The 144,179-nt window shown below is 36.5% G+C and overlaps 2 protein-coding genes across 9 annotated transcripts; one reads left to right on the top strand and one right to left on the bottom strand.

Annotated features, from left to right (window-relative positions):
* Nucleotides 1–63,805: 63,805 nt before the first annotated feature.
* Nucleotides 63,806–108,925, bottom strand: FBXO8 (F-box protein 8). The gene is made up of 6 exons (XM_042935059.1): nt 108,664–108,925; nt 89,509–89,845; nt 86,322–86,448; nt 66,894–67,012; nt 65,520–65,716; nt 63,806–64,379 (listed from the first exon to the last, which is right to left on the bottom strand). The coding sequence occupies exons 2-6, from the start codon at nt 89,835–89,837 to the stop codon at nt 64,192–64,194; spliced, it is 960 nt and encodes a 319-aa protein (XP_042790993.1). The 5' UTR covers nt 89,838–89,845; nt 108,664–108,925; the 3' UTR covers nt 63,806–64,191.
* A 48-nt stretch (nt 108,926–108,973) lies between these two features.
* On the top strand, nt 108,974–134,873 carry CEP44 (centrosomal protein 44). 8 transcript variants are annotated; one of them, XM_042935052.1, is made up of 14 exons: nt 108,975–109,488; nt 109,667–109,723; nt 110,724–110,832; nt 111,748–111,779; nt 116,703–116,841; nt 119,917–120,064; nt 121,225–121,371; nt 122,212–122,334; nt 124,782–124,952; nt 126,005–126,211; nt 126,952–127,027; nt 132,263–132,387; nt 132,641–132,678; nt 133,438–134,873. In XM_042935052.1, exons 5-14 carry the CDS (start codon nt 116,753–116,755, stop codon nt 133,478–133,480), a joined length of 1,167 nt encoding a protein of 388 aa, XP_042790986.1. In that variant the 5' UTR covers nt 108,975–109,488; nt 109,667–109,723; nt 110,724–110,832; nt 111,748–111,779; nt 116,703–116,752; the 3' UTR covers nt 133,481–134,873. The 8 variants fall into 8 exon arrangements, with proteins under 8 accessions (XP_042790987.1, XP_042790988.1, XP_042790989.1 ...); XM_042935050.1 differs by having other exon boundaries at nt 110,724–111,044; XM_042935053.1 differs by lacking the exon at nt 110,724–110,832 and having other exon boundaries at nt 108,974–109,488; nt 109,667–109,717.
* Nucleotides 134,874–144,179: the final 9,306 nt, after the last annotated feature.

Below are 144,179 nucleotides of genomic sequence, written 5' to 3'. Positions count from 1 at the left end.
GCCTTATCTTCCATCAATGAGGAAAACATAACTTTGCAGGGAACACATATCCACAATATGTTGCTATGTCTAATGGTTATTAAGACTGTGCTTATATAAGTATGTGTGTGTGTGTATATATAATCTCCAGTGTTTATAGGAATCAAAATTCAGCAAGTCAAACCATATACAAAGAATTAAAGATAAAATAGTAGCTAGATAAAGCAACAAACATTTTCAAATCTGGTGTAATGTCTTCTCTACACACTATAGCACGAGATAAATACCAAAAGATCTCAACATTTTTAAGTTACACTGTGTCTTTAAACCCAAATACTATACTCCCTTCATTTCCTAAAAATATAGTTGCACTTTATCATCTTTATAAGTTCTTCTACAAAGAAATAAACAATCTGGGGGTGCATGAGTGGTTCAGTCAGTTAAGTGTCTGACTCTTGCTTTTGGCTCAGGTCATGATCTCACGGTTTGTGGGTTCGAGCCCTCCATTGGGCTCCACGCTGACGGTGTGGAGCCTGCTTGGGATTCTCTCTGTCCTTCCCTGCTGGAGCTTTCTCTTTCTCTCAAAATAACTAAATAAAGTTAAAAAGAACATAATCAGTCTTAACGTTATTAAAATTCTGGAGTTATGATATCTGGTACATTATCAAAAGCTAAGATATTACCTTCTCACTACATTTTCAACAACTACTGTGCTAACAAAAATTAGTATTCACTGGATACTATTATCACCTTAAATAAATTTATTCATTATAAATGTATTCATATATTGTTAAGCTAAAGGATATTGATGTCTACTGAGGTAGGGGAAAATCCTCTTACAAAATGCTACTAGTTGTGTTTTCTGAATGTGTGTAAAAATAACACCAGGTCATGTAAAACGTGTTTGTGTACGTCCTATTAAGAAATCTGCTTTCTTCAATCTTGAACAATCAAAAAGTGATGTGTTCACTTTAAAACACAACCTATGGATAACTTTTTAGAAACTCTAAAATTTCTATTAATCACATCAACATAATAGAAATTTTCAGTGAGTATGAGTATCAAAATACGAACAATAAATAATTTATTGTTTGTCCAATGGTAGCTTTGATTTTTTTTTAATTCTGCTCAGCTTTTTTTTTACCAGGATTTTACTGGATAGTAAAATAATCATTATATCAATTACATTTTCAAGGCACAAGATTTAGCAGAAAAAATTCTTACCCAATACAAGATGTGTCAATACAAAAAGTTAGACAGTTACTTAGCAATTCAGGCAAAAACACCAGATAAGAACTTCTTTATATGTTGCTGGAAATCTAGAATTGGGATGGTTTATTTTTTGCTTGTTTGTTTGTTTGGAGGAAGGGGCCAGGGTAGGATGAGGAAAATAATCTTCAAAGTCCCCAATTTACATTTGGTGGCAAAATAATTTGTGCTTTAATAAAAATTTTAAAAGAAAGCAATTATTTGAACTCAAAGTATTATTTTCCTTCTTAAATTGTTTTCACTTAAAATGTTAAGATTCTCCTCTTCTAAGAAGTCAAATAAAGAGCAAGTACAGCTGTTTTTTCTTTGAACATGGGAACAGCTTTTACAGTAGTTATAAGTTTGATCGTATCCAGAGACAGGCTCTCCCAAGGGAAGATTTATCAACCCAGTCAGCATCAAGCACAAATATTCACAAACAGTTGTTGAAACCGTTGTTTATCAATAATATCGAATGACATCTGCTCTGTCCCTTGTGATGGGGGGAGGGGCAGCAGGAGATCTGAAGTCTCATCTTTCTTTACATACTTTGCATATTTGGCTCCCATTTATTATGCTAATCAAGAGAAAACAGGGAAGATATAGAGAACATATTGATAACATTCGAAATGGCTGATAGTTACTAGAGAAAAAAATAGGATAACGGGATTAGCCAGGGAAGTGAAAAAACAGAGACAAAAATAGTATGGATCTTGTTGGGATGGAGGCTGGGAAAATTTGCACTTGAAGAGGAGAGAGAATATGGCGGGAAACGACCTTGCCTGTGGGAGGTTGAGAGCAGCAAAGAGCACTTGAAGAACATGTTGCTAGGTTGGGGGCATGTAACCCATTCTGGCAAGTTCTTGAAGTGCTTAGCTCTTCACTTACTTTTCCTGCTGAGACAATCTATAGAGACTGTTTTCAGGTTAGGTTTGTTGGACCAGCCCTTCACTGGAGGCTTTTTTTGTGCCTCTCCCAAGGTGGCCCTGATCCATTCCCTTCTCCCCTTTTTTGCTCCCTGTTCTACACTGAATCATATCCTCACAAAATACATATGTTCCTCAGAATGTGACTGACTTTGGAGATGTCTGATTCCATCTTTAAAGATGACTGACTTCATCTTTAATGAAGGTTAGGGCGGGCCCTAATCCAATATAACTGGTGTCCTTATAAGAAGAGGAAACTCTTACACAAACTGGAGGGAAGATCATGTGAAGACACAGGGAAAAGACAGCTATCTACAAGTCCAGAAGACAGGCCTCAAACTCTGCCAAACCTTCATCTTAGACTTCCAGCTCCAGTACTGTGAGGAAATTAATTTCTGTTACTCAAGTCACTCATTCTGTGGTGCTTTGTCATGGCAGCCTGAACAAACTAATACACACTCACTCCATTGAAGTCTGTTCTCCTCTGCTCCAGTCTTTCCAGTGTTGCCCTCTTCTTTCTCTCCTACACTGCCCGGAATCTCCAAGGTTCTCTGTAACGCTGCTTTTCAGTGGGTTCACACCAACTACCCAGATATCTGAACTCACATGAGCACCAGTTATCAAGATAAGGCAGAAAGTGATGTAGGACGGTGAATTTGTCAGGAAGAAGCAGGCGGCTATAAGGGAAGTAGGAAGTGCTAGCCAGTTGAGTTCACCCCGGAGAATCACCTCTGGGCCAGGGTATGAGGATGGGATATAAGGTACTCAAGAGAAGGAAGACAGTTTCAGCTCTAAGGAGAGAAAAGGAGTAGGAATTTGTGTCATTAACTGAGCAATCCTTTGTGCCAGACTGCTAAATTAAACGTTCTGTATATTTTATGGTAGTTAATAACCCTTAGTGATGCTAGGGGATGGATATTAGCATTGTCTTCAATTTAGGAGAAACTGAGGTTCATAGAGGTTAGGCATCTTGCCCAAGATCTTACAGAAAAGGAGTAGCTAAACCATGCATCAACCCTGATCTGCCTTCCTTCAGATTCTGAGCCTGTTATCATTACATTCTAGCCCAACATTCCAAGGCAGATGAATTAAGGACAGTGAAATTCCTGAGGCTAATAAAGATAGGGAACTGAGACCCTGTACTGGTGTGGCTACTCATCCAGGACAGAGAATGGAAACATATGGAAGATGCAAAGGGAAAAAGAAGCACACAAAATGACCCAGAAGCCCTAACCTACCATATAGAAATCGGTAGAGCTGACATCCATTGAGCCATTCTTTTTTTCCTATCTTTCTCCTATTCTCATTGACTTAAAGGACTTCCTTCTGATTCCACATATATGCAAACATACTTATTTGATTTCCTAGCCACTAAATGACTCCCTTTCTTGACAACCCAGGATGCCCCGTCCCACCCAACTTTGTTTTTAACGTATCCTAAGAATCTTCCCTCTAAACAGCCACCAGCTGACCACATGGGTGTCCTTATTCATAGGACAACTTCCAACTTGCACAAATGTGCGTTCTCACTTGCTGACTCGTAACACCTGCAGACGCCTCAACATGTCTGAGGCATCTGATGGCAATGGCACTTCTCACCAGGCATAAATGTGTTTTCACAAAACACAAAAATCGTGGCGAGTTAAGCTCCGGAATTTGTTCGATAGTTAGTAGGGCCATGAGATTTCATACCCCAAAAAACAATTCTGTTAAATCAAATGTTTGGCTCTCTGGCTAAAACTTAAGGCAAATTCAAACCAAAGGAAGTTCAGATGAGCAAATGCTCACGACAGGTCACAACTTCACACCATTGTCCAATTCTGAGTATTTGAGCCCTACATTATTCAATAACTGCTTTTGCTCTGCTCCACTTCCTGCAAACCAGTGTTGATTAAATACGGTTTCTGTGCATGTGAATAGAGTTTTGCAAAATGTTTATGAATTCAAAGACTTTACTGCGGACTAAAAGCCCCTGTCCTAGACACTCCACTTGGAGGGTTCATAAATCAAATGGCTGAAGCTTTCCTACATCTTCCAGACGCAGCTGCAAATATTTTTAGCTGGCACAGCAGCAAAAGTGCGATATTCACATTCAGGTTTTAAATGCCATCCCTGAAGCCGTGGTGCACAGGAGCTTGTAATATGTTTTAAGAGCCAGAAGTTTGTTAAAACTTCTTCATTCTGATTTCCCTCTTCTATAACATCACTTGAAGCCGTGCTGGTTTTAGGTTAGACACACGCGGGAAGAGTAGCCTCATTACAACTTTGTGCACTTTTTAGGACTAAGTTTCAATATTAATTTTCCATTATCACGTAACTGTTTCTAGCTGAGATACATTAGGTGATTTTCAATCATATTACTTTATTATTTCTATTTTCTTAATGCTTATTTATTTTTGAGACACACAGAGAGAGTACAGGATGGGAGAGGCAGAGAGACAGGGCGACACAGAATCTGAAGCAGGCTCCGGGCTCCTCCGAGCTGTCAGTTCAGAGCCCAACGCAGGGCTCAAACTCATGAACTATGAGATGATGACCTGAGCCAAAGCCACGTAGGCGCCCCCGATTCTTTCCATTTTTAAAAGAATATTATCTTGGACACTCATCAGCAAGGCTTTTAGTGCACTCTTTTCTGCAAGGTACCACTGAAATTATGTTTTTCTACTCTGATGACTAAAACTTTGATGCCTAAAGAAATTTATACCTGTTGTACTGATTACAGTTATAAGTTAATTTCATGACCTAACATCCAGTTTCAACATTATTGAAAATCTATCTCCCACATAAATAACTACCATTATCAATATAATGGTAGTTATTTACCATCATAAGTACTTGTAAGCATTAGCATATGCTTACATATAAGTACATATATATATATATATATATATATATATATACACACACACATATATACACCCTAATGTATAACGTTAGCCTAAAAAATATGTGCAATATGACTCCTTTAGCTCTTGAATAGCTTATTTCTGTTTTTGTCATTCTTTTTTAAAAAATGTTTTAATGTTTATTTATTTTTGAGAGAAAACGTGCAAGTGGGAAGGGGGCAGAGAGAGAGGGAGACAGAGGATCCAAAGCAGGCTCTCTGCTGTCAGCACAGAGCCCAGTGCGGGGGCTCAAACCCAGGCACCGTGAGATCATGTCCTGAGTCAAAGTAGGTTGCTTAACTCACTGAGCTACCTAACTGCTCCTCTGTTTTTGTCATTCTTAGTAACAAGTTTTACAGTCAAATAAATTTTATACCTTGATGGAATGATGTCTAGCCATTAGTCATGATGACAAGAGCAGTTCATAGATTAACCACAGTAATTAGAAACATGCATCATTATGGAGAAAACTAAAAATAATTAATTTTATCGCAACTTTTTACTCATGATATTACCTATTTAAACTATTTTGCATAACATCATTCTAGTACCTCTATTGGAAAAAGGTATCATTTCATCCTTATTCTATATTTTAAAAAAAAGCTTTTTAATGTTTAGAGAAATTTCCAAATTGATGATAAAAATAAATTCAAAGAAAATGGCATATTTCTAGCTTGACAACTTCTATGGAACAAAATTGACATTGTACATTAAGTTAAAATGAAACATTTTTTTAAAGATTTAAAAACTTAAATTTAAGTTTAATTTAAAGTTAATTTAAATTGAAATTAAAGTTATTTGAAATTGAAATTAATTTAAAGTTCATTAGTGTCCATGGTTTTCTATTGTTCTTTTATGAGCTCGCACCATATTTCTCCTTCATCCACCTTTTAAAAAAATAAAAGATGATCTGATGTATAAATTTTTAAAGTATAGATATGGGGCAGTATAAGGTTCATCCACAAAATGGAAAGTGCAAAAATGTAACTATCGTAGTACTTAAGGCCCCCATCTGTCCCTCACAGACGCTGATCCCCCTTGATACTGGCCCCTGCTGAGATGGAACCCTGACTCACCCAGTTCCCAGTAAGGTAATAATCACTCCTAATCCACTTGTCCTCCATCTACAGAAGAATCCCCAGAAGCCACTTGGCTACCTCCGTCTGTCCCTCCTTCATTCTTCTCTCCCTCCTTCTATGTCTTCATCTAGGGTAGGCAGATGATTTCCTAGGTCACTCCAGAGCTTTGGGAAGCTGAGCAGATGACTCTGCCTTCCCAAGTGTAAGTCACTAAATCACAGAAATGGTGCACGGCCTTTTCAGGGAGGCTCTCGGTCCCCCTCTTTACCTGAGGAGGGAGAGACCAGGCCTTTATGCTGTCCGAGTCCTGAAACCTCAAAGGCAGTTTTATCATGTTCAGACCTCGACCCACTGCCCAGGGCCATGGGTGAGGAGAAGGTGCAGGGGCTGTCCTGCATCTAACTTGTTGAGTTCCTCTCTGAGCCTCCCTCCCTGTCCTTCCCTCCCCCAACACTGTCTAAGAGGCACAGAAACTTGCTCAGATTGAACTTTCTCAAAGCTTCTGTTTTTAGTGCCCGAACCTCAATTTCCAAATGTTCAAAAAGAGACGTATATTGGATTTCAAGAATCTCTTCCAAAACTCACAAAGAGGGGGGCCCTGGGTGGTGCAGTTGGTTGACCAACCGGCTCTTGATCTGGGCTCAGGTCATGATCCTCACAGTTCCTGGGTTCGAGCCCTGCATCAAGCTGTGAGCTGATGGTATGGAGCTTCCTTGGGATTCTGCCTCTCCTTCTCTCTGACCCTCCCCTGCTTGTGGTTTCTCTTTCTCTCTCTCTCAAAATAAATACACTTAAAAATTAAGAAAAAAAAAAAAAAGAGGCAGTGAAGGAGGGATTCTTACTTGGGAGAATGGGAGAGGGGGGAGCCAGGACATGTAAATTTAGTAATGTAAGGTGAAAAAAATCTCTCTAATATCTCAGAATTATTATCCTGCTGCAACTGTTTTCTGAGATTAATAAATATAAAAAAAGAAAATTGAATACAAGTTGAACTTAAATATATTTAAAGCATTAGAAGATATGACATTTTTCTCCTGTAAGTATTTTTTTTAACTTTGCTTGCTTTCCTAACTGTGACTTAGGAACATTAATGCAGCTAATCTTTTGTATGTTTGTACAATACAATATATGTCATGGTGGGAATTTACTTAGAAAGAAATAAAAGTATTTCAGAATTTCCAAAGTAATTAAAAATTATCAGGGCAAATTTTATCCCTACAGAAAAGCCAAAAGCTCCGAAAGAAACTAAATTTACATCATATAATATATAGTCATCTCAGAATAGAACATGTAGATGTATCTTAATTACATAGAATGTCTTTTGATTTCCCCCATTGTATTATAATTACCAGTGTTAGGTCTACAAATATCTCATTGATCCATTACATTGCTTTAAAAGTTAATTATTTAAAAAAATCCAGTCAAACCAAATGTATGTCAAAATCATCTCTCATCTCCATTAACATTAGTTCACTGAAACCTCAAATATATAAAGAGTTCTAAGTGTTTTCTGCTTTGATGCAAAATCCCATGTCTTTTTTAATGAGACATGTTGCCTTGATAACAGTGAGTAGAATGAGATTTTAGAAATGTGTTATATATATGCCAGGTGCTAAGTCTTACCTGATAAGCTCATCTTTAAATCTTTTTTTAAAATTTTCTTTAATGTTTATTTATTTTTTAGAGAGACAAAGACAAAGCATGAGTGGGGGAGGGGCAGACAGAGAGGGATCCGAAGCAGGGATCGGGAGCAGAATCCGAAGCAGGCTCCAGGCTCTGAGCTGTCAGCACAGAGCCTGACTCAGGGCTCGAACTCATGAACTGTGAGATCATGACCTGAGCCAAGTGGAACACCTAACCAACTGAGCCACCTGGGCACCCCCGTAATCTCATCTTTAAATGTTATTTCTCAGGTCTTTCATTAGTCACACTGTTTCACATTTTCAGAATGGGATGGGTATGCAAAGATAGCAGAAGAAGAAAAGAAAGGAAAATAATTAGAAAGAAAAAGAAAAAAAAATTTATACGGTTCCTGACAATTTGGATCACAAAAAATTAACCAGTTCTATATCTTTCAGTTTATCCCTCTTTTCTATACTTACCCATCTGTTTGCTTCTTTGAAACAAGGGGTGACAGAGAAGATCTAGGATTCCAGAAAAAGGATTCCAAACTGCTGACAAACCACAAGCCAAAGAAAAAAGCTGGCATCATGATAAAAAATCAAAACATTTACCAAAAATGTAATTGTTTACTTGTAAGATATGTTAAATGTCTCAGTGCTAAGAAATATTCCAGAGCAGATATAACTTACTATCCAGTAAAGAAACATCCATAGAAAGTCTGGCCTCATTCTCATTTAAACTTGTTAAGTATAGAAAAAGATTGATCCTGTAACTAAATGCTTCCCAGAATGCTTTTAAATTCCCCAAATAATTGAGTTATTATTTGTTATGGATTGTGGATACTGTTATAACTTTTCGACAGTAATAGCAGAAACATGGTTGGTCTTTCTGTTAGTTCTTAAAAATACATTAGCAGCGATCTCTCCACTATATCTAGGCAACAAATACAAATACATGTTGGCACCTACTAAATATACTGCTATATAGGTAGAGCTATATACTATACCTACTAAATACCTACTAAAGTGACAAATCCTGGAGGATCACATAAAAATACACAGTCACCAGAAAAGATATAAAGAAAATAACATATGGATGATCATTATAAAGGAGAAACTGAATAAAGGTCAGTAAAGACAAAATTTTACATGAGCCTAAAAGGACACATAAATTTTGCCAAAAAGGGCATCAAGATGATTTTATAATGCAGGTTCCAGTTCGCGGGGCTTTCATGACGGTCAGCATGTGGTTAAGTGGGGTAAAGCAGGCCATTTCCAGCACAGAGAACTGAGGAGGAGGGAGACTGAACGTGAAGTTATTCATCTAGAAATTACAAAATGCCCTCAATCACAAAATCCTCAAATGCTGACAAATCCTGCAAACACTGTAGCAAAGGAGGTCCTTTTTAAAGTGTAGATTAAAGACGTAAGCACCCAGCAACAATCATTTAAAAGAAAGGCCAATGAAACACAAACCTTTTCTAACTCTCTGGTCTAACTACCAAGCATAAGAAATAATTAATGTTCATTTTCATGTGAACACAATGAAATGGACTAAGGTCGGTAGACTCAGTTCTAATTTGAATGTGGTCATCCATCTGCTGAGTGACTCTCTGGCTGTCACCTAGAGAAGGAAGATCATGAACCCTGCTCCCACAACCTGGTCTTCCAACAAAATGAAGGTTTATTCTCCCTCCACCGAACATGTGAAGGCCCATGGTGAACATCTTCCAGGGTTCTGGATTGGCCTTTTAGTTAAAGTTTTGTTGCCCTTTAAAACAGGGACCACCAGACCTCCAAATCACAGGATGAGAACTATGTATGTTTCCTACATCTTTGCAGCCTTGAGAAAACAAAGGATTCATTTCATTTCATTTCATTTCAGCCATCAATGACTTATGAATTAGTGTGCAGGATTGCTGTGTGTTACGTGACGTGAAGGGCACATCTGGAACACTTCCTTACTCTGTATCACATTTCAAAAGGTATTTTTAAAATCATCATGTAATATAGTAGGCATGAAATTACTTGAATAATGTAAAGCACTATCTAGCTCTATGTTATTATTGACGTGTCGAATCCTTCAAAGAATGACAACCTCTCTCTTTAAAGAATAAAAAATACAAGTATAAAAATGTTGTGTGATAGGCTCAATAATAAATATAAAATAATCTGATAATGAGAAGTAAATGTGCAAGGATGGCCACATACTACCGTTTCTTAAACTCACGACACAGTTGTCTCTTACTGAATAATTACTTCGCGTGTCATTTACGGATACTAACCAAGAAACTTCTCTAAACACTCAGTCTTTTCTACTTTGCTTTCTTTGGTGTCCATGCTTTAATTAGGTGAAGTTTTGAAGGAAAAAAAAATAGCCCCACATCGTTTGGGCACATGTATCCTAGGTTTCACTACTAGATCCTGTGATAACAGGGATGTTAATTTTCTTCCACCAAACAACCGTCTTTCCTAACCTCTCCAAAGACACCATCGTGGGCAAGCTCTTCATCAGCTGTACTGCTGTGACACAAGACAATGTGCAGCATAATCCGTTCTGCCACATCTGCTTGGTCTCTCACATATTTAACGAAGCTTTCATCTCTGAAGTGCAAAGATAATTATTTCCAGAAGTCATGGAAAAGAGGAAGCCCACTGGAGGACACGGGTGCTAGGGATTTGCTTGCCTTTCAGACAGTAAGAAAAAGTGAAAATCTCTAAAAAGAAGGATTTGTGAGATTCTGCAGGGAGGATGTGTTTTACAGTCCAATTTTTGTGTGAGAGGAGGAGAAATCTACGAGAGGTCAGAAAATCCACGAGGGCGGGAAGCATACTGTGCTGCAGTCAATGTGATGTTGCAGGAAGTTGTGTGGCTACCCAGACCGGGAGAGCAAGGCGTGGCCTCAATGCTGAGAATAGTGGAGCACGGCAGGTTCTGGCTTGGGCATAGAGCTGCCCACAAGTCCCACAGGAATAGGGAAAGGCGACTTTAACAGAGAGACACTAACTTAAACATTCTTAGAAACAATGTTAAGATCTCATTATTCTGGGGCACCTGGGTGGCTCAGTCCATTAAATGTCTGACTCTTGATTTCAGCTCAGGTTCATGAGATCAACCTCTCCATTGGGCTGACAGTGTGGGGCCTGCTTGGGATTCTCTCTTTCCCCCCTCTCTCTCCCTCTCTCCTGCATGCACCTATGTGCACTTTCTCACTCTCTCAAAATAGATTTAAAAAAAAAATCTCCTTATTCTGCTAAAACATATCATGTGATTATTGAATTTATTTTTTAGTACTTAGGCAAATAAAACTAGTTATTGATTGGCTTTGAATTTTGCAGGTGTTAATTTTGTTTCTATCACATCATAAAATTCAAAACTCGCCCCTTTTCCTCTTTTCACCCATTCTAGCAGACCTAGTTAGGACCAGATGAAAAAAATAATGATGACTAAGTTCTTTTATTTGTTTGTGACAAATCATGAGTTATATCTGATTCGGTCAAAACAGAGGGAAAAATTCATAAATAGCAGGAACATACTCGATGTTATACTGTTAAAAACCATAACTTTTAAAAGTTAGAACATTGATTTTGAAGACGTACTTATATGAATATTTATTTCACCGTTTCAATAATGCTGGTCATTACTTTGTGAAGATTGCCATTACAATAATTTATTTATTTCATGCATACTCTATGCTAAACATTGTGCTAAGAGCTTAACTTGCATCGTCTCTTATCTTTTTAAACTTTTTCTTAGGGAAGTTTTCAACATATACAAAAATAAAACAGTACAATGAACCCCCAGGCACCTCACTACACATCCTCTACAATTACAGACTCATGGCCAATCAACTTATTTCCAGAATAACTCAGAATCATTGGAGTCCTCATAGCTGTACTGTTTTGAAGCAAATCCTAAACTGCATATTATTTCATCCATAAATATTTCACTATAGAATGTCTAAAAGATAAGTCGTTTTTGGAAGCAGCATCATTTTATATAATACTGAAAACAACCTTATGAAGTTGGTCCTATTAATACCCCCATTTCCTAAATGAGAACACCGAAGTTTTTTGTCTTTTTTTTTAAGTTTAATTATTTAGAGAGAGTGAGAGTGCGAGTGGTGTAAGGGCAAAGAAAGAGAGGGAGAGAGAGAATCCTAAGCAGGCTTCAAGCTGTCAGCACAGAGCCCAATGTGAGACTCGATCCCACAAACTGTGAGATCATGACCTGAGCTAAAATCAAGAGTCAGACCCTTAACTGACTCAGCCACCCAGGCGCCCCAAGAGCACCAAAATTTCGAAAAGTAGAGCATCTTGTCCAAAGTGCCCTGATAGTGTGTGACCTCCTAGGGATTCAAATACAGCTCTGTCTAAACCCAAAATCAAAGCTCCCAAACCTTACATTGGCTCTCTAATGTAAGATAATACCATGCTCTAGAATTTTTTGTTAATTTTTTAATATCCCAGTACGGTCTGGTACTTCATGGTGACAACGAGGAAGTAAAAGTGCTCTTAAACACTTCAAGGATTGAGAATTTTACTCAGGGCACTAGATGACATGAATTTCTAAAGACAAAGGTGGTCACAGAAATCCTTTTATGCCTCTTTCTTTATTATCTTAAGTTCATTAGACATTGCGACTTAGATGTACAGACTCCTGAGAGCCCGGCTATACCATAAGGAAGACCTCTGGCCATTGGTACTCAGAGGTACTAAAGGCAGAGAGAGCTACCAGCCCGGGAAGGCCAGGGAGAAGGTAGACGGGAACATGGGTAGGTCCCAGGAGTTAGCACTTATTACAACTTAACATTTTCCCATAACATTGTGCACACTCTGGTGAAGGGCAGGGGACACGTAGGTGCTGCTGGCTGGTGACAGTGTCAGCGGATGCTGTTTTTGGTGTCGCCATCCACGCGGTTCCTTATTCAAATAAAACAATAATTGTCATGCCTAGATATTTTTCTCCAAGACGAATTGCTCCCCTAGTTGTACTATTTGTGAAGCCGGCTCGGAATAACTTTCAGGTTCGGCTACTATGAATAATAACAACTATTACGTAACATGGAATTTCTCAGTTGAAATAGAGCTATGTAATCAAAGCGATTTCCATGCAAATGATCCTAGACATTATTCTAGTCTGGAGATACGTAACCGGCAATTTACAATTGCCAGATCCCGAAGAGGTAGTTGTCATAGAGGCAGGACCTTGGAATAGTCAAAGAGTCAGCAAAAAAGAGTGGTTTGCTGGGGGATGTGATGATGTCTGAGGAGGCTGAACCGAAAGAAGAAAAAAACGAAAACTCTTTGCTCGGGATGTGTAACGTTAAATTTACATCCTTTCTACATTACACAGAATTCCTTCCCTTTCAGCACATTTGGACCTTTGCACAAACAAGTCAAAAATACATGGTAATTTTCCATTTTCCACTTGGTTCGTTAACCTACTTCTTTGTAGGATTTGATCCCATAAACAAGCACTGTATACACATACAGTAGATACAAATATGGGTAAGTCAGACTTACCATTACAACCTGGTGGTATTCTGATGCTTATGACACATTGGAGTACACGATGTCTCTCCTAGGAGAGGGAAGAAAATGTGAGTAAAGTGCTATTGGGTTGGAGATGAGGGTCCAAAGGCAGGATTGGTATTATTCAGCTGGGATGGAATAAAAAAAATCATGGCATCTGGGCATATTAGGCCTTATGACTCCTCCTTTCTGCTTGTTTCCTTCCTACTATTGCTAAGTCTCAAATGAGGTGTCACCTTCTCCAGGAATTTTTCCATGACTCCTTCCCCTAGTATTCCCACCTTTCTATTAATGCCCTTCCCGGTGATTCTAAAACGATGCTGCTAAATCACAATATGTCCTGCTATAGGAGTTCTTTGAATTCTGGGGCACTGATTTATTCATCTCTGCATCACTTTTACAATACTGGAACACAGTAGGTCCGCAAAACTTGGTTAAATCAATGAGTAATGCTAAGATTTAAACAGGATGACACCTCAAAGAAGAGGTAATATTAGAGATATAGATTAGGAAATCACCAGCATACAGGTACCGGTTGTAGAATGTGAAGTAAATGAGCTCCCCAAGGGATGTGATACAGAGGAAAAAGAGGTGAGCCCTTGGCAGACTCTCTTCCCAATGGGGCCTGTTATTGATACAACCTGCTTCCTGCTTTCGATCTTCTGCACCCACACTCACCTCCAGGATGCCCCATATCTTGCTTGAATGTTCTTTCTTTCTATTGACTTTTAAGATATTACATAATTTTAACTTATTTATTATATTTATTGTTGCCAAACTCCCCTTGTTAGAATGTAAGTTCACGGGGCACCTGGGTGGCTCATCCCATTAAGCATCCGATTCAGCTCAGGTTATGATCTCACAGCCTGCTTCGGATTCTGTGTCTCCCTCTCTGTCTTCCCCTCCCCTGCTCATTTCTCTATCTCTCAAAAATAAAATAAGCATTTAAGAATTAAAAAAAAAGAGAGAATGTAATTCATGAAGGTTGAGATCTCTGAACATTCTGTTCACTAATGCAGTCTAAGTACTTAGAACATAGCAAACACTCAATAAATATTTGTTGAATTAATGAACACCTATGTATATTTAGGACAGTAAACAATAAAGAAGAAAAATGCCCAAAAGAACAATCATAATATGGGAAGATAAACACAAGATCACTCTATGTGGTAGAAACAAAAGAGAAAAGAAAAGAAATATAATAAGTAGTGAGTAGATAGGAATTGACACAGCCATTAAGTGTTTTAGGAAGGAGTCTGAGAAGAGATTTTTGGATTGAGTAAATCCAGACCATCAATAATGACAGAACAATTTCAATGGTGGTGAGTGAAGAAATCAGACAGCAAAAGGTTGAAAATGAAGCCAACGTCGAGAAAGGGAATAGCACCTAGCATAGACCATCCTTGTAAGAAATTTAGTGGCAAATAAAAGTGCAGTAAAAAGAAGTTTGAAGTAGTCACATAGTTTTAAAACAAGGGATAAATGGCCCCTTGGTAGAATGCAGGAAAAAAAAAGGCTAAAAATGAGGAGATAGGAGATGGAAAATAATTTGGGAGAAAAAACCTAGAGGAAGCAGGCAGTGATGATAACAAGAGCATAGGTAAGTTTAACCTCTCTAAGCAGTCAGCAAACATTTTCCCCCCAAACATAATCAAAAGGATAAGGCAATTCTCTACAGACAGATTATTTAAGGGGAATAAAGAGAATACAAAGGAGTTTACGTTGTATGGTGCACTTTTCTGTGCATAAATGGAACTATCAGCTCATGTGCATACATACTAACTCTGTCCACACATGAGCCCTATCAACAAAATCGATCATGAGTCTGGATCACAGCATAATCCATTTAGCTACTTTCTATCTGTATGGGTGCCAAAGATGCAATATATCTTTGTGAGCTATCTACTATGGACCCATTTGTCTTCGAGGCATTGGGGCTACAGCAGTGAACAAAACAGACAAAGCTCCTACTAGTGGAGAAAAATAATAAACAGGATAGGTAAATTATACGTGTGATATCTTAGATCATGATGTATGCTTAAAAGAAAAACACCAAAAAAAAAAAAAAAAAGCAAAAGAAGAGAAAGAAGACGGAGACGGAGGCGAAGATGAAGAAAAACAAACCTGGAAAGTGATAAGAAGGGTAGTGTCAAGAACTGCAAAGGGTCTGAGAATTCACCCTATTGGCAAGCTGACAATTAACCTGCAATAGATTGCTGGGTGCGAGCGGAAGACACAAGACTCCTGGGCCAGAGACAAAGGACTTTATTACCTAGAGTAAGCAGTAGCCAGAGTATCAAATTGTACATTTCCTCACAGCTGCATTCCTACAGGGTGATGAGAAGAAGGCCAGATAATGCCTGCACATGTAGTGGTTACATTATAGGAAAGGAACAATGAACTTAGGGAACCTGAATCTTTTAAAACAGATAGTGAACCTGCCTGATCTTTTCCCCAGAGGGAATATTACCTTCTTTATATCAGAAGTAATTATGCCTTTCTTTGTTTTACAAGGCAAAACTCTTTCTTCTTCCAAAGATATTAGCCATACAAGCATTCTTAAAAAGATAGTCAAGAATAAACAGCTATCAGAATTTCACTCACAGGATGTAAAGAAACATGACAGACATGTGAAGAATTATCTCCCAGTAATATCAGTTCCTCATTTCTACCAAATCTATTCAATTTGTTCCATACAGCATTTTTATTAAGGCTACGACCAACAGAATGCCGAGGTACAGGATGAGGCCAATCTTGATCTCAACCATGCTGCCCAGGGTCCAAGATCCAACCATATGAACAAATTCCAGAAACCATCAAGGTCTACCAAGAAAGTCAGGTGATTTTCTCCTAAAGTTTTTTTGGCCTCTCGACTTTGCTCAATGCAGGAATCCAGGTACAAAGAGAAGTCTAGGGCACATCGACCTTGTATAACCACTCTGATCGGTGAGTTGAGGCTGACCTTGAGTGACTTCCAGAAAAAGTGGCATCATTAGTCACTTTTGCTAAAGTTAGGCATCCATTTTCATACCAGCTTTTCTAAGTGGTATGATCCCCAAGGTAGGAATAGCTTCAGTTATAATAAGAAGTCAGTTTATCCCCCTAGGATACTTCCAAGAAAAAGTAGTCTCATTAGAAGAGATGGATCCTTCACTGTAATCTGAGGGCTACATACATAATCTACTGATGGTGTTTCTTTAAACCCTTGAAGGTCATTTATGATCACCCTGATGATGCAACTTAGCATTTGGGAGAGAAAGAAGCAAGTTAATGGCTTCTACACAATGAGTATAGCTCTCAGAGCATGTGGTCCCCCTGGAAAGGAAGTGTTGCTTGCAGTTATCAAAGTTCTCCAAGTGGGACCTATGTAAGTGACAAAGCATAGGATGACAGTCCCTCCAAACCCACTTTTCAACATGGAGGACATATACTAAAATGACAGGGAAAGACTGAGAAGTTGAATAAAGACCTGAAAAATGTGAGACTGGAAGAAGCTTTGTGGACGTCTGGAGTTGAATCATCCTTTTTTATTCATACAAAGACATAGTGAATAAAACATTGTAAAGAATACTTGACCGAGAACTAGGAAACCTGAATTAGAGGGCTGGGCTTCCTCCTAACTATTGTGTAAAGTAGGGTAAAATCAACTGGAATTTCCTGTTCTCAATCTTGTCTACAACCTGAAGGGGCTTGACAAAGACCTTTCTACCTCTGTGATTCCAAGTTGATCTATACCTACAGACGTCCATGGCACAGAAGAGTAAATCTTTAGATCCTTATCATCACCAACATTCTGTATTTGAGAATCGAGACTCTTTAAAATGACTCCCTTGGATAAAATGGCTGATTTCCACCATGACCCCCTCAACAAGGGCTATTATCCCACACTGATTTATTACTTCGCATAGTACTTCTCTCATTCTGAAAAAATACTTTATGTTTTTGTATTGTTTATTTCCCTCAGTAGAAAGTAGGCTTCACAAGGGCAGGAATTTTGTGTCTTTTTTCACTTCCAAGCTTCTAGCACCTAAAACAGTGCCAAACAGAGAGTAGGATCAAACTTGTTGAATGTTAGTTTAATTATGAAAATACTTGGTATGTCAGCTTTCCTGCTGAGATGTATGCCTATCTACTTAGAATCCATTTCAAGTCAAATAGATTCTAAGAACATTTACTAATGATTTTATACCATCTATATCCTGATTTAGCAAGATTTTGGTAAGATAATGTCATTTTAATCATGTTTCTCACCTAAAGAAAAAGAATAATAAATTAGTCATGTGACTGTACTGTTCTCGTTGCTTCAAAATATTTTTTTTAATTTGCTAATATGTAAAAAAATTTATCTGTTTAAGTCAGTTGACTTGAAGTGGAAAACCAGATTGAATGTTCTTGATAATATAATGCAATAGTATAGTATTTCTTGGGATGATTAAGATAGTGTATAAGAATTGCCTTTAACCACCTACTTGTATTCACATTTTTCTTCCTTCAGCAAAACGTGTTTTGTGACTTTGATAATTAACCTGAATTAACAAATGTCTTATTCATTAGTTGTAGTAACAACATTCATCATTTTTTTATATTTCCTCAGCTGTTTAATATGTGAAACGGAATAGATTTTTTAAACTTTCCGATGACCATGACCTGCATACCTAAATAAAATAGAAATATACAAAGAAAAATAAAAATTCGGGCAGACAACACAATTTGTGGTCAAGAATTTCTGGAATTGTCTAATTTGAATCCAGCTCTAACACTAACTCGTGATCTTAATGAAGTTGTTTAACCACTAGGAACTTGACTTTCTTCCTATGTAAAAATTGGGTTAATAGTAGGACCAACTAGTTGGACTGTTAAAAGCTAACAGAGATAACAGTTGGAAAGCATTTATCACAGGATCTGGCAGGCAGTAGATTTTCACTAAATCTTTGCTATTATTGCCATTTTAAACTTCAATTGGCTAAACATCTTTATCAAAGTATCTTCTGGTAAGTGTTAGTCTTTAATCAAGATCCCACATGGGTTTACCAAGAATCTACTACTTTGCTAGCAATATCACAGTCATAAATATTCATTATGTTGCTGATACAGCCTATCTTAGGATCATTTCTGAGAAACAGAGCCCAGGCAAAAACAGATGTGCTAACACTTTATGGAGGAATGCTATCCAGAAACATAGGCATGAGGGGTAAAGGGAGGGAGATCAAAACCAAGTAATGCTGGACACAGCCTCACGACGAGCTAATCACTCATTTTCACAAGATATCTTCAGTGTGCATTTATGAAGCCACTCAGTCTCTAAACAGTCATTTTACAATGGAGGAAGAGAGTAGAATTTATCTACCAGCCCTTTCATTGTTCAAAATTTGTCCCAAGGGCATTATTAACACTTATCGGTTGCACACGCATGGGCTCCCAGTGGAAACCTTAGTATCTTGCTTCTGGGATAAGGAAGCCACAGGGCTAGAGAAAGAGATGCTCAGTGAGGATGGTGAGTTGCTGTTTTAGAGTCATGCCCATGAACAACATGAGGAAATAGTGAGCGGCTACCACAGTGAGCCTGTTTGTCTGTAGAAACAGGGACCTCTCCTGTCAGACAGCAAGGCAAGTATATGGAGTTGGAGTGCACAAATTGACTCTGATATACATACGCTAGCTAAAGGAGCTCAGAGTTAAGGGAAATAGGATTGAGAATTCCTAGACAAATCAAATCATATCTCTTCCTCTTCTAAATTAGCCGGGCCTGGGCTATATCAAGTTTCTCCGAATATCTAAAGCACTCACAAACAAACTCTATATGAACATCTCCATTAGACTCCAAGAACTCTGCTACTGTAACTGATCCTTAGGGTTTTTTTTGTTTTGTTTTGTTTTTTTGTTTTCTGTTTTTTCAAATGCCATTTCCTTCGCTGGCAAGTAAATTAGCAAAAAAGTCAAACACAAACCCCAAAATGTGGCTGAAACAGTAACAGGGCATTTAGAAAACATGCTACATGTGAAGAAAAGAAACACATCAATTGTCTTCAAATGCAATGCTAAAAATTGCTCATATTAAACAATTTGTAAACAGAAGTACCTTTGAGGCTTCTGTACAAGTTAATATTTAACATATATTTTACCGAGATACTACAATCTCAAGATATAACCAGACCTATTTGGGGGTACACCATATACCTGGAAAATATTTACTTTATCTCAAAGAAAAAATAACATAATGGGAAAGCATTTGAGGTATATTCTGGTTAACTTTGAATGGAAAAAAGAAATTGGGGTGAAAAATATTAACGTATTTAAAATATGATGCTTAGCCCAGAGGGATTCTGCCTTAATCTGTTAGATCAGCTTCAACCAAAGATAGATAAGTTGCTGCTATAGCGAGGTAAGTTTGATCATAAAATGGACGAAAGTAACATCAGTTTTAGAAATTAGAAAGACTTAAAAGGACAATGGTAGGCTAGATAATTTGGAGTAGTTCTCTGATATGTATCAGAAAAGCTGGACAAGACATATTTTCTTTAAGGCATGGGGGAGCTAACATGTTAGTGAAAAGTTACTAGTTCGGGACCCTGAGGTACAAAAGAGAACCAGAAAAGTGTGCCCAGCTTTGTAACCACTTTTCATCTCCCCCCCCCATCCCACCTCGCCCAATTTGGAAGAGGAAGAGTGAGAGAGTGAGTAGTACCTTTGAATGAGAGAAGAGAAACAGTCCAGAGACTCCCAAAGGGAGTTTCCGGTTCAATGCCTTACTTTGGTTTGGAACTCTAGAGGAATGGGCGTTCAGATAATAGGGGTGAAGGACAAGGATAAGAATGAAGGGTATAGGACTTGCAGGACTATTGTTCAGCTTAAAATCATCTCAATACATGAAGTTGGATTAAGATGATCCCCATCTTGCTAATGCTTCCAGATGCCTGGTTGAGAGAAAAGTAAATCCTCTCTAGAAATTAAAACATTATCTTCTTTTCTAGAATATTTTTAAGGGAGCTCTGTAAACACATTATCTGGGGCAGGGGTTTGGGGAAAAGCAGGCACAGAAAAGCAATGCTACTGAAAAACAGCAAAAACAAACAATAGAAACAGACCCACAAGAACTTCAAATTTGGAGTTAATACTTACCTGCTCAAGGACATAAGATTATAAATTTTAGTAAAGAACTGAAATCTACTTTTTAAAATAGAAATTCCAGAACATTTGAAAAACTAATTACCAAAATTAAGATCTCAGTGAACAGACCTGACAATAAATTTAAGATAATTGAAGAGAAAATTAGCAAACTGAGGTATAGGTCAGAAGAAAATTTTCAGAATGAAGCATAGAGAGACTAAAGAATGAAAAATACAGAAAAGAAAAAATATAAATTATAAAAGGATACAGTATAAAAGCCTAAGATGAATATAATGAGAATTCCAGAAGAACAGAAAGAGAACGGATATATAACAGCAGTCATAGTTAAGGAGAAAATGGCTGAGAAGGTAACCAAATTGATCAAAAAAATCAAGCTACGTTTTCAAGAAACCATACAAAGCACAAGTAAGAAAAACTAAGAAGAAATCAACACCTGCTCACATTGTGGTTTAACTGACATTGAAAACAATGCTGAAAAAAAAAATCCAAAGAGAAAAATCTTAACAACAATTTTCAGAAAAAGGAACAGATTACCCTCAAACAGACCACAGACTGACATCTGAGCCCTCAACACAACAACATAAGCAAAAATAAAAACAAAAACAAAAAATGATCCAGAAAGCTATATTTAAAGCTATACTTAAAATATTTAAATAAAATAATGATTTAAGTTAGAATTACATGCATAGCCAAAATGTCCTCCAAAGATAAAGATGAAAGGAAATTAAGATATTTTTCAGACCAACAAAAACAGAAAATTCATCTCCAGCAGACTTCCATTTAAAATATTTTTCAGGCTGAATAAAATTTATCCAAAAAGAAATTCAAAAACTCAAGAAATAATAAACAAATATGGTAAGTATGTGGGTGAATCTAAATGAATAAAGTATCTGATAAAAAAACTTCTGCAATGGGGCGCTTGAGTGGCTCAGTGGGTTAAGCCTCCAACTCTTGGTTTCAGCTCATGATTTCATGATTTTGTGGGTTCGAGCCCTGCATTGGGCTCCGTACTGCCAGCACGAAGCCTGCTTGGGATTCTCTGTCTCCCTCTCTCTCTCTACTCCTCCCCCACTTGCCCTCTTTCTCTCTCAAAATAAATAAATAAGTAAACTTAAAAAAATTTTTTTTTGAAAAAACAAAAAACTTCTACGGTGAATGTCTTTGTGATGTTGCTATCCAAGGACCAAAACATAAAGGTATACATCAGTTTCAAACGTGCCTCCAAGCTAGCATCCCATAATGAGTTCAGCTCTCTCACCTTAGAGCTCTGCTGTATAATATGGTAGCCACTAGCCACATGTGGCTATTCTAAATTGAGATTTGTTATGAATCTCATGGACACATTGGATTTAAGAAACTTAATTTTTTTAAATATATAAAAATCTTGTTAATACTTTTATTGATTCAATATTATGGATATATTGGGTTAAATAAAATCTTATTAAAATTAATTTCATCTGCTTTTTTTTAAATTTGTTCTAATGTAGCCATTATACTACCACAAATTTCAAAATTACATATAAGTTTCTTGTTCTATTTTTATTGGGGACTGCTGCCTTAGAGCATGAATTCCATTACCTCAAAATGGAAAGTTCCATGCTTGATACCCACTCTCTGAAATCACTGAATCACTAAAATCATATAGAGTTTATTAATAGTAGAGACATAGTAATTCATGAACACTATGTCTTCTTCTCTCTAAGGTAGTTTCTCAAATTTATTTACCACTTTGAGAGTTATGTCGACCCATCTTGTTTGATGGGCAAACAAGATGGGTCGACATAAAACTAGATCTTTAGGAACTAGATCTACTTTCGGGGCTCAGTCAGTTGAGCTTCAGACTTCGGCTTGAGTCATGATCTCATGGCCTGTGAGTCTGACCCCCGCGTCGGGCTCTGCGCTGACAGCTCAGAGCGTGGAGCCTGCTTCGGATTCTGTGCTTCCCTCTCTCTCTCTGCACCTCCCCCACTCGCACTCTGTCTCTCTCTCTCACTCCGTCAAAAATAAAATAAACATTAAAAAAAAAATACACAAAGGGGCGCCTGGGTGGCTCAGTCAGTTGGGCGTCCGACTTCCGCTCAGGTCACGATCTCACGGACCGTGAGTTCGAGCCCGGGTTGGGCTCTGGGCTGATGGTTCAGAGCCTGGAGCCTGCTTCCGATTCTGTCTCCCTCTCTCTCTGCCCCTCCCCCGTTCATGCTCTGTCTCTCTCTGTCTCAAAAATAAATAAAACGTTAAAAAAAATTTTTTTTAAAATTAAAAAAAAACACAAAACACTAGATCTACTTTTAAGGATATAGTTGGATGGAAAAATGCAGATTTTCAATTGTAGGAGCAGCTTCGTACTTTACACATTCTCCCCAGGGACTCACCTTCTTGGTAGGAGCTCATCCTATCAGCACAAGTGGAAGGTCAAGTCACCTTTGGAATTATAAAATATTCAATTACTAAAAAAGGAAGGCAGGTATGTCTTAGAGATGGTTCATGTTTGTTATTTATTACAGCATCTTGGCAAATACTTCAAGGTTTTGACATGTGAACAGCACTGCGAACAGTACATGGGACATGAAATGATCCATGAAGACCAGCCCATAAACTACAAATGTGGATGTCCACACACACACATCCATGATGGCACCACAGAGGACACAAAGACACGAGGCAAAAAGCATTATGCGTCTGTATGTGGGTATATGTAATATGCATATGATAATTCTCCCCTCTCAAACCCAAAGGGACATTTACTGTGCTCTTCCTCCAGAACGTTCAGTAACCACGTATCCAGGAGACGATATTTGTTCTGCCACATGATCTTTTATCTTCGGGTCTCGTTCTTGTTCTCTTGTGGCTGAGGTGCCTGAGATAAAGAAGTGGTGCTATAGAAAATGTACCAACTATTCGTGAGAACAATGTAGTTCTACCCTTCTTTCTACTCCTACCAAACATGAAGCCAAGAATATGATCCAATTGGCACATTGCCATCTCCACCTGGTACAGGATGAAGTCGAGAGGGGACAGATACTTGAGAAAATAATTTCAAATGTGCCCATGAATTAACCCCCGGCCGTATCCCAGCGCCATTTTTTCAAATTATCGGCCCTAATATTTATGCTTCTATTTTGTATATAAGGTCATTCACAACCTCACTCGTGCCAACCATTCCAATTTCATCTCCCATTACCTTCACGCGTGGCCTTTGCACTCCAGAAAGACCAACTTTCTTATACTGTCCTGCACACGCCGTTTTCTTTCACACGTAACACTTCTTCCCACATGCTTTGACTTCTATCTGGAGTGTTCTTCCTCACTCCCTCTGGTTGCCTAAATCTATTCGTTCTTTATGGCTAAGCTTGTATTTCACACCTCAGTGAAGCTTCACCTCATAAAAAATGATTTTTGAAATCCATTTTGAAACATTTTTAGACTAGTCTGTGAAAAACATGGGAAACAACATAACTTAATCTAGAGCAATTTTAAGGATTTCATGAACAATTATCCACATGTAATGATTATGTAGAAACTTAGAGTATATGCTCCCATACATGTATGTGAATAGATACATACTTTTGCAATTGCCATCGGAAGATGATACGAGGCATTCTGTATACACAAATATGTGCACGTACGATATTTATGTTAATGAAAAAGCAAATTTTGCCACTATATTTGTAATGTTTTGGAAACAAAATCATTTTTAGCAGTAACTGGAGATATATTTACCATTATTTTGTCGTTAGACGATTTCCTCACTGAAATGACTGAAATACGTGAGTTTATAAAGAAAAAAATAAACTACACGATATGCAAAGGGATACCAAATTAAAATTTCAACTTCAGTCAAGACAACAAAAACATGTTTCTCTTCAAATTTAATTTCCATGAGAAACTATTCTAAATTAAAACCTTCCAGTGCAGTGTCCTTCCATTTTTTGCATTTTTACTACCTAGAGATCAAACAGTTTGACACAGCAAAAATTCTGGTAGGTTAGGAAGAAATGCTGATTGGTTTGTTGGCTGGTGGCCGGGGGAATGTTATGACCGAGTAATTATGTGTTCTGGACAGATGCATTAACCAGGCTTGGGGCTGGAGCCACTGGATATTATTTTAGTCATAAGGCTAGAGGAACTGAATCATTTTCAAAGCATTGGCTGGCTGACATTGCCTTACTGATGCCTGTTCCAATGACTCTCTGGCAGTAACTTCCAACGCTGCACTTATGACATGGTAAACAAAAACTACATTAAAGGTTTGCTTTTTAATCATGAAGGAGTTCAACATTTCCACTAAGCTCTCTCGCTATTCATCAAGTCACATTGAAGGCTATTGCAGATTTTCACAGTCCTGTCTTCTGACGGAAGAATTGTAGCAATGTAACAGGCAGAAAGGCTTGATTTTTGTCCAGCAATAAAAAGGCACATGATCAGAATTCAAAATGATAATGCACTTTTACAATCGCTCTTAACTATTAAATCGACCGAAAGTTGACAACGCCTTCTACTTTTTACCAGTGACTTACTTCAATTCATAAGATGCCATTCTTTATAAAGTATGTATGTTTAATGATCAGAAAAATATACATAGTAATGAAACAATACGGTCAACACGATGGCTTTTGGCTTCTAGGAAAAGACAGTAAGTCCCATAATAACTGGTTAGCTTCAGGTAACTTTTCGTTTTGTGCCATTTAGACTTGAAGCTTTACTTTGACATCCGGTACTAATCATAAATTTAATAATAATTTAATGGGAACCATGCTTAGTTATTGCAAATATTTTTATACTGGTTATTAAAAAACTTAACTAATAATTTTAATATGACTTAAAATAAAAGAATTTTTACCCTGAATGCTTTTGAATTATAAGGGTATAGTGACATTTTTCTCAAATATAGCACTACTACAGTAAAATGCAAATAATAAAGTCAGATTTCAGGACATTGGAAGACTTGAATAGTTTTTTCATAACAGCAAATGATTGACTTTGATAGCTAGCAAGGTAGGTGAAAGAAAGATATGAAATTTCTAAGAAAAACACTTTAAAAGATGATTATAAATTAGTAATGAAATACATTAATATGATCATTAAAATCATTACAACCCCCTTATTATTTTTTATTAACCAACTCACTATTTAAAAAAAAAATTAATGAGCTCTGAATGCTATTCCCTTGTAGTAAAGGGTTATCAAAAGTCTGAAGGGGTCAGTTAATTGGAAGGCAGTTAATGAACTTGTTAGGAAGAATTTAGAAAAAGTCCCTCCTAAACCATCAAGCAGCTCCTAAAACAATATAAACTGACACTTTCTGTAATGTCAAAGAAGAATTTACTGAGAGAAAAAAACCTTAAAATGTATCTGAAAAGCAAAAGCCTAATAAATGAGACCACAATGATAAACGTGATGGAAAATGTCTTTCCCAGAAAATGAGAAACAAGAGAAAATTGGGGGAAAGGAGGCAGAGTAAAGACATCAGTTCAATCATGTGCAGTCAAAATTATACCATGTTTTAAGAAATGGTGGTTTATGATTCCAAAATACAGGATACATTGAAATGTACTACGTTAAGAATTGATAACAAGTCTAAATAGATCAAAATATTAAATATATACTAAAATATTATGATACTATAACTATACTATAATGAAACATTTTTGCCCATTAGAATTTAACACATGAACTATAATTCACAGAAATATTTTACAGGGAAAGAATGTGCTGTATTTCAACATTGAGGACACACTGTAAAAACAGCTCATTTTAAATTTGTCTTTTTTTCCTTTGCACTTGGGACTCAAATATTTTCAGAAAATAATTTTTTTACTGTAATAATTTTAATAAACTTATTTTTCTCTAAATTGTTTTTAATTCCACTAATAGTGTTCTCTAGTGGAACTAATTTATTGCCATTTAAACAAAAGGATAAATGAGTGGAATATGGATTAGTGCTATTTTATCATATATGGTATATTCAAGTCCTTTCTGAAAAATGAGAAATTAAAATAGTTGATAGTGTCAGTTAGGTTGTAAAATTAAAATATTTAATGCAATATCTGCCAATAACATGTTTACAAAATATCTTGAATAAATTTTTTTCCCAATAAATGGATTTATTTTTGTTTACAATTCTAGTATTCAGTATTCGTTTCACTACTTAACCTATCCTCATGCATTGTTTTCATTCAGTATATATATTGGGGTATTTATATATTATAATAATTGTATATACATCAGTTATAATAATTGCCTGTTTAACTGTAAGAAATTCTAGGACTCATTTTTCTCAAATGTTTTCATAAGATGCTTTTTGATTTTTAAAACCTATTCAATCAGATGTTCACCTTGCTGAAGTACCAAAAAAAAAGGGGGGGGGGTAGGAGGGGACAGACTTAAAAAAAAAAGTCTCTGAATGAGCAAAGGATAAAATAAGGGGAAAATATTAAAAGGTATTCTGTTACCATAAAGTGTAGTGAATGTGAATTTAGTCTGGAGTGACCTACATTAAATACAGAAACTTACACGATATTTTCTCTGATGGACCTAAGGAAAATACATTTTCAAACAAGCCAAAGGAAAAAAAAAAAAGAGTACAAACAAAAGAATCCATGTTAATGTGAACTGATCCTCCACTAATGATTTTCTTAAAAGGAAAAAAAGAAACTCTCTATAAAGCCTAAACAAGACAGAAAAGACCCACAGACACACATCTGTCATACGTTTGCTGCTTTATAGTTACTGCTTTAAGAAAGGATGTGAGTTATGAAGTGAGTCCTTTTGTAAACATTCTAATAAAGTCTGGGTAAGATATACAAGACATCAGAACCCTTCAAGCTGCTGTTCTCTAAATAATACTAAGAATTGTATGAGAGTCTCCAAGGTCCTTGTATAAATTGCTACACCAACTGAAAACACTAAGCTGCTGTACCATTTTTTAAATCCCTTTATGAAAACCTGTGTTACTCTTCTGTTTCACAGAGAGGTGAGAACACAGCAGTGAAGAATCTATATTTTATAAGATGTCCATGCTTTTTGGAGGAAGGAGCCAGAACATTTACTTTATGAGCCCTGATTTTGTTTTCCCCCCTAAAACCTCAAACCATTAGCTCTATTGAGGGTACCAAGGATGACATTAGCAAGAGCACATTCTAGGCATTTATTCTTTAAAAAGACATCAGTGAAGGGGGCACAGAAAAGCCAATTAACCTCTGATCAGTTTATCAACTGTAGTCTTTAAAAACTGAAATGAAAAGAAAATAGATTTTAAAAGCATAGAACAAACAGTAGAATATCTCCTCATGTTCTCCCTTGTCTTTTCTAATAAATATTTTTGAACCCAATAATTTAAATCCTTTGTTATTAATTTCCACAGACTGTTTAAATAACTTAAATTCCTTCCTGTCTTCAGACTATAGCATTGCTAGTTCAATCCTATTCCTGGTGACCCTCCTGACTTTTAATAGCTTATTTTTATTATTCCTTTCTAAACAAACCAACTCCCGAAAAGGGAAAAGTTAAAAATCATAGAAATTAATTCCAATAGTTAAAGAAAAAATATTTTTCTTGGTTTCTAAAGATATTTAAAGAGAAGGAAAATGTTAATATCGTGAGAAAATCTGAAGCTGAAGTAAATAAATAAATAAATAAATGATCTAACTCAAATCCACAAGGCGCTGTCAGATTATTGATTGTTAACAAGCTTTAATTGTTTAATGATCGGTTACAGTGTTAACAGTTCGAAACAACAAAGAAATACAAACAAAATGACAGAAGAAAAAAGAAGTTGAAAACCAAAAACGAACAGTATAGATTATGTGTATGGTTCCTGTAGAATGTGGAACTATAATACACTTCTTAAAAGTCTCCAATTAATGTTTACTATTATCTCATAAGGATTTATGTTCCTTAAATGTAATGTTAAATTTAGTCTGTGACTCTAACATCAGGAATTTATTTTATTTTCTACAATAGGAATCACCTACGGAAAAGAGTGGCTACTGCAAAGTTAGATGTTAAAAAAAGAAAAATAGAGCCAAGTGTTTGAGATAATAGAAGTTATAAAGATATTTTAATTCTTACTTGCCTTTCTCCTAACAACACCCAGCAACTCAGGGACCCTCACCCTCTTTAACTGATGCTATATAATATTTATGCACACATGACAACAAAATATGTTTCAATAAAAATATATTCGAGCTAGCAAAGCAAAATTGCTTTAAGCTTTTGATCTGCCTCATAGCTCACATCTCTGAAAGTCTTTTCCTTTCAACAGTTACATTCAAAAAGTCAAAGATATACAGCTGACGATTCAAGCTGAACGGCACCACGATAAACTATGGTTTCTCCTGAAGATAAAATACATCATAAATCGGTGCAACACTTACCTCATTTTAAATATTACTGTCTCCTTTTATCAGGTAACACTAGATGACCTCCCCTTACCTCCCTTCTTCCCATATTTTACGTGGGATTTTAATTCTATACAATGATCACAACCAGAATTTTTTTTTAATTAAAATAGGATATATGGCTTTAAAGGCTTAGGTTATCTGATAGATTTAATTTAAAAAAAAATAATGAGGACAGATTGACTTCTGATGCCCTGTAAAATGTGGCAATAATGGAATTATATCCATTTTTAAATTGCAGTAACTTTTTATATTTAGCTGCAGTTTATCACATGATATAAAATGATAGGCAACATGGTTTAATAAAATGGAAATGCATTCACAACTAAATGGCAAAGAAAGATTTTCCAGGGAGTGTATGACAACATAATATGTAGCTTTTTCTCATTAAAATTTCTATGCATGAACTACAGTGGCCCCATCAACACTGTATTTCCAGGGAAACACTTGATTTATACCGTCCAATCTCTAGCCAGAAGTTATCCTTTTTCTGGATACTCAAATCTGGATTACACTCCCCAAACTATTAAATGTGTTAAATGTACTAGTATAAATCCTGATTATCATCTACACAGCTTTGGATCCCTATCCTTCATCTTTCCTGGCCTGTTGAGAGGAGGGCTTTCTTCTTTGGCTGAAGTAAAGAGGAAGAAGGGGTCCCCTGGTCAGGAGAGCAGATGTGAGGGAGGGACCCACGGGCAGCAGATGGCCAGTCACCTGGCCGCTGGTCTGTCCTTTTCCTTCCAGGGCTGCCCCACAGCACACACTAGTGCGGACCTTCCAGATACTTCGGTCTTGTCTATCCCTGGGGAACACCAGTCACGAAGGGTTTTTTTTTTTTTTTTTTTTTCCCATTTCACAGTTGCTTTTATCTGAAACTGGGGCTGGGAATAGAAACCTGTGGACTCAGCCCCCTGACTCAGGCTCCCAAAGTACTCCGTCTCCCGAGTTCTTATCCTTCCAAGACACCTCAGGCAAAAGCCACCTAACGCACTCTTAAGCACATCCTTTCATTGAGAGGTCCGTTGCCCCCGTACTCTGATAACACACGTTTAGGGAGATTCCCAAGCTAGCTGAACATCTCTGTATTGACTCAGTCCATCCTTTTTTTAAAATTTTAAGAAAATATTTGTTTATTTTTGGGAGAATGCAAGTAGGGAGGGGTAGAGAGAGGGGGACAGAGGATCCAAAGGGGCTCTGCACTGACAGGCTGACAAGAGGAGGCCGGATGTGCGGCTCGAACTCACCAACCTCGAGATCATGACCTGAGCTGAAGTCAGAGGCTTGATGGACTGAGCCACCCAGATGCCTCAGGTCAACCCATACTTTTTAAAATTTATTCTTTTGGGGCTCCTCGGTGGCTCAGTCGGTTAAGCGTCCGACTTCGGCTCAAGTCATGATCTCACGGTCAGTGAGTTCGAGCCCCCTGCGGGGTTCTGTGCTGACAACTCAGAGCCTGGAGCCTGTTTCAGATTCTGTGTCTCCCTCTCTCTCTGCCCCTCCCCCGTTCATGCTCTGTCTCTCTCTGTCTCAAAAATAAATAAAAATTTAAAAAAAGAATTGTTTTTTAAAAAAGTAAGAAAATAAAAAGTATATTCTGTTTTACTATACCAGGACTGCTTACCGTGTGAGAGGTTTACCTACATGAGTAAATTATATAACTTATTTTCACATAGAATGAAAAAGAAATAAAATGCCTTTTATACAATCCTACTGCTTTCCAAAGCTTCCATTTAGAGCATATTTTGTGAGGATTTTCAGTTAGTGGTAAGAGATTTGTCTTGAGGTATATCAAACCGTTTCACCACCCCAGGCTCTATGGGAGCACGTCACCCATTCGCCATACCACTGCCTCGAGTTGACGTGGGGTTAACAGTGCAGTCTACAACCTTGGAAACCAGTTCGTCATTTTCCTAAGGCCCCAACTATACTTGAAGGGTGAAGTACCCAGAATTGAAGACTGCTGGTTTTCTTTCTCCCAACCTCTAAGCAGCATTATGTCTACACTGTAGTTTTCTTTTCTTCCTTCCTACTGGGGGGGAAAAGTCCTTATTTTCCACAGATAAACTTCTCTACCTCTTCTCTACCTGCGCTTAATCCCATCTCCCAAGGACTTTGCATCATCAATGGTCTGCTCTTGCCTCTGCCGCAGACCCTTTCCAATATACCTTCAAAGACAGATGGATCCAGTTGCGAGAAAAAAAAAAAAAAAACAACACTTCATATATCCCTGCCACCTTCTTCCAGCTATTTTGTCTGTTTCTATCCTTCTTTTCATTGCTGTAAACTTCCCGAACACCCAGTCTTCTCCTTCTGTGACACATAAGCCACTCACCTTAATTACCTGTTTCATGTCTATATTCACGAGAGATCCCTAAACTCCATAAAGTAGGTCATCTTGTTTCAGGCTGTGCCTTCAATGCCTAATACATTTTCTGGCACATAGTAAACATTCAAAAAATACTGCTTGTATTGGATTATTTCATTTTAATGAGTGCTTCCTTTGTTTTCTTACCACTTTTACCACTACTCCCACCCCTCCATTCTCATGAAAATGTACACTCAAAAAATACATGGTCTATACTTTCTCAATAACCACTTACAAATCAATAAATACAATAACATTTTCTCAACTCTCATTTTTTTTTTTTTTTTTTGATCCTTAAGAATCAGATACTGATGAGGACACTTTCTCTGGGGAGCCTCCAGCATTCAGCCTCCCTCTCTCCTCAGGCTCCAGTCGCCGTGACTTTGTCTCCATCTCTTTGCTCTGAGCTTTACAGACTGACCCCAACACCTACACCCCAACTTCCTTGCCTGGAATGTTACATTGGCTCCAATATTTCCCATCTCAACTCACACTAAAAAAGCTTCTTGCTGTTTGTATTATTAATGCCTTATCCTGGCATTCAAAGCCCTTCATAATCTGCACCTTAATCTCTTGCCATACCTCCCAAATTATTTATAGTCTGCCTGATCTACTTACTGAGACCACAAGGGTCTTATATTTACCTTCCTAGGACCTTTGCATAATTGCCCTGCCTGGAATGCTACCCCCTCATTTCAGCCCATTCAAATATCTATCTTTTAATATTAAGTCCGAATGCTATTGCTTCATTAAGACCCAACAAAGAATTCCAAGTATATGGTGTCCATCTGAACATTATTTCAGAACGTATTTATTTTATTTGGTTAGTTTTGATACAGTTTCGTAATACATTCTTGGTATTCAAAATGCAAGGGGTGCAAAAGTGTATATAAAGAGAAGTGTCTCTCTTCCAACCCCATCCTTCAGCCAGTTAAGTTCCTCTTGGAAGCAACCAACATTATCAGCTTCTTGTGTATCCTTCTAGAGATATTTTATTAGAAGCAAATAAAATTTACTGACTTTTTTTTTCAACGTTTTTTATTTATTTTTGGGACAGAGAGAGACAGAGCATGAACGGGGGAGGGGCAGAGAGAGAGGGAGACACAGAATCTGAAACAGGCTCCAGGCTCCGAGCCATCAGCCCAGAGCCCGACGCGGGGCTCGAACTCACAGACCGCGAGATCGTGACCCGGCTGAAGTCGGACGCTTAACCGACTGCGCCACCCAGGAGCCCCAAAATTTACTGACTTTTGATATGTTCAGCATTTTGTACCAAGCAAATATGTATCTATTTATCTCCTTTATAGTTATTTAACATTTTGAGTACTTACATATTATCTTCCCACTTATGGAGACTGTGTGCCTTCGCTTCCTTATAGAAATATCTGTCACACAAATATTCCTTGATTGATTGTGCCATTCTTTCTTTCAAGTTTGGGATAGACTATTCAATGGTAAGACTGACTCTCCACCACCTTCCTCCTCAATTAAGAAGGATAAAAAAGTAAGCGGTAGGTTTTTTTCAAACACTTCCTCCCCATCCACAGCCACTAAAGGAAAATTAAAGCATGACTAATCACATATGCAGATGTGCATTGTTTTACTGCAATAGTTTAATGTGTTCCAGATACGAGCACATATTACCATATTTCCTTTGGTTCTGATACATCTGCTGATACAAAGATTAACAGAATCACGGATTTGTAATGGACGATTCTGTTTCCTTTTAGAAATCTCCCATTTCTGCAGCATTCCAAATTCACTGAAGGCATGTTTGTGAAACTTTCGTTTCGTAACTGTGTTCGTCTCCACTTCACGTAGCACATATTAGACATGACATGAGAGCCCACCCACCTTGTTATTGCTTCCTGATACCCCCCAGCTTCTTCTTATTATTTTCAATGTATATACCAAACTGTGAAACAAAAAAAAAAAAAACCAAATATTTTTTTTACATAAAGCTATAAAGTAATACTCAGGGGTCAAGCGCTGGAATCCATAACCCAGCACTATGCCTTGCAATACTAACCTAAACGCAGTACATAATCAAGTACATGTTTGTCATCAAAGGCTTTACAGGGTCAATAGAGAGCCAAAGGAGATAAGCTAGAATCCTTCAAAATCCAGTAAAGAGTCTTAACTATCACATTGGGTGGATCAAACTGGTGTCATAGGTGCCATCTATTTCCCTGAGTTCGCAGTATACAAAACAGAACTTTAATGTACATGGCACACATATCCCTTCAGTTGGGATATTTCTAACTAGCCTTGCATTGAAAATAATGCTCACAGTTTCAATATTAATTATAAAGGTCTAATTTTTCTTAGGAAATAGGATCTTGAACCAATAACTAAAATTCTAGCCACTCCTGGGTGGCTCAGTCGGTTAAGCGTCCGACTCTTGATTCGGCTCAGGTCATAATCTCCTGGTTGGTGGGTTCAAGCCCCATGTCAACTGCAGGGAGCCTGCTTGGGATTGTCTCTCTCTCGCCCTCTCTCTCTGCGCCTCCCCTGCTCATACTCTCTGTGTCTCAAAATAAATAAATAAACTTTATAACAAGTAAAACTCTAGTTTTAAAGAGTTAATCTAAATTATTTTATCTATCAGCACTAACACTTTAAAATATTTGATTTTTTTCTTCTCAGAACTCTATGGAAAATACTAGTATTTCAGGATTAAGAACTTTAGTAACTCATTAAATCACCAGAATTGTAATATACTTCTGGTTTTGGTTATTTTTCTTAATGGTATATTTCCTTCCCAACTAAACACACACATATAAAATTGTTATAAGCTTACTTTTATTCCTATGGGCCTTTCACCAAGAAGAGTCTCATAAGTATAAAGCTGTAAAGTATAAAGTATAACGTAGTAAGTTACAAAATATTCAAGACTGAGTGGGATTAAGTAAGATTCAATAATTCTGATTCATCACAAAGACCGATTTTATTTTTTATCCTCTATTTTGATAGATTTCGTTTTGGGTTTTATTTCCGACCGTGGGTCTACATTATCATCAGTGGCTTGAACATTTACCAGCTAAGGAATTAAGTAAAATTTAACGGGTAAGGCTACTGCTCAAGTGAGATGTTAAGATACTGTTAAGGCAGGTTGGAAGCACTTAGCTTTGATAGGCATGATATATAGCTGGGGAAGTAGGTGTACCCAAATAATTATGTTGTCTTTGAAAGAGTGGTCTATTTCTATGTAGATTAGCCAATGAGACTGAGGTGGTACTTGTCAAATTTACAGGAAGTAATTAAAGAAGCAGAGATTCTCTTTTTTTACTGGCTGTTTCTGGATTACATAGAGATTATGAAGAGAGACAAGAAAAATGACAGAGCAGCCTGAACAGCCCGTCAAACTCTCCACTAAGAAAATTGTTTTTCTCCATGAATAAACTTTCTAATTAACAAACACTTGTTGTTTTCAATTTATACTGTATGGGTTGCACTTTTCCACGCAAAAATATTTGATTTCTATGTTGTAGCAAAAACACAGGGATGTTTATTCCCCAGAGGACTTGTTCCCTGTTTCACCAGCATTTTGTAATCCTCTCCATCCCCAATTCCTTTGGTTGGTCGCCATCTGGCATTGTGCCTTTGATTTTATGAATAAGGTCCCCAATTGTTTCTGCAGCTGTTATCAGTACGGTCTGACCTGTTGCGAATGGGGATAACAGAGAAAAATATCTCCACGACTCTCACAGAATTTCATTCCCGTGGCTCTCTTCCCAGACCTTGATTTTCTAGTGTACATTCCTCAACACAGATGGTGACATTACCAGACCCTTGGTTCGAGGAAGACGTAAAAGTGAACCCTTTTCCAGCAATCATTGTTGATGAACATAGTTATGAATCTGTGTATGAATGCGGGACCTATTAATTCTATACATATTATGTACATACGTGGGATTATTTCCATTCATGGCCACTGATAATGCTTCTTACACAATTTCTCCCTACCTCCAACTGGTTGTTTCTGACGTCGACAGTGATGTCCACATCTTCCATATTGGCCTCATGCAAAAGAATGATTTTCAAGCTGTACTCCCAAGAAGTGAAAGAGACAAGGATGCTGGGCTGCTACTAGCTTCATTTTCAGGTAATAAGTCCACCACCATCCTATCGCCCAAGGCATTTCTTTTTAAATTTATTTCACATATTAGACGTCCAAGTAAAAGTCCTTTTGGAGAAGGGGTTTCACTTGTTCATATGGAGGACAACAACTCGCTCACTACTAAACGTGGCTCCTGGCCAGTGGAACCAATAGACAGATAAGACATTATTGTAGTTGAAAGGCCCTTTATTAGCAACCTCCCCCAAAATATCTCTCCTTGTGACAAAGCCATCTAGAATTTCCACTTCTGGTTCCCCCTTTTTCGAAGGCATTGGAAACATCAGCTTTAGAGGAACTATAATAGATTGGACAGGAGAACACATTAAGCCATCCATTAGCACTTCGTATGAATAAGTTTGTCTATCAACCCTTGGGACCTAATGATGCCTAGAGAAAACCTGATAAGTTTTGGTGGGGGAGGGGGATAGAGAAATGTTTCCTAAGTTACCCCTTCAGGGAACTGTAAGTTACCCGGTGGCTGGCAAGTGGAGAGGATAACAAGAAAAGGAATGGGATCCTGAGTAACAGGACAGAGATAGGAAACCCAGGCTCTGAAAAGTTGAGATTTGTGAGTCAAGGGGGGGGGGGGGGGCTGATGTCTAGTGAAGAGTGGGGGACAGCCCTTATCTGAACCTCCCCTGGGTCAGCAGAGCTCCTACCTCCAGATCACCAGAAATTTTCTTTTCTGATATGAATACTGTATTCTTCTGATCATGTCAATGATAAATATTTTTGTTTTAACTGAATTTTACTCGAAAAGCCTTCTGTTGTCACCAATACCAAAAATAATACCTAACATATATTCACCCTGAGTTCTGTTTCTTTCATAAAACACATCCATTCTTCCCCAAATTCAGGTAAGGAAGTTCTTAAATCTATGCACCATTTTTTTTTTAAATACACACTGACATTTTATGCCCCTATTTTTGCACTGAAAGATGTTGCTAAAGGCTCTTCTAGGGTACAAAGGTAAAATGTGATGCCATAAATTCTCTAATGATATTCTCCCTGCAGCAAGGTAGAGGCAGAATATTTACTTAATTTCCACAACTTGTAACATGAAGGGAGAAGAAAAAAGCCTGCTAGGTCTAGTTTTTACATTACATTCAAGTGATAAGTAAACTTGAGCTATATCTATGACTCACTATGTGCAAATTAGTATCCCACATCTCCAGGCCTGCCCTAGCAGAAGATTCCCTTAAAGCATACCTCTGTACACACAGTAATTTTGTGCTTCGGCATTGACAGTGATCCTTGGCTAACTCCAAAGCCAAGTTTGCAGGCAGCCTAACTTTAGGAAGGAAGAAGACAACAAGACTGGATACTATAAAGACTGTGTAAAGTTTCAGTAAATGTCAACTTCAGGTGAGCGTGGGAGGTAACGGGGAGGTGGCAGAGAATATTAATGAAATGAAATAAGAGCTCTACAGAAGATTTTCTTACCAGTTGTCCCCCCATTTGTGTATGAAATTTGTAGATGCACACAGCAATATTGCAACCTAATCCCTTGGCAGCTGAAAAGGTACTTTCAGGGGGCATTTCCCTTTTCTGCAGGCTGTGACGCCTGAACACTCTCGCGGACCCAGGACCCATCGGAGAGTCACCCGGGATGCTCTCTGAGGCTGAAGAAGGAATAGCCCTGCTGACCCCAGCAGTCTTCAGCCACCACCTCTGTGGGAAAGGACACCGCCGGCGCGCCCCCTGGGCTGGCGGTGCCAGGCCCGTGCGAGTGTTCGCGCTCCCACCATTTCTACCGGTCCAGGCACAAGCAACAGCTGTGCCTGCCAGCAGGTAAGAGCCTTTCTTTTGCAGGCTGCTGTCGGTCACTTTCAGAAAAAGCCACAGCGAAGTGCAAACACCTTTCCAAAGGTCTCAGCTACCTGGAATGCGGACATCAACGCCTTGCTGATTTATCCATTCCTTTGATGATCAAATAAAGTGAAGCCCAGCTCCCCGCTGTTTGATATGCGCCTCCATCCAGGCTTTTAAGGCTGTGCGAACCCGGGGGAATCCTCGATGACTCACCCACTCCCCGCTTCCCAGTCCCCGCGAGTCTGCGAAGGTACGGTGGTTCAGTGGTTGCCGGTGGCGGCAGGCTTTTTCTGCGCGTTCTGTTTCTTGTTCTCAAGATCTATTTAAGCAAATTACTTCTTCCTTTCATTAACTAACCGGGCTTTATTTTCTTTTCTCTATAACAACCACGCAGTGGTTCAGTGCTGGAGAACCAGTCAACGTTTTGTGTTCTTATTTATTTTTATTCCTGATGAGGCGGGTTCAAATCAAACAACAATGTCAGAGAAAATAATCAAACAGGTCGCGGTGCACTTTTTGCCTTTTTTAAAAAAAAATTATTATTATTATTATTCGAGTTTCTCTTTGCAGATCTTTTTAAATCTTCTTTGCATCAGGGGCAATTAAATGAGTATCCTTGCATGCAAGCCAGAGTACAAACTGGCAAGGAGGCCCGGCCAAACCCCTGGATCCTGAAACCTTCCTTGTCCTGGTGTTAAAAGGGCAACGTTCCTTCCCACGGAAGGGGAGGCTTGCAGCTGAGAAAGAGAGAGGGACTGAAAGACCTTCCAGCAGAATCAGCCACTGTCTGCAGAAACCTGGCCAGCTCTGGCTGACCGTGAGAAGCTGCTAATTCTTCCCTAGGCAACACTTATGTCCCCTGAGGGGTGGAGGAGAGTGAGATCCCAGGTAGATGGACGGTCCAAACAGGGATGCTGATGAAAACAGAAAATCCCCTCTGTCACCAGGGAACATGGCCTGCTTTTTGTTTTGAAGCTGGCCTCATGTCACTGAAGATTCACGGGGCCAAGATTCCTTCGGGGACACTGAAAATATTGAATTGTTGACCTCATGGCTTGAATAATGACCAACGTTAGTCTACAGTGGACAGAGTGCCCTTCTCCCCAATACCACACATGTGGAAATGGGCCCTGTGAGGGGAAAGAAATGGAGGGTCCTGTCTGCTATTTAGTGCCTCCGGCGCATTGTAGAAGGACTGGGGAAAGGGAGGCAGTGTGATTTAAACTACACGTAATCAAGAAACCTTAGGTGACAACAAGAGAGGTTCCAACCAGGTGGCCGGGACTGTGCCCTATGCTTTTATTTAAAAGCACATTCTCTCAGTGTACAGCCCAAAGTGAGTTCTAATGCACACCTAACCCTCCCTGCTAGAGTGAAAGCTCCAGGAAAGGTTTTTGTTCTTTGTGAACTGCTGCGTCCCCAATGCCCGGACCCGTGGGCATTCAGGAGCTAGTTGTCGACTGAATGATAGAACAATGGAAGTCCTCCCCGCCTACAAACACGCACGCACGCGGCAGCCCCCCCCCCCCCCCCCCCAAGGAACAGACGGATTTGCAAATCATGACCAGTGAAAGCAAGAAGACCAGGCCGCCCAGGAAAATAAATTCGGCCTCGACAACACCTTCACCTACTCTTTTATTCATAAAGAGGAGCGAAGTCACACCTGGGGTGCGCAGGGCAGGGAGCGCTTCTAAGGATCCTTCCTTGGGTTCTTAGAAGAGATCCTGCGAACTGGGGGCGCCGAGGGAAGGCGCCGTAAACATTCGCTTTGTGAAATTTAAGTTCATAAACGCCACGCTGCAGAGCTTTCAAACTGCCGTCTACCTAAAAGAAATCTATTCATTCAAAATGCAGCTGACGCATGGGCTTTGGAAAGGGCTCTCGCGAGAGGATTGTTGCTCTTGGCCCTTCCTCTGGAGACTCTCACCCGGCTCCCCTCCGCTGGGTGCTTACGGAAAGGAAAGGGAATGGCCCGTGGCGAACGTCCCCGTTGTCTGGGTCGCTCACAGACCAGACCAGACCAGACAGCTGCCTCTCCCACCGCAACACCGTAGGAGATGCCGGCGATTGGTGCCGGCGGCCCCCTGCACGGCCCCCGTCACAGTCATCACACCCCCTGCCCTGGCTACTGACGGGGGCCATGCGCAGCTGCCATAATGTGTATAAAAGAATCTCAGCCAGACGTTGGTTTCCTCTGCTCTTGGAATGCTTTTTGGCAGATCCTCCAAGTTTTCCAGGTCTCTGGGGAGTCTGAACGTACATTTTCTTTATTTCGGACTAGATTCCAAAGTGTTAACTGGATTGGGAACTTCCCACACTACCTGTCCGCCTCCCCTTTCAGCCGTCGGGGAGCAGGGGTGAGCGCTCTTGCAAACGCGCGCCTTCCTCCCCGCGCGCGGGCGAACCGCTTTCGGGACCAGCACGGTTCACACCGTCCCTAGGTTGTGTGCTGCCTGACACCGGAGCGGCTGATCTGGCCACACTGAGCTGCTGCGGACGCCAGCTTTGGTGCGTCCCCAGGACGGACGCCGGGTCCTTGCGGGTGCGCTGAGGTCGCAGCGCGTCCCAGGCTCCCCGACTGCGGGGTCGCTTTTTTTTTTTTTTTTTTTTTTGTTTTGTTTTTAAGAGCCCACAGAAGCATCCCCTCATTGGGGTCCGTCCCTGGCACCTGTGGGGAGAGGAGCGGGCGAAGCAGGGCCCGAGTTGATGGGGGGGTTTTCGAGGGAGAGGAATTGGAAAATGGGTGAACGCGTCTGCTGACCTTGGGTTATTCCGCTTGGATGCTGATCGCCAGAGAGGTCGGGTGGTTTCGGTCCCGCAACTCATTTGCTCGGATCGATCCTGGAGCTAGTTACGGGTGTTAAAGTGGTACGCGGGTGGGGCAATTCATTAGGCCAGAAATGGATTAGTTGTTTATTATCTATAAACATTCCAACCGCAGCAACCAATCATAAAACCGCGGAAGGGCCTATAAAGTCGTGCGGCGGCGAAGCCTCCGTGTGGGCAGTGAGGGTTCAGCAGTGGTGCCCGGTGATAGAGCATCCGTTAGGGAAGGAGAGAGAAGGAAGAGGGTGAAAGTCAGCAATAAAGCCATTTGTCGGGAAATACTTTCCTAGACTGGGAACCGCGAGTTCTCCAAGTTTAAGGGCGTGGAGGGGGAACTTGGGGTGCGTTGGCAACGGGTGGTGAGAGGCAGGAAGAAATAAGGAGTAGGGGAACAACAGTGGGTCGTTAGTGAAGTTGATGCCAGCAATAAAAGCTATTGATTAAGTGGGGACAGCCATTTAGTCTTAGGTTCTTGGTGAAATGCTTAATCACCAACCATGAAAGCAGCCTAATAATCTTTTATGGAGGGAAAACAAGCTTAAAACTGGCCGCTCTCTAGCAGGAATTCACTTTTGAGGATGGGTGATATGCTTTTTAAATTCTCATTTGGGATAAAACCTTTTCTAATAGGAGTCCGTCTCGATTAAATACTGTTTTAAAATGTGAAGTCTGGTTGTTGTCGTTGTTAACTTTCTTCAGGTACATCTTATAACAAGCCTTAAACTCTCATTGCTTAATATTTTAATATGTTAGGAACCGGTGATCCAATCGTTACACTGGCTGCCAAATAACGAATTCAAGTATGTTGTTGTCAATTTCATTCAGAACCTATGGCTTCGAAATCAAGTTGTTGGTAAACATATTGCTTTGAAAACTTTAGGAGTAAGTTTTAGAAGATAGTGACATATAGACACACATCTCAAAGATTTCCTATTTCTCAGATTAAAAAAAATTATTGAACTATAGCAATCCAAAAAGGGACATAAATCATAAGCAAAAAGCTTGAAATAATTTTTAAAAATACTTCTTATGTAACTATCTAAATAAAAAAAATGGGTGGGGGTGTGTTAACCCACATCTCAGAAGTCCCCCCTCATTAAAAAAAGGCCATTTATTAGATTTTTTATTTGGGAATATGTTGCTTTTAAATTGTTGCTCATCAAATGCTCAGATTTCTTTTCAGTTTCAGTATTGTGGATTTTTTTTTTCCTGGGGATTATCTTCTGGAAAATAAAAATAAAAACCCTTGGAGCTTTCCTGTGTTGAGCAGAGAACAAAAACAGGCTCCAAATCCATTTTTCCCCCCTCTGGCAACAGGCACCCTTCCCCCAGCTTTTCTTATTCCATGCTGAGAGACATAACAAACAAACGATTACATGTTGAAAAACACATCTGAAAACAGAAAGGTCACGTTACTACCGAGTCCTGGGGAACATTAATCTGGTGTTTGGAAAACAGTTGACAGTTGAAGGCTGAGGTTTCTCTCTTTTCTACTTTTCTACTTGGACTGGGAGAGAGACAGAGACAGAGACAGAGAAAGAGAATTTGAATGAGAACAAGGGAGAGACCACTACCTTGTGGCCTCGTAAGAAATCAATGCTTTGGGGGCTACCAACAATCTAACCCAGATTTTTAAAAAATAAACAACAACAAAAAGGAAACTGGACAAAGAATCTGAAATGGCTCGTGTTCCCCTTTAGTCAAAGCGTAGAGGGTGTGTGTGTGTGTGTGTGTATTTTCCTAAAATAATTAATGTGAATAGTGAGCAATAATCACGATAACGTCAAGCCCTGAACGCCTGAGGGTACAGTTTGCTGGACGAAAACCAGTCCCTTTTCTAATAGCTACAAGAAGGTGAAAGTTGATTGCCTGCCCACTTGCTCACTACAGCATTTCTCCAAGCCCGCGCCCACCCTCTTTGACCCTCATCTCTCCTAGTACTCCCGCTTTGCAGGAAGGCTTTCCCTCACAAAGATGGGTGCTGGTAATCCCTCGCCCAGAGGCCCAAGAGGCCAGGAGGCGAACTGGGTGTCTAGCACCCCGCTTATCTGAGATTGCCTGAGATTCCTCTTGTCTGAATTGTGAGGTAGCACGAAAAAAGATCTGAAGTTCATTCCTGGGAGGATAAGTGGAGATATCACACTGAAAATTATCCTGATAATTTGCAATGACAGCAAATGGTGACTCGTTCTTTACAGGCAGCCTTAGATCCTGTCATCTCTAAAGGAATAAATTTGAGAGGCAGGAGGGTGGAGGGGGTCAGGCGGGGAAAGGGGGAATCAAGAAATCAGGCAGCAGTGTTACCACTGCCTGATGTGACCTTGAGAATGTCACTTTAATGTTGATGGGCTCAGGGTTTCCCACGCACAGAATGAGATCTGGTGATGTGCTCTTGCATTCTCTGATTTTTGGACGATAATCAGGCCGTCTGGAGCAGACGCGATCTGTTGCTAGAGCCTTCTCGAAGCCCCGGCGCCTTTTGCGTGTCTGTACAAAGCACGTATTTGGGGTCAAGGTGACACGGCTGAAAAGATTTCTTTGGGGCAAATACTCCGGGTCCGGAAATTTCGCGCGGAGCCCCCCGGCAGTTAACCTGCCTCCGGCCGGCGTGTCCAGGGCGTGCGGGATCGCTCTGCACCCTCCGTCCGGGCTGACAGTAATTTATGCGCTGGTGACACAAGTCGGCCGTAAACCTGGACGGTTAGGCTGTGTTTGGGAGCTGCGGCAGAGTTAACGCAGGACTGCTCAGCCCAGGGGACGGATACCTGCACACCTTGCCGCAACCTCCGCACCCGACGCTCTGCAGCTCCACAGCGAGACGGCAGCTTTTCCTGCTAGCTTGGATTCAATTTCAAACCCCTCGGTTAATTGAAAAGTATATGCGTTCTTTGACCTGTCTGGCCCGCGGGCCTCCGGGAACTCTAAGCTGAGGCTGGCGGGGGTCCTGGGGGCCGCGCGCCAGCAGAGCCCGGGTGGGGGTCGGGGGGCTGCGGTGGAGAAGCCAGGGCGCGTGCAAATCCGAGACCCGCACCCGGTCGGTGGGAACAAAGCGCCCTAGAGTTCAATGTGAATCGCCTTGCTAGCGGGGGTGGGGGACGGGCCTTCTGCCTTGGGAAAGAATTATCCCTGATCATTTATTTTAAGACGTGAACTTCTCCACAACCCACCAGCGACTGCTGCCGTAGCCCCAGCGCCAGGCAAGTGGCCAAACTGCGCTCTCCACGAAGGAGCGAGACTGGTTCCATCCGGTTACAAATACACTTTTTTTTTTTTTTTTTTTTTTTTTTTTTTTTTTTTAAGCAATCAGATCCCAGAGCGCCTCTCTCGTCTTTCACGGTTCTCAGCAGGGTACCTCACCCGAGCAGGCGGCGTCCGAGTAAACGCCTCCTCCAGGCAGTCCTCGGGTAACAGGCCAGGGAGAAAACTGACCAGGACCGTGAAACCTGACTTGACCTTTTCAGGTTCGTTCCCGTTTGTTTCCTAGACCAGCAGTTCAAACATTTATTTTTAAACTGTCTCCAAACAAAACACAAAACTTAGAAAGATTGCAAAGAATTAAACTGAAGTCGGGCACCAGTGTTTTGGATTTTCCCTTGAGGCAGAGTTGGGGGGAGGGTACCACCCCCTTTGCAGTTTCTATTTCTTCCCACTTTGTGATCTACTTGGTGCCAGAAAGCTACGCGGACATGGTCTTGAAACGGCATGGGACGCAACATGTGTCTCGCGTTCCTTTTATTGTTAGGGCCCGGAACACCATTTCGACCCCCCCCCCCCCCCGCCCCGTTGAAAAGCGGCCTGTGTCTGGGCATCAGGCCCTGCAGTAGGAAGACCTTATATAAAGGATGCCTTAAGTGTTCCTTGTTGGTAAAATCCCGGAATCTTGGAGGCATTTAGCCTTGTTCTCTACTTGCCTCTTGTTTTTATCACACCGTTCCTGCCCATTCCCCCTCCCTCCTTGCCCCCCCCCCCCACACCTGTACGTGTAGCCAGTGGCCCGGGGAGGTAGTTGCCCAAGACTACGAATCCCCTCGCCCTCCCCTCGCAACACACTCAGAATCTCCTAAGGCCACGCGACATGCCTAGTTCTGGTGGCAGTCTGTTAAGATGCTAAAATCTATCAGTGGTTCTGCTCAACAAAGCCTGAAAGGAGACAACCCTCTCCTATTCATAAATATTACTCCAATTGTGTCAAAGACTTTGAGTGATCTTTTAATTCCGTTTGGAATCTCCCGTGGTACACTTGAGATTCAGAAAAAGGTCGGGGATGCTTTGTGCTAGACACATGCCAGAGCACCCTTAAAGCGAAAAGAGGAAGGAACTAAAAGTTTTTAGAAAGACACACGTAACATTTAAGATAACCATATAGAAATTGTCCACCTAATTTTTATGAGTTATATGCATAGCTATAATGAAAAAATTACATTTCCAATTTAATAAAATGTATTTTAGTCTTTTGCACAGATTTCCTACATTGATGACGTTTTGTTGTAAAACTTTGCAGAAAAAAGTATTGCTTCCCTATCAAATTATAACACTATGGCAGCAGATAGTATATTTGACTTTTAAAAATACACAGTTATTTCATTTATTTATTTATTTTTTAATATCACTTCTTGTCAAATTGGCTAAGGTACAGTGTGTGAAGTGCATACACAGTTATTTTAAAATGAAATGTTTTAACTGCTGGCACATACATAAAACAGGTTATATTTTAGAAATTATCATAATACATTCCCCTCGATGAAATCAGAATTTATCCCATTTAAGCCAAGAAAGAACAACTAACTCTTTGGGTTAAATAATCTTTTCTTCTTAATTCCTAGACATGGGTTGACAAGCAATACATGAATATTTGCAAGAAATCATTAAAAATCAATATGAAAATGCTGTATAATCTTCTTTGTAAAACATAACTTAAATAAATTTTATATCTGACCATATGAAACACCCACTTATACATTTTACACTTTTATGAAATACAGTTTACTTGTGCTGTATTTATTTTGTAGCAGAATGGAAGCATTGTTGTTTAGTTAAACAAATATTGTAATCACCTATGTTGATTTATTTTTATCTTTTAAAAGGCTCCCTCTCAAAAGAGGGATGGTTTGTTTAAGCAGAAAATGTTATCAAAATATAAAATCTAAAGTAATTAATTATTTGAAAGCACTTTGAAAACTTTAGAGATTATATTTCTTGGACTTTCTCTTCTGTCTCTCTTCCATAATTTACAAGTGTGAATATTTGGGTGACCTTCATGGTCTTTCCCCACATAAACTGTGCATATTAGGCATGAAAATTAATTTTGAAACTCTTATTTATTTAAAAAATGTTACATATCATTACTGCAAGGTGAGTAAACTAAATGTAGAATTTCTCTTTCGTCACCATGGTAAAGCAAATATAAGTGATGCTATATTGTTGATGTTCAAAGGTAAAACCTCTCGGCCTGTGAAAATCACCTACCTACCTCCTTTCGATGTTTCAAAAAATGTACATTGAATTATTTGGACAGGCTCTCTATATGATCTGTGTCCTCATTAGCTTTATTCATAAACATCGAAATTATGGAGATAGCTTTATTTCAACTAAATAAGCTCTAAGAGAGCTTATGAGCACAAGCATAAAAGGAAAAGACATCTTTACTACATATTCACACCCTAAACTTTCTATCCTCAATGTAGCAGAAATAATCCTTTTATTCTATTAAAATGGTCACTAACCTTATAATGATAAAAGAATGTTTTCATTTTTTACCTGAAGGAGTCTTGTCAACGTAACAGGAACTGAAATTGTGTGTGTGTCCCATGTTGTCTATTACAGGACAGGGCTCTGTACTGTTTTGCTTTTGTGAAGGCTGGAGTAACAATGTATGACTATTGCCTCCTGGGACCTGTATGAAAATAAAAGATAGATTGCTGGTTCAAATAAATGCTACAGACCTTGACCTGGGGATATAGCTGAGAAAGGCAAGTAATTCCACATACACTAAAAAATAATTAAAATGGTATTCTAAACTTGTTTTTCTTGTGTATGTTATTTTACATGTGCATGTGAATGTTAGTTACACTCAGTTACACAGAGAGGTAAGAAATAATTGTCCATATAAAATGTTACTTAAACCCCCTTTTGTCCCCCTAGAAGGGCAAAAATACCTTAGAAAGCAATTGCATTACAACTTCCATTTTCAAAGTCTTTGAATCTTGCATATTTTAATTCATAACATAGCTTCAGCATTCTAAAAAAAAAAAAGTAGGCTTCTTCAAAGATGTCATTCTAAATGTATTGGCAAGTTATATACGTAAGGTTGTATTTCCTATTGACTGGGTCAAAATGAAGTCATTGCTTTGGACTTAATATTTATTTGGATTTGTGTGCATGTTGTTTAAAACTATGAACCCTGGAGAGAGTTTCAATTCTATGCAACATAAATGAATTTTATGTAAGGAATATAGAATTTCAGCTAAAAAATGATTTGTATCTCAACAATACATTATTGTGTTAGACTATTGTCAAAGATCAGCTTGATTTGAAAACAAAATGATTAAGTTCTTTTAATGAACTACTAGCATACTGCTATATGTTATATGTATATATATTTTGCTGATTTTAGAATGGAATATAATCCTCTGGAGAAAGAAATTTGAGGTAGATTACCTAATGATTTTTTTCTGGCTCAAATTTTAAGATGCTGAAACATAGGCATATGCTTTGCTTTTTAAAACATCTCCAAAAAAAAGTCTCAAAATCAAAAAGACATTAGAGGAATATTCTATTTAAAAATTATGATCATTACTGTATTTTTTAAAAGCACCAATCTTTACACAAGGAGAAATATGTTTAAGAATCACAAACACTTAGACCCAGTGGAGTAGAAACATGGAATGCTATTCTGAAAAAAAAAAGCATATACACACATACATATATATATACATATATATATATATATATATATATACATATACATATTCATATATATGCATATATACTTTTTTTAAAAAGAGAGCTGAAAGGGCTTCATAATTTGGGGCAACAGAAAAAGGGAATAGTGAGTATCACAGCCCAAAGCAAGAAGAAAACCAGTCGTGGTTTTAAGACAAAGACAAAAGGGCATTTTCCAGGGTAGATTTAGTTTTATTTGGAGCAGTTGGGGTGGAAGAGTAGATACATCTCTAACCTGACAATATAGAATCCACCATTTACTTTTGAAATAATTTGGAACTTCCAATTTAGTTAGGAAACTCATGTCGCCAATATCATACTGTAACTATATTTTAAATTACATTCTCCGTAAGAATAGTCTTTAAATGGAGTTACCTCCGATTATTTTTTGATCATCTACTGAGTACCAGGCACTGTTCTAGGAGCACCAATGAACAAAACAAACAAAATCATTGCCCTAGGTAGTTGGGCAGTTCTTTCTGGTGAGTATGGAAATCGATAGCTGGGGGTGGGGGCGGGAGCGGGGGGCGGGGGGGGGGGGCTGGAGGAAGGTGGGAGTGGGGAGGAATCCTGTAGTTTTCACGTTGTCCACTAGGTGGCAAAATGTGCAAAACTGACCACAAGGAGGAGCAAACTTTGGTGCAAAGGATAGAGTATTTCTATGAAAATTTCCACCATATTTTGCTTGAAACGTCTCTTTTTCAGCATTACAAATAGTAGCTAATTGTCAAAAAACATTGTGTGTTCAGTTTACAAAGCATTCCTTACTAGGGGCTCATCATTTCAAGGAAAGAATACAGCCAGCTGCATTCCATAGAAGTCTGTCTACAAGATCCCCTAGCTTATCTAAAGAAATTTTGCTATTTCCCTTCCCATATTTCTCTGTACTCCTAGGTTTGTGGTTTATAGAAATCTGCCTAAGGATCTGAACATCTGGTTTTGCATAGGGTCCCACAAAGCCTTGGGTCGGTTTTTTCAAATTTACATAGGTAAACTTAGGTATCATACTATGATTGCAAATTTGGGGAGTTATTGTCCAAAACATTAACATATTGGAATAACATCCATGTTGATGAGTAATCAAACATATATGCTAATATGTACATACATGCAATCATGCATTTATTTTGTTTTCAGAGACCCCTTAAATGAGACCTCACACTTAATAGTGAAGATTTAAAATTATTTCATTTAATCAGATCTCTTCTTTGGGATAGAATTAAGACATTATTCCCAAATGAAATTAGATCTTTGTCAGCTTTAGATCTCCTAAAGAGATAAAAATAATTTTCTTATTAGAAAAATGGTTTATATAACATGTAGCAATACTTGTAGACTTGTTTGAAAATAGAGTTGAAGACTTTCTTGTGCTTATCTACTATATAATAAGTCAGGATCTTTGTTTCCAGCTGAGTATTCTTTAAATATGAAAGTGAGATGTTAAAGATAAGTATTTCGTTATGTGAAGATGTTCTCTCCAACACACAAGTCTGTGTGTTCTTTTCCTAAGGATATAATTAGTAGAACATTAACATGTTAATATGCACAACTAAAAGTTTTCTCCTTACATTTTCCCTTTGGCCATGGTAATGTTCATTACATTTGAAATGCATGAATCATACCCAGGAGGTTTGGTAACAGTTGTAAATAAGCAAAAAATTATGTATTTTATACAGAAATTGGAAATATGAATGAGTTTTCTGGTAGGTGTGATTGTTTTAGAGTAATCTGAATTCTAGGGTAACTATGGTGTGATGCAAAGTGAAAACATTTATGTGAAGCTTAGCGTTTTCAATACACAACTGGCATCAATTTGTATCTGCTAGCTTGACATGGGGGCTCTATGATATAGTTGAATTGTAATAACTTTATTGATTGAAAACAATGATTATTTCATGCAGAAATCATTTGGATAAAGTTTATTTGTAGCGCTTAATGTAGTTAAGACAAGGGGGGCGGTGCCTGGGTGGCTAAGTGGGTTAAATGACTTGGGCTCAGGTCATGATCTCATGGTCCGCGAGTTCGAGCCCCGCGTCCGGCTCTGTGCTGACAGCTCAGAGCCTGGAGCCTGCTTCGGATTCTGTCTCCCTCTCTCTCTGCCCCTCCCCCACTCATGCGCTGTCTCTCTCTTTCTCAAAAATAAATAAACATTTAAAAAAATGTAGTCATAACAAGGTATAGTATGGGATTACTAGTGAAAAATCTATTCCTAATGTAATTTTCATTGTAAAAAGATTGTATGAACAAAAGAAGGAACAATTGAAAAGGGTTTGTGTATATAAAGTGCTTCTAAACTGAAGATGACAGCTGGCTGTTATCCATACTGACAGCTTAACTCACAGTTCAGCATAGGGAGATTTGGAGACCTTATGTTACAAGAAGGTGGAAGAATTTTAAGAAAATTAAAGTTATAAGTAATGGAATGGATTGCCATGGGAGTTCATGGAATTTCCTTTTCTTGAGGTCTTTACCAGTAGAATGTTATATCAATAACCTGAGTTTTATTTTTTTATTTTATTTTATTTTATTTTATTTTATTTTATTTTATTTATTTTTTATTCTCTACCTCTCTTCTCCCTCAAACCCTCATTATTACTGCTTTGGATCTTAAGACCTGAGAATAGAGCTTCTAGTGGTTTTAAAATAATTCTACAGGGGAGCATGCGTGACTTAGTCCTTAAGCATTTGACTTCGGCTCAGGTCATGATTTCACAGTTCATGAGCTCCAGTCCCATTTTGGGTGAGCATGAGCCCCACTTTGGGTAAAACATGAGCCCGGTGGGGCACCTGGGTGTCTCAGCTCAGGTCATGATCTTCTGGTTCCTGAGTTTGAGCCCCACATCCGGCTTGGTGCTGTCAGCTTGTCAGTGAGAAGCCTGCTTGGGATCCTCTGTAGCCCTCTCTCTGCCCCTCCCCCACTTGCACTCTCCCCCACAAAATAAAATAAAATAAATAAATAAATAAATAAAACATGAGCCCGTAGCGAGCCCCACTTCTCTCTCCCTGTCTCTCTGCCCCTCACTCATTTGCACCCTCTCTCTCTCAAAAATAAAATAAATAAAATAAAATAAAATAAAATAAAATAAAATAAAATAATTCCATTACAAAATGCTTTAATGAATTTATTATAATGAATTTGTGTTCTGGATGGCAATCATTTTAAGCTTTTCTCATGGACTTACTGTTTTGTTTTTTTGTTTTGTTTTGTTTTACAGAATTGTATTTGTATTTTATAATATTACAACAAGCAGAGTAAAATTTTAAATTAAAAAATTAAAAAAAAACCCAAATTCTCAATAAATCCAAGTTTTTATTCAACCACAATTTCTATTCATTTATTTCAATACACAAACATATTGTTTTCAGAGCCATAATTACTGTATACATAACGAATAGTGATTTGGTTTTTTTACTTAACATTTTATCATAAACAGTTCCCCGATTCTTAACTGGTTTTTGTATTCTTTTAATGGATAAACTCCTTTGGATTTCTTCTCTAACCATACTCCTTCCCAATTTTCCTCATCTCAGTCAAATGGCACCACAATCTACCCAGTTTTGAAAGCCAAAAACCTAGAAGCACCCAGTTCTTAATATCCCGCCTGCCACTGTCCTTTCTGAGCCTCCCTGGCTTTTATCTGTACAACCTCAGAAGCCAGATAAAACCAGCCTCCCTCCTTCATTCTTGCTTCAGCCAGTTAGTTACCCGTTTTTCACACAGCCATCAAAATATTGTTTCAAAAACATAAATCGCACATCACTCTTCTTTTTAAGTCTTCTGTAACTGTCCGTGGCACTTGAATAAGATCCAAATTCCTTACCAACACTTACCAGGCCATGTAAGATATGAGCTCTGCCTTCTTCTCAAAACCCATCTTCCTCTATGAATTTGTTCATTCATTCATTCATCCATTCATGCAAAATAGTTATTGATGTTTTCTTATGTTTCCATGACTTTTAAAAATTAACTTTACTTATGTATTTTGAGACAGAGAGCATGAGCAGGGGAAGAGCGGAGAAGAGAGAGAATCCCAAGCAGTCTCTGCATCATCAGCACAGAGCCCCACGCGGGGCTCAAACTCACGAACTGTGAGATCATGACCTGAGCCAAAATCAAGAGTTGAACCCTTGACCGACTGAGCTACCCAGTTTCAGTAACTTTTTAAGGTGCTTAAGACAGAGAAGTGAATACAACAGTACCTTGTTTTCTGAAACTTAATTTGATTGTACACGAATGTTTTCGCCTCACAGTCTTTGCATTTGTTTCTCCCTTTGCTTTTGGGATATTCTTTATCGGTGACAGTTATATTTAGATAGATACAGATATGCATGTACGTATCTATCACTATAGCCAGTGTACCTAGGACTCCCCAGCCTGTGTTTTCTAAAACCATGTTGATCTTCTTGGAGTGTACTTGTAAAGGCGAAATGAGTTCAGGGAGCCTTGCGTGGCTCAGTTGGTTGAGCGTCTGACTCTCGATTTAGACTCAGGTTATGATCTCAACAGTTGTGAGATGGAGTCTGGCCTCAGGCTCCTTGCTGAGGATGGAGCCTGCTTAGGATTCTTCCTTTCCCTCTCTCTCTGCCCCCCTCCTCCCTCTCAAAATAAAATAAATAAACATTAAAAAAAAATGAGTTAACGCTGAATGAGTTAAAGAATACAAAGCCCTTACCTCTAATTGTGATAGAGCCATAAGACAAATGTTAACCATCATTTTGATTTTATTATCATTCTTGTCAATTAAATATTTTCACAATCTTCCCAGAGATTTCTCAGAGATTTCTCAGAAATCTCAGAGATTTCTGAGGCTCAGCTGCCTGTGGTGTGACCAAACTACAAAATGAGCTTCTCTGCAAGAATCCTAAGTCACAAAATACATTTCCAAGAGGCTGCAAGATTACTTCCTTCTAGAGCCAGTGCTCTGCAGTGCAGCATAGCACAAATAGCCCCAGCTTCATGGTGTGGTTTTTATCATGAATACCAAGTGGAAAATAATTTAGAGATGTTCTTTATTGGAAACAAATTTTGACCCTTCGGTGCATTACATTCACAGTGTTTCCACTGAAAAGTGTTTAAACTTTTATTATTGCATTTATCACATTGTATTATAGTCACGGGTAGGGTGACCATACTTCCTAGTTTATGCCTGTTGTCTTGAAGTACCATCTGGTTTAGCATTTTAGCACTCTCCAAAGTGTCCTGGTGTAGACAATAAACTCTGTAGTCCCCCAAGTTATGAGGCAGGTGCCTGGCTGGAGAGGCTGAGGAGCACTGGGGTGGTCCTGAGGCCAGTGTGGGTCTGCTTGGGAAATTGGTGAGGCCGGTGGCACTAAGACGTCTGGCCGAGTCACACACAGAGAAGGCCTTGGGGGGAAACTAAGGCACGGATGGAGAAAGGCAGAATCAGTGGAGGAGTAAGAAGGGCCTCAAAGACTGTGGCTAAGCACTCTGGGGAGAGGATTCCTCCCCCCATGTCTGTTACAAAGACACCTATTCCGAGACTGTGAGAACTGCTGAAGACAGAAGTGTATTAGCGACCTGCATCCTGGTGAAGAAATGAGGGCAAGAAGGCATAACCTAGAAGATGCCTTGGAGCCCTTAACCTCAGTGAGGTGTGAAAACAATGAACCAGAGTTTCTAGGGATTCTGAGAAATATTCAGGTGGGGGCTAGGGGAGGATTTGTATGGGTCTTAATCAGCAGTACAAGATTTAATTTGGTATAGGATAATTTTAGTTTTGATAATTTAGTTTTGATAATTCCAATTATAGGACCAATTACAGTCTATCAATTTACAAAGAATAGTTGATAAATAGGACACCTCATGTCCTAGCAAGGACATGGACAGGTAAGAGGAAGATTTTCGGAACAGGCAGTTATTTAATTCTAAAATTGTACTGTGAAAGATTTTTAAAATTGAAACAGGATGAATTTTTTTTTTATATCCAAGGCATTTTATTAAAGTACTAAGAGGTTTTTGGATATGTGGTTTGAGAATACTTATCAATCTCCGTGTTCCTTTGACAACTATTTATTTAGATCCTACAATTTTTCATGCACTGTGTAAGTGATCATGACAATATGTGTATTTATGCTGCTATTTCTTCTACATCAAAAATTTTTTTAATGTTTATTTATTTTTGACAGACAGAGCATGAGTGGGGGAGGGGCAGAGAGAGGGAGACACAGAATCTGAGACAGGCTCCAGGCTCTGAGCTACCAGCACAGAGCCCAGCACAGAGCCAGACGTGGGGCTTGAATTCACCAGACACTGAGATGGTGACCTGAGCCGAAGTCGGATGCTCAACCGACTGAGCCACCCAAGCGCCCTTCTTCTACATTTTTTATGTTGAGGACTCTCCCAAAATATTAGCTCAGCTTTTATCTCTGAGCTCTGCATTATATTGCATTTCCAAACTAACTGCTGAATAATAATTCACATAACTGTCCTCTATGTACTTTAAATCCGAGCAAAAGGGAATTCATTCTCTTCCTCTAATCACCACTTTACCCCCAGCCCAAGCAAACGTGTCCTTGGTTTGTGTCCATCTATCTGTAACAGCAATACCTTCTTCAGACTATTTGGAGTAATTTTTACCTCTTTCCTCTTACATCCAACAGCTGGTAGCTCCCCAAGGTGGTTTGCTTTCAAAATGTCTCCCAAATCTTTCCTCCCTCCCCAGCCCCACGACGCTGAAGGTCAGCCGTCCACCATATTTCACTTGCACGGTTACAGTGGCCTCGTCACTGATTGCCTGGAATGTACCGCGTTCTGTTGCATTTCGACTTCATAGTTTAGACTGGCTTTCGAAAGATCTTCCTGAATTAGGGATCAGAAATGATACCGTTCTTCACGAGACTTTCCAATTGCCTACAGAAATAAAGTGCCGACTCTCTATTTTAGCTTACTTTCTCCAATCTGTATTTTCCGGTCCTCTTTGCTGCTAACTCACTGCTCGCACCCTGCCATCCAGTTCCAGCAGATTAGTGGCCATTCTGTGTCCCTCCTACACGTTTATGTTTCCATGCCTTTGATCATGCTGTCCCCCTCCCCCACCCAGCATGATACTTACTGAAGTAATATTCATCCTTCACACTCAGCCAGTGAGTGTTAATTGTTCACTCTTTCTAGACTGCTACTTTTTTTTTTTTAAAGATCTTTTAACACATTTTCTTCTGTTCATTAAAGTTAATAATATACAAGATGTACTTGGAGGTCAGCCTCTCTTGATCCCTGTAAATGTTCCCACGAACCTCCAAAAGTCTCATAACTTCTGCAGACCTCTGCCAAACTGTGGTGTTATATATGAAGTATTACAGAACTGTATGGATTATCATTGCCTTCCTCCACTGAAGACTTTGATCATAAGGGACAGTTTTCTTCATTTTTCTCTCCTTCCTAGCACCTAGTTAATTCCTTCCTTGCACAAAATGAGCTGTCTTTAAAGGCTTACTTGAATATTTAAATTAAAACTTCACTGTAATGTAATATAATGCCCCAAATTAGGTACTGGGGAGGAGAGGAGGGGGAAGGAAGGTACAGTGAACTTGAATATGTGAGAAATGAGATTTCCCTTAAATGGTGAGAAAAGCGCAAAATGCTTCAGAATGACTTTAGGCCATTCCTGTAACATGATCAGCTATATGAAAGTTTTAAATAAGTTGATGTAATAGTCATTGAAAGTATTAGAAAGTAAATTGTACATCTGAAACTAATACTACACTGTATCTTAACTAACTGGAATTTAAATAAAAGCTTGAAAAAAAAAAAGTATGAGAAACATTTTGAGTCAATGAAAAGGGAAACTGGTGAGGAAGGCTAGGGCAAAACATCGCTCCCCTGAACAGTATAAAATAAAAAGGAAAATGGAACCAACTGTCGGCCGTACGTAGTGCAAAGTGACTTAAGCTATCAAATTTTAAATGTGCGACAATTATCTCTATCGAGAGAGTGATGCATTTGGCTATGCTGTTTGATATGATACATAAAGTGTTTGATTCCGGTAACTTCTGTCGCTCTGAGTCCATGATCATCAATCAACTTTCTGTAGGCTAGTAAAGAGAACTCACATTCAGTAAGTTATCATTGCAGCATTTCCTTCAGTTCTAGATTGAAAAATCAATGCCATGGAGAATGCATTTGCTTGAGTCTGTTGATAAAACCACATTTCTGAGGCTGAGAACCAGACCCAGAACCAACAAATTCATCATGGTAATAAATGGTACCCTGGGAACACTGTTCCAAAGGCATTGGATTTCAACTAATCTAATCTGAGCTTGACCTCACTCAAGAGTTTTTCATTTTTCTGGCTTATTATTGACAAGGGCCATAATCTTTTTTGAATGGCATTTGGAAAATACTGTGTATTATTTTCTTTGTTGAAGATTAAGGGAAGGAGAAAATATGTATATATATTTTGAGGTATGTAGTAAAAACAAATCTCTCCAAAGTGAAATGAAATGAATAACTGAATTCCTTCATAAATATGATTACCTACATTGGATACTGCAGTCCATTTTTAGAGGAAACCCGTAATGAAGCTGCTAAATTTCAATAACACAAAAATGGACACATATTAAAAATGGCGTATATAATTTTTGAGAATTTTAGAGATGCAATAAATGATCTCATGGCCTCAGGACTGAAAATGACATTCGCTTTGGAAGATACTCACTGCAGAGCGATGTGATATGAGAGTGTGCAGGTATATACACACAGCTACTCTGTTTTGCCCTTTTTATTATCCTCTTAGTAAGAGCAGCGGCCTTGATAAACTTTTCTAGATGTGTCCACTCTTCTGTGCTTTTTCTCCGGCTGCCCCCAGCAGAAGCACAAGCCGATTCATTGCAAGTCTGGTGCTGGTCAGAGTGTCTCTCTCCTCAGGTTGCCTAATTCACAGCTCAGAAGAGATGACTCCTCTGAAATCATTTAACGTGAAAGCATTCTTTGTTCATGTTTTGCTTCGATAAAAATTGGCAAATATGCATTATATTAAATTATTACAAAGGTAGTCTTCAGGTGTCTCTCATACCCTCAAACCTTCACTATGCTTTCGTTGGAAGAAATTCCTTTTGCCTGAACTCTTTCAGACAGGCTTTTACATAAGACAGTAAAGTCTGGCATTGCTTTCTTTTGCAGTTAAACACCAAAGCAAAACTACACATTGCATTTACCATCAAATAACTAACCATGTTCAGTGGCTTGGTTTTAGCTGATCATTGTATTTTTAAACATAAGCACATAAGTAAGTATAAAAGGGTGGGTTAAGTCAGATCACAACCTTTCAACTTAATTTAAAAACTTGATTATAAAATTGGGTCAAGCCGATGGCTAAGAAGTATTTTCCAAAAGTGAAAAATTATTTCATTTTTCAAAAAACACTTCACCTTAATTCTTAAAAACCAACCAACCAACGAAGAAAACAGCACGTAACCTGAGATCCTACAATTCTTGTTTATCTTCATTTTTAAAACAAATCCGGGAGGAGAGACATTAGTAAAGAGGTTGGCTTAAAAAGGTTCCCTTTGGGTTGATGGGGGGTGGGAGGGAGGGGAGGGTGGCTGATGGGTATTGAGGAGGGCACCATTTGGGATGAGCACTGGGTGTTGTATGGAAACCAATTTGACAATAAATTTCATGTATTGAAAAAAAAGAAAAAAAAAGAAACATTAAAAAAAAAAAAAAGGTTCCCTTTGGAAAGCATCAACAGCTCACATATGGAAAAAGTGAGTAGCCACTTGCAAAGAGAGTGAAAACCGTATCTCAGGGACGTGCGTCCCCAGAACTTACATATTTCTGATTCAGACTTTTAAACTGTCAATACCCAAAAGACAACGCCACTGACGTGTACCTGACACTAGGTTCGCCAGTTAATTTCTTCCCCGGAGAGTGGTTTTGGGCGACAGAGTGGCGTCCCGGCTTCCCAGGTTGTTGCACTGACAAACTGCAGCGGTGGTAAAGTCAAGGAGCCTGACAAAATCTCATTAATCATTTTAAATTAAATCCAACCTTCCTGTCCGACCATGCTGAGAAGAAAGCCTTTTTCTTTTCTTTTCTTTTCTTTTCTTTTCTTTTCTTTTCTTTTCTTTTCTTTTCTTTTTTTTAAGCAAATGAAAATTTTCCCGGTAAAGATTTGGGATCTTTCTCTTGTTGGTCTTTAATTCGATGAGACAAAAATAATATAAAACAATCCACTTTTCTAAGCTTGAAAACAAAACATTTGTCCAGAAATGATTTAACAGATCAACCAAGTGTCTTTTAAAAATAAAACAAATTTTGAGTAAAAATACATGGAAACATTTTGAGGGGAAACTATACTAGTTGACTTAGGGACACCATTTATCTTTATCTTCTGGACAGTTCAATGAATTTCTTTAGTTCTATCTAAAATATATGATCCTTAATACTATTTGAAAGAGGAAATAAGAAAAAAAAAGCATTATCCATATTTTGATATATTTTATTCCAGTCTTTTTCCATTCATAGATTTTTTCAGTGTTTTACACCGTAACTTAATGTGTGTGTGCGCGCACATATATATGAACACATATACATATAATTTCATATCCTTTTGGTATTCATCATTATTTATAATGCTTTCACATATTATTCATAAACATCATAGCTGCACAGTAATACACGGTAAGGATGTATTTTGGTCTACTTGACCAGTGGCTAGCATAGGTTCTGAGATATGCTGTGCACTCAAATATCTTCTAGTTATTTGTTTTAACAGCCCCAAGTTTTGGGCATTCCACAGTTAGCTCCTTTTTTTTTTTTTTCTTAAATTAAAAACAATGACAGAACTAATGGTGTAAGTACTGCCCTTTCCCTATTTTGGATTATTTCCTTAGGATGGCTTCCCACAGTGGACGTATTCAATTATGAATGCTTCCAAAGAAAGTAGGCAGTGAACAGCGTTATTTAAGAAGTTCACTTTAAACACAGGAAAACAGACTCTAATTACAATAAACAAGTTATTATTTTAAATGTTGACTTTTGAATAAGCTTACTCTCATGGAGCACCGTATTTATACTATTGTAAAAAATGTCAAAGCTCCGTGTAGGCAAGTTCAATGACTTAAACTCTTGAAGTTGAAAAAAAAAAGACAATCTTATTGCAATTCATTGAAATATTTAAAATTAGAAGCCCTCTAGAAATGAATATATATCTAGAATACATAGTTGAATTTGTGGTTTTAAATACTTTGAAGAGCTCTAATATATTCCAATTTATAAATTGCATACAACTGAAAGCTCCAAATATCTATTTGTTAAACGGGCATAGCAAAGCCATCTTTTTATGTGCTTATGTAGAAACTAAACCAGATCTAAGATAATTCAGTTGGATTTATTGAGGAACTGTTCTGGGCCAAGGTCTGTGTTAGGTACTGAGGGAGATATAAGAATCAAATTTCCACTTGCAAGAATTGTCTCTGGAGGGGAAAGAGTCTAAGAGGACTTTGAGGGACAAATAACATTTCAACAGGTAAATGTGAGGGAGAGGTTACACGCTTTCCAGAAGAAAACAGAGCAAAATTAATGGAAAGGTGAAAATACAGGGTTCATCGAGATTAGAGAGTGTTAAAATGTACTTACGAAAAATCCTGTTGATGATAAATTTGGAGGACTCAAAGGTTTTAAGCATTTTTTCCTTGCCTTCCTTTCTTAAAAAAAACAAAAAAATCTGTATATTAGAAAACATAACTGGTGATTGTGTGTAGGAAAAATGCACTAGCAGTACCCCGTTGATATGGTGTGTTCCGGGCTTGAAACAGCACAGCCCTTAGTGGGGATGGAAGGTGTAGACAGGCCTGAGTTGCAGTGGACCATATGTACTCTTGTGGGTTTCAGAAGAGCTCAGATTACACACCAGGCAAGAGGATATTTGGTCAGAGACCATATAAAAGCCATTAGCACTGCTACTAACTAAAGAGCTCAGCCTCAAGTGGAAAAGGTGGACTCAAAGAGGCTTGAGTGTAGATGGGAAAAAAAAAAAAACTACTTGGTTGGGCTGCACCAAACGCAAGCTCAACAACCTTCTTGAAACTCCACTGCCCTAGCTCTTGGGATACCATTCTTCTCTGGTCCTTCTATCGTCTTCACAAACCCTCTTTTCCTCTACCAAAACCTATAATGCCATTTTTCCAAATGCTTCTCTCTACTCAAACTTCTTAGAGTTTTCTCCAATACTTCACTTCGAACACATTTTACATGCTAATATGACCCCCAAACTTACATATCCAGCCCTGAGTTTTTGAAGCTCTAGTCTTATTCTCCAGCTGCGATCAACATTCTATTGATGCTTTCAAATACAAAATATCCAAAAGTTGGGATCCTCATCTGTTCCATTTCATTCCACTGGTTGCTTCTCTTAGCAGCTACACCTTTGATAGCGGACAGCCAGACCCTTAAATCAAAAATCTTCCTCCAAAATCACTAAATCCTGTCAATTTTCAGTATTTTTTAAATTTATTCCTTCATCCTTTCTAAATCCTCTGCCACTTACCTAGTTCAGGCCTTATAATAGAAAGGTAGTATTTGAGAGCTTTGATGAATAACTTCTATTTGAGGTGGATCTTAGATGATGAGTAGGGGAACTTTAGATATAGAGGGGAGAGAAGGATATCTCAGAAAGAACAGCTTGTAAAAGGCAAAGACAGACCAGACCCCATTTGACGAATGTTGGAGATGAGGCTTTAAAAAAAGATAAGCTGAGGCCAGGTTGTACAGAAGTTTTGTAGAAACGGAGACACTCAAAGACTTTAAACAGATGTACCATAAGGAGTTTGTGTTTTACAAAGGTAAACTTGTTTTATCAGAAAGAAGGTCCACCAGTTCCCAACTTCACGCACTTGGAAATACGTGGGGAACATTATTTGTACGTCACAATTACTGAGGGATGGAACTGGCATCTAGCAGGCAAAATCCAGGAATGTTGATGTCTTTCCTATGCTATAGGGAGCAGTCTCCCATAATGAATATCCTTCCCCAAAAGCCAGTGGGACTTCCCCTGGAAAACACTGAATTTCTAATTGAGTTAAGCATTCAGTAAACATTTCTTATGATAGTTTTTCTTTACTAGAGCATTTAAACATACTTATGTTTTAAAATGCCAGGGATAAATCCTTATTCAGTAAGTATAGAAGAAAAAAGGCTCCAAGGTGGCTCAGTTGGTTAAGCGTCCAACTTTTGATTTTGGCTCAGGTCATGATCTCATGGTTCATGCTGGGCCTGGAGCCTGTTTAAGATTCTCCCTCTCCCTCTGCCCCTTCCCTGCTTGTGTTCTCCATCAATAATAACATCATTTTTAAAAGGATTAAAAAGTATTGAAAAGAATACTGCCCAATCAAAGAGGGTTCTACTTCAAATGATGGCCAAATAGCTCTTCCTTGAACAGATAAAACCACAAACTCTGGACAAAATATGGAAATCCACTACCTGAAAGTTATGGAAAGCAATCCAATACAGGCTGATCCTACAGAGCAGAGAATGCTTGGAAGATGGCGGCATTGGATGAGTTTTCCCATTTTTATACTTTCTGCATGAGGGTGAGTCCCCAGTCTGCCCAATAGCCTATGGTTTCACTGACTTGAAGAACCAGGGGACAGAGTTTGGGGCAACAGCAGTTGCTAGAAAATTACGAAAGAAATAATGGCAAGAAAAGAACCAGAGAGGGCCCTAATTTCTGTGTAGGAACTGTGCCCCAAACTCTGGCTTCTCTCTGAAGTCTGTACAGACAAAAAAAGATGCCACGTTAAAGAAATAAACTGATATCCGAGCTACCACCAACTTCAGGGGAATGAGAGCTTGCAACTGAGCTCTGCCAGTTAACTCCCAGCTTAAAAAAAAAAAAAAAAAAAAAAAAGTTATTTGGAGAAATATATCATAATCCAGGGTTTCACCATATTTTATTCACCGTGTCCAGGACAAAAACTAAATTACTAACATATTGAACAAACAGGAAAATACAATCTATTCGCAAAAGAAGAGACAGTCAAAAGGATGAAATGAGCAGATAAAGATTTAAAGCTGCTATTTAACTATGTTCAAGGTTGTAAGGGAAGATGTGCTTGTAGTAAACGAAGACAGGAAATCTCGGTACAGAAATGTATATTATAAAAAACCAGAAGGAATTTCTAGAACCAAGAAACATCATGATTAAGAGAAAAAAAGTTGATTGAATGGGCTTCAAAGAAGGACGATTACAGAAGAGTCAGTGACCTAGAATATAGATCAAGAGAAATAATCCAGTTGGAGAGGAAAAAAAAGATAAAAAATCTGTGAGATGATATCAAAAGTTCTAGCACATGTGTAAAGGAGAGGAAAGAGAAAATGAGGCAGAAAAATATGTGACAAAATAAAACCGTGACAGGAAAATGGCATTATTATACACACAGGGAGAAAACACGTTGAATACATTCGACTTTTTTTTTTTTAATGTTTACTTATTATTGAGAGACAGAGAGAGACAGATCACGAGCACTGGAGGGGCAGAGAGAGGGGGAGACACAGAATCAGAAGCAGGGTCCAGGCTCTGTATAAGCTGTCAGCACAGAGCCTGGCGCAGGTCTCGGACCCACAAACTGCGAGATCATGTCCTGAGCCCAAGTCGGTCACTTAACCAACTGAGCCACCCAGGTGCCCCTACACTGACTTCTTAATGGAAACAGAGGAGACCAGAAGACAGTAGAGGAGTAGCTTTAAAGTATCAAAGGGGGCAGGGGAAGAAACTGTCAACACAGAATTATATATTCAGCAAAAGCGTTCTTCAAAAAGAAAAACAAAATAAAGGCATTTTCATGTAAAAGAAAACTATGATAAATTGGCAGGAGATCTGAACTGTAATAGATGTTAAAATTTTTCAGGCTGACATAAATGATACTACAAGGGAACTTAGATTTTCGGGATGGAATAAAAGCATTCGAAATGACAATGTGTGTAAATATGAAGGAGGGGTTTTTTTTTGTTTAAAATGCATACGACTACTCAAAGCAAACTATCATATTGTGGAGTTTATAACATACACTCTATGTAACACATATGACAACTGTAAGACAACAAATGGAAGAATGGGGCAAACACTGTATGTGGTTACAAGGTTTTTATACTTTATGTGAAGGGTGCAAATATTACCTATAAACAGGTTGCATAAAGTTGCTTATCTTGACACATGCTTGGTTTACTGACGTATATGCATTTATGAAGATTCATGGATTCGTGTCCCTAAGATTTATGCATTTCATTGAATGTAAATTTTACCTATAAAGAAAAAACTTTAAACAAGGTAGCTCTCTAGCTAACAACATACAAGTTGAAGGCTTTAGGAATGAAGTGTACTGATGTCTGAAACTTGGGATTACCTGTATCAAAACAATAAGATGGGTTGATTGATGGACAGGGGGATGTACAAATGTGTGGTGAAGTGAGTACAATTACAATGTACTTGTAGAATCTACACAGTGGTTATACAGGCATTTTATGCATCTTTTTTATACGTTCGAAAAATTTCAAAGAAAATGCTAAAAAAAAAAAAAAAGAATATTGCCGGCCCACATTTATAATCAGGTAATCAGGTCAGGGTGGAGAAAATAAACCAGGAAAAGGGAAAAAGTTGGGAAATGGAAGATACAAAAAAGAAGAAGAAGAAATAGAAGGAAAGAAAAGAGAGAGTAAAGCTAAAACAGAGATGTAGAAAGGACCTAATGGTAAGGGAGAGTTGGGGATAGAAAAAAAAAAAAAAAGACAAGATAGGGGGAGCTAGAGAGGGCAAGATGCCTGCCATTCACTGGAAAATAGAAACAATAATGTTATCATTAGTGTCTTTAGAAACTTTTCCATACATTAGTTTTGAAGTTAAAATTAGAAAGGATTGTCATGGAGTTTGAAATTATGCACATGTGAAAATGTAGATACTTGCCTCAAGATCTGAGAACTTGTTTACTCCCAGTCTAAAAGTCCCTTTGACTTCTGACATTGTTTGATCACCTTATGTCGTGTCGCTGAAAATTCTGTAGGACATCACTGTAGTTGAGATGTTACCAGACCGCTATTTACTTAGGATCAGATCTCTAAAGAAGCCAGGATTGTACACCTCCAGCCCAAGTTTCTGCCCCTCCAAGCTCCCCCCACAGACTAGAGTTCGACCCATCACATAATGTCTCATTTCAAAGCTGATGCTTTTCACTTAGCACTTAGTATTTCCGGGAAACTTCTGACTTACCATATAAATATACTAGTCTTTACCATTTCAATACCAAGTGGGTCATAATTAAATGATTATTAGTTAAGCTATTCTTCATACATTTGCTCTCCACAAAGCTGTATTTTTCCTTTTGTTACTAGTCATGTAACATCTATGAAGGCAGGGTCCATGTCTAGGTATCACTACTACCTAGCACAGTGTTTAATACACAGAAGGCCCTTGGTAAATATTTATTGAATGAATGAATGAATAAAGAACCTTTATTCATTCACAACATCCCTTACTCAACTGGTTCTAAACACAAATCATCAAGTTAAGAGAACGGTAAAATTTGACAAATGACATCAGATATAAGTTCTAATAACATTCTGTTCCTATGTATGTAAATCTTAGATTTAATACATTTTGCTATCTCAAATGGCTTAAAGGACTTATTGAGACAAGACTAAAACATGACAAATGAGGAAACTTAAAAATGGAAAGTCAAGTGATGAATTTATATTATAAAAATAAGTGCCTGTTTTGCTTGTTACTAGCAACAAAACAATAAATACTCTTTTCAAAGTTCAAAGGAAAGACAAACTGGTATTGGTTTTCATCCAAGTCAGATCCAACTTTTATGAAGACAGTAAAAAGCTCAGATCAGAATCAAATAAATTTCAGAACTCAGTTTGAGAGAAAAGGAAAGGCTTTAGTTAAAATCTTTACAATAAAATAATTATGATTATAAATCTCTTTCATTAAATATGTACACATTACATGGTATTTTTAAAAAGAATGAAAACGAATAGTTTTTCAAGCAAATCTAATGCACAAATATACCATCCCTTGGAGTATAATGTCAGTTTAACATTCTTAAACAGCTGTGTCAGACAATGGCTCTGCTTTGTGCAAAACATGATAAGCAAAATTAAGAAAAATTCTGCAAAATCCTTTAGCTCCCCAAGGAAATTACTAAAAAAGAAAAGAGTAAAAGGAAAAAAAAAGGTATACACTCAAGCTTGATTGTATACAGAGGCCAGGATGACCAGCACTAATGTAACCCCCATAACTGCTAAATAAGTCCTTGGGTAACTTTAGTTTGAAGTTAATAGTGGAAGTCCTAGCCATTGTGCTTTTACGCAGCCACGTGGCCAATAAGGTAGATGTTGTCATAAAGATGCCCTACAAAATCTTCACTAATGTTTTGAGCAGCACGACGGGTATTTCGAATAAATTCTCTTTTTGACATCTTATTCTTCACGTGAGGGCTAGTGAGGTCAATGGAAAGTAGAATCAAAGAGTAGCACAGTACATAGACAGCATCTGGAATTAAAAAGAAACACCTCAAATTATTAGCTGCTTTGGAAAATGTGGTCCCCAAGGCACCCTATAATGCAAAACTTGTCACCATTTAAAGAAATCAAGATTAGAATGTAAATTTCTAGGGAAAAAGATTGCTAAACCTGAGCAGCAGGAGACAATAACAAAATGACTTTATATGCCCAAGGCAGTATTTGATGCTTCCTATCAAAAAAGTAACAAGCCTCAAGATACTTGCTAGTATTATTTGCTACAAGTACTTGCTACTACTATAGTGTTTTTATTACAGAATCCTGCAATCTTAAGAAAGCTAAGTTAAATAGTACGCCTTGTAAAAGCATTTTCATCAAATTTCATGATGGGCGAATGTTTTGTAATTGCCACTTAATAAGATAAGCATGATAAAGTTGTTGATATGAAGAGATAAGTAAAGCTCAGTCAAATGAAAAAATATGCAGGATACTTGGCCTATACTGCACACACACACAGACATATACTCAGACACAGATGATAAAGATTCGTTATATTAAAATTAAATTTTAGTAGAAAAGTTCTAGGTGTTACCTATGTAACATGTGAACTATGAAAAGCTTTAAAAATGATTTCTCAAGTTTTTAGTTAAATTAATAATAATATGCAATGCTCAGGCCAGAATCATTTTAAAGAATTTATATCTAAGTCTCATTTTCTTTCTAAAACTGTATGTTTAGGGGCGCCTGGGTGGCTCAGTCAGGTAAGCATCCGACTCTTGGTCTCGGCTCAGGTCACGATCTCATAGTTCGTGAGTTCAAGCCTGCTTCGGGCTCCGCGTTGACAATGAGGAGTCTGCATGAGATTCTATCTCTCTCCCTCTCTCTCTGCCTCTCCCCTGCTTGCTTGCTCTCTCTCTCTCAAAATAAATAAACTTAAAAAAATAAAATGATATGTTTACTACATATGAAGGACAGTTATAACAAACTATTCCTCTAAGCTCACATAAATGTAGTGTTCTGTATATTTAGTGATTGCTACAAGTACTAAGAGAAGTTATTTATAATTACTCAAACTATCTTTCCCCACGGTGAGAAAAAATGTCTCATATACTACTATTTTTACCTGGAGGCAGGAAGGGAGATGGAAGGAATTCACTATATTTATTCTTACCAGGACTAAGGCCAAGTTCTCGCATTAAATCGGGGTTGCAAGCACAGAATCTATGTGAGAACTTTGTTATGAGAGTTTCAAGATACTCCCCACGCTCTTCGGGGGCATGGATATGACGAAAAAATTCTCTCAGTGCATTGGGCAAGAATTGATTTCTAAAATTATGCAATGTTACAAGGTCATCCAAGACATCTCTCCTAGTGGAAAAAGAAAAAGATACAGCTTTAATTATCATCTCTCTACTAAGAAAATGATAAGCACTCATAAATCATCATCTGTTTGGATGACAATACTTTGTTACTGATTATGAGATCAGCTAATCCTACAAAGTAATACATAATCCTTAAAATTAAAAAATCCGATTATGATTATTTAAGACACTAATTTTAAAATCTTTTGTGAATGGGTTATTATAAAGCAACTGAAACTAGCAATTCTAATTATACAATGAAGAAAAAATAAATTTAGCAACATTAGAAGGGACAGCTTCTTTTCAAGCATCTTCTTGACTAAATCCAAATAAGAACAAAATTCTTTATGCTTTTAACTATGAAAATGATTAAGAGTTTTCACTTTCCATACCAGTCCACACCACCAGAGGTGACAACTATTTATGTGGACTTAAAAATGTCAACATGTACTATATATTTTTCTAGTATTTGCTTTTCCTAGTTCATATGGTATATTGTGAACAGCTTTCTATATCTTTCTATATCTTTACACACAGATCTAAAGCATTCTTTTTTAATGGCTCCACAGTACCCTTCTTTCTACTTATGAACATTTAGATTATTTACAACTATATAAATACTTGTGTAAGTGTATGTGTGTACATATATAATTATAAGTATTTTTTATCAATGGCATTCTAATCGTCACACTTCGGTATAATATGCTTCAACTCTTGTTGAACTCAATCATGATTGTATGATCATCATCTTTAATTTCTATCAATTGTTTATGGTAGGGGTAAGCAAATTATAGCTAGTGGTCCAAATAGGGCCCACTACCTGTTTTGTAAACAAAATTTTATTAGAACAAAGCCATGTTCGTCAGGCTCCGTGCTGACAGCTCAGAGCCTGGAACCTGCTTTGGATTCTGTGTCTCCCTCTCTCTCTGCCCCTTTCCCACTTGTGCTCGCTCGCTCTCTCTCTCTCTCTCAAAAATAAATAAAAAAACATTAAAAAAAAAAGCCATCGGTTCACATACTGTTTGTCTGCTTTTAGGCTGCAATGGTAGTTATAAATAGCTGCGAGAGAAATTTCTCAACTAGATGACTGCCATGCGGTATAGTTTTTAAAGAAAAGCTTAACTCATCAAAAACATTACTTAGCTAATTCTAAAGAAGACTTAATTTTTTTTTTTTTTTTTTACCTTTCATCAAGATAGATTCTCAGTTTTTTCCAATTTAGTGTTCTTGTACAGAAGATAAACTTTGCTATTTCCTTTGGTGAATCATCTAGGATACCCTTGGACATAAAGTAGTTCACTCCCTATGGCAGAAAGACAAGTTTACATAAATAAAGTCGGTCTTTATTTATAAATTTTAACAATCAGGCGATAGCAGAACAATAGCCATAAATTCTTTCCAGCATTAATAGACTTTTTATAGCTTTAACATGCAAAATACAAGCTAGAACTTGAACTGAAAAACTATTACTTGTGGTTGATAGTTTACATGCAATGAAAAGTAGGAAATTCAAAGTTAAGACTCCCAAAGAAATCCTAATTCAATTTTCTGGCTCATGTCGGTTAAAACTAACTTTACGGAAATATGGCGTAAATGGTGGGGGCAAGGGGAAACTACGCTATAGACTTTAAGCCTTTTAACAAACACTTCCACTGCCTAACAGAAAACATGATTTCTTAAAGACATGCTCTAATACACTATTCAAGGGAATAACTTGAGATAAGATTCTACAAACCAAAAACCAAAAATTAAAAAAAAAATACATCATTCAACTTAAAGTAGGCACAATTCCAGGTGGGTTTAGGGTCTGTACACATACTTTGGCTTTAAGCACTGCTACATTCTACAAGAATTTAGCTTCAATACATAGTGAGGCAAAATACAATAAAACAAAACAGTTTCAATGGTTTTTCATAGGATTTATCTTTGAATTTCCTTTTCCCTGCATGCAAAGTTTTCCAGAGAAGCATTATCCACAGTCTGTACCTACTTTAGATTTAAATCAACAACAACAAAACATCAACAAAAAAATAGAACACTGAAGCCAATGTTCTCTCATGTATGTGGAGGTCACATTCAAATAAATACCTTATGTGGATTTGAATGTGCAGTTATTGAAATAAAAGGCAGGTGTGTTTATTTCAACTCGTAGTTATCCAGATACATGCGTTCCCATGAATACTTATGTCTGGATAATAGCACACTGTGTGCAGTTAATTAGTAGAGAAAATGATGTATTATATACACACAACATACTGTTTTCACACATAAATTCCTTCAGCATTTCTTCCCTTTTACAAACACTTACATATAGTACTCAGAAATATTGCACCCATTAAGAATTCAAAAAGTTGAAGGAATTTTTATAAAAGACTCTTCAAAATAAAAAGTCTCATAAAATTTTTATATTAAAAAAATTAAAAAGCAATTTGATACCATGAGGTAATGCTTTTGAAAGGTTATAATTATCTGTAAGTTGTAATTCAAACAAAAGATTTTTTAATATAAAACTAAGTTTATGAGCCATCAGGATAATATCCTAATGGCAATGTTATCAGTTTCTCATGTGAATTTTAATAGTAAAAGGCAGTGCTAAAGCACCGATTTAAAGAAATGTATATAAAAGCAGAATCTAACATGAGATGTTCGTGTCAACTCAATTGTAAGCCACATTTCAGACTGCATCGTAGATACACGGCTAGGAAATGTAACATGGTCAAGATGGAAAGCCCAAGAATTTGGAATGAAGCTCTAGGCAGTTATCTGAGGGGCAGGAACTAAAGAAATATTAATGCTTGTTCCATCCTTTCCTCCATTAGTTTGAATAATCGAGAGTTGACTGTATGTTTTAAATGATCTATTTAGCAAAAGTTTCCAGGTTTGATTTCTTTCCAAAATTCCTCCACTTAAAAGAATAGCAATTTTTCAGAAGTATTACCAGTGCTTAATTTTAATCTAAGTGATTCAAAGAGGAATGCCAACTAAATATTATGTAATAGGTTCTTTATTTATACCTACTTGTAAGCCAATATTTAGGACATGTAAAACTAGTTCTTTTTAAAATGATATAAAATATTAAAAAACACTGCATGATCCATTAAATAGTACATAATTCTCTAATTATATGATATGTGCATTTTAACATCAGTTAATGCTTCTTAGTTATAAATGAACATTGGTATTTACCTCATGTGAGATCCTAAAAATATGCTGTTGACAATTTCCTTTTTTAAGGAACACATGTTTTAAGAATGTTGAAGTCTCCAAAATCAACCATATACAGAGGAGTAGGCATGAACTCAGTCAGTTTTAAACCGAAGCCTGAAAACTAGGGACACAACCTGAAATAAGCCAACTCTGTTGGTTTTATGAGGAGAGGAGGCATCAGTTTTCAAGCCTGGGATTCCTCTGGAAAGGAAGATTACTTTAGAAGGGCTATCAGACTGAAGGGTCAAGGGATGTGAAATGGGAAAAGGCATGAGACAGATTATAATTTTCTTCAATAAGCAAGCTAGCAACCATTCGAATTCCTATCTTATTATGTAAGCATGGAACCACAAAAGAAAACATAGTATGAGACCTGTTGAATAACTGTACATTTGTTTAATAAGTGGTATAACTATTTTTTTTTTTATTTTCAATATAGTTTTAGAAGAATGGTACAGAGAGTTCCCTTCAGACCACATAGCATGTTAGTTACTTTTCAGGACTAGAGCTCTCAGCAGGGTGAGCTATGTATGTGGTGTCTCACAAAGCAAATCATGAACATTAATGTTAGTTTATATTAACATAGTTTCCAGAAAAAAAAAAGAAGTCTGTAGCTCACTACTGTCTACATAATTCACTATAAAAGTGTCTGATTCTGGATGTCACATTTTATGGGCCATATTGATAAACTAGAACTTATCTGGATAAAGGAAATCAAGACCTGATAAGATTGTTGAAGGATCTAGAAGTCCTGTTAGATAATGAAGAGTTGAGGCATCTAGGGATATTAGGCCTAAAAAAGATACTTAGGAAAGAAGTTTAAGATTAAGACACCTGAAAGGCTTTATCATAAGGAAAAAAGATAGACCCTGTAATTTCAGTGAAGATCTTAAGCTGATGAAAGTTATAGAACGTCTTCCCAGAATAATGCACACACACATTTTAAAACATTTTGTTTTAAAAGAGAGAAAGTGTGTTTGCGTGAAAGAGAAAAAGGGACAGGGACAGAGAGAGAGGAAGACAGAGGATCAGAAGCAGTTTCTGAGCTGTCAGCACAGAGCCCTATGTGGGGCTTGAACTCACAAACTGTGAGATCATGACCTGAGCCAAAGTCAAATGCGTAACCCACTGAGCCACTCAGAAGCCCATATATGTATGTATGTACGTATATATATACATATATACGTACATACATACATATATATATGTATTTATGCCTGAAGCCCATCTAAGAACTTCAGGTTAGAAATCCTATTTTAGATGATGTAGGAGTATGGTTACTAAATGTCAGTAATAAGGAGGCAGGCTTGTGCCATGTAAGGAAGATCGTGCTTCTGAGCTATAGCTGTTCAAGGCTAATAGTTTGTCATTTGGTTAATTTAATTTTTGTTGCTGTATAACTCAAAGATAAATCATGACGGAGTCAGTCCTTTCATGAATTGGCTCCATAGCATAAAGGGAAGTTTCTGTCATCTGGAAGAAAACTATTGACCAAAATGGATTTTATTTAATGAATGGTATTAAAGGAAAGTTACAGTGGGATGCCTGGATGGCTCAGTCGGTTAAGCCTCTGACTTCAGCTCAGATCATGATCTCGTAGTTTGTGGGTTCAAGCCCTGCGTCAGGTTCTGTGCTAACAGCTCAGAGCCTGGAGCCTGCTTCAGATTCTGTGTCTCCCCTTCTCTCTGCCCCTCCCATGATCATGCTCTGTCTCTGTCTGTCTCTCAATAATAAATAAACGTTAAAAAAAAATTTTAAAGGAAAGTTACAGGGGGATAAATAAAATTCTTATTATGAAGATAGATTGCATATAGACATTAGGATTCATATTTCTCCAGAAAATCATAAACATAAATAATATTCATATTACAAATCCTAAATTCCTTCGTAATGTGATTTCTTTTAAAGTATCCATTTAACTTTAAATTTAAATATAAAGATGAATACCCAGAGACTAGTTTGTAAAACTGACATATGTATGTCTGTGTGTATGTGTATATATTCATATAGATAGCTATGCATCTTCTTTAAAAGCATTTCTGAAACACTGAATCAAAACAAACCTATTAAAATTACATCTTCATTTACATCTACATCTTCATTTACAATGTATTAAGCAAATGGTAAATATGCAAGGTATTCAGTGACAGACACTGAAAAGTATGAAAGTTTTGCATTAAGCAAATTTAAAGTTTATCTGGGGAGATGAGACAGGTACACAAATAACCACACTAGGCATGTGTGACAAATCAATGACACAAGACAGTCAACTAAGGCCTAAATGAACTGGTATGAAAAATAAGCATTTCAGTAGTTCAATTAAACAAAACATCACTGTAGGAAAGGGTATTTGAATCATGTTTCCTGGAATATCTACTCTGAAGGAATGGTAGGGGTTTACATAGCCCAGAATGAGAAGAACACAGGAGAGGAATATTTTAGTCGATATTCTATCATATGAGCCAAAGCATTAGAAGATTAAAAAAAAAAAAATCAGACTATTTTCAATTTTTTTTTAACGTTTTTATTTATTTTTGAGACAGAGAGAGACAGAGCATGAACAGGGGAGGGTCAGCGAGAGGGAGACACAGAATCTGAAACAGGCTCCAGGCTCTGAGCTGTCAGCACAGAGCCTGACGCGGGGCTTGAACTCACGGACCGCAAGATCATGACCTGAGCCGAAGTCGGCTGCTTAACCAACTGAGCCATCCAGGCGCCCCAAAATCAGACTATTTTCAAAAAAACAGGCGAACTATCTTGGACTTCAGAGCAAGTCTGGAATCAGACTATAGGAGAAATGGGGCTGAGTTTTAGGGTATAAAGTGTATTTTCTACCCTATATGTAACTGGAAGCCTCTGAAGACTTTAACATTATGAAGCAATGGCCTGCAATATAAATTTGACAGTAATATAAATAAGTAATAAAATGGAAATTAGACAGTAGGCTACTACAATTGTCCAGGCTTAAACATGTGGAAAAAGCAACAGAAATGCAAAGGAAATATTCTATTCTAAAATCATATGTATATATATATACATATATATATATACACATATATATACACACATATATATATATATGTGTGTATATATATATATACATATATATATGTATATATATACATACACACATATATGCATATATATACACATATATATACAAAATCCATGTGCTATATATATAAAAATGAGAAGTGAGAGCACATGGAACCATGCGCCAATGAATAATGAAAAGTGAAAGATAAAGGTAACTGATGTTTCTGGCTTAGATGAAAAGGGAAATGCCTGACAGGGGTAAAAAAACAAAGCAAAAAACTCCACAGTTTATAGACGGTGCTGAATTAAAGGAAAGAGTAATGAGTGTGGACTTTGAAATGTTGAATTTCAGGTGATGATAGGTACAACTAGAAAGGCAGAGGAAGCAGTTGGCAATGTAATAAGATAATGAAAAAAGTGAGTGAGGGTTGAAGGTACAGATTAAGGATCCTGAATAAGAAGAATCGGTAAAGGAGTAGGTAATGAATAACGCAGGGATACAATAATGTCCCGGGGGTAAAAGTCTTTGAAATGTAAAGAAAGGGGTATACAGTGCAATTCCAAAGTACAGAAAGAGAAAGAGCCTAGTTGTTCCAAGAGAGACCAAATCATCACCCTGCCATTTCATGATCTTGTGAACATAATTTACGCAAACTTTTGGAACCTCGGTTTCCTAATCAGTAAAAATCTTATTTAAGTGGCTATTGTGAAGATTTGAAAGTGTCTGGCATAAAACAAGGCTGGTTTCCTTTTTCTTTTAGGGAGCTCAAAGAGATGAACACGTGGAAAGAGGGTAATGGATTTGGTGACAGGGAGAAAAGAAAGAGAAAGTAGTACCTTTCAAGGTCTCTTTCCTCAGAGTAATGGGGGCTCAAGTCTAAGAAGAAAGCTAAGGAATGAGCTCAAGGTAATGAAACTGATAGCCCACTCACCTGAAAAATTTATTAGTATAAAGATGGGAAAAATAAACGGCAATGTTAAAGGTCAATAAGGGAGACACGGTTTTTCAAGAAAATCTTGACCCATGCACGTTGAAGAAGAAAGAAAGAAAGAGAACCAGCAGAGTGAGTAAAAGATTGACGTAAGGAGCAGGAGGAGATAATGGGAGTAGCAAGGTAGAGAAAAGGGGAGCAGGGGAAAGGACTGAAAAAAGTTACAACTCGCCATGCTGGCCGAGGTCTAAACACTCCCCACTGGAGGAAAGAAGAATCCCTGCAGAGGAGGACCGGCCTGAGGGATAGAGCGGACGTAACACAGCTGCGGAGTACACACAACATGCTCCAGAGACACTTCCTGAAGCGCCAGGCCCTGGACATCGTACGGTGTCTTCTTCATAAAACCATTACTCTCAGCAGCAGGAAACATAACAGCTTTCCTAACACGCAGAAGAAGAAAGAGACCTAGACAAAATGCCAAGATGGAGGAATTTATCCCAAAAGAAAGAACAAGAAATGGTCACAGCCAGGGATCTAATTGAAACAGATCCAAGTAACATGCCTCATCCAGGATTTAAAGTAACAGTCATAAGATTGCTAGCTGGCCTTGAGAAAAGCACAGAAGACATCAGGGAGTCCCTTACCACAGTGATAAAAGAGCTTAAAACCAGGCCGAAGTAAAAAATACGGTAACCGAAATTCGAAACCAACGGGAGGCAAAGACCATAAAGATGGAAAAAGCAAAGGAACAAAAAAGTGAGACAGAAGATAGAATAATGGGAAATAACGAAGCTGATCAGAAGAAGGAAAGAAAAATCTTGGACCCAAAGCAGACACAGGGAGTTGATAATGCTTTCTGAGCCTGGAGGACAGGGCAGTAGTAATGGCTAGGAGACAGGTTACGTTAAGAAAGTGATAAAGGCAAAAAGCAGAGTGCATATTGGTTTTCTTCTTCGGATGGACGAACCATCTAGAAAGAGTTGGAAAAGAGAGCTGAATTGGATCTCCCAGTGAAGTGCTGAAGATGTCTATCTACAACGGTTCAGGCACAACAGGGAATAAACAAAAGGAGCACCAGGCGGCAGCGAGAACCCAGGTGACATGAATGTCAATTCATGTTACGTTTTCTTTAATAGAACGCATGTTTACAGCAATCCAAGAGAGAACAATTAAGAAATTTTGTAGACAGCACAGAGTATGTCACTAAAAATGGTTATACAAATGACAGCCCCAAGATTTACACAGTCAAATTAGAGTAGTGAGCTGTTTTGATGTAATTTGTTTAGGAGGCAAACAAACAATTCAAGAAATCATGAATAGACAGCTTATGCCAATATTAAGAAGGAATTCAAAATGAGGAAAACGATGTGTTGGGGCTTAGTCACCTATGTAATTTATCTATGTTATGACTGTAAGAATGGCTCTTTTCACAGAATTCATTTTAAGATACCTTTACTTTGTTTCATTTCTTCTATTACATCGATACCCACGTTTTCTCTCCCCTTTTAATAAAGCCTTACTTATCGATTAAAGTCATTATCCATGGTGTACTTCAAAAGCCAAATCTACCATACTTATGTTCAGGGTCAGAAATCATACATTTAGGAACAGAGTGAATTCTAAAACACTAGGTATGCAAAGCCAAATGCAAAAGAATCAACTCTTGTTACACACCTAAAACTGACTTAAAAAAATTATAAAGTCTTAATTTAAAAAACCAAACACTGACTACTGGTACCGACAGTACTGGCTATTTGCATAGACGCTTGGCAGAAACATCGTGTAGCAGCCTGTATCAATAAAAACAATCGTGTTGGGGAGCCTGGGTGGCTCAGTCGGTTGAGCGCCGACTTTGGCTCAGGTCACGATCTCGCGGTCCGTGAGTTCGAGCCCCGCATCATGCCCCTGTGCTGACAGCTCAGAGCCTGGACCCTGTTTCAGATTCTGTGTCTCCCTCTCTCTGACCCTCCCCCATTCATGCTCTGTCTCTCTCTGTCTCAAAAATAAATAAACGTTAAAAAAAAAAATTAAAAAAAAACAAACAATCGTGTATATAGCAAAATTGTAACAAAGTAAGGGGTACCCTTGTATCCTTCAGAACAGCCTAATAAAGAAATTTAGAAAAAAGATGGGTTCTAGCTAATTTTGCTCAAATTTGCCTTTGCTCAAATTTGCCATGGCTACTACTTTTCAGGCAATAAATCTGCCCTTACAGCATAATATAATGCTAATATAATTATATAATGGAAAGCAAAACGGACACTGCATTTAATTTTTTTAGAGGACTTTATTAGAGGACTTTTAAAATACTGATCCTTAAATTTTAACAATAAATTTTTAAATTTTTTTTTTTCAACGTTTTTTATTTATTTTTGGGACAGAGAGAGACAGAGCATGAACGGGGGAGGGTCAGAGAGAGAGGGAGACGCAGAATCGGAAACAGGCTCCAGGCTCCGAGCCATCAGCCCAGTGCCTGACGCGGGGCTCGAACTCACGGACCGCGAGATCGTGACCTGGCTGAAGTCGGACGCTTAACCGACTGCGCCACCCAGGCGCCCCAACAATAAATTTTTATAAGACAGAAGAGTTCAATCTAGATTTCTACTTTTTCTTTCAGTAAGAATTGACATAATAATATTCATATATGCATTTTAACCTCAGTGAAACGAGCAATTGAAATGTCATCGTTTTGCATTAAAAGTAATGTAAAAATTGAGATACAAAAACTATTATGGATGGTTATTTTCTGGATAGTAAAAATAATTAGTTCAGAGGGGCAGCCCTCCATAGGTCACATGGAGTACCCCACTGTCTTGCTAGAAAACAGCAACAATGGTTCAGACGACTGCTCTGATATTATTTCTTCTTTTTTTACAGTACTTTCAGGATCACTGAAGCAAAATATAAAACCTACTAATTTTTGTTCAATCAGCAGTTCTCACTCTCCATATTTAATCAGAGAATATGTATTCACTTTATAATTAAGGGGGAAAAAACCCACATAGAACTTGAACAGGTGAGATTCATTTGGGCATATATACTGTTCAAGTAATAAATCAACACGGTGCTTTTTAGCTGCAGCAAAATAAATGCAGAAGATTACCTAATGAGCACATTTTAAGACTAGGTATCAATGTTTTTATTGTGTCATTTCACTTCATTTTACCCACTAACTTTTGCAGTGTTTTCTTCTGGAAGTATCCACACCACTCTCCTCTGTTGTAACACTGACTTACCACATGTACTTTAGAAATGTAATGTTATTTCATTTATTCATTAAAATTTAGTCTATTTATACATATTATAATCATTATTCCTAATCTAGTTACTAGATTCAAAGACTAAAGTAAAAACTAGGCTCAAGTTGTTAAAGTTGTCCTATATGAAAAGATTATAAGAGTAGTAAATGAAGTTTACCTCTTACTGAGGTGCCTGTAAGTAGGCTATTCACAGAAAGCCTCTGTGTGACTTAGCTATAAATAAGAGGAAAGGAGGTAATGACAACTGGGAAAGAAATGTGAAGATAATTTTGATGTCAGTTTGAAATCTGAACTGCAGATTTGTCTTATCTCTTCCCTAGGAAAAACAGAGCACACATTGTCCATGCTTATGTGGAGGAAGTGATAGGCGTGAAGAGAAAATGCTGATATATTGCAGCCAATTCCTTACTGAAATTGCTCAGAATAAAAGATTCTAGAGAATAGTGAAGAATCATACTATTCATTTTTTTAAGTATGGAATATGGAATGAAATTGGATTGGATTTCAGCTTCCTGGAACAAATTTATGGAGGACTTTTCCATACATCGAAGTGCACAATGTTGATGAACTGCTAAGAATAGTCATATATATATACCCTAAATTATTTGCAGCCAAAAGATGTCAAAAGGAAATCTTACATAAAGGAGGGGCAGTTCAAAGAAAATCAAAACAAAAACGGAAAATACTTCTAATGGAGTCCAGGGAAAATGGAGGAGAAATGTAAGACAGATCGTTGCGCTTCTTTTTCATAGGAGAGAAAGCAATGACATCAGACAAAATAACATAAATGTCATTATCTAGGTTTTAAATAACAATTAAAAGTTCCTATTAATTAATTCTAATACACTCAAACAGAAAAAGAATCACACTGAGTTCTAGTAGTCTCCAAAAGTATCACTCTCATGACAGGGATAAGTAAATAAGGTGAAGAACATGAAGGTAATTCTTAAATGATAAATAAGTACTAATAGCTAATATTATTGACAAGTTGCTGGTAGCTGACGTAAGCTTCAGCTTTTGGGAAAAGCCCCTTCTTTCACGAAACTGTTTGTAAATCAGAAAAAGAAAGCATTCTAATCAAAATCTGGAAATAAAACTCTATTAGATTAAGGTACAATCAATAACAACTCAAACTAATGAGAAAGTGATCCATTTGAATACTAACGTTGGCTAATTTAAATCCCCACTTTATAAAAATTACATGTAAATATTGCATTCGCAGTAATATATGTGTGTATATGTATATATTTAAATGACAAACTCCACTTTGGTAAATAAGAAGCACTTTTCTCATATTACCTAGATTCTCACATGTACATTTATAAATATATTTTGACGGCTCTGAAACAATTTTGAAATACACATTAAGAAAAACCTCGTATCTTAAGAGTAGACAAGCAGAGAAGCAAGCTGGAATTTAAATGGTACTTTTATTGCCAGCACATGTGTGTACTTACTCATGTAAGTAAAGTATCTATTCATCACGATATTCAGCCACGACACATGTTTTAATTTAAACATAATTTTGGACACCTAATTATTGTTTAAAATGTCCTAAAAAAACCATTACACTAAGTATCACCACTGGCACAAAGGTTACTGTACATGCAAAAGATTGTTCATCCCATACTAGGAAATGATATTAAAGGCAAATGGTATTACCATTTAAAGCTAGGAGATGTTGGTGTGACCAATACATACATTATGAAGGGCCATTACTCAGGTGTCAAATATCTATCTACTAGAATCCAAAAGTTCCAAGAGAGGAAGAACCTCACAGTTTACAGCAGTATTTGGCTCCTGACAGTGTAAGTTGTTATGGTTGTACCTCTAGTATAAATGAAACCTACATTTTGGGAAGCACTTAGAGGCAGTATTTAACATTTATTATTTCATTTAATATTCACAGTAACACCATGACATATGTAATATTATTGTCCCCATTTTACGTACGGGGAAACTGGAGTGCAGACATTAAATAATTTGCCAAGGTCAAAGTCATATAATTAGTAACTGGAGAGATACTTAATAAATATTTTTAAAATGAATGAATCTGTACAAGGCCTCTAGCTGGCTTTCAAGAGAAGCTATAAACTTTTAAGGATTACATAATTAAACTGAAGTTAAAAAAGAAAAGAAGATAACCACCACAAAAACCTGAGTTGGATCAAAACTCCAGTATACTTTGAAATGCCTCACATTGTAAACTCTCAAAAGTCAGAGTCACCAGTACAAATAATAAAAAGCAACAGTCACTATGATTCTATATTTACCTGCTAACAAATGGCCACAAGTGGTTACAATGATCTTATCACTTTTATAATAAAAGCATCTTCAAAAATTTTATGACATGAAAATATTATATAACATTAGGAATAAATGTATTCTATAGTTTTGGTTCAAACTTTTGCATTTAATGTAGTGTTTCTTTTATACTCCAATATTTCAAAGGATGCTCTACAACTGAAGACATCCAAGAACTGAGGATATATTGTTTTTTAGGTTTCAGATAAAGAATTCATACTGTAGAGTGACATTGGTGTTAGCAATTGCTAAATTCAGATAAGACGTGTAGGAGAGACAACTACTTTGGACATTAAGATTGAGAACTTAGATCTAGAAAGTGTTGTCAAATTTCACTGCAACTGTGGACACATCAAATAACAAAGAACATGGAGGTTATTGAGGTTGTCAGGACATGGTAAGGAAGTAAGAGGTAAACAGATTTATCTTTGAAATGTTCTTAAAATATTAACACAATATTGTAAACTTTCCAGGTATATTTATCTAAATTGGCAACAAAAGTAAAATTCAAACAAAGAAAAATTTTTGCTCATTTTAGCTTTGCACATTTTAAAATTTAAGAGTTTGTAGTATGGGTGCTGTGGTACTAAAATATTCTAACTTTATTCTTTCTTCTGATTTAAAGGTCCTAGATCAATACATTTTCCACTAATTTTTGTTTACTTTCTCTTAGATAATTCACACTAAATGAGATAACAATATCCCCTGTGGTAACTATAGAAAACAAAAGCAAAATGCATCAGGTGGTTTGCCTGATGAATAAACTATAGGATACTCTAGGTCTGAATCTCTCTTTCAATTACATTAAGACAAAAGGGGCTGGGAAATTTATTTCCCTATGAAGCTTCTAAAAGGTTTACCCTGAGTCCATGTAATTCTATGGAGTGATTCTATAGCAGGTACTCCAAGGACTCCTGAAGACAAAGGAATGGGAGGGTAGCCAAGATATGTTATGGTCAGGGCAGGGTATTGACCTGAATGACATAGGATAACGTTACCTTCTTAAATATAACACATGATTGATCAGATTAAAAACAGATATATTGATACGTACCTATACACATGCCACGTTGCCCGCAAAAAAGTAAATGGCTTCCAGTTCAGTACAACCTGACTAGTCATAATTATCTAGCCAGAGGATAATATTTAGTGTCTGTGAGGCATAGTTTTTCACTTTGACTCTAATGCTAATCAAGGGGAAGGGGTTTTGCCAATCAGCATGAATATTTTAGCTGTTTTGGGTAAATCATTCCAATAGAGGAGAAAGCTTTCTAAGCTATATTCAGTGAGGGATGCCTCTTAGTGTCAACTAGCTCCTTTGCTCTGACTAAATTCTCATCAGCAAAACGGGGATAAAATTAATTTGCTAATGAAAATTAGTATTGTTTATTTTTATAAAAATAATTTGTTCAGGATTACATATAAAACTCTTAATGGGTCTGGGCGATGATGGCGGTGATGACGATGCAGTGGAATCCTTTGGACTGCAAGCAACAGGAGTCCCAATTCAAAACCGTAAAGGATTTGTTGCCTTGTGTAACAAACAAATTGTAAAGTATTTTGGCTCCACAGTTGTTAGCCTCATGGACCCAATTCTTTCTTCCTAATGTGCTACTAGCACTGTTATTAATAGCCCTCATGGCTGCAAGATGGCTGCTTCCGTTCCCGTCATTATATGCTCATATATTAGTGCCAGAAGTATACACATGGACAGGTATGTACACATACACATAGATACTCCACAGTACTACTTTTTTTTTTTGTCTCTTTTTGAAACTTAAAATTTTCTCTGCACATATTTCCTCCAATTTACAGGCCAGAACTGAATTGCATGGATGCCATGAGAGCCAAGGGAAATAAAATTAACATGATGGTTTTGGAATCATCTGTATTCAACTTCTGAGGCTGAAAATGGATCAATCCTTTCAGCTGGCTCAAATTCTTTACCTAGCGAGTAGTCTAAGTGATGTGATTTCAACCTTCCCCATATAGGGTTAGTGTGATTTTTTAAAAATTACTTTTACAATAGGATATAGCAGTAGTAGAAAGAATTTGAAGACATCTCCTGAGTTCCACTTATATCCTTCTGTTTTCCCCACTTTGTGGGGGAAACTATTTCCCACTGATAATTAGGCTTAATTACTTCAACCACAGAATAATTACTGATCCTCATTTTTTGGGGGGAAGGGTATCTTCTTTGCTCAGTGGCAGGAGGACCTAAAGTGGCAAGAAGGTCGTCTCAGCAACCGATTTGAATTGTTGTGCCTCTTATCAATACTCTTCCTTTGGGTAAGACTTCTAAACCAGTAGAGCCCAGAAATAATAGAGGCAGAATAACAAATTTTACAAGTGGCTCACTAGTAAAACTAATGTTGCGGGTGCTTGGAGACCTAGCCCAAAGCAATCTCAGTCTTTTCCTTGTCTTTAGAATTTTAGCCACGGTTGCTCAGTCATGATTAACTCTAAGCCAATCATGCAATCCCTTCTATTCTGTTCCTAACTGGTCTAGGAATGTTCCCGTGATTCAGTATGTCCATTAGGAATCAACGGAAGTACACTGAAGGCACCTGAAAGGATAGTTTTCTTCCTAATAAGCGTAAGGAATTTGAAGAGAATTTCTTTGTGCTCTTTGTGGTGAGGATACTTTCATATGAGCATGTAATGTTTTGAGTGGTGGTGGACAACTTTTTATCAAAAGAAGGCAAAAGTAAACACACCTTGAGAGTCCATGATATGGTCAGTGTATCATGGAAATAACTGTGGGATAACTGCTCATATCATATATGAATATTTGAATTCAATATGCCTATCAGGTTTGTTGTCCTGCCCTTATTTTCCAAAGTAACATTTTCTTTAACATATTAGATGACAACCAAAATCCAGAACATAGATAAATCTCTCAATCTTTCAAGACACAACTCTCAGTTTTAAGGTTTTTTTTTTTTTATAATACTATCATACAAAAGAGAACAGATATAGATTCATAGACTTTCAAAAAGAGAGAGGATTACAAGTAAAATAGGTATCAGATTAACTGTCAGTGAACAAGAGGGCATTTCAATTATTCAAGCTAGGTGTCTATCAAGTTAGAAACACATATTTATTTACACATAGTAAGATTACCGATAATCTATACTAGCATGTACAGAACGAGTCCCCTCAAATGTTATTTTATCAAAAAACCAAACAACAAAAAACTCCAAAAGCCACTATTTCAGATAAATTTGAATAATACTGTATACAATAACTTCCTCTTTCATATTCAAACTGTATATAAATATAATAAAGGCTCTGAAAAGTTATTCTTTAAATAAGCCAGCTAGTCATAACATGTCATTTATTAGATTGGGGAACTCTTTTGATTATCTATTATCCTGTGGAACAATTATTCCAAAGAATACATTTGGGAAATGCTTATCTGTACATTCTGATGACACCAATTTCTGATAGGGTTTTCTATCCTTAGGAATAAAAATAATTTTCATCATTGTTGCTATGCTATGAAGTAATGGTAATGAGCATTTTGTTGCTGTATATTAGAGCAAAAACTAAGATTTAATATCTGAGTACAAACTTCTGAGTTCCTTTATATAATGGAGAACTACAATTTCCTGTTTATATTTTAGCTGGACAAACAACAAAAAGAATCATTATCTTTAAAATAAACTGCTTATGCATTTCCCTCTAAAATGTGTACACAGGTCAAATTTAAAATATTTCTTCTCATAATAGACTCTATCTACCCCACATCACGAATAACTATGCATAAAATTGTATGCTTGTGGGCCATCCTTTATGAACACAAAGAAAATGTGCTTGTATAGTTACAAAAAAGACTACTTTTCCCTGACCCCAATGAGAATATAAAAGACTTTTTAAAAACATGCTTACACAAGCAAAAATAAAACCTATAATATCTTGAAATTAAATCATGTTTGCTAAGTCAAGAAAATGTTTCATACTAAATGGAGCTCAAGGAATATAGCTAATTGGGGGATAAGAAAAAATTACTTTATTATAATACTGCTAGCAGAATAAAATCAACACACGTAACTTGTACATGCAGGGGGAAAACAGCCTAACATAATGGATGGTTTTCAGCACATTCCTTTACTAGAATGTGGTCACCTGCCACAAAGTACACAAGCTCATGCACAAGATCAAGACTTTACATACAGCTGAGATCACAATGTCATGCAGATAACAGCAGCGTGCTAGATAATCGTACCACAAACTGTGCAGATGTTCTCCCCCACCCCATGAGCCACTGCCAGCAGTTGCTGTGGAGTTTGGTTACCCATATCCGTGACATGAACGATGTCCTTTGGAGAATCTTGTTCCCTGTGGCTGTAAGTATTCTTATTTTTATAATATTTTAATGATGCTTGCTATCAAAATGATAAGTACAGAACTAGAAATTATGGAAAAGTAGAGTTTTTATAACACTGAATAATTACACACATCATATCTCAGGTACTAACAATAAACAACACATACTTAAACATATCATCAAAACTAATTTACTTCTCAGGCTTAAATGAACCCAAAATAACACATTTCATGACAGTGCTCCAATGAGGGCAGAAAAAAACATCCAGAAAGTACTTTCTGATTTCTAGCACTCAAAAAACTTGGCAAGAGTCATTCTAAGACCTGGCTAAAAGTATGACTCATACAGATAATTCTATATAAAAATATCTATTAGGATAACTCTTTGAATTACATGATTCCAATTCTGAAGGCTTGACTCAGATAAACAACCAAGTTGATATTGTGTATATTAGTCAATGAAATAAAGATTATAGTCATTAAAATACTTTCCCTCATTTCTCTGTATCTACAAGTATATTTCAATGTCCTTCTTTGTCTATTTACAACCTGGGTGCATTCTGATAAAGATGGGATTCTATTTTGCTATCAGGCAACACATGCTAAGTTACTGATGTTCATAAAAGCATAGAATCAGAATTCTGGAACCATGAGTCACTCTGAAAGGTTCAGCTCTATGCCTCCTGGCACTATGTGCCCCTTTCAGAATAGTGAATTCAATACTTCTGGAATGCTCCAGGATATCAGGCAAGGGAATGAAGAAAAAGAAAATACAGCCAACTCTCAATAATAATGGAAGGTAGGATGGATAAGTAAAATCTGAAGATCTAAAATCTTATTTTACCTAATAACTTCAATCCCCTCTCTTAGTAAACATTCGACTTAAAAATTTTTTTTTTAAGTTTTGTGAGATAAAAAGAGGTCTTTTAATTTTACCCTATTTTCTCTGCCCACCCCTCCAAACACAGTAGAGGAGGTGTAACAAGAACTCTGTAGTCTGATATATGTAGCTGCAAAGATGGAAACATATTTTGACATCTAGCTTTTCCAATTTAGATATTTAAAACTATCGATATCATAGTCTACTATATGAGGGCCTATCTATGGTTTAATCTTTGCATAAAAATGATGGTTTATAATTTGTTTTAAAAATTGATACTCCTTTAGCAAGGCATGACTACTTACCATAATCAACATCAGCAGTTACATCCAACTTTTCTGACTTTGTAAATCTAAAACTCAGTACTTACCAAGTTATATTTCCCTTAGAATGTAACATTTGCAAGTGATATGAATTGGAGATGACAGTTTTACTCATTATCAGCATAATTCATGACAGGAACCAGAATGCCTTGATAAATTGGACATAAAGGGTTGGCGCTGGTGTTAGCTGCCTTTCGTCATCCTTATGTACTATTCTGCCTCAGTTCTCCAGCAATCATCATTCGATTAAACTTAAGAGATTAATGCAAAATGTGTATCTTATTATAAAGTTCGTCATAAGAACTATTTTAGTTAGCTACAAGTAATGTCTAATTTGAACAAACAGGAATAATGAAGTCTCTGAAACTATGACATTCTTCAAACATGTCAGTATAGAAGAATCTCTCGTACACAGTAGCTATGCCATAGAGCACAATCAAAAAGTGACAGGCTCACTATTGCTATACATTTAGATGGAAGAGAACTTGGATTTGACCAAAAATAAAGTAAAAACATGTATTTTATGATAAAATGCATCAGAACAAAATTGCAATTAAGGGCCAAGTTACAAAACCTAAATTTATGATAGTTTAGTTTATCCATTCATTTGCCTTCTAAATTAAGAGTCCTCTATTCACTGAAAAGTCGAAACAAACAGTAGTGAGAACAAATTTCTTAATTTAAATATTTATAACAGGCTTTATAATACGTATGTTTTGTTATATTTGTGGTGCTAAGACATAACTGATAATGTATGCATGGTGTTATATTTTTTACTTGTGTACAAGAAAAATTTAAGAAATCGCTTGTAATAAGTGAAAATCAATTTAATATTAAAAATGTTGGGGCGCCTGGGTGGCTTGGTCGGTTAAGCGTCCGACTTCGGCTCAGGTCATGATCTCACAGTCCGTGGGTTCGAGCCCCGTGTCGGGCTCTGTGCTGACAGCTCAGAGCCTGGAGCCTGTTTCGGATTCTGTGTCTCCCTCTCTCTCTGCCCCTCCCCTGTTCATGCTCTGTCTCTCTCTGTCTCAAAAGTAAATAAACGTTAAAAAAAAAAAAAAATTAAAAAAAAATGTCATTTGCATTGGGGCACATGGGTGGCTTGGTCGGTTGAGCATCCCATTCTTGATTTTGACTCAGGTCATGATCTCACGGTTTGGTTCATGAGATTGAGTTCTATGTCGGGCTCTGCACTTACAGCGCGGAGCCTGCTTGGTATTCTCTATCCCCTCCTCTCTCAGCCCCTCCCCTGCTCTCTTTCTCTCTCTCAAAATAAACTTTAAAAACATGTCATTTGTATTATGATAAGCACATTTATAAAATCAGTAATTTTGTCCAATATTAAAATATTGTGCATGGGGAGAAACATTTTTCTAATTCTAACATAGCAAAAGTTAAGATATTTTTAAAAATATTTTGCTGCGGGGCACCTGGGCAGCTCAGTTGGTTAAGCGTCTGACTCGGATTCAGGTCAGGTCATGTTATCATGGTGTCATGGGTTTGAGTCCTGTGTCAGGCTCTGCACTGGCAGCATGACACCTGCTTGGGATTCTCTCTCATTTCCTCTCTCTCTCGCCCTCCTCCACTTGTGCTGTCTCTGCTTCTCTCAAAATAAATAAACTTAAAAAAAATTTTTTTAAAGTGTATAAAAAGTATTTGGCTACATGATTTAAATAGTTCTTAATACCCCTACAAGAGATGAAAAAAAGTTGGTTTTTGAAAATTTAAATTAATATCACTGCCAGTTATTTTATTCCACAGAAAATAAGTCACCTAGAAGCAGTAGTTCTGAGTGCTGTGTAATTTCCATTATATTTCTTTTTTTTTTTTTTTAATGTTTATTTATTTTGAGAGAAAGAGGGAGAGTGCCAACATGGGGAGAGGCATAGAGAGATGGAGAGAGAGAGAACCCCAAGCAGGCTTTGCACTGTCAGTACAGAGCCCAACGCGGGGCTCGATCTCACAACTGTTGAGATGATGACCTGAGCCGAAATCAAGAGTCGGATGCTTAACCAACTGAGCGGCCGAGGAGCCCCTCCATTATATTTCTAAGAATAAGTCTAATAGACATTTAAACATTTCTGAGAAAAAAAAAATTTCCGAGAATTTGAAATTTTCTAGAATGATAGCAAAATGAAAGTAGGGGAAAAAAATCAGTGAAAGCACAGTTTTCACATTTTGATCATTCTAATATATTACAATAAGAGGTAATTAAATAGTTTCAAACATTCAACGACCTGTTACTTTACTTGCAAGTTTATTATATTATATTGCAGCAAAGCTGAGACAAGGTGGTAATCAAGTTCAACTATTATAAATATTCAAGTTCTCCACTTACCTCCTCTGGGTTGGCATTAAAGGTGAGGCTGCCTTCATCCAACTGCATATACAATTTTCTGAAAGAAAATCCTAGAGGTGGGTTCTTATTATATATGGAACAGTGACCCCATGTGGATTTACACAACCTATAAGATGAAATCAGATGAGAAAACATTACTATGCAAGTTAAATATGTATATACACGCTATAAAAGTAACATACAATAAAATTGTAATTTATAGCTCTAATGTTGAAAATGTTAACTTCTGTACTTGTTTGTTTGCCTATAGAGTATGATTGACAAATGCCTTCAATGTGGCGATTCTGATAAAGATTCTGAGTTATAAAGATTAATATTCATGAGTTTTATCTGAAGTTAAATATAACCTATTGCTAATAATAGCAATGACAGATATTTATTTATAACATTTACAGAGTGCTTAGTAGATGCCAGGCACTGTTTAAAACATTGAAATAGTATTAACTTGCTTAATCTTTACAACAATGCTATGATGTTAGTTTTAAAGGTAAAGAAACACAGACACAGTAAGAGATTAAAAAGTTGATTTGAATCCAAGGAGTTTTACTCCAGAGTTAGCAATCTTAATCAAAACAACTAAACAGGATTAAGTTGCTATGTCTCCGTTACAAAGTAAAATTGTGTGGGGGTAAAGATTGCTAGGTAGGGAGAGAACCTTTTTTTTTTTTTTTTTTAATACATATAGTGATAGCAGGCAAACTAAACATAGAAATTATAATGCTATAGCTTCAGAACAGACATAGTTGTGTGTGTCATTAAGCTTAGCTGCTTAAGATCCCGCTTCAAAATACTATTTCTTTACTATCACAATAACACGATTGTTTAAAAATTCTATGAAACCTAAAATGCAAATAGTTCATATCAAAACACACTATTTTTGAGGACTGGGATAGTTGTGTCCAACTCTGTGCAAAGATTAGCTACTGGTTATTTTAAAGCTAAAGTTTTATATAATTACAATGCCCAGACATTCTGGATATATGCCATAGATCATGAAATCTAAGTGCATTACTCTAGAGACACACAGAATACTGAAATTCTATTTTAGTGCACTTTTAATGACTATCTCAAAATTATCGGATTTTGTGTGCTCAAAAACACCTACTTTTAGTAACAGACATTAAAATACTTTCATTTTCTGACATTCAATTGATTTTTGGCTCAAACTTCTTGTCACACACATATAATGTACAAGTTAAAAAGAAAAAGTTACTGTTTCAACCTGTAACATCAAAATTGTGAGGATACTGGGTAAAATATGCAATTTAATATGACAGTAACTTCTTAATAGGTCATTTATATCCTTGCATTATTTTTAGCAACCAAACGTAGTCACTGATTCTAAAATAGTGAATTTAGGAACTTCAGAAAATTATCAATATTTTAGCAGCTTCTTTAATCCTCTAGCTTTTGACCTTTATTACTGAGCTATGTAACAGAACCTTTCAATATTAAGTATTCCACACATCCAAAGTTAAAATAAAATTAAGGTAGCCTTTAATTTAAAATTGAAGCAATTTATCACTAGGAAACAAAAATCCAAGTGTCATAAAAACAGGCATAACAATGTGGTAAGAATAAAGGAAGCACTTCTTCCAGAAAAGAACACCAGATTTAAATCCCAGATGAAGAATACATTCTGATTGAATTCAGATAAGCTTAGAAATAAACTTTTTTTTTTTTCAAAGTTCATATCCAGAATTACACATTAAGATTGCTAGGAATACTAAAATGCAGAAAAGAAATTTTAAATAAATAATGAGCCAGTTTTAAAGTATTTTTATTTGTTTTTTTGCCAGTTAGGGAATTAATAACTATAATTTAAACACCACGAATTAATAGAATTTCCTCTTACGTCCACAGTACCTAAACTATAACACGACGATGAGAGAATAAGATGATGCTGATGATTTTTATCTATGTAGAGGCTGAGAAATTATATAATACTGTAATTTTGTAGCATGAGAAAGCCTCTATTAGAAATGCCATTGTTGGTAATGCCTTTTTATTAAAGCTTGACTATTTGGATAATTTATTAATTCTCTCATTAGATTTTCGTTTTCATTTAGAAATTTTTTATAGTCACAAAAAGACCTTTGTTTTCAGATATGTTTTACATAATTAAAGTCCCATTAAAAAATGAGACTTAAAGAAAGAAAAAAAGAAAAGAATGAGACTTAAATGAACCTTAGTAAAAAATGCTAGAAAGCTCAATAGCCAATGATTCTTTTAGGTTTGGTAACATTTTCACACCCAAGTATATGATGCTATGTAAGGAGTAATGTCAGTTCCATAAAACAGATTCTACTCCAAACATTCTTAAATTTATAGGTTAAATTTAAACTGATATAATCACTGCTATAATTTCTATCATCTACCCTCACTTCAGCAAGGAGATTATCTCCTTGCCTTCTACTATCTGACTACTTCATTGATGAAATATTGGTTAGAAAAAATAAAAAGTAGATGAAACATTTAAAGTTCATGTTAGCGAGCACCTATGATAGAGGAAATACGTAAATAAGTAAACACACAATCTTCATACAGGAAGCACAAACTATACCAGGGACGTAAACACTCTAAATTTTGGATTATAAATTCTCACTTAATTTGTAAGTTTTAGATTTTTTAATTTTTAAGGTAATCTCTACATCCACTTACAACCCCGAGATTTTCAAAATTTCTATTTACCCATGGGGTTTTTTTCTTTAAAAGAAATTTTTTTGTGTTTCTTTTTGAGAGTGAGAGAGACACAGCATGAGCAGGGGAGGGGCAGAGAGAGGGAGACACAGATTCTGAAGCAGGCTCCAGGCTCCGAGCTGTCAGCACAGAGCCCGACGCGGGGCATGCGCTACTGACTGAGCCAGTCGGGCACCCCAACAGCTTGTATTTTTAGATTAAACTGGTCATTTCTGATTTACAATAACTGCCACCTCCTGACTGGTTACTTCTAACTGTAAAATTTTCTTTTAAACTGTCCTTTTCCCACTACCAAACCTGACTGTGATGATAACTCCATTGTCTTTCCAGATTTTAATAAAGGGCCAAACTACAAACCAGGTTTAAAAGAAATACTTCATAATACATATACATCCATTACAAAGAGAACATGCAAGCACGGTTGTGTTTAGAGATGCCTGAATCAAATGTGTTAGGTTGAACTCACCCTTGCCAGAGAAGTTCATCATTTGCAAGGTCCTGCCAAACACATGAAGCTAAGCAGAGGTCAGTCGCATTCAGGTAGGACAAGATGGTAAAGCTTAGCTCGGGGGGCAACATTTCCAAATTAATGAATCCTTCCTGTTCTTTAGATTTCCGTGCCTTCAAGAGGTGATATATATCGATGCCTCCTTGGACCTGTTTCCGATGACTGGTGTTAGAAATGCTGCTGGCAGCCATCCTCCTGCTCTGCTCTCTGCTGAGGTAGCCTTGCTCACTGTAACCTTCGTGCTGTAGCTGCTGGTTTCTGGCCACTCTCCACAGCCCCTGACCCATCTGCAAGCCTGGGAGAAAGCCAGAATGTATTAAGAAGGTTAACTCTGACCCGAAGCACTAATTTACCAGAATTAGCCTTCCTCATTAAAGCATGTTAAAAGGAGTAGTAGATTACAAAGAAGAGCTGGAACCTCCTAAGTACAAAACTTCGACAGAGAAAGTTGCAGAAATATTTGATTTGACATCAAATCACCTTTATCCCAGTTTGCTAGCTGCTTTTAAAGTCCACAGGTGACATAATCATTTTTCACATGGTGAGATTTAAAAGTTACTGATGTCCTAAAGACTCTTACAAATTATAATTATGTGGACTTATGGGCCAGTATTAAATGCAGCTCTGATCAGAGCACAGGACTTTAGTTAAAAGGCCTCTAGACCCTGCTTTTTATCACAACTCGGGCTAAGCTAAGCTAGCCCCTTTTAACCAAACTCCCAGATGCATAACAGCTGTGAAACAGGCTTTTCCTTTAATTCTTGCCAGTCTACACTTAAGTTGTAGACTGTAATAAAATGTAACATAGGCCCTGAAGTCTAATTCAGAAACCTTATAAATTAGACACCTAGAACTCCGTGATAAATAGCTTAGTAATGACTATTTGGTTTTGTTGTTTCTTTAAATAAAAATCAGAATTTAAACTGATTTTCCAGTTCTTCTCCAGACAGACCCATGGATTCCTCAGAGGCACCTGGAAAAAGCTAGGAGAAGAAGAAGATGTGCCCCGGGCCTCCTCTACCTTCACTTGACCTCCAAACCAGAGCGGCTCTACATTTATCTGTTAGAAATATTGGACTGCCGCTATACAAATATTAGGAAACTACTGGCCTAGGCTTCCTATTTGATCTTGGCTTTAAAATAAGTAACTTCTCCCAGGCTAATAAATTTATTGAGAAAAATGAAATCAGGAAGAGCTTTTAACTAACACAGATATTCCATGATCTCTTTTCCAAAATATTCTTGTTTTACAAACCCAAGTTGACTGCTAATATATATGTATGTGCATGCAATTTAAAAATTGGGAGAAAAAACTATTTTTCATATAGTCATTAAAGTAACTTTCATAGCATCATGTAACCTTAAAACAGTTTTAATGAGCTGTTTACAATGAGAATTAACAGAAAAAGAAAGAAAGAAAAACACCATGGGTGAATAGAAATTTTGAAAATTCTTAGGAATTTGAAAATTGAATAGAATTTCAAAGAATGTCAAAGATATTTTTTCAGGATTTAAAGAGGCATGATCCACATTTATGTTTACTGAGTTATTGGCTATTATTTAGATAATGGACACTGTAATAGGTTACTCATTGATCAAAACAGAAAAATAGTCCAGGATAATTTTTCACTCTTCCTCCTTACAGTTGACTGCTTGCAACCCCAACAGCTTAAGGTATAAAGGAATGAGGGGTACAAAGAGAAGGAACATATTAATAATTTTCAAACGTGGGGAGATTTATTTACAAAGAAACCACAAAAAAATAATCTTTTATCCCCATAACACATACGACAATAATGGTAGTGCTTAAATTGGTGATTAGAATATAATAATTAAATTTGTATTTTTTTTAATTTTTTTTTTTTTTTTTTTTTACATTTACTTATTTTTTGAGAGACATAGAGAGACAGAGCACAGGTTGGGGAGGGGCAGAGAGAGAAGGAGACACAGAGTCCAAAGCAGGCTCCAGGCTCCGCCGTCAGCACAGAGCCCGATGCAGGGCTTGAACCCACAAACCGCAAGACCATGACCTGAGCTGAAGTCGGACACGCAACCGAGTCACCCACGCACCCCAAATTTGTATTTTTTATATAGGCTCTTAAGAGATTGAACAGACAAGCTCCAGAGCTGCAGAAAATATTTACAAAACAGTTATCTAACAAAGTGCTGGTATACAAAGAACTTTAAAGTCAACAATAAGAAAACAGCCCATGCAAAAATTTGCAAAAAATCTCAACAGATACCTCACCAAAAAAAAAGACATATAGATAGCAAATAAGCATATAAAAAGACACTCCACGTGTTATTCTACAATCTCAAATCAAAACAATGAGATAGTAAATACCATACATATTAGAATACTTGAAATCCAAAACACTGACAACACCAAATGCAGGCAAAGATGTGGGAATGCAAAATCGGACAGTCACTTTGGCAGTTTCTTACAAAACATGCTTTTACCATATGACCCAGCATTTGTGATCCTTGGTATTCACCCAAATATGTTGAAAATTTATGTACACATAAAAACCTTCACACAAATGTCTATAACATCTGTACTCACAATTATCAAAACTTGTAAGCAACCAAGGTGAGTGCATAAACTGTGGTACATCCATACACTGAAATGTTTAGGACTAAAAGAAATGAACTACGAAGCCATAAAAAGACAGGGAGGAAACTTAAATGCATATCACTAAGTGGAAGAAAATGATCTGAAAAGGCTACATAATGTACGATTCCAATAATTTGACATTCTGGAAAAGGCAAACTACAGAGAATAAATATGATTAACACAGAAAAATAAAGAATATCAACAAAATTTGTACGGAATTTTAATTTTGGTTAATGTTTAAGTACGCCATGCCATACAACAACGTAAGCATAACTTAATTTTGACAACCATAACATTTCAAAATGTTCAAATGTTTCAAAATGATTCAAAATCATAAAGAAAGGTATTTTATTTCCATCATGGCTATTTCTGTTTATCTGAGCAAGAAAATATCTAAAATCATGTTGCCTGCCAAGGTCATGTAGCATATCTTATCCTTTTTGATGATTACTTACATTTATTTTTCTCTTTTGCTTTTGTACCACTAAACATAAATAATACAACATGGTAACTACAATGTTTGAAATCTCAAGATTTAAGGCATTTAATACCAATTTCTGTGTATTTTCCCTACAGCATCTTTCTGGTTAAGCAGCTGTTAAGCAGCTGTTGTTAGTCTCAGGGATGTTGCTAGGGAACACAGAATCAGGGTGATTTCCCTAGGCTCTGGACTTTAATGGGGATCGCTTAAATTGAGCACTGGATAATGTGATTCAGAAAGCATCCGGCAGGTAGAAAGAGGTAAAGCTAGCAGCTGGCTCTTGGGTTGGGGGTGGAAATTTGAGGCTCATATAACCATAATTCAGACAAAGGAAACTGCATTTTCTATTCTCCTACTGAATAATGCCACAAATTGCCCTCTTGGAATGTCCCTTTCTTTTAGGGGCAGTTCTTGATACTGGGAAAGAACATAAAATGATAAACCACTTGGGGAAGATTCATATCATAAATTTATGCTTTGGAGAAAGGAAAGGGTGTTTATAGAGTTCCATCCCCACTCCCCATCTTCCTTAGGATAACAGAGATGTGGAATGTGGGTGGACTGTCAGAAAAGTGCTAAAACTCTCAAAACAACACGATATCCATTGCAGAAGCTGTGAACTGAGTCATGGAGGGAACACAATGTTGTGGACTCTGAAACTGAACAGACCTGAGTTTAAAATCTGGACTCCACTAGTTATTACTTACAGAGGACCTTGGGGGAATATACTTGACTCTTCTAAGCTTTAGCTTCTTTATATGTATGTGATCATTTGCATATTACATAATAGTAATATCTATAGTTCAAAAGATCATTGTATTGAATGAGATAATGCTTATAAAGTTCATTCCACAGCTAAAATCAAGAAAATATCAGCTATCAGTTTGTTGTGAAAAGATTTTCATAAAGTGAAATTGATGAGCACTTTGGCAAAACTTATTTAATGGCACTTCAGTTGTCCAGATGTTATGCCTGCTTAATAAACTCATTTGTTCATGCTGATGCACACTATTCTTCATCTCTTTTAGTTACTTCATATTTCTGCCATGGTTATTCTTTCCCTCATAAATGCAGTTGTTTATATTGATGACCAAACCAACCAACCAACCAACCAACCAAGTAAACCCAAACCTGAAAAACAAAGAAGACTGTGTTGTGTCCACTAAACAATTTCAAACCTCGGCATGCCTTATGATAGTGCCACTAACAAGGCCTGAAACAGGTCCTTGTGTTATTATTAGTAATCTGTCAACATTTGGTGCTAAAAGAGATATAAAATATGATAGCTTCACGCTGGGGTCTTACATGATGTTAAATTCCTGAAAATAGTTATCTGGACTGACTTCAAAGTACAAAATATTCAGATTTGTCTTAAAGTTTTAATAAATGTTAGTATAAAGATTTTCACAATTTAAAAACAGCATCATAAAAGATACAATACTCTGTCATTTGTGCCAATTCAGTCTAAAAAATATCAAGCTGCACAGTGGAATCACTGAATATACAAAGAGTTTAAAATTGAAAAAAAATAACCACCAAAGAAGTCTGTGTATTTGAAATAAATAGTTTGGGTATAAATATAGATTTTGTGATGAAATCACTGCTGATAATTTTATTCTCTCAAAACAGGTTGAGAAATATAGATACTTACTCCTAGGAAACAGTACTCTTAAGAGCATAATTAGTCTATTCTGTACAAATAAAAGAAATATGGTCAATTCTTGTAATTTGTGGTAGTTTGGTGGGATAAAGTCACTGCATACAGTGAATTAGCAAATACTAAACCATTGTTCCTAGCAGATATATGCCGTTAGGTTACTACAGCCTCTGGCTGCATTTTTGCCAACTGATGAATACATAATCTTGCTTTATGCATGTTTCTGTTTAAAGACATCTTGTTTAATATACATTGTTGATTCACTAAGATTGAACTCACCAAACCTGATCAGAGCTCATCTAACACAGGCATTTTCTCTATAAAGCACCATCACAGCCTTTTTACAGTTAGGAACACTACCCAGCACGTGAGTAGCAATTATGGGGGGCATTTTCAACAGTGAAATCATCAACACAAAAGGACAAAAATGTACAAATGTGGCACTATACAGATCACAAAAAGGACACTTGTTTATAATATCAGAGCTACGACAAGAAAGCAGAGCATTGCCTTAATTTAACCTTAGCTGGGAACAGCACCTCACAGATGCAAATTTTCTACAGGTCTGTACCTGTCTGAGAATGACTGTGACAGTGCCAGGAGTCCTGATTTGGGGGATCAAAAAATAAATTTTAGCGAGTAGGAGAAATCACAAATACAAAATCTGCAAGTTAGGAAATTGACTGTAATACTGTTGAAGAGGTCCCATGCCTTTTCCTCCAGATTTGAATTTATTTTCTTTAAAGTTTATCATGTTCAGGAGACTTAGAAGATTTTTTCTAAGGGCCTTCAAAATGAAACCAAAGATATTTTCTCTTGGTCTCCAAAGGTAGAAACAGTGCTTCATTATTTACCATCTGATGGAAATAAAAATGCCATAATTATATAGGTTACAGGAGAAATTATACTGATAAAAATTCCATACAAGATTTCAAAATTGAAGTTCTTCCTTTTAGAAAAGAGAAAAAATTATAGGAAAAAAAATCAAGGTAAATCGGATGCTATAGTGTCTTATTTTTCAGAATGATAATAAAATTGACACTTAAAAGCAGAGATTTAGATACTATTTAGTAAGTGTGAATTTACATTTTACAGAAAATGGTCAAGGCAAAATAAAATAAATCCCAGAACTCCTTTTTAAATTGGATGAAGACTCTCAAATGAAGCAATGGCCAAACATGCAAATGGATATTATTCAAGAATCTCATTTTTCCTGAAATTATGCAAACATCGCTCTCAATTTAATTAATTTTCATTATTTTAATACAGTGGTCAAGTAATGCTCCTTACATCTCAGAGCTATTACATACAGTTTTCATGTAAGGGCCAAAGATTTATGTTCAATTCTCCACTATTTGCAGATGTACTCATGTACATGAGTTCACATACATGCAAATGTCTCAGGTGGACAGAAAACTCAGAAGCCTGGCACTACTGGTTATGGGATGGGTAACCAACCTGAGCCGCTTTGAACACTCAGTGGTACTGTAGATAAATATGTCACATTAGCTGAAAGAGTCAACCGTTTTATTAATTTAATTGCATGCATAAGAATTTCCTATTTTTGTTTATTATCTTACACTTCAAATTTAACTTTGTGTTCCTAAAGTCCTATGCTACCGTGGCACAGTAGTTGGAATAAAATAAATGGAAATTAACATTACTTTAGGAAGATTCTGGCATTTTTCAAAAATAGTCTTTGATAAATATTGAGCAATAAGCATGAATAAGACTTCTTGCTTAGCCAAAGGTCCATTTATAGAGAAAATAGCCACTATCACCTCTAAATCATCTGTTGCACCTCTACCTGACAACATTTTAGGCATGTTACATCCACGGTTATTATGTATATATGTTGCTTTTCCTTCCAAAAAAAAGCTTTTTTGGTATTACATTGCTTGATGTTAGTATTCTCAACTCTAACACTATTTTGATGCATGCTAATATGGTTTCAGAAACAGGTTTTAAGCCAGCAGCAGGATAAATATATATGGTAGGGTGTCATCTCATTAACATGGTTTGTGAGATATCAATTGGATAGTAGATAAAAGAAAGAATGTTCTAACTCATTTTTGGAAAAATCTTTTATGGTCAATTCCTAGCATCTTGTTAAAAGTTTAAGCATGAATACGTATATTTATCACTTTTCCTTCCTATTAAAATGAGAGGAAATAAAAAAGAGAAATTTAAAAACCTGAAAGAGAAGGAAAACAGGCTGTTGAGTGAACAAAACATTTGAACAGATTTCTGTAACATGACATTGGAAGGAGTAGTGGTTACTAGTGAAGCCATGAAGAGGAAGGAGAAAGATAGTATGGAATAGTGCATGGGGTTAAACAGAAGCTTATCTATCCTGCAGAATCTTCAAAAGTCTTTTGAGGGTCCAAAGCACAGCATAAGTAAGGAATTAATTCAGAGTAAAATGAGGAACAAAAATCAAGGGATCACTGGGTCACTGTTTCCTTCCTTCCACAATATTGACAAAAATTAGCCCCTTTACAATCTTATTAAGAAGTAAAATGGAACAACAGACAACAGAAGCTATCCTTCAACACACATGCAACAAGTGTCTTGAATGATTAGGCATCTACTCCAACCCCTTTCCCTTATCTGGGTTAAATGAAGAAGTGTTTCTTCTAAAGAAACTGAACCCTAGAGAAAAGATTCCCCTTGTAACATTTAGAAGCAGCCCAACATAATGGCTATCAAACCAATCATCCCAAAGCAAGGGCCACCAACTTTATATAGGTGCATACATCTACAAATCAACTTTTTATTGTCTCAAAGATCTAACATTCAATCATTAATCATTGAATCATATTCAAATGCTGAAGCATTTGCACAATGATCACTTGGCTTATTTTCCTTATTTTACCCAGTGACTCTTCAACAAGAGTTAAAAGTTAATTTTAATCTTGATCTAATAAATAAAATCATAAACTCTACATATTACATATTTGAGAGTTGGCTTACAGAAGGAACCCACTGAAGTTCTGCATTGTATAAATATGGCAGAAGGGTACATCTTTCTCCCAACTTTAACCTTTCCAGTCCACTTGGGACATCCTCAAGAGCTACCCAGAAAATCCTAAAGCAGTGTTTCTTAAATACAGATTATGAATGTCCAGTGAGCTAGAAGATAATCAACACAAAACAAATGCAATGGAATAATATCAAAAGAAATATTAGGAGCGGATGTGAAAAAGCTCCTATTGGCCAACCCATATGAAAATTTGAGCATCCAAATAATAAGCACACTAATGGATTATAATCCATCACATAACAAAAAGAATCCATGTGTTTACATTGATAATAAATAAACATATAAATAAAGGAGATAAAAAGCTCTTCTTTACAGAAAAATGTTATACAGATAAAAGGAATACAGGGGTATTAGAAGAATCATCTCACAAGCATCATAGGAAAAATAATTCTGGCAAAGATTATGAGTGGATGCTGTATCTGGAATTTGAAAAAGAATGGAATATTTATAGTGTTTCCCAAGATTCCTCACATATGACTCCTAAATTACAAAAAAAATTATGAAGACAGTATATAACCAAATGACCAAAATTAACATTTATCAACAGGAGACAAATTATATCATGTGCCTCTGGCCCCAATACTCTGAGAAGGACACAGAATCAATTGTGCAGTATTCCTGACAAAAATGTATGTATAAACTGCAGCTAACCATGAGGACTATCAGAGGAAACCAAATGGAGTCTCTAAAATGATAGGACTTTTCCCTTCACAAATGCTATGAAGTCAAAGAAAGGCTGAGGAACAGTTCAGGAACATTATTCGGATAACCGAAAGACTAAACACATGGACTAAAGATTGGATCAAATATCATATCACTGTTAAAGTTCCTGAATTTGATAACTGTGCAGTGGCTCTGTCACAGTATATTATTGTTCTTTGGAAACACACTTCAGGCATCCCATACGTAACTTAGTCTCAGATGGTTCAGAAAAATAGTAACGTCTATCTCCGTAAACAGAAATTTGGTGTGGAATCCAGGCATGTGAATTTGAAAAAAACTCTTGGTTTGATATGCACTCGGTTTAAAATTACTGCTCTGGAATTTACTGTAATACAGACTGAAAACCACTAATCAGGAGATAAATGCCCAGCATTATGGATTAACAGTAGTAGGAGACTCCTGTCAAGGAAAACATCAAAACGGATGTGCCATTTTTGACAAAAAGTTTTATTTTAAAGGATGGAGAAAATGTTTGAAAGAAAGTAGAAAGAAACGCCCCTTTTAACTCTTTTTGTGTTCATCTTTAAGACTTGGCATTCATGGCTGTGTTCTCTCCTTCTGTACATAACATTATGTGGATAATATTCAATAATATAAATATTAAACATAATATTGTTTTTATACCATGAAACATTTATTTAGTACTTTCTCTATGCTAAATACTCTGTTAAAGCTTTTCTATGTTACCTCATTTTAATCCTCACAACAACCACAACAGGTAGAGATTATTATTCTAATTTTGTAGCTGAGGAACTATGACCCAGAGAGGTTAAACATCTTTGCCCAAGATCTCATAGCTGGCGAATGTAAAATTTAGGATTCAAGCTTAGGTCTATGTGAGTCCAAAGCTTTTATTCTCAACCACCAAACCTTATGCCCAGAACCGTTAGAGCCCACAGATGGCAAAGGCAATCTCCCATCTGTTTCTTCGGCGCTGGCTCTCATCTCTTTTTCCTGTTACTGCTTATTACCTCCATTGTTGTTTCCGGCTGCGGTTTTTCTCATAGGCTTTGATGAGAAAACAGATCTGGTTAAAACTCCAACACAGAATCTGATTCACCTATAGACTGCGGTCCTCATTTTCCTCATCAGTAAGATAATGGAGAATTCTTATCCCATGGGACTTACAGGGGATAACATTTAAAGAACCTAATTCAGAGTAACAGGTAGTTTCGTGGCCATCTTTCAAACTTCTTTAAATGATAATCATACGTTGCTTTTTCCATTTCAAATTAACCTGATTATTTTGGATTTAATTAGTGAGTAGTTATAGTCCTGCTCCTGAATTTCATTAATTTAGGATCTGAGAAATTGGGAGAGATGCCATTTACCTTTGCTAGGTGAATATATAAAGTAAGAAAAAGATTCTAACTTTGCTTAGATTGAAACACTATATATAAAAACAAAGTTTGACAATTAAGGCCAAGTACTTAGTCATCAGTCAGTGATAACAGAGATACGTTTTTGGCAGTTAAGCACTACCATCATCTTTAATCATCATCAATGTTTCTAGAAATGAAAACTTTAAGACTCCATAGGAAGATTCAACATGTCAAAGTCACTTCTGGTAGCATGACAAAATAAATCTGTCAATTAATAAGAGGAAATTTCTACTATAGATCTCTAGAACATCAGCAATCACCAGTAATTTAAATTTTAAAGTACTTTGTGAATAGCATGGTAATTCATTAGATCTTTAAAGTTAATGTTACAATTGTTGAGATTCATATTTTTAAGCGTATTTCTTAATTACGGAATACTAATATTTATTCAAACATGTTCGTTAAGACAATACCTTTGGAACAACCTATTACACTGTGCTATTTTTCACATTTATCATATTATATATAGTAAAAGAAATAAATATTTAAAAATGTATACATACCTTGTTTTATCATGCTCTGTTTCACTGCACTTGGCAGATACTTAGTTTTCTACAGATTGAAGGACTGATGCAAACCTGCATCAAGCAAGTGCATCAATGCCATTTTCCCCCGACAGCATTTGTGCACTTTGTGTCACATTTTAGCAATTCTTGCAACACTTCAAACTTTTTCATTATCATCTGTGATCAGTGAATATGAGTCACTGAAAGCTCACGTGATGGTTAGCATCTTTTAGCAATAAAATATCTTGTAGCTAAGGTGTGCACATTTTTTAGACATAATACTATTGCACACTGTAATAGACTACAGTAGAGTATAAACATAACTTTTATATGCATTGAGAAACAAAAAAAATTCCTTTGATTTGCTTTATTGTGGTATTCAGTTTATTGTGGTCCAGAGTCAAACCCTCAATATCTCCGAGGTAGGCCTGTATATAGGCAGTCCTTGCTTTGTACAACATTGTGCTAACTATTAACAGTGACCATGGGACTGTGAAAAGCTCTAATATGCACATTTCAGTTACAACGGTACCATGCAAAGTAGGAACTGAGTTTAAGTACTAAGACGAGGAATTGATTGCAATCAATAGGCTACATGTATAAATCCAGTACCAAATACAGTGCCTTATCCCTATAAAGTGCTCAGTAAATATTTTGAGTGAACAAATGGATGAGTGGCATGCAATGATAAAAAACTGAATTAGATGAACCTTGACTTAAACTTCACGTATCTTTTAAAAATTAACTCAAATTGGATCACAGACTTAAATGTAAAGTGTACAATTGTAAAACTTTTAGAAAAATTCATAGAAGGAAATCTTAAGGATCTAGGATTAGGCAGAGTTCTCATACTTGACATCAAAAGGATGATCCATAAGAGTAAAACTCCGTAAGAGTAAAAACTGATAAAATATATCTCTATAATCAAGAACTCTTGCTCTTTGAAGCCCTATGTAAAGAAGATGAAAACACAAGCTGTGTAGAGACTGAGAGAAAATATTTGAAAACTACATTCTGACAAAGGACCACTATCTAGAATACATAAACAACTCTCAAAACAATAAAAAAAATTCAATTTAAAAAGAAGCAACAGATATTTTGCCAAAGAGGATATAACAAATGGCACATAAGCAGATGGTGACACATTCACTATATCATTACCCAGGAGGGAGTGGGTCTAACCATAAAAGGGCAGCATGAGGAATCCCTGTGGTGCTTGAACTGTTCAGTATCTTGGCTGTGGTGCTGGATAGTCGAACCTGTGAATAATTTCATATACCTATTTACACATGGGAGTGAAAATAAAACTGGGGTTATATGAATAAGATTGACAGACTGTATTCATATCAATGTCTGGGTTGTGATAGTAGATTACAGTTTTGCAAAATGTCCCCATCCGTGGAAACCTGCTAAGGTGTACAAAAGATCTCTCTGTATACTTCCTGCAACTGCACGTGCATCCACAATCACCTCAAAAAAGGGGGAGGGTAAAATTGTACACTTACAATGGGTGAATTTTGATATGTGAATGATAAAGCAGTAAACTGGTTTAAAAAAAGAATCAGAGAGAAACTCTAATGCCTGCTCTAAAGAGAATGACAGAGGACGCAGCAAGTCTAGCGTCATTTGACAAATAGTAACTATGTTAAATTTCGGGAAATTCAACTAATCATTAAAAATCTATAACCTATGAATCATCTCTGACTTCATGGAACTTCCTATATGGGTCAAAAGAAGACATGATCAAGGAATACAAATCCTGAAAGATATAAATCCTATGTTCTGACTATTTACATAGGATGCATCAATAATTGGATGGAACATAATTGGGAAGTGGAACCTGGGTGGCCCAGTCAGTTAAGCGTCCTGCTTCAGCTCAGGTCATGATATTGCAGTTTGTGGGTTCGATCCCCATGTTGCTCTCTCTGCTTCTGAGAGCTTGGTGCCTGGAGCCTGCTTTGGATTCTATATCTCCCTGTCTCTCTGCCTCTCCCCCTGCTCATGCTCTGTCTCTCTCAAAAGTAAATAAACATTAAAAAAAATAAAAAAAAAATAATTGGGCAAAGGTATAAATGCTAAAGAACTGGTATTTGTGTGTCTCCTCTTTGATCTAATAAATATGGAAATGCAAAATACATTAAAGAGAAAACTGGTATAATTACTTATTAAAAATCAAAGTACATAAACTTAATTCGGATTGCTTCAAATAAGCTTATTTCTAATATATAGAAATACTGATAATTTACTAAGAAGATTTTAATAATAAGTATTAAATACTATGATTTTAAAAATCAGAGTAAGTTTTGTTTAAACCTCTTATATTCTTTTTTTAATATTTAAAAAAAATTTTAAATATTTTTATTTATTTTTGAGAGACAGAGTGAGTGGAAGGGGGCAGAGAGAGAGAGAGGGAGACACAGAATCTGAAGCAGGCTCCAGGCTCCGAGTTGTCGGTACAGAGCCTGACATTGGGGCTCTAACTCATGAGCCATGAGATCATGACCTGAGCAGAAGTTGGACGCTCAACCGACTGAGCCACCCAGGTGCCCCTACATCTCTTATATTCTTAAAAATCCTTGTTTCTATTAAAATAATAATGGTGACATTAATAATAATACATACTTTTATTATGTATTGATGGGTTATTTGGAAAAGCTTATTTAAAAAAATAAGTGTTTAGGCCTCTTTGGGTTTTAAACTTTGGGTTTTATTATGCTGAGATTGGAGAATGTAGGCTATATGATGTCTGCCTGAGAGAAATGTGTAAGTTTTCTTGACACTGTTACAATGGAAAGTGAATTTAAAGTTACAGCTCCAATTATGCCATATGTCGTATGACCTTAGATATTTCAAACAAGGTTTGTGAGCTTCTGTTTCCTATAAAATACGGGAAATCACTCCTGTCTATTTTACAGGATTGCTTTAAGTCTTAATTGATGAGACAGATATATATATACATATATATATATATATATATATGGCATAAAAGCATCTTTTAATTGGTAAAGCAGTATGTAGATCCTGACCTTTTTCTAACGCAAAGATTGCAGAAATAGCAATACTTTTCTGACATGATTTTAGATGTAATTTTCTCATTTTTACCAAATGAAATACAGTTTCAGTCAAAACAGAGCACAATGGCACTTCCACCAAGAAGCCAGAATAAATTAATCATCAACTATATTAGTCACCAACTTAGTACAGGGTATGAGAACCGTAATACTTTTCTAGTCTAGTAGATGGCTACATTTCTAAAACAGATAGTATTCTTGAATGACTGTATTTGTAATGTCTTGTTCTCTTTTCAAAAGAGTATTTCCACAAAAAGTAAGAGTAATTTATTTTAGTAATAGCTGTTGCTATATCTAATATACAGCTTATCTGTAAAATGTTAAGCAGCTTTAATCAAAACATCCCTATGTAACAAACATCAAATGAAATACTATTCTATAAGAAAAAGGTAAATGAATTAGTACGTTTAGTAATTCCATGGCAGTAAACATTCCACATGCTGTGGAGATAACTCCACGTAATAAAGAATGGCTTACATACCATTTAGGTAGAAAATACACGGTGGGAGATGGGAAAAACAGAAATGAGTCTGGAGGCATCAAAAACGCCTACTTCTTTAAATACTTTGGTTTGAAGCAAACCAATTCCATAAATTTCTTCCTGAGAAAACACTGTGAATCACTGGTTTGTGATGATTGACATATAAATAATCTCATTCAAATAACTCACCATAGGAAGTTAGTTTTCTTCAATAATTCCTAAACATCTGAATAGTGGAATTCAGAAATGAGAGATTTCCTATCTCAGATAAAGATTTAAAAATGTTATACCAGAAAAGTTAGTCCGAAAATGTTAATCTTATTATGACTTAAAGATGAGGAAATTCACTTTTATCTTCTTAGAAATTTTCGGTATTCTTCAATTAGATAGTAACAACTAGAATTTGATTATTTTAGGTTTTCTGATTATGTTATCATTTATCCTTCAATGATATCATGTGATACTACTCAATGGCATAAGAACATCAGAAATTCTGTGAGAAAATATTTTCTCTAAGACATTTAGAATCAAGTGGCAGCCCAGCATTTATTTCTCCACTTCCAAAAGAATGGACCACCAAAGTAGTTCAGAACACACTGGGTGGAGAAATTTAAAAAAAAGAAAAGAAAAAAAAGAGAAGAAAAAAAAATGTGATAACCAAAATCACATCCCTAAAACTGAATGGCAACGATTGAGGGAAAGAAGGGTAGGTCCACAAGGAGGTCTTTCTAAGAAAAGGGAAATAGCTAAGTATTAAGAGGTCACAAGGTACGTTAAACACATTAAAAAAAAAAAAACAAAAAAAACAACCCACACTCATTAAATTTAAAGATCTGGTCTGCAAGAGCAGTTTTTGTTACTAAAAGGCATACCATTTGTAGTTGTTTTTTTTTTAATTCAAAAAGATTTACAATATCACTTTGGTTTCTGAAGCTTTTTTCCAGTTCTTTAATTTGATTCTATAATGAGGGCCACCAAACGGCATCTAAACAAATCTAAAAATTAAAATGTGTCATTTAAATGTGACCAAAAAAAGCTGAGAATTTTAGCTTTATTTAATTTCTTTGGCTTGTTTTGTAAGAAATGTTCCACTGTTTTATTTTAACCTTTAAATAAAATACATTTATCATACCTCACCTGTTTTAACTTTTAAACAAAAAGAATTATTACACTCCTCATCAGCATTGTTGTTAATTACGCTGGTTCTGACGTAACCGCACTATTTACTCAAGCCCACTGAAAATCAGCAACTGCCATAGCAGCATATCTCAACCCACCTCCTAGGGCACACCATGCTCTGTGCCCACGGACCAAAATGTCCATTGCTATGACAGTTGAGGAATTAAAATAACAAAACAAAAACTAATTCTCACTGAATTGCCTGTAGACAAATAAAACAAGAAATTAAAATATTGAGGGCAGCCAGAATACAAGGAAAGACAGAAATGAGGTGAGAAAATATCCAGTAATGAAAAGAGACAGACAGAAAATATGGATTTATTTGGGCTCCTTCTCTTTATTAGTTCTATTGGGAAAGTCACTTAAATTCGAGGTCTCAGTTTCCTCACCTGTAAAACAAGAGTTTTGAACCTGATGATCGATCCCTAAGGTCTCTTTTAGCTATAAAACTCTATGATTCTGAGACATAGAGATGAGAAAAAAATTTTTTTCTCTGACAATGAGAAAAAAATCCTAAAAAATAAAATAAAATGAAGAGGTGATAGAGTGTGTGTGTCTAAGCATCTGTTCTTTCCATTCTTTTCCCCTGTGTTCATGACTTCTACAAATCACTACTCAGTATGGGCAGATAGGGATTCTCCTAATACGGCTCACTAACTAAAATCTTGTTTCTTCATTCAAAGAGCTTATGAAATCTTATGGAATCTATTCCTGACAAACACATGAACACAGAGCTAAACTCCCTAATGCCTAAACCTGAAACCACAAATCTTTTTTCATCTCTGTCACTAAAGTATGTGCCACAAGTACGATGTAAATTATTCAAGCCAAGATGTTTTAATTTTATTATAGAATCTATGTCGATAAATTTGTCAGAAAAACAAAGTGATGAGGAAAAAACAAATAAGGTGTAGAAATTTCTAGAAGTAGCTATATTTCATTAAAGTTGTTTTAAAATTATTAAGTAATTTAATGAAAAAGCAATATGAGTTAGATGTATTTCGGACTTCAGTATTAATGATCTTGATGCATTATCACAGGCCAGCCAAGGGATTAGCCTCAGCTTCCAAATTTGAATCAAAATACAGAAAAAAGACAGTTGTACACAACTTGGTTAAGTACTGAACTATAAAACCAGATGTTTCAGTAATTTCAATGCACTGCGATCAAAGAAGATAATCTCTTGGTGACTCAATGGTTTTATTTTACACTGTGAAATAAGGAAAATGACTATCTTTTAACCTATATAAAAGCACAGTAAACACATAAAAAAATCCCTATTAAATTGATCACATACAAGAAATTATAATGGCTGTTTCAGCGTATTTAGCAGTTATTACTATAGGGTATTTTGTGGGTGGAAGTGTTTCAACTGTATTATTTTCTCAAGCGTCTGTTTAAAATTTTGCATATATCTAAGGGCCCAACATCACATTAGTTAACTGGCTGTAACCTACTATAAATGAAATACTAGCCTGACAGAGAATCCCAATTTAAAAGCCAAACTTGTAATTTGAGAATTGACACATTTAGGCTACTGTGAAACACTTAAGGTATAGAAGATAAACCTGAATTACACTTTACGAGCGGGTAAGGATTTACAACATCTTTCAAACCTGGAAGGAGCACAGGCACTTTTACAGCAGATCACAGCCAACAGAGTGTCACAACAAACCCTGAAAGCCTGCACCTTTCATTCCTAATAAGCTTATGCGATTCATTGACACAATCTGTGCTGGTGGTGCACAGCCAGGAAATGCTGATAGAAGGAGGTACCTGCCACCTAATAATGCTGAAAAACAGACCTGCAAAGTACACTTCTATTCTCAGATTCCCCTCTCCCATCCTTACTTGATCTTCCACCATCATAAAGAGGGCCACCGACTTGCATTCTTTCTATACCAGAAAAGCACACCTCTAGCTTTTCCTAACTTCTTTCCTCCTTGAGAGCTATCTTTGCTCACATGTATTTTGATACGGTTTCAACTATATAAGATGGTAATGGGTAAAGAGTACACAATCTCCAGCTGTGATATGCTCTGCTCATGTAGACCCTAAAAATACAAACATTCCTCTCACACACATTGGCCCTCAGGCAGAATTTCCCAAGAAAAATAGTAGGCCCCTCTTCAGATAATTAGAAGGACAAAAAGACAAAAAACAAACAAAAGCCCAACTTTTTTCAGAGAGGTAATGCTTGCCCAAATTTATTTCTTTACAAGTTGACATCTCTCCTTCTCTGACTGCATTTCACTTGGATGCATTTTTGCTCAGTTATTTCCATCTATTAACGCTTACATTTTTAATGTTTATTTACTTTTGAGAGAGAGACAGACAGAGCACAAGCAGGAGAGGGGCAGAGAGGGTGAGGGACAGAATCTGAAGTAGGCTCCAGGCTCTGAGCCAGCCTGGAGCCTAACCTGGGGCTCCAACTCACAAACCGCGAGATCAGGACCTGAGCCAAAGTCAGAAGAAGCTTAACCGACTGACCCACCCAGGCACCCCGCCCCCCGCCCATCCATTAACTCTTAAAAGTTATCAGCCAGGCTGTCTGTGTTAGGCAGTCTTGAGGATAGCCCCCAAAGACCCTTGCATCCTGGAACTGGTGCCCTCATATATTCCTCTCTACATTGACTTTTGGTTGGATTTACTGAGTCACTTCTATTACAATGTGGCAATGGTGATGAAATACCACTTCAGAGATTAGGTTATAAAAGACTACTGACAAAAGACTCTCTATTGTACTCTCTATGTGGTGGAGAACCTAGGTCTGTAAACAACCATGTGAGTGCACGTGGAAGCGTGGAAGCGGATCCTTCTACCCCTGAGAGAAGCTTTCAGATAAGACCAGTCCCCACCTATAGCCTGACTACAAACTCATGAAAGACCTTGAGTCAGAGGCTCTCCACCAAGCTGTAACCAAGTTTCTGACCCACAAAAACTGTGAGATAATCAATGTTTGTGGTTTTAAGCTGCTGAATTTGAGTAATTTGTCACTCAGCAATGGATAACTAATACAGTATCTCATCAGACAAAATATCAAGTTAAAGTGAATAAAAATGGCAAGTTTCTTACTCAACTTGAAAAACAGAATAAATTTTTTTCTTCATTCTCAGATCTGCTCACTTTTGTAAACCATTTTCTTGGGGGTTTTAAAAACCTCCTATCTCATAAATACGGTTGCCAAACTCCAAATATTAAAAGGAAAGCTCAAATGCAAAACATAAATTAGCTTCACTTTGCAGTAATAAAGATCACGATATATTGTATTGGAGAGAAACATCTAGGATCCAAGAAAATAAAAGTTCAATTTTAAAAAAATAAGTAGACTCTGTTATTAAATTACTAATACATACAGATCCTAAAAACAAGAACAAAAACTTCATTGAGGATTGGAATTAATTTATGTATTTTCACCTAACAATATTTCATTGGAACGCTCACCGTAAGAGAGTAGACCCCAGTCACAAACAAGAGATAGATTAAAAAATATGCCAGATTTATAATCCAAGTTTGACTGCTGAAGCAACTGGCAAATCCATCATAACCTTAACTAAAAAGTGTTTGCATTCTTATTACTGAAAAGTAAGTAAAGAACCGAAAATGGTACCTATGCATCAAGAAACCACTGTTTGAAAAGCAACACTTGGGCTAGAAAGAGGATTCCTTGCCATTTCTTGCCTTTATTTCATAATGAGGCCGGGTCATCACCTGGGGTCCCAAGTTCACCTACACTCCAGTGGCCTAGAAACACAAGGAACACACCTACTCCCGCCTCCTGATACAGATTCCACATTTTAATAAGCCATCACAGCTGTCACTCTAAATGCTCTGCACAGCTATTGGTTCCAAAGTCTCGCTGGTTGGCAAGTTTCTGCCAACTGGCAAGCACCCGTTGTCTATTTCCGAGAAGAAAAGTAAGGGTATGCAAAGAAGAGAGGCAAGAGCTCTGACATATCTAGGCTGATGCTTGTACCTGAACGACCTGCGATCCCCACCGCCGCCGCGACGAATCGGTCTCTGGGCGGGGGCTTTTTTTAGTCACAAAGAAAATGGCTCAGCCGGGAACCGGTGCCCGGGCCATGGAGAAGCCGGTTCAAACTTCACTTGTTCGCGCCGATAGTGGTGACAGCAGTGAGGATATCAGAAGCAGCACAGGATTCCTCTGGACTCAGCTCGCCTCAAGCTGTAGCAGCCAGAGCTGCTGACTGCCCGACTTTTGACGTTTCCTATTGTTGCCGGAAGTGACGTTCGGGTTCTGAGCCTTAAAGAAGAAGCATTTTTATCCCCGATGTTTATGATTCGCTATAGATTCCCTGTTTCTCGCTTAGCAGCCCGAGCCCCTCTGAGCTTGAACACTAGACAAACTTTTAATCCGTAACTTGGGATCGGACTGGCCGTTGAAAAGCCCCTCTGCAGAGTCAGTCACCTCAGGGGTCTGGACAAAAGTAGTGTGGAATCTGCAGCGAGGAATCGTGAAGCACTTAGGAGCCTGCCGCTTTGAAGGGCTGGCCGGGCGCGTGGCGCGCCGCGACCCACTGTTTAAATACAAACGGTCGTCGCGAGGGGTGCGCCTCGGTGCCGGCGTCGGGACACAGCGACGCGTTGCTGGAGTCTGGGCTCCACTGGCTACCTCTGGTCGCATATGCTACCTCCCTCTGTCCTTGCTGTGCGGGGCCAGAGGCCGTCGGGGCCCACTTGTTTGCTTGGCGGCTGCTGGCGAGGCTGCGCCCCAGGTTAAGCAGGGGAAGCCTCTCTCCTGCTGCCTTGACCGAAACCACGGGCGGGAGCGAATGACCAGGTCTGCGTTTTCATCCTTTTAAGTCAAATGGAGGGAGGAGACCCCTTGCTTATATACTCAACTGGCATACCCTTATGATAAACCGCGAAGTTGGAAGAATCGCGGAAGCTAATTCTCTCAGGTTTAGTTACAGTTTAGGGTGTGGGCTGGGAAGTTACAGACTGATTCGTTCTTTCAGAACCACCGAACTCTGATCCGACTCCTCCGAAGGGCTGGCTAGAAGAAAGAGGTGAAGGTAGTTGAGTTTTCTTTGCTCGCATTTCCCTGGGTTTCCGTATCTTTCTAGGCAACTTCCGATTTTTTTCCCCTCAGTGAAAATATCAGTCTTGGCATTTGATTCCGAAATTATGGGTACGCTATTTTGCTAAAATAACCCACAAACGTTCTGACAGTTTTAGCTGTGAACACAGCAGTCCTACAGAGCTCTATTCTTGTTCCGTACTGCCTGTTTTTCTGTTTTCTTAGTGTTTTCCCTTTTCCAGATCTTTCTCCCTGTTGTAGAGCAGCGTTTCCCTTAATATCTTTTGCTAAAATTTCATAAACCTAGCTTTTCCTCACATGTACTCCTCCTTTTATTTTTGATTCACGGTTTTAGATACTATATAGTGTTGTAAGCTATGTCACAAACTCTTAGACATGGACCATGATCGTTAAAGTCAGTGTACTTGTTCATTCTGAACAAAAATCACTGAGTTCAATGGCATTCCATTGGGAGGCATCACTTAACACCTGTGAGAACAATGCGGGTAAACTAGATTAAAAATCCTAAACTGCCATCGATGCCTTCATCACCTTCCCCCCCATAAATGTAGTTGTTGGGCAGATATGACTTGTAGAGAAACTCTCTGGAGGAAGCAACATTGATTCCATCTTAATGATTGAATTTATACTACAATAGCAGAGTAATAGATCCTTTCTGTTAATTTCTTTTGTTAAGGGTTATAAATTTAAAATGTTAATCAGTTTTTTAAAAAGTAAGTTATTTTCCATTTCTGAAAGTACTATACTAAACTGTGATTAAGTTGTAGATTGGCTTCTTTTAATACCCTAATTTTAGTGTTTTTCATTTTTATAAATGAAAATTTTATAATTTTATAAATTTTATAAATGAAAGATTTAGAAGTCTTTCATGACAATGTATAGCAGTAGCTGTGATTTTTTTTGTGTGTGTAATACAATTTTTTATCCCTGTATTTTTTCTATCCCGTTTTATTACTTATCTCCTTCACCTACAGATCCAACCTGTACTTGTATCTTACTCTTCTTCAAAATATTTATTCTGCTGGTACTGAAGAGGATGTGTTCCAAGGACATACTTTGTTGTCAGAAATTCCATTATCGGAGGTAGAAATAATATGAGACATTGATATGTTCCAGGACTTCAGAGAAAGGAAAGATACCACAAAGTGTTAAATAAAGCAAAGTTGCATGTAGTAGAAAGATGGAATATACATCTAGAAGAATTAAAGGAAGTTTTTGAAAAGAGATATATTTATATTAAAGTTATAGAATGTCTTAGAGGAAAAGTTACCAGGAGAAGAATCATATTAAAATAGGTGGGTCTGGGACTTAATGCAATAATATTCTGGCCTATACAGTACCTAAGAATGTGGTTTTTTTTGTTTGTTTATTTGTTTTTTTGCAGTTACAAGCAGATTAGTTACCACTTCCTCTGTCCCAGGAAAGTAAAGGCTGGACTTTGGAAGTCATCTCTCTTACTGCTTCCCTATATCTATTTATCCCCAGGTCATCCTAAAAGATGTTAAATAAGGTTTATTTTCTTGGCCAGTATTTTGTATAATGTGATTTCAGGATCACTTCCTCTTTTTCTAGTTATCTCTCATTTGATGGTACCTGAAATTCCCTCTGCCTAAAAATTGAAATATTTAGAAGTAATTGATTGGCTGGAAAACACAAACTGAAATCCAAGTATGAGTGTATAAAATTGTATTCAAAAACATCTTATTTACCATGTTGCTAAAGGAGAGGAGTCTTGCAACAGGAAGTTACTGTGTTCCTAAAGAGGGGAGAAAAGGGGACAGAATTGTGTGGCTAGGGGCTTAAAATAGAAAACCTACTAAATTTAGGATTTTGCAAATATAGTTATGCATAGATAACAGAGAAAGTGTGTAAGGAGATGATTTGTATCCTGGGCAACTGCTGGACTGTTGACTGGCGGGGAGGGGGAAGATTATACTATCTCTGCCTGATTTATAAATTGTTCTGTTTTGTTTTTAATGTAATGACTTCATTTTAAAGGAGCTTCATTTCCAGAGGATTCATTTTTCAAGGTATTGTTATATATTTTCCTTCTATGAAATGACCACGGTCAGTTACAAATAGATATTTTTAAGTGCCTTATTGACCTTTGCCTTACTGATTGACTACTTACAGTTTAGAAGCCTTTTAGCGCTTTCTAGCAAAGGTTCATAAACATTTATTTACCTACCATACATTTATTTATTTTATGAGTCTCTTTTGGGAATAATGTTTTTTGAGAATCTAATGAAAGCCCTACAAGTATGCAATGAGTCATTTAAAAAATATAATTACGTGATATTTTCTTTGAGATTTACAAAAATGACCTATTTTATTTAAAATCTCAAATACTGTTTTAGTCTGTTGGTGCACACACACATATATATATATATATATACACACATACTGTTTGTAACATATATTTTCTGGAGTTTTATTCCTATTTCATAGTCCCAGTATATGTCAACTTTAGTAGATATCACCATTAAGTTTTCCTAGGTAGTGGTACCAATTTACCCTTTCCCAGCACTGTGTTTCAAATGTTCTAGAGCTCCACATTTTGGGCTTCCTTTGGTTATTTCCTAATGATAAATGTGACTGAATGTTTTTTTCACATTTACTCTTTCGTAAAGTTCCTGTTCAGGTCTCCTTCCTTTTTTACTATTGAGTTGTCTTTCTTTTTCTTATTGCTCTGAAGGGAATTCTTTACATATTTTAGATACACATCTTTTTGTTGGTTTTACATTATCCACAACATCACTTTCTCTCAATAGTTTGTCTTTCCACGCTCAAGGATGTCTTTTGATGAACAGAGTTGCTAATTTTAATGAGGTTCATTTTAATAGTCATTAAGATAAGAAATCTTTCTCTATCTGAAGATCAAAGATATTCTCCTCTGTGATCTCCAGCAAGCCTAGGTGTCTTACATTTTATGTTTAGATCTTCAACAAACCTGGAATTAATTTGTAAAAGATGTGAAGTACGATTTACATCAAGAGGTCAAGATTTATTTACTCTATCAGGATATTAAGTTGACAGAGAACCATTTATGGAAAAGGACCATCCTTTCTTCATAGCTTCTTAAGAATCAACTTTGTCATAATTCTAGTGTCAATAAATGCATGGTCATTTTTCTGGAGTCTTCCATTCCATTGTTCTATTTGTACATATTTTCACGAATTCAAATTTAAGTTATACAATGAGTCTTGCTATCCAGTGGTTAGTCCTCCAATTTTGATTTTTTTCAAGATTGTGTTAGTTATCCTTTACCTTATGCACTTCTATATACATTTTCAAATCAGTGTCTACCAAAAAATCCTTTAGATATTTTTTTTTCAGTGGGGGTGGGGGTGGTAGAATGCATTGAACCTGTGGATCAATTTATTGAGTCTTCCAATCCTTAAACAAGTATATAGTTTTCTATTTAGGGCCTCTTTAATATATCTGAATAAAGTTTTATGTTTTTTTGTTTTGAGGTCTTATACATCTATTCTAGACTTAGTCACATGCTTGTGATGTTTGTGGCTACTTGATTTCTACACATATAACTTTTAAAATAAATTTTTTAACTGAGGAATATAGAGACATACAACTGGTTTTTATATATTGGCCTTGTACCCAGCAATCATCCTAAATTCACTTATTTTTTGTATTTTTTTATATACAATTATGTCATCTGTGAATAGTGATATTTTTATTTCTTCCTTTTTAGTCTTTATTCCTTTTATTTCTTCTTGTATTTTTTTTTTTTTTTTGTAGATACCCTTTATCAAATGCAGGCAGTTCTCTTCTATTCTTAACGTCCTAAGTATTATATCATTAGTGAATGTTGAATTTTATGAAATGCCTATTCCGCATGTATTTAAATAACACTTTTGTCCTTTATTTGTTGATGCATTGAAGTGTAGTAATTCAATTTTTGTGTTGCTCATACTTTGCATTTAATCCAGTATTATTAAATTACTTTTGTCTTTCAAAGAGTTTCACCTTTGACCACTGGGAACTGTTTCATTTGTCTCCTGTGTCCCTTTGGCATACCCCACCAATTTGGGATTGATTTGTTTTGTGTATACTTTCTTACTTTCTGGAACTACATAAAGTTTCAGGCTTATCTTACAGATTTTCTGTCCCAGTCTTAGAATTCACCATTTCTCCAGGGAGTCCTGGTTCCTTTTACTGGAGAACAATGTTACACACCAAGACCTGAATGCTAGGTGTGCTCTTTACTGCTGGAGAGTTGTTGCTTTCAATCACTTCCCACTGGCAGAGAAACGAAATGTGTATGCTAAGCTGTCTTGAAATACTTCAATATATAACTATCTGTATCTATGTAAAGCTAAACATGAGTTCATCGTACTGATGTTTCAAGCATGAGTTCATCATACTGATGTTTCTAACTAATCCATTAGGTAAGCATGGCTCATTCTAGTCTCCTCTCCTTGCTAATCTGTAAATTCCCACTCCAGCAGTGAGAAACCAGACTCCTATTCTACCATCTATTTACTTAATTTTTCAATTCCAGTGTATATGCATAGAAGTATCAGAATTACCTCATAAGTCCTTGGGGAACATCTTATAAACTAGAGTAGAGTGTTTACATGCAGTTGATTTTGTCTTTAGTCTCTCAAGCTCCACTCATTTCCAAAGTTAGCACCTTTTCCATCCAATGCCTTCTATGAAGTGGTTTCACACATTGGTAATATAGTTTGATTTTCTCGTCACAGTCTGCATCCTTTCCTGGGGTTTCATAGCTTTTGCATGTTTTTTTAAGGTCATATACATTAGGGTTCTCTTTGTGCTATAAAGTTTTATAGGTTTTGACAAATGCATAATGTCATGTATCTACCATTACAGTATAATACAGAATAGTTTCACTATCCTAAAGAATTCCCCTGTATTTACTTATTCAAACTTGTGTTCTTCCTTCTGAATCCTTGGAAACCACTGATCTCTATAGTCTTTATTTTCACTATAGTTTTGTCTTTTCCAGAATGCCATATAATTAAACTCATACAGTGTGTAGCTTTTTCAGATGGTTTCTTTCACTTAGAAAGATGCATTAAGGTCCATCCATATCTTTTTGTGGTTTTATGGTTCATTTATTTTTATTGCTGAATAAATATCCCATTGTATGGATGTACCACATTTTTCATCCATTCACTTATTGATGGACATCTTGGCTGCTTTCATTTTTTGGTGATTATGAATAGAGCTGCCATAAACATTCAGGTGCAGGATGTTATATGTACCTGTGTTTTCAATTCTATTTGGTGAAAACTTTGTTAACATGATTGCTGATTGTATGGTAAGACTACATTTAGTTTTATATCTGCTGAACTGTCTTCCAAAATGACTAAATGATAACAATAAGTGAGTCTCTTTTGTTTCTTCATAAGCATTTGGTATCACCAGTTTTTTGGATTATAGCCATTATAATAGGTGTATATTGGTATCTTTTTTTTTTTTTTTTTAATGTGCAGTCACCTAATGATATGTAATACTGAGTGTGTTTTCTTACATGCTTATTGTCATCTGTATATAATCTTTGGTGATATGTATGTTCAGCTATTTGGCCTATTTTTTAACTGGGTGTTTTCTTACTCTTATAAGAGTTCTTTGTATATTTTGGAAACACTTCTTTTATTCAGTATTTGTTTTGTAAATATTCTCTGCTAGTCTGTGGACTATCTTTTCATTTGCTAATAATGTCTTTTATAGAACAGAAGTTTTAAATTTTAATGAAGTACAACTTACCATTTTTTAAAACTTTATTGATTGTGCTCTAAGTCATTGCTAAACCCAGGGAAACAGGTAGTTGCTCATCTGAACAAATTATGGGAGGGCAGGGGGAGTAAAATTCTAGCTTTAGCAGCTCCTTACATGGACTTTCAAATCATCATCCACGTTTCAACCCCCTTGGCCTTATCCCTTAGCCTTTCTTAAGCATTTAAGGGCCCCTTATTTCTAAAACTATCTTGCTGCTGTTGGTTTCCTTGTAAATAGATAGGATTAGCCTGTTTCTGCTCTGCTAGGTTGGTTATCACTCCTTCATCTGCTTTCAGTCTTTCAAAATTTTGTTAGTACTTCTGTCATGTGGAATCCCCTCTAGTTCATTTTGCCCTGGTGAGTATACATGGCTTTTAATCATTTACTTTCATTTTAGTAGTGTTGAAAGAAAAGAAATGAAGATAACATGCACTTAATCTGCCATATTTTACCAGCCGAATCCTGAATCTTTTTTAACTTGTCATTTTATTTTTTAAACAAAGCATCCTATTGGCGACTATGTGAGGTCAAAGCCCTAGGAATAATGACTAAATCTGTGCTAAATTCCCTTGTCTCCATTTTTTATGGGTTTTTCAAATGTAACCTTTATAAGCATCTAAAATAGTCATTTCTGGAGATTATCTCAAGTTCATGTTTCCTCCCAAATGGCACTTTGTTCAAAATACAGTATTTGGTAGAGTATCATGGGACATATTTTATTTTATTTTTTTAATGTTTTTATTTATTTTTGAGACAGAGAGAGACAGAGCATGAGCAGGGGAGGGGCAGAGACAGAGGGAGACACAGCATCTGAAGCAGGCTCCAGGCTCTGAGCTATCAGCACAGAGCCTGACACGGGGCTTGAACTCACGGACTGTGAGATCATGACCTGAGCCGAAGTCGGACGCTTAACCAACTGCGCCCCCCAGGTGTCCCTCATGGGACATATTTTAAAAACATGAACATAAGGCAAACATTTTTTGTAAGGAAAAAATATTTAGGGTAAAAGCATATCTTAGATTCAGGAATACTATACTGTCAATAGAAGACAGTACTAGCCCAGTAGGGAAGTCAAGTTAGTAGGGAAATAGCTAAGATAAATATGGTTAGTTCCTATAAGGGATGCAAATAAAATAGAAGATTCAGAAATAGACAGACCTAACCAGCATTTTATGGATTTTTAATTTTAGGTGAAAAATCAGATCATTTCAAAAGCTGGAGCTGAATGTGATGTTAAATAATGGCAACTGGTGACTTAAAAAGAAGCTTACGGAACTTAGAACAAGTGCTTCGCTCGCTAAATTATCCTAAAGAAGTGGATTGTGTAGGGTAAGCTATGTATCAAAGTTATTTGTGTTCTTTTTGGCAATGACTTGAGGTAAGATTTGACATTGGGGAGGTATTTAAATAGACAGGTTTTATCTGGGTCAATTGAAAATTTTCCCTGTAATATTTAAAATATTTTAGACAGCAAGTAACTACAGGAGGTTTTTTTTTCACTAAGTATGAATTAATGAAAAATTGTATCTAACTCAAGAGATTTAAAATATGTTCTTAGAAGTAGAACCACAATATATACCCCAGTATAAGGCATGGTTTCTGTAGAACTTTTAAATTCATAAAAAATAATATAATGGATTTCATTAATTATACAGTATTCTATCCTCTCACATTTTGGGTTGGATGATATTTCTTTTTGATTTTGAAGATTTTAGTTAATAGATTGCTTATGAGAACTTACACCATGCTCAAAGATTGTTACCAAGCTAACTCATTTAATAGACCCCACTTTGAAACTTTTGCTTTAGTTTCTGCTTTTCCAGTATGACTGCTTTCCTTTGTAAATGTAGCAACATGCATTCCTTCTATATTCATGCTAACCTAATGGTACTCTTGTCATCTTCTGTCCCATATTTCCTTTTTCTTCTTATCTGGGATTATTGATTAAAAATATTCCCCACTGGGAGTGCCTGGGTGGCTCAGTCATTTAAGTGTCCTACCTCTGCTCTGGTCATGATCTCATGATTCGTGAGTTAGAGCCCCATGTCCGGCTCTGTGCTGACAGCTCAGAGCCTGGAGCCTGCCTCGGTTTCTGTAACTCCCTCTCTGTCTTTACCCCCACCCCCCATGCTCTCTCTCTTTCTCAAAAATAAATAAACATTAAAAAAATTAAAAAAATATTCCCCACTAGGATACAACTGAAGTCCGGTACTTTGTTTTGTTTGCTGCAGTATCCCCATATCTAGAATTGTGCCTGGTACATATTAGCAGGTAATTAGACATTTATTCAATGACAGTGGACAAGTCCAGATTAGGTATATGTTCAAGGAGTGGAGTGAAACTTGGTTAAAACAATAAAAAAGAGAATCCTGGAGTAATGTGCTTTACATACAAGAATGAATGTTCTGTTGGACACTGGGGAGAGTTAACTCCAAGAGATGGCTACAAATGAAAGGATAGTGAGGAGAGTGGGGAGAAAGTTGAGTTCTGATGACCTATTATAGCCCTTCTGTGTGAGAAACAGAAGGTGTCCCATAGTATGTACTAATCATGTCTTGGTTCCTTAAACAGGGAAATCTAGTCTTCCTGGGATTTAACCAGTTTGAGTAGCCAAGTTTTCTTCCTACTACTTTTAAGCATCATTTGAAGACACATTTTGGATAGGAATACTTCTAAAATATACTGATAATTCTTCTGTTTTTTGAGTATAGCATTTAAACATTTGATTTTCTGTCTCAGGAGTATCATTAAGAACAATTGCTTTTAGACTATTTCACAACGTAGTAACTCTGCAGAGTCTATTGAGATTGATAACACTGCTTGCTGCTGCTTATTCAGATTGCCCCCCTCACACTCATACACACTCCCCCCACACATATTTTGATTCTTTCTATTTCTTATCCATTTTTTGAAAATGTTTTCTCTCAGCATCTGATTTTTTGGGGGGGGCCAGTATGCCAACTTGTAATATGTTTTCTCACAGTGTCTAATCAAAGTTCTCAGAAACTAGATAACAAAGATTTTTGAGTTAAAACAAGAGGTATTGGGGGTACCTGGGTGGCTCAATCAGTTAAGTGTCTGACGCTTAGTCTTAGCTCGGGTCATTATCTCATGGTTTGTGAGATCGAGGACTATGTTAGGCTCTGTGCTAACAGTGTGGAGTCTGCTTGGGATTCTCTCTCTCTCTCTCTCTCTCTCTCTCTCTCTCTCTCTCTCCCCCCCTCTTCCCCCCACCCTTGCTCTCTCTTTCAAAGTAAAATGAACTTTCAAAAACAACCAAAAAACAAGAGGTATTAAATGTATACCTGGCTGTCTTCTAGTCATAACGTGCATAAAATGGACAGATTTTGCTGTTCAAAAGTATTGTTCTCATTTCCTGTTTTGAACTAACAGACAATATTGCCAGCAGTTTTATCATTGGGTAAAATATTATTATACCTGTAAATATAAAAGAGGATTTATATTTGTACTGAAAATAAAATGTAATTTTAATATGTACTTGTTCTCTGCCTTCTTAAAAAAAATTGGGTGATGATGGGGAATTTTATGTCTTGAATTTTGTGGAAAAACAAGTTTTGTGTAAGCACATTTTTACTTCAGTTGAACAGATGTAACTGGATAATTGAACAAATACCTCCTTGCTTTGTTGTGGCAGAATCAGTGAAGGTATTTCACATTGAGAAAATAATGCCCATATGTGTAGACAATTAGAAAACAGTACAAGACAAAACCTGAGGCATCAAACACTGAATACCCTGGACTCATTCTGGAAGAGATCAGTCTGGATCAGAAAGTTGAGGATGGCTTTATGGATGGCTTGAAACTTGACAAATAATTCATAGTGAATAACAGACAAGTACAAAAGAATGGGATACTTTTCTAGACTGGAAGAATTAATGTAATCTAAGGCACAGATTTCTAATGAGCTTGATATAAATGGAAGATGCAAACTGATTAGCCCAGTTACAGTTTCTAGCCCTATTTTCCTCTCTATAATTTAAAATTCATAATATTTTACCTTTGCAGGTTTATTGTAAAGAGCAAATGAGGTAATGTAACAAGTGTTTGCCAAACTGTAAAGTGTACTGGAGCACTATCAGGTGGTACATTTGTTTAATCAGAGAAAATGGACTGATCAAATAAGGCTAAGCTTTGGAACATCAAATACTGTGGTGAATAGACCGTACTATGACTGAAATGCTAACTAATAAGTTAAATAAGCTATTATTTCATAGCAATCTGGCTATACTGATTTGGAGTAGGAGATGGAATCAAAAGACTTTTGTGTATCTCCTAATTGTTTGGCTATAACATTAACTTACAAATTATCGGCATCTTATTTCCCTTTCTATCTAACTTTGTGGAATTATGCTCCTTAAAACTTTTTCTTTTTCTTCCTAATAGTTTGGTAAAGGGAGATACAACTGCATCTTTGCCCATCATCAGCTATTCCCTTACCTCATACTCACCTTATGTAGCAGAACTTCTGATGGAATCCAATATAGAGCTCATAGCGAAGAATGACTTACGCTTTATAGATACTGTCTACAAGGTACTTGATTGTATGAAACATTATTTCAGAAGTCATAATGATTTTTTTAAGATTAATGTTTTATAATAACTCCTTAAATATATGTACAGCACATACAGTTGACAGTATTTTCATATGCATTTCTCATTTAGACAGTTCCTATTATAATCAAAATATAATTTAAGTCCCCTTTATGTTTTATAATCTAATAAATTGCAGTTGGTAAACATTTGCCTGTGGTTACCATTTACTCTTTTTATATCAAATTTTAGTAAAATTTGGCATGTTGACATAAGTTAGAAATGTGACTGTTGAGTAAATTTTGTGGTTTGTAGAATTATGAGTAACCTAGTTGTTAGTAAGAAAGAACTATAGCTTTGAGATTTCATGTTCCTTGACGTCTGGGACCATATCTTCTATCTATTCTAGTGTCTATACTTGTACTATATTGGGACTGAACTTAATCTCATGATTAAAAAATTCCTTCTGATCATTACTAATTTTTACTCAAGCAGTGGTTATCTCAAACTGTTGTTAAAATAATAAAACCCATTTATCAGATCAAGTTGTTTTTGTTTTTGTTTTTGTTTTTTTTGAGAGTTTACATTTAATGACATGGGATCTTTTCTATGTGTAGAGTCTCTGTTTAATCTTCCCTGTCTTTGCCTCTAACACCAGCAGCTTCCTTGAAAGACTAAGAGGCACTTCTAAGAAATCCTAGGGTTCTAGAGCATAGGCTTTGAAAATTGGTGGTCTAGTTAGTCTGTTTCTCTCATTTTACAAATGAAACATTGGAACTGAGAGGACTACTGACCTAAGAAATCATATAGTGGAAGAACTAAACAAATAACAACTAAACAACTGTTGTTTTCTAACATCTGGTATGGCATTCTTTATTTTCTACTAAGTTAAGGAGTTTTTCTAGTACCTATGAGGATATTTGAACCTTTTGATCATTGACTGTATTTTGTTATCTCCCTGGACATGCATCTATTCTCTGCTACTTTCTAGCTGCCCATTTCTACCTGGATACCTCCTACCTGGTTCTGACTACCACCATGCCTACAAATCTCTTTAGTACCTCCATCTAATGCCTTGATCCTCCTTCTTGAAGATGGTATTACATTCCTGACCAGGTGACCATTTATCATTTTGGATTTTTATCTATTTCCTCTTTACAGCTTCTTCGTGATCAATTTAATTATAAACCAGTTTTGACAAAAAAGCAGTTTCTCCAGTGTGGGTTTGCAGAATGGAAAATCCAAATTGTTTGTGATATTTTGAATTGTGTGATGAAAAAGCACAAGGAATTGAGTAGTTTTGAGAAGGTAATTTTATTAATAGATTTTAACTTACTCTAAGTTGCCTGGTATTTTAGCGGACAAATTCAGTACTCTAGATAGCCAACTAACACATAAGTACAACACATAAGTACAATTACTGCATTGTTCACAGATTTAGGCAACCTTATGCCTGATGTTTGCTTTAAATACGGGTCACTTCCGAGGCACCTGTGTGGCTTAGTTGGTTAAGCATTTAACTTTGGTGCAGGTCATGATCTGACAGTTCCATGAGTTCAAACCCCACGTCAGGCTCTGCACTAATAGAGCCTGTATGGAATTCTCTCTCTCTGCCTCTCCCCCACTCGCTCTTTCTGTCTCTCAGAATAAATAAACTTTTTTTTGAAAAAGAGAGACTCCAACTGAGGGTTGCTGGAGGGGAGGTACGTTGTGAGGCAGTAAGAATGGTGGGCATTAAGGAGGGCACTTTTTGGGATGAGCTCTGGGTGACGTATGTAAGAGATGAATCACTGGGTTGTACTCCTGAGGCCAAGACTACACTGTATGCTAAGTAACTTGAATTTAAATTAAAAAAAAAAAAAGAGATCATTCTTTGGAGTCAGATGGACCTGTTTATTAAATACTGGTCATTTGTTTTTACAAATTTGTGACTTTGAGCTACTAGCTAAGGTAACAGTTCAAACATAATGCGTTTTCCTTACTTTTTAGTTTTCAGAAGACATATCTCATTAGATTTATTATTTGGCAGTCATATTTCATATATGAAAATTCAAATAATGTAATTTAAATATAATATAATTTTAATGTCAGCTTTCACGTACATTTAGTCTCAGTACTTTTTTTTTTTTTTTTTTTTTTTTTTTTTAGATTCCATCACAACAAAGAAAGAAAATCAGTTCTGTTAAGTCAGAACCTTCTTCAAGCACTGAGAAGACATCTACAGAATCCGTTGGCATTGATATCACTGGCAGATTTATGACTTCAGGAAAGGTAGGAAGATACTAAGAAAATACATAGGTGTTAAAGATTTATCTACCTAATTAATCAAATGTACAAGATTCACTTTTCTGACTAGTAGCTGGTAAAACATTTTTAGTCAGATTTGGTTAAGGAGTTTTGACAATGTATACTGTATATTACCTGGAGAACAGTCCTCATATAAAATAGAAATGTAAAATGAACAAGGTTTGTTTTTACATTTCTATTTCCTAAATCTGCCTCATTTCCCAGATAGAATAGCGATGATTTGGGAAGGTTGTATAATGTGGTCATGACATGTACTCTTATTTATGTATCTAGTCTTCCTAAAACATGGAAATGTATGAGGAACATACCATTAGTTATAGTGATACATTATGATAATTCATTTGCATGAATTCCTATCTCTGTACCATGAGTGTATATTATCCAGTGATTGATAGTCTCTAAATCTATAATCTGGTTTTGGGTAAGTTTTTTTTAATATTTTCTCTTTGTTAGTAAATATTTACCTACCCTTGTCTCCTCTGAGCATTTGTGGCTTAATGAGTCCCATGCATTTAGGGATAGCTTTTCTATCTCCAAGAGAAATTGAGTTCAAGGTATTACTTTATAATGATCAGTATACTTTTACCAATCTTCCTTTTGGGGCAAACCATTTCTGAGATTAAAGCATAGAATATCAGATAAATAATCAACATGCAATTAGATAAAGGATGTGAATAGTTTCTGGTGGAAGTAAAATCCAGAGAATTATTTCTTCCTAGTACAATGTACATGAGTTATAACAATCTATTAAAAAGCTACTTTTATGCCTCTATAACAGATAATGACATTTTACTGTAGGAAAAGCATTCTTATATCAATAACTTTTCTTTTTTTTTTTAACGTTTTTATTTATTTTTGAGACAGACAGAGCATGAGCAGGGAAGGGGCAGAGAGAGAGAGGGAGACACAGAATCTGAAGCAGGCTCCAGGCTCTGAGCTGTCAGCACAGAGCCCGACGCGGGGCTTGAACTCACGGACTGTGAGATCATGACCTGAGCTGAAGTCGGATGCTTAACCGACTGAGACACCCAGGCGCCTCCTATCAATAACTTTTTTACCTAACTCTTGTTAGTTTTATATGATTTTCTAATTTTTAAGTGGTTTATATCTAGTATCTTTCCCTAATATATAAGAATTAATATAAACAAGAAATTTCTTACACCTTTTTTAAAAATGTTTTTTTAATTTATTTTGAAAGAGTGCATGCAAGTGGTGGAGGGGCAGAGGGAGAGGGCAGAATCCCAAGCTGGCACCAAGAGAATCCCAAGCAGGCTCCATGTTCAGCACAAACCCTGACCCAGTGCTCAGTCTCACTAATTGTGGGGTCATCACCTGCGCCGAAACCAAGAGTTGGACACTTAACTGAGCCACCCTGGTGTCCCTATACTGCTTTTTTTTTTTTTTTTTTTTTTTTTTTTAACCTTCCTGTTCTTAGTACAGGCACTATAAGCACTTACTAAATATAAGCTGATATAACTAAATGTATTTTTCAATTTTCTATTTCAGTTTTGGGGCTGAGTAGTAATATATATTGTCCTAACAAGGAAAGGTGCAAAATTTCATGGCATTTTAGACTTGTTTTTCTTAAAGTATTGTTTGTTATTAGTCAAATTTTAATCAGTTGCATCGGATCTTTATCAGAAATTTTAATATTAAAAGTTGGAATCAGTAAGTACATTCCTTTGTTTACAGTTAGAGATTAAGTCAGTACTAAAACAAATTATCTCTTTTCCCAGTTCCTTCTGTAGAGTATGATTTGTGAATTCTGTGTTACATTATATATTTTTATAGTGCATATGCAGTCTAAGGTAAAGGAAGTAGGCAGGAGAGTCTTGTCTGAATGCATAGTTTGACCTAATGCCTTATTCTCAGGACTTTTGTCATTATTAATTTTGAATTGTTAGCTGAAGAGCTGATAATTTCTGGTTTGTTTAATAGAAAAAAATTGTAATGGGTCCTACTCACGGAGCCAATTCTTGATTATTTATGTGAATTATGTGGCAACCTATTATGGAATGTTTCAAACATTTATAAAAGTACCAATTCCCACTATCAGCAAATTATCGACCCCTTGTTAGTCTTGTTTCATCTTTATTATAACCACTTTTCCAACATCTTCCCCCCAATTCTGAAACAGTATGAATCAAATCCCAGACATTATTAAATAGTTACTTCAATTTTTCTATTATGTAAGAATGCTCCAAAAATAATAACTGCAATTTCATCATCATAAAATATTGGTAATATTAACAGTTTAATCAATGTTTAATATATACCTTACTGTTATAATTTAAACTTTCATAAATTTTAAACAGAAGATAAGGTATTTCTTCTGCAAAATTATGTATATGTTGAAAATAATTGTATGAGGAGAACATTGAAGCAGCGCTGACATATTTTTCTCTATGCAGACAAAAGCTGTGGTGATCCGTCACCTGTATAATGAAGATGGTGTTGACATTCCTGAAGATACGAGAAGTACAGTAACAGATGTTAGTGGAGCATTTGATGTGTGTGACTTAAAGACTACTGAAATAAAGGTTCCTGAAGTAAAGTTCCCTGAAATCAAGTCTGAACAACAAGTAAGAATTTTGGACTTCCTTAACAGATGCCTGTATTTCTTACTTTGATGTACATGATTACTTCAGCACCTAAACTTTGGAATATCTCTAGCTTTTTGCATTATTACTTATGACACAACACTTTATTTAAGAATAAGTAAGTCTACTGTTTATAATTCAACAGATACTATTTGCTGCTTATGTTTAGGGTACAGGGCCAGGTGTTATGGGTAATGCAAAGATGAATAAGAGACAGTACTTTGCTTCAAGGAATTTAAAGTCTGGTTAGAGACAGAAATACACTGCTTTGTACAGTGAAGGTTCTGTATCATCTATCCCTCTCATTAAAGAATGGAAAAAACTGGTACACACTCCCTCCTGCCATTTTATTTCCTTTTTTGGGACCTTGCTATCTTCTTCTCTTACTTTTAGAATACCTTTTCTATTACTTTATTGCCACAGACCTTCTTATAGTGTCTTATCTATACTGCTCTGCTGACTTCCTTTTCTATCTTTTATTTCTTGTAACTTCTATACACCGCAGTTTATAATTGGCATTTATAAAAACTACCACATGGTCATTAGGCTGATTTCCTGTTAATAGCAAACTGAACAGTTTCAAAGCACTATCATATTTTGGTCATTCCCTCTTAGCTTTGTGCTGGGTGCTGTTACAAATAGCTAGTTAGTGGTAGTTTTATTATACTACCAGGTGCTTTTCTAATAGCTTCATGCAGAATTAATCTTCAGATGAACTATATGAAGTACAAACTCTTGGAGATATATATATGTATATATACACATATGTGTGTATATATACACACACATACAAACACACACACACACAAACACACACACATGTTTGTATATAAATTGAAACACCAAGGTCACACATCTCAGAAGAGGTAGTTTCAGTGTCTGAGCATTCTGCCTGTATAGATCATAGTCTTTTAACTCTCATGCCGTATGCCTGTTATAACTATTGAAATAACGCCGTGGAAATGGAAATACATTGATTTTAAAAACAATTTCAGTCTGTCTAATACAATTTTTAACCTTTCTAATCATTTTAGGATATTAAAATTAATCATGAGATTACTGCACTACAGACTATGCTTGCTGAATGCCAAGAAAAACTTAAGAAACTGACTTTGGTAGAGAGTAGATTAGACTCTTTGGAAGAAAAAATGAAAGGAAAAGTGATGGTAAATGAAAAAACCTGGGCTAATCTTCTAAGTCGTGTCACTCTTCTTGAAACAGAAATGCTTTTGTCTAAAAAGGTATTTCCTATCTTTAACATTTATGGGATATCTCAGATACATTGTTAAGTGTGTATTCTTTTAGAAAAACTGAAAGAATATTTAGGTAATGGGAAAGTGTTTAGTTGAAATGAGGCCCTATTTAGATGTAGCCCATTTTGTTGCTGCTATTGTGGTTATTGTTTTTCTCTTTAGCAACTGAGATAATCTGGCAAGCCTCTGTAGGTTCAGCTTTTAGAGCTGTTGATACTGTAAGCATTTAAAAAAAGGTATGATAATGTTTGATTTTTATGAAGAGCTTGAAATTATATTCTTTAATTGTACAAAGGTCCTATTTTTATAGTGAAAAGAAAAAAGTGGACAGAACAGGAACAATTAAAATTATGACTTCCTTTTCTTATTTACAAGTTATAAATTTCCTGGAAACAGTTACCAACTTTGCCATTGCCTTATGAAGTCTGAGAAATTTGTTTTGATTTGCTTAGGATTTCAATTTCTGGTTCTAGTCTATCTTTCCTTCCTAACAGTAAAGTTAGTTGATTCAAGAATGTTACCTCTGCTTCCACATTTGAAAGGTTATTTCATATTCATAGTGGTATTTATGTATTGCTTTACAAACAATTAAAATTTAAACATTTATCTTGTTATCTTTTATGCTTAATAGTAAGAATAGTAATAGTAAGAATATAGTATAGAATAGTAAGAATATAAAATGAGAACACTTTTCATTTTATTCTAAATACTAAATTATATTATTCCAGAATGATGAATATATAAACTTTGGTCAAGTGAATGAAGACTATGAATCCAGTAATGACTTGGATATTCTGAATTCTGGTAAGTTGTAATATTATGGCAGTGGTATTGGTGGTAAGGTAAAGAGTTTTCAGGAAGATGATTTTTATAGGTATTTGATAATTTTAATAGTCCCAAGCCTTATTTTTTAGAAGCTGCAAATTTCCTAGGAAAAAAGACAGTATTGAAATTATGGACTACTGAAGCCAAGGATTGCTTAATAAAGCCGGTTTACATATCTTACGCGAGGTAGTGGTTGAATAAAGTCCCGTGTACAAAATTGCAAACTTTTATAGAGGCATTTTATTTTACTCTTTTAATTGCTAAATGCTCTAGAATAAACATGGAACTCCAGAGTTTTTAATTTAAACTTATGATAGCTTCCACCTCTGTAAATAACATAAGTAAAAAAAAATTTGTCAGTAACCTGTAATGTATTACAAGCCTCTTGAATTTAATCAGTTAAATGATGATAATGTCTTCTCCATATCACTTACTTCCACTGGATTACTGACATTTTCATTGTGACTGAGCAGCAAAGCTAATATTTCTGGGCTTTTTTTCGGTGATAGCTTTTATTTTTTTATTATACTTTTTGAATAGACAAAGTTCTAGATTTTGTCTTATGCTAATAATTAAATCATATTTGCAGAAGAGATATTTTGTCCAACTGAGAATTCATAACAAAAAAACATTTTAAAATCTGTGGATGCTTAATATCATTAAATCTTTCAGCTACTGTGTATAACAACACCAACATTATAGTACTATGTACCTGACACTGTCCTTAACTGCTGTATTAACAAATTTAATTCTCAAACATTCAAGTACTGTAATTATCCATATTTTACAGAAGAGGAAACTGAGGTACAGAGAGATTAAATAAATACGCCAAAGACCACACAGCAATTGAATAATGGAGCATATTTTAATCTGGGGAACTTGGCTCTGAAGTTTTCTCTTAACTACTACATATTTAGTATACATGTCAGTTTTATGGCAGGACAGTTTCAATGATTAGGTTACTATATAATGATTTGAAGTGTTATTTCAGGCAATAAATTTATTAGACTACAGATTTCAGGTTTGGTAAATGTTTCCTCTTCAAATTTAGCATTCATTCATTTATTCAGCAAATGTTAAAGCTCAACTCTGAGATCTTTGAGGTCAGGATCTTTACCTTATGATCTGCATAGCAGACAGAAATTAGGTCTGTACTTCTAGCTCCAATATCTGTATATAATGGAGTTCAGTTTTGTATGTAGTGTAAGAGTATTGAATGCCTGCTATTTGCAAACGCTTGCCTTTTCCAAGTTTGGTTTTGCATGTTCACAATTATAATTTTATTAACATTTTTACAGACCTACCTTTAACCCATTGAGTTAACACATAACCAAACATAAGCCAATGTACTAAGACTTAGAGTGATAGGCAGATAGGCCATCATCTGAAATGGGTTGTAGATTATGAACAAGATAAATATCTGGTCTCAAGAAGTTTGTAATCTAACAGTGATCAGTTAAAAGAGTTAAGTTTATAAATTCTTACACTTTGTCCTTTAAATATGCATGCTACATGGAACCAGAGAGTTTGATTTCACTTGGAAGTTGAGAGCAATAACTCACCAATCTCATTTTAGGATTATGTTAAGTTGGGAATGGTTTTTGAGAAGTTTCAGATTTGTTTTCCCTTTATTAGAAATAGTGTTTCCATGGGGGGCTGTAAGGCATCTCTGTGTTTGGTAAAAAATCAGTGAGGAGAGGCTTTTATTATAAGGATTGCGCTTACACTGGGAGATTTTGGAAACTGTTTAAAATGAGCGTTCTTCTAGTTTGTGTTCTGTTAGGAAGTGGGAACACTTTGATGAGTGATGATAAGAATGAATGCTGAAATTTTCAGTGGAAAAGAAGTACTTGATATTAGTCGGGAGAGCACTATAGCTGGTCCTTTGTGTGTTTGCTGCTTACATGGTGTCCTTGTCTGTATTCAGACATGACAGAGTTGGTCTTGTTTTGTTTCATCAAGGTAATGAAGTGACCTCATATGATGGTTTTCTATGAACATAAATAATTATGTTCAGTTGGGGATACAGTGACCTGGTTGTTAATTATTGGATAGGCCATGACCATGAACGCTCTTTGTTTTTTGCTTTGCTTTTTTTGTGCCTTTTTCCTCATAAGAAAAAAATTAATAAAGTCATAGTGTCACAAGTGTATGGATCCAGTATGACTAGAAGGAAGGGTACATGTGGGCATATGAAGGAAGTTGAAACAGAAGAGTAGAAAGATAAAATCATGGAGTTTATATGGGGTCATAGGTTTTTAGCAAAGTAAATACAATCAGATTTATATTTCAGAGAAATCATCTTAAAACAGAAAAGTGATTCATTATAGGAAAGTAACACAGGAAAGGGCGGTAATTTGAAGCATCTTTCAGATCCTTTATTTCAGAATAATGAGGGTGTCTGCTAAGGCTATGATAGTAAGGATTAAGAAAAAAATTACTTAGTTGTTAGAATTGATAGCTCTTGATTGCTGATAGAAGTTGTGGTGAAAGAGAGAGAAAAAGTCAAAACGGACCACTTGTATTTGACTTGTGTGATTGGGTACATAGTCTGTACTCTTTAGTAGAGAATTAAGGAGAAAGTTGGGGAAAAATGGATTCACTTTTGAAAATATGAAATTATGTATGAGATACTTAAGACAAAATATCCAAAAATCAGTCGGACATATTTTCCCTTGATTGGGAAGGACTGGTTTACAAATTAGTTTTCCCTGCTATTGGAAAGAGGAGCATTAACATGAAACCTTTCATAAGCCTAAATGCATAAAGCAAAGTAGTACCATGAATTTATAGGGAAGATATTTTGACCATTCCCACACCTCAAAAATAACTTTTTGTAGGCTTTTTTGATGCCTTAGGACACATCTTGCCAATGGATGCACAAAATAAGTCCCGATAAAGCAGTTGCTCACAGAAACAGTTCAAAGCTATGGCGGCTTGATGCTGAGATGCTGAGTGTAACTCCCAGGGAAGGAGCTTTGCGGGCCACTCTCGCTGCTCCAGGTGTGTGATGCCTCTAAAATAACTTGCTGTGAAACAAGTGCTGAATGCTATTTTCATTTTTTTGCCTTTATTCAAAAAAAGTGAAAATCCTCCTTGATTTCTTTTGGTTGGCAAAAACAGGCACTAATGTGGATCTTCTTTAAAAGCAAAGTGGCATAATGTGAACTTTTGATAAGCGGGAGATACCTGTATAGTTAAATGGCAAAGGACCTAACTAGTTCTCTTAATGCAGTAAGGTAATTCTCCAAAGTTGTCAGTTAAAGATTAAAGGTCATGGGAAGTTGGCTAGAAAATCTAGATCTTACAGATCCCCTTTCTTCATAGAGATCTATTGGCAATGACTCTGAAACTGTAAACAATAATTGCCCTAGGGACTACTACTCTTCCCTTTCTTTTCCATCCTGAGCTTAATTTTTTTTTTAAGTTTATTTATTTTTGAGAGAGACAGAGACAGAGCACAAGTGGGGGAGGAGCAGAGAGAGAGGGAGACACAGAATCTGAAGTAGGCTCCACTGTGAGCTGTCTGCACAGAGCGCAACATGGGGCTTGAACTCACGAACTGTGAGATCATGACCTGAGCTGAAGTTGGACGCTCAACCAACTGAGCCACCCAGGCACCCCATCTTTTCCAACCTGAACTTAGTTGCCAAATCTTTTCTCAACTTCCCATAGCACAGTTAAAAGCCATTATGTTTAAACAACGAAGACTGTATACTAAAGACTTAGGAAAGCAATAGGAAAAATCATCACAGAAAGTAATACACACTTCATTGATCTGGCTATTAAAATATGGCTTGTGTTCTGTATATGTCCCATTCTGTAATCTCTGGAATGCCCTATGTGGCTTTCCCAATAGCCTCCATAGCCTGCCTAATACCAGCTTTTTCCCATTGTGAGGTATATACCCTTGAAGGCTAGATAGATACTTCCAAGTCTAGGCCCCAGAGAGCAGAGCAGAAAGCTGTTCCTTCACCTTCCATTCAGTTTCCATTCTGTCTTCCCACTTCTTATTTCCTGTCCTAGGACTTAAAACCTCATTATTTTTGAACAGCTTAAAAAATGTTCAGCTCTTTCCAAGGACACTCATCTCTATCCATGGAAAATGATACAAGATTAGGGAATGGTAGATATAGTTCCTGCCTAGTTTCAGGTTATTCCTTGAAATTACCTATTGCCAAAAGCCCCTGTTAAAAGAGCTGGGTATAGATAATCTTCAAAATTGTACTATGTGATCTTGATCCCTGAGCTTGACCAACTGAATCAAGAGTAAACACCTAATCCAGGGAATGCCAATTCAAAAGGTGTTGAGCCAGAGCATTTTTTCTCCCTTGGGAATTTGGAATTAGGATACCGAGTCAGTCAAGATGTTGAGCCTGGGCTAGGCTGGCCTTTTTCTTCCAAGTTCATGCTGATAAGTAAGCAGATGTATGGAGTAAATAGGTAAGAAAAGTAGACAAAAGAGACTGGCTCTGTGTGAAATGAAAGTAGAAGTCTTTCCAGTTGTTTCAGTCTTCAGGTGGTAATACCTTTTCCCTAATTGAGGTTGTCTATGTAGGCTTACAATAAAACTGTCTTCATATAAACCAGTTTAAATGGGTGCTTATTTTTTTTTTTCTGGCCTTGATTTTGCGGTCATATGTATCTTGACTAAAACATAGGGCTAATGGGATTGATTTAATAGTAGCATGTCTTATAAGTGATGTTCTATATTTGATTTAGTCATAGGAAAGATTTGCCATCATTTTGTCGCATGAATGGTATCAGTGTACGAGGTGGAAAGTTGTTCACTTCTTTAGAAAAAAAAAAAATCTTTAAACCCTGAATTTTAGGCATTGTTTTTTCCATACAGGTTAACTTAGGATGGAATCTTTATTGATTTTTCAAAAGTATACTCAGCATTAGTAATAGTTGCAACCATCTTCAGAAAAGAATATTCACGAGTCAGTAGCTGATACTTAAAAATAAATTATGAACTTGCCTACTTGCTATCAGGACTATCAGGATAAAGATAGTAGTACCTTTTATAATATTTACTGGCCAGTTTTTAACATCTAGATCTCTAGGTATAATCTTAAAAGAATAATAACAATTTGTCTGGGTCAATACCAGTAGCCATTTTATATTAAAATGTCTGTTTTTCTTCCATTTACAAATAAAATTTTTAGATGTGACTGCACTGTGAAGATAACCTAAATATTAATTTCTCCACAGATAGAAAAGGCAAAGAGGAGAGGCAAACGAGTGTTCCTCTATCCTCTGGTTATAGCACAGTGTCATCAGATTCAATTCCCAGAACCCCAATGGTTTGTTACTGTGGTCTGAAAGAGAATTCAGAGGTAAGAAAAACTGGCAACTGCTTAGATGATTTCCTTTCTAAGGGCAGGAGAATAAGCAAGCACTAGATTTGGTTGTAGATGCATTGGCAAGAAAAATAGTGAAACTGTAAATCTTAATCTCTCGTAAAAATTCTTTATGATAAGTAAACAGTACTTAATGCAATGTTTTAGACTGTTTTATATGTTCACGGTCCATCTTTGATGATGGTTTACTTTGAGAAATCGCCTAAATTTGTTGCTTTTTAAATTAAAGGAAACAACAATCCAGAAAATGGAAAGGATGAAAAAAATGTAAGTAACAGAAAGGGGGAACAGAAATTCATTTCTCTGTAGGGAGTTGTATTGGATTACAGTATATATAGAAAGTGCATATGTGTTTCAAACCTTAAAGGTCTCTCAATCAGGTGTGGAATTTCCTTCAGGACTCCAGTGGATAATAAATCCCCCTACAGTTATGTGTTTGTGAGATGAGTCACTATTTTGGTTTCCAACAAGTGATGTAAAACATTGTTAATGGAATTAATTGTAGGATTAAACAGTGCAGAGATATTTCTGGTTGAAGTTAATCAAAAGTATTATCTACCTTTGATAACTGATTTATCAAAATATTAAATATATGTAGGTGGATGGTTTGGAGACATTTTAAGTATTGTTAAAGTATTGCTAGTCTTTCAGTTATTGGTAAAATAATACTAAAAATGATACTTGTGTCTTGTATGAATATGAAATAGTAAAGGCAGTTGAAAGGAAATATGAAATGAACTTGTGTAAGATGATTATGCAGCATCCTACTTCAGGGGACTATATTGCTTTGAAATTTCATAAGTACTAAAATAACTCATGCTCTAAGAATTGAAGACTCAAAATTGACTTTAGTGGTATTTCTCCCCTCTGGCCATGGTATATACTTAATTTATCTTTTATACCTGTAAATAAGAAAAGTACTGAAATTTATTTTGGGCTCAAAAGCATAATTTTCAGCCACTTAAATCCTGTGCCTCATTATGACTTTTTTTTTACTTAACATATTATTTATTTGTTATATTTCAGGTTTGAAGAAACTGCAGAGTTACTGAAATGTCCAAATCACTAATTATAGAATTTTCTGCGTGAACTTCTCTAGGACTTTGGCTACTGTACATGTTGTATATTTTAAGGATTTTCTATAAATTTAACATACTGCAATATTTTTATGAAGAATTTTTGAATTCCATTTGGTATATGAGTTTTTTTCGATATTGAGTAAATACTTAAATATTTTTATGCTACGATTACACTGCTTTACTGTATTTTACTTTTTCAAGGAAAACTTATGTGCCAGTACGTGTCTTTTACAGAGTGAAGTCATTATAGCACTGTATTTTTGTGTTGACATTTGTTGGCAGTGTGCTAAGTAATATGTTTTTTAAAGTAGAGGCTTGTGGACCATGGTTTACATCCTGTTGGAAACACTCCAGCTGGGACTTGCATATTGTACCCAGGAGGCTCTCGTGCATACCATCTTGCCATCTGTACTGACTAATATGTTGTAATGAAAAATCAAAAATGCTCATTGCAAATTAAATAAAAATATAATTTTAATGTTAATCAAAAAGCAGCAGTACATTTTCAGTTAACACTGAGAAAGTCAGGGTATGATTCTCCTTTCGTGTTTGGAAATAGGTCAGAAAGTTCACCATGAGAAATGTGTTGAGTATTTTAGTGCTCTATTCCATAACACATTTTAAGACCAGCAGCGCAGACACAGATGGTGGCCATCCAGTATTACAAGGTACACAGTAAGGTCTTTTTGGGTTTTTTAGGTGATGGGAAGTTATATATTTTTCTAGAGAGAGAAAAGGTCTTAGATGAAGTTAAACCAAGAGAAAAAATGAAATTCACTTGAAATTACTAGAGAAATTATCTTTTTTTATCTCTATAAATTAGAAAGTGTAATAATAGCCCTGGGTAATCTATAAGAAAATTGACTACATTATTTTGAAGGAAAAAAGGAGTATTTTTTCTTTTTTATTATTATTTAGATTATCTAATTAGATTTTATTTGTTCATCTGTTTATAGTCTATATGTTCAATTCGATAGTTGTCACGTGAAATATTAACGTTTCGTTAAAATTCTCTGTGGAAATAACTTTTCAGTATTTTTAGTATTCTAGTACATAGTTATTAGACTTTAAGAATTTTTAAAGTTAGCCTACAACTTTAAAAAATTGTATTAAGTAGATATCTCTAGAATTGATGAATCCAATTAGCTATATTTTTTCAATTATAAAAGATTTATAAAACTCAAGATATTACAGTCATAAAAGAAAAAATACTGCTTTTATATTCTAAAATATCAGTACCAACATGGAATTATAGCACCACCTTGTGGTTCATATATCAGTATTTTACCTTTTATTAAAACAAGTGATTTCCCATAAAACATACTTTATATTTCCTCTTTTGAGAAACTCAATTCCAATTAAAAAAAAAAAACCTTTTTCAAGTTTTCTTGTTTAAAACAGAAGAAAAAAATGTCCCCTTTTCTCTTTGTCTCTTTCTTCCCTCCCTGTCCTTTTGTTTTATATAGCATACATATACAGTAGACCCTTATACACCATAGGTGTGAACTGCCTGGAACTGCCCAGATCCATTTTAACATGGATTTTTTACAGCACAGTACTGTAAATGTATATTCTTTTCCTTATGATTTTCTTAATGACATTTTCTTTTCTTATTGCAATACAGTGTGTGATACCTATAACCTAAAAAAAAAATGTGTTGCATAGCATTAAGTTATTGGGAAGAATTCTGGTCTACAGCAGGCTATTAGTAGATAAGTTTTTGAGGAATCCAAAGTTATATGCAGATTTTTGATTGCGTAGAGGGTAGACTTCCCCAACACCCTTGTTGTTCAAGAGTCAGCTGTGCATAACAATTAGATGATTTGAAACTTCTTTAATCCTAATTTGCATATAGTATATGCAAATATACTATAAGTATAAGGAACTATTGAAAATGTAGTAAAAGTTGTTTTATATTATCAAGTAGAAATTTGGAATCCAATCTTAAAAATATTTTTGTCTAACAACGTGAAACAAAAACTAAAAAAGTCAACTCGTAATAACACTATACATTTACACTTATACTACCCTGACGACATAGTTTTTGTGGAAAACAAAGCTAATTTGACTTTGAAGTTATTGAAGTGATAGCCAAATTGTTATTTTACTCTTATTACAGTTTTCTCTCAAACAATTTGGTTAGTAGCTTGTAACCTTAAACCCCTTTTGATTAATTTGAGGGTCTTGAGAAAGTGAGAAAGGAGAATCCTGGAGAGATTATTTGGAGCTATGTTATTAAACCCTTAATTGGAATTTTCACTAACTCCATCCCCTTAATTCTCCCATAACCCGGATGAGAAGTATTTATTTTACTACCAACAGAGGCATCTGCAGCTTGTGCTGGTCTGGATGAAGATTATATAGGAACACTGTAAAGAATGAGTGAGGGAAGGTACTAGTCAGAATAGATTAAAGAAAAGTAACATCAGCTGTGTGAAAATCCTAGGCAAAGATAAGGATTAATAAGTTGGAAAAAGTTCCATATTTTTTGTTCGTTTTATTGTAGCATTTTTAATGTGATGTTTTAACATGGAATAAATATACTCACTAAAAAATAAAACTTGGAACTGTGTTTTACGCCATTCAGTACTCATGGCTTTATATAATTGACAGGCACTTGGGGAAGCATTAAAAATTAAAGAACCTTGTCAATTTTACAAACCGCAACACTTTCAGAGCTCAAATAACAACATGATAGATTTAATTTTTACTTTTTAACGGTCCCCAGATTCTTCTGTCCTTTCTTTCAGCTGCAGGTTGTTTAGAAGGTGAAGAGGTGGAGTAGTGTGAAACTTTAAAGTTAAACTACAAAATTAAAAGTTTAATTGTTGTGTCCCTTGACTTTTAATGTTTCTAGTGAAAATGGCAGGTTTCTTATACTGTTCCGAGTGAAGGAAGTAGGAAAACCAGAACTGACAGCAGGAGCAACATGGAGACAAATTTATTTGGGGAGGTGGTGGCTACAATTCATGTTAGTTTGATAATGATTGTTATTTATACCTAATACTTGTAGGAATAGGGACTATGTATATAGCACGTCTTACTTTTCTCTCTCAAGCCCTAAATCACTAATAGAAAAGTTTAATTTGAGTTTTTAAAGAAGATTTTAAATGCAAAGTGTTCAACATTTTAAAGTTAAGAACAGAGAACTTAATAAGTATCCCCAAACGTATAAATTGGGTTGAGCTCTTCAGTTACTTTGGTGTTGAAATCCTGAAAGACACTTGTACATATGCACTAGAGTTATTTTATACCTGTTTTTTTGAAACCTCTTTTGACTGTCCCTATGGATTGGACCGCACATGCCTCACCTACTCGTACAGCTTCTCACGTGCTGTATCGGTAAAATTTACCCCAACGAGGTGCTTGCTTTCTGGATCCTTACTTGATGGTATTTCTACTTCTTTTTCTATTTTGCCTTTCTGAAACTTCTGAGTTTCTCTAAGAATGTATGCCTGTTAGGATGTTTATGAAAAATGGATAAAATCAACTATGGGCTGGTTACTGATTGTTATAAATGGAAAACAATTCATTTGAATTAGAGTGGTGCCAGGATTTGATCACTTTTTAGACCATTACTACTGGCTCACTTTCCATTTTCCTCATCCCCCACTCTGGTGAAGAAACACACATTACCATCTCTAAATTTTAATACGGGTGGCTTGTTTTTGGTGTGTTTTAGTGACAGCTGCTCTCAAGAAACAAAACAGAATCTCACTCAGCCAGAGATTACTACTCCTAACCTCCCACTCGGAGTCCTGTATCCTCTTAATCCTTGTACCTCTTTTCCCATTGCCACTTCATTCCCTCTTCTGGTTAGTGCTGGCGCTCTTCATGGACCCCCCGCTTACAGCCTTCCTCCCTCAGTGTAGCCACACTGCTTTTCTGAATTGTTCCTTTGATTATGCTATGCTGAAGTTTCTCTTCCTCCTACTGAGCAAAGCCCTTCTTACCCTGGACAGCGAAGATCTTTTTCTTTGAGGTCTCATCTACATTTCCGGAGTCCTCTCCTCCAATTCTGTAGTCTATATACACAGTACTCTCTTCACTCGTGCTTTTGAACAGTTTCTTTGGCTGAAAATGGCTTTCCTTCCATTTGGCAAATTTCTGCTTCTCTTCTAAGACACTGTACCTTCCTTAAAAAGCCTTTTATCAACTGCAGAAGCCAAAGCACATGCTCCTCTTTGTTGCTTTAGTGCCGTGTTTATAATTTTGATTTGTACACCGATTTTGTAGTTATTAGTTGCTTATATGACTTTAGTGTCCGTTCTGTCTTTTGGTTTTCCATCTTTCTTCCAATGTTTATTTCCCCCTAGTACCTAGCATTTGATCGTTTGTTTGCTTACTTATTACGAGCTAAGTGGTACGTAGTAATTATTTGTTGGCTGAGTGATATCAAATTATAATGAAGTTATAAGTTATAATCAAGGTTTCCAGATAAGTAAGATTTTATCAAGTTGAAAGTTGCAGTCTGGTCAGTCCTGCTATATCCACACAGTGGAAGACACGTATTGATGGAGGATCTAATCAGCATGTGTTCTAGAAAAGGGTCATCATAGTTTGTTTCTATGTTAATGAGGTATTTAGAATGAAAGCTGATTCAGTTGTTTACTGGGTGTAGGTCAGTGTGCCAGGCGCTGACCATAAGCAGAGAACAAGATGAACATGGTTCCTGTTCTCAATACACTAAAAGCCTGAGCAGGAAAAGACAGTTAAAATAAGTAATGACAGTATCTAGTAAGTACCTAAGAGTAAGTACCTAAAGAGAAGCATGATGCATCTGACAAATGTGGGGTGGAGAGAAAGCTTCTAAAATGCTGTCGACCTAAGTCCTAAGGGATGAATGAGGGATAGCCAGGGATGATTTAAGCAAAAGGGCTGGCATAAACAAAGGTCTTGAGAGGAAGGTCATTTGAAGGAAATTCACCAAAACTAGCTTAATGAGTGTGTGTCATGAGGTGTGGGAGGAGGGAATGGTGGTTAGAGGTCTCTTCATACAGGCCCCAGGGGCAGTTTGTATTTAGTGAAAAGGTAAGTAGCAGAATATCTAACCGGATGGGACTCCGAGCATTTTAGTGCTGTATTATGGAGAATGAGTAAGGTGCCAAGGCTAGAGGCAGAGAAACCATTTAGGAGGCCGTGACAGTAATCTACGAAAGACATAATAAGGGTGACTTGGTTTATGATGACTGGAGATGGAGGGAAATAATGGGATTGAAAGAAAATGTATTTCTTCTAATTTAAGACAATCTTAAATTTGATTTAAATTGATCTTACTTGGGGCGCCTGGGCGCTCATTTGGTTAAGTGTCCGACTTCGGCTCGGGTCATGATCTCGCAGTTTGTGGGTTCGAGCCCCACGTCGGGCTCTGTGCTGACAGCAGAGAGCCCACTTAAGATCCTCTGTTCCTATCTCTCTCTCTCTCTCTAAAAATAAATAAATAAATAAAATTAAAAAAAAATAAATTGATCTTAACTTAAAGATAATCTCCAATTTAGTATCTGCGTGGTGGGAGATACATTAATACATTAATGTTTGGTTTGATACATTACCTAGCTGGTCCTGGACTGGAATCTTACTAAAAATACAAAATCTGAAGCCACTTACCTGATCTGCTGAATCAGATTTATATGGCACAAGAACCCAAAGTAATTTGTAGGTGCCTTAAATTTGAGAAGCACTAGTTTACCTTTACATACCTCTTGCTTAGAGCTTAGACTCCAATAATTGTTTATTATTAAACATTTGAGTCTAAACTTTTAAATACAGATTCTTTTGAATTGCTTTAAATATAACTTTTTACAACCCATGTTCAGTATCTTGGACTCTTTTCCCTTTTGAATGGATAGTTTAGGGTTTTTAATGCATTTAGTTTTTTTTTTTTTTACTTTATTCAGTTAAATTATGTATAACTAGGAGTTAAAACATTCTTTTTCCAAAATTAGGTGTAAACTGTACAAATTAATGTTTGGTGTCTCATCAGACATGATTCTTCACTAAGCATGCACAGTTCATAACAATATCTTCTATCCTTGAAATATCTGTGTGTATGCTGAGAAATTTCCCGGTTTTTTGTCTTAATTATATTGCCCAAAGTGTAAAAAGCAATCCTCTTCTGCATACATATTAACTTTTCAGTATTATGTCCTAAAGTCACCTTTTGGAAAACCTGGAAAATGATTTTGGGAATCCATATTTTACATTTAAATTATAATTCAGGGATAAATGGTCTTACAAACTTAAAAAAACAAATTGTTACATACAACCCAATTTGAGAAGTTTTAAAATGAGGGAGGAAAAATGCATCTTATATTTCAAAAAATATGTTTAGGAAACGGTATCAATAGATGGATTAGGTCTGAGTAGACCAAAAGGAGAGGAAGGCAGAAACCATTAGGCATTCATAAACTTGACCCAATCAGAATGTTCGCCCTCAGCCTCATCATTTCAGTAAGCCTGAATTTACTAGTCTAGAATCTGATTTGTGTTTTTGAGTGCTGATGGTTAGTCTGTTGACATTCAAACTAGAAAACTAAAATACCCGCCACAGTTGAAGACTTTAATAAAAGCATCGCAGTAGTCCATTTATCTTTTTCTCAATTCTGCAACATGTTTTGAATTACTGTGTTATGTTCCATTTTCCCTCTTCAAAAACTGCTTTTTCAGTTTTTGAACGTGTTGGACTTACGATGACCTTATACTGTTCCATTCACCTGAAATGCTGCTTATTCCCCAGTCATTGTTTCTTACCCTCCGTACCGCATCTAGCCAACTTCTACTTACCCCATGGTTTCAGATCAAACCTGACTTCCTCCAGTTAACTTTCCCTTGCTGCCTAACATAGCTTAGGCTTGCCATTACATATTAAAGCACCTGGATTTTTTCATTTCAACTTGTACATTATAAAAACCGTTGTTAACGGTTGTTGCATAAAGTCTGTCCTCCCTGCCATACCGGAAGCTACATGTGAGAAGACATCCTGAGTCTTGTTTACTGACGTACCCTCCCACACTTAGCTGAATGCCTGGCACATAGGACATTCTCAGTTTATTTTGTGGTTTGATAGATCAACACACAGATCTCCCCTAGCCCCCGTATTACGTGATAATACAAATTTTGTAGTCAACTTTTACTGATTGCTCAATTCAACATCTTCATTTCAATTTTAAATCGGCTCGTTATTTACATATATTACATTTTTGTATCTGATAGATAATGCATTTAAAAGTGGGAAATAGCACGTAGCATTAATTTCCAAGCTGCGAACTTTTAAAATCATTCTCCACGTTAAGCATTGATATTTTTTAGCCTTGATAGGAGTTTCTCCTGTTAAAAAAGTGAGGAAATTTTGCACAAAAAAAGTACATAGATCTCATAAAAACCAGTGGATTTTGAAAGAAAATGAGATTTCTGCTTGTAGCAATATGGCAGACAAGCTATTTAAAAAAATCAATAAATCAGAGTCAACAGAAAATAACAAGAAATATCACAAGAAATTAGAAGAAATTCCAGTGGGACAAGAGGAAGCAGAAATGTAGTCTTGAACTTGCCAAAAATAGCAGCTGCCCTGAGGTAATTTGCTGATAGTAGAAACCTAAGGCCTGGAGGGTTTTTTCCCTCATGTTTTTTTCATCAGTCTTATTATGGAATAATTTAAATACAACAAAATTCACCAATTTTAAGCTTTGACAAATGTATATATTCTTGTAGCCATCACTCTAATCAAGATACAGAACATGACTCTTTGTAGTTAGTTAATCCTCTCCCTCTATCCTTCCTCCCTAGCAACCACTAATCTGCATTTTGTTATTTTAATTCTGCCATTTCTAGAATTTCATGTAAATGTAATCCTATACTATTTGGCTTTTGAGATCCATCCATATTGTGTGTATTAGTAGTCCATTCCCTTCATATTGCTGAGTGGATTATTTTATTATGTGGAAATACCACGATTTCTGTATTGTGTCATCTGTTGATGGTTATTTCCAGTTTGGGGGCATTATGAACAAAGTTGCTCAGACATTTCAATACAAGTCTTTGCTGGAAGACACATTTTCATTTCTCTTGGGTAAATACCTAGACGCGATAGCTGAGTCACACGATAAAGTTATGTTTAACTTGATGAGCAACTGCTTCACTGCTTTCCAAAACGGCTGTACCCTGCTACTTTTCGCACCAGCGATTTAGGAGTTCCATTTCTCAGCATCCTCACCAACACTTGGTTCCGTCAACCTTTTAGTGGGTGTGTGCCATGAAAGGCTGAAAGGCCGAAAGTAGGTGCTGTCGTGGCATCTGGCAAAATGGGGAGGGCCTCACATGGCCTAACCACACCCAACCCATCCTGCGGCCACGCATAGGTTCCCTAGCCAAACAGCCCTCCTTCCCCGGGAGACCAGGCACAATTCTTGCTTATCCCTGAGCAGCAGGTTTCAGTTTCGTGCCAGACACAGAATTATTCACAGAAGACACAGAATTAATTGCATCCTTATGCAGCAACCGGGAGGCACACCCCCCCCTCATAATGCTACAAAGCTTACTTCCCACAGCCCCTAATTGTTCACTGATTCCAAATGTTACTGCCATGTGGCCCTGCATGGCACGCAGTGTTCCCCTCCCATAGGCTGTGAGTACATGTAACTTAAAACTGCTGTTGATCTCACCTGCCCCGTATCAGGGGTCATCTGTTGGGCCATCCCCATAACGTCAGGGATGTTACCCTCACAATGCGGAAGTTTTGAACATTAATAACATCCAATTGATGTATTTTAGTTATTGAGAGAAGGGTGGCTGAGATCTGCAACTATAAATTGTTGGAGGCTACAAAAAAAATTTTTTTTTAGTTCTATCATGTATTTGGAGTCAGTTGTTAGATGTATAAACATTGACTGTTTCCTCATGACAAATTCACTCCTTTATCATTATAAATTGGCCCTGTTTATCTAGGAATATCCTCCTGAAATCTACTTTGATATTAATATAGCCACTCCAGCTTTTTTTTTTACAAAGTGTCATTCAGTAATTATTTCCCATCTTTTAGTGTATCTATGGGTGTATTTAAAGTGGGCTCCCTGAAGGTAATATACAATTTGGTCGTTTTTTTGTCCAATCTGAAAATCCCTGGAGTGTTTGGGTCAGTTACATTTAATTGGATGATGGATATGGGTGGGCTTAAAATCTACCACTTTCTTATTTGTTTTCTGTTTCCCATTTGTTCTTAGTTCCTTTTTTGTTGTTCTGGCTTCTTTTCCAGCATTATTTTGCACTAATTGAATCTTCTATGTTTCTATTTTGTCTCTTTCATTGGCTTATAAATATACTTTGTGTGTGTGTGTTGTGTGTTGTGTGTGTGTGTGTGTGTGTGTGTGTGTGTGTGTGTGTGGTTGCTCTTAGGTTTGCAGTATACATCTCTGACTTGTTGCAGGCTACCTTCTAATAAGTATGCTCTAGTTCATGTAGGTCATAACAAGATTATAACATCCTTCCATTCCTTCTCAAGGTTTTGTTATATTTTACTTCTAAATGTGGCATAAACTCCACAAAACATTGCCAATAAGTTTGCTTTGACCATTCCTTTTTTTTTATTTACTTATTTTTAATGTTTGTTTTTGAAGGAGAGAGAGACAGAGCGTGAGCGGGGAAGGGGCAGAGAGAGAGAGAGAGAGACACACAGCATCTGAAGCAGGCTCCAGGCTCTGAGCAGTCAGCACAGAGCCCTATGCGGGGCTCACACTCATGAGTTGTAAGATCATGACCTGAGCCAAAGTCGGACGCTTAACGGGACAGAGCCACCCAGGCTCTGACAATTCCTTCTTTTTTAAAGAGGTTTAAATAATTTTTAAAAGTCATAGATGTCCACATTTTTACCATTTCTGGTTGCTTTTTATGTAGAGCCACATTTTCTCCTCTTACCGTTTTCCTTCTGTCTGAAGGAGTTTCTTTAACTTTTCTCACTAGTTTGCTACTGATCGATTCTGAAAAAGACTTTCTTTCACTTTCATTTTCAAAAGATGTTTTTTTTCCAGGTATGTAGTTTTAGGTAAACAGGTTTGTTTTTTCAGCAATTTGAAGATGCCTCTCTACTGTTTGGTTTGCATTATTTCTGATGAGAAGTCTGTCATTTTTATCTTTGGTTCTTTACAGAATCTGCCTTTTTACTCTACTTTTTACTTAAGATTTCTCTTTACCACTAATTTTCAGCAATGAGAAGGGCTATGTAGAAAAAAACAAAATTAGACAAATTTTTATAAATAATAGCATTTGGTGGATTGGGGGTATTACATCTATATGCAAAACTTAATTTTATCTCTATAGAGCCATGGAGATTTTCTTTTTTATTTATTTTTTTTCATGGAGATTTTTGTTAAATATAGATACATACATATATATACATATACATAGAAAAGGAGTAGATAATGTAGTACATAGTAACAAGTGTAATAAAGATGTGTATGAACTTCATGTAGAAAATTACAAAGCTGATGTAAAATAAAAACAAAGAAAACCTAAATTAATGGAGAGACCTACCATCATCATGCTAGGAATATTCCATAAAGATTGTCCATTCTCCCCCAGTTTACAATTTCATCACAATTCCAACCAAAACCTTCAGTTTTTCCCTCCAGAATTTAAGATCGTAAAAATTAAGACAGAAAAGCCCTCAAAGATAACTAAGACAATTTTGAGGAAAAA

The sequence above is a fragment of the Panthera leo genome, chromosome B1, assembly GCF_018350215.1.
Source record: "Panthera leo isolate Ple1 chromosome B1, P.leo_Ple1_pat1.1, whole genome shotgun sequence".
In the NCBI taxonomy this organism is placed as follows: domain Eukaryota; kingdom Metazoa; phylum Chordata; class Mammalia; order Carnivora; family Felidae; genus Panthera; species Panthera leo.
Note: the sequence above shows the minus strand (reverse complement) of the source record. Positions and strands in the feature narration are given on the sequence as shown.

Excerpts from the sequence above, each read along its gene's own strand:
- CEP44 (XM_042935056.1), top strand. The coding sequence starts at position 116,753 with ATGGCAACTGGTGACTTAAAAAGAAGCTTACGGAACTTAGAACAAGTG. Across the intron at positions 116,842-119,916 it reads AAAGAAGTGGATTGTGTAGG|TTTGGTAAAGGGAGATACAA; the intron begins GTAAGCTATGTA and ends TCTTCCTAATAG. Across the intron at positions 132,388-132,640 it reads GTCTGAAAGAGAATTCAGAG|GAAACAACAATCCAGAAAAT; the intron begins GTAAGAAAAACT and ends TTTAAATTAAAG.
- FBXO8 (XM_042935059.1), bottom strand. The coding sequence starts at position 89,837 with ATGGGTCAGGGGCTGTGGAGAGTGGCCAGAAACCAGCAGCTACAGCAC. Across the intron at positions 67,013-86,321 it reads TTAATGCCAACCCAGAGGAG|GGAGTGAACTACTTTATGTC; the intron begins GTAAGTGGAGAA and ends TTTCTGCCATAG. Across the intron at positions 64,380-65,519 it reads AGAACTTGGCCTTAGTCCTG|ATGCTGTCTATGTACTGTGC; the intron begins GTAAGAATAAAT and ends TTTTAATTCCAG.